The 121,981-nt window shown below is 41.0% G+C and overlaps 3 protein-coding genes across 5 annotated transcripts; 1 reads left to right on the top strand and 2 right to left on the bottom strand.

Annotated features, from left to right (window-relative positions):
* Window positions 1–375: 375 nt before the first annotated feature.
* Window positions 376–15,631, bottom strand: LOC102790763 (uncharacterized). Its single transcript, XM_006795007.3, has 10 exons — window positions 15,574–15,631; window positions 6,945–14,949; window positions 6,799–6,865; window positions 5,673–5,730; window positions 5,461–5,569; window positions 5,165–5,296; window positions 4,519–4,608; window positions 2,490–2,633; window positions 2,023–2,207; window positions 376–1,918 (listed from the first exon to the last, which is right to left on the bottom strand). Exons 2-10 carry the CDS (start codon window positions 14,946–14,948, stop codon window positions 1,750–1,752), a joined length of 8,958 nt encoding a protein of 2,985 aa, XP_006795070.2. The 5' UTR covers window position 14,949; window positions 15,574–15,631; the 3' UTR covers window positions 376–1,749.
* Window positions 15,632–17,110: 1,479 nt separating this feature from the next.
* On the bottom strand, window positions 17,111–38,684 carry vps41 (VPS41 subunit of HOPS complex). Of its 2 annotated transcripts, none has more exons than XM_087846218.1 (28): window positions 38,455–38,684; window positions 38,125–38,163; window positions 32,504–32,611; window positions 30,964–31,041; window positions 28,570–28,644; window positions 27,508–27,570; window positions 27,353–27,418; window positions 25,653–25,772; window positions 25,421–25,567; window positions 25,267–25,333; window positions 24,010–24,107; window positions 22,632–22,761; window positions 22,381–22,496; window positions 22,160–22,278; window positions 21,715–21,796; window positions 21,492–21,584; window positions 21,281–21,408; window positions 20,501–20,645; window positions 20,362–20,403; window positions 20,222–20,272; window positions 20,000–20,137; window positions 19,867–19,921; window positions 19,646–19,786; window positions 19,410–19,546; window positions 17,820–17,919; window positions 17,687–17,731; window positions 17,514–17,593; window positions 17,111–17,402 (listed from the first exon to the last, which is right to left on the bottom strand). In XM_087846218.1, exons 1-28 carry the CDS (start codon window positions 38,470–38,472, stop codon window positions 17,322–17,324), a joined length of 2,562 nt encoding a protein of 853 aa, XP_087702344.1. In that variant the 5' UTR covers window positions 38,473–38,684; the 3' UTR covers window positions 17,111–17,321. The 2 variants fall into 2 exon arrangements, with proteins under 2 accessions (XP_087702344.1, XP_006795068.1); XM_006795005.3 differs by having other exon boundaries at window positions 38,452–38,684.
* A 4,729-nt stretch (window positions 38,685–43,413) lies between these two features.
* pou6f2 (POU class 6 homeobox 2) lies at window positions 43,414–115,870 on the top strand. Of its 2 annotated transcripts, none has more exons than XM_006795004.3 (10): window positions 43,414–43,501; window positions 46,160–46,347; window positions 62,222–62,319; window positions 67,464–67,683; window positions 83,815–84,161; window positions 96,910–97,047; window positions 101,888–102,097; window positions 103,861–104,014; window positions 107,903–108,071; window positions 112,422–115,870. In XM_006795004.3, exons 2-10 carry the CDS (start codon window positions 46,176–46,178, stop codon window positions 112,927–112,929), a joined length of 2,016 nt encoding a protein of 671 aa, XP_006795067.1. In that variant the 5' UTR covers window positions 43,414–43,501; window positions 46,160–46,175; the 3' UTR covers window positions 112,930–115,870. The 2 variants fall into 2 exon arrangements, with proteins under 2 accessions (XP_006795067.1, XP_035765492.1); XM_035909599.2 differs by lacking the exon at window positions 43,414–43,501 and adding an exon at window positions 45,194–45,333.
* Window positions 115,871–121,981: the final 6,111 nt, after the last annotated feature.

Raw genomic sequence — 121,981 nt, forward strand, 5'->3', positions numbered from 1 at the left:
TTATGGATCCACCCCGCCTTCCAGCAACATTTCAGGCTGCTGATGGTTTGAGGATGTGGGACTTTTAATAGCAACTGGGCATCACCGAATCACCACAGAATTTCTGCTGACCATGTCCATTTGACCACAGTGTTCCCATCTTTTCATGGCTGCTTCCATGTCACAAAATTCAAATGATCACAAACATATTTCTTGAACATGACTCTTAATCAAGAGATTGCTGAATTAAAATGGACCAAAATCTCTGAGGAATGTCGCTGATTCTAAGCCACAAAGAATTAAGGCAAAAGACTGGTAAGATGTACCCAATAAAATGGCCAGCGAGTGTATACTGACCTCGTTATTTGAAACTCTTTTAATATCAGAAGCCACGACTATAACAGCATTTACATGACAGAAAATTGGGAAAAATCCATACAAGGTCAAAAACAGCTAATCAGAAACACCAAAAATGTTTTACATTTTACTTTTATTTAAATAAATATTTACATAACAGCTTCGTATAAATCAAATGTCTTTTTCTTACACAACCACATCGTTCTAAAATCAACCGCTGTAACAAGGAGGAAGAAGAAAATAAGAGGTGGATTACGATGATACTGTTAATCTGAAGAGAGGCGGGTTAATCTAAACCCCTCATGTTGATCACTGAGCAAATATCCCTGTTTTCAATCATAAAGGCTGAACCTGGTTGATATTTACCTTCACTCAAACACCATTTAACACGTGACACTTAAGAACTTGCCCATCTTTCATTATAAATCTTGTTATACTATGCATAAATCTACATGATAATTTGATATACATTTTAATTCATTGTTACTAAGGAATAGGAAGATGATAATCTACACTATTGGAATAAAAAAACAAAGCCAGATGCTACTTAAGAAGAACATGTGGCTAAAAAAGTAAAGAAAATAAATCAACAACTTAAGTCACACATGATTCATTCAGGCACAAACAAAGCAAAAGACAGCCTTGGTGAAATTTAAAGACACCACTCATACAGTTTAGGCTATAACGCCCCGCTAAACGGTGTACAGTATATGGCTCGGCTTGAGGGAAAAAAAGTCAGGTAATGTGATCTCAGGAGATCAGAGCACACAAATAATGCCCAAGCTACAGTTCTAATCCACATCTCTCTAATCAAGGTGTTGAAATTGTTTCTGAAATACTACAATAAAAACATGACAGTGAAATCAAAGTGTAGGAAACACAGCTTAACCCCTCAAAAGAAATTGTGCAGTTGTGCCCTTCAGGGATTATCGACGTCGCTTAAACACATCTGGAGACAACGGCAGCTTAACACTCCACTACAGGAAACGGGTGTAAAAATGACAAAAACCGACTGAGAAACAAACTTGCAAATAACCATTTGTTTAATGCAGCAGGTTGATGGTTACGCTTCACGAGGATTCAAAAGATAAAACGATTAAATGCTCTTTGTTTTCTATTGCTGTCAGATCATGCATGTAAACTCTATTCTCCTAATAAAACCAATTGTTTACTTAAAAATGTATAAAGAAAATACTCTTTTTCTTCAAAATACTATGCGGGGAAGGATTAAAGGGTGAAATATCATGTTTCAACAACACCTCGTTGTTTTCATCCTGAGTTTGAACCAATGTGTAACCCCTCCGAGGAGGTTTTTCTTTTTAAAACACACGTGAAGATTCAGTGTTTGGTGAGGATGTCCCACTGGTCGGTGAGCGTCTCAGATGAAGCCATCGTTACGGTATCTGAAGACCGTCATACTGCTTGGGTTTTGGGTTGGTGCGAGCGTGTCCCGCTCACGAAGTTATAAACCAAAAACTTGGAAGTGCCGAAATAATGCGTGGCGAAGAGTTTCCCGTCGGGAGTGGGGTCGGAGAAGGCGATCTCATCTTTGCTCAGGTATGAACCGTATATGAAATTATTCCTGTGCAGAAAAACAAACAAATACGAGTTGCATTAATATGACTTTGATTGTGTGTGTGTGAGATGATGACGATGAAATGGCTGGCGGTTTGCAGCCGTACTGACCGGAGGCACTCGAGCATGCGCGAGGCGATGCCCTGACGTCTCATCATGCTGACCACCCAGATGCGGCTGATGCCGCAGATGGCGGGCTCTGGCGTTGTGGAGCAGCACCAAGCTCTCTGACGTTCAAACATCAACTTCTCTCCCTCTGAACCCTCTGGCATGGGCTCTTCAATCACCCTGTACCCCTGTGAGCATGCACAATCCTCAGTAAACGTCACAGAATAAACTGACACTTACAGATAGCAGCGGTCGAACATCTGTTTATTGTATTATATCCATTTGGTCCGTCTAAATGCTCAGACACCTTAAAACTGTTACATGAGGAAAAAAGAAAGATTAGAAACACAAAAAGCAATATTTTAGTTCATATTTTAAGCTATTTTAAACATCTGTATCAGCCAAGAATTTCATTTATCCCAATTTTTACACGATGATCATTCACAAATGTGCTCATCATCATCTCTTACCTCTTGTATGTGCTCAGCTATGAGACACCCAGCCACTTTCTTGTCATTAGAGATAAAGAGGAAGGTTTTGGTCTTTGAGGGACACTTGGTCTCCACCTGCTGGAAGCCGAGGTCATTGTCCACCATCTCCCGGATCTCCTCAACCTGAGGAACAGATTATTGTACATCCAAGAATCAGTATGCTAATGCAGGGATGATAAATATTGGAGCATATCTAAGGATACAGTCCAAGTGAGACTTCAGCATTTTTTTTTCAAAGGCAGGGCAGTCTTGGAGTTTTGGTGTCACATTTACAAATGCAAGCTGAAAAACTGAGATACACTGTTTTAAATTTCAGGAAAATATAACGAGCTAATCCAGATCCAGGCATTCTTGTGATGTGCTTTTCAGCCTTGGCAGAGGTTATGCAGTCTGTCTGCTCACATTTCAGCTGTTTACAGCTCTTTAAATTATTAAGTGCATAAGGGTGAATTCTCTGCTCAGACTCAGACAAACGCAGCAAAGTTGGCTGCTTACTTCACAGAGAGACCCCCAAACATGAATGAGCATTTTACTTGCTGAAGACAAAAACTGAGCGATGAAAGACCCTACAACAGTAAATAGCTTCAGTAAAAGCTTTGAGTTTCAGACCTTAGGCCCGAGCCACACAGGCCTAGAGATTGGTAAGGGATTCCCAGGTAACTGCTCGTTGCTAGGGGAAAAAATTACCCAATCAGTTGGCAAGTTGTTGCAGGCTATTGCTGAATGAAATGCAAACACTCACCAAAAACTCACTAAAAAAGAAAAGAAAACATCCACCTTCAAAGCAAAGCCTTCACCCTTTAAAATATATTGGTTGCGCCTCGACCCAACTAGAAAGAATGGCCCAGGACAGAAATCTCTGGAGATCTACCTGTGGCACCCCATACCCTGGGAGGGGTGGCGGGCAATAGTAGTAGTAGTAAATTACGACCTTTACTTTGAAGGGGAACATTCTCTGTTTCTGGTTTGCGTCCCACTTTCTCAAGTTTAACTTCAGCTTAGTGCTCAGTTATCAATTTGCAGGCAAGTCAACATCTTCCTGTGTGATACTGCAAATGTTGGTATTGAATCAATACTAAGTAAATACAGAGCCAATACTAGCGATACCAATACTTAAAAAAGCAGCTTATGTAAGGAACAGCAATGTGTCGTGATTTATGAGTTGAATCATCACTAATTTATAAATTCTGAACACATTTTAATGGTCACTAAATTGCTGTGATTTTTACTTTCCAAAGTACAAGCCACATAGTAACACACACCTTTCAGTTTATCATGCATTTTGAAACAGTTTGGTGTTTTTTTTAGAGATGTAGAATTTAAATGCCTTCTGTTCTTTAAATGTGCTATAGGCTATAAATAAAATTTTAGTGCATGCTTGAGGTTTGTGTTTTTTCCATTTCCCCCCAAAATAATTTAACGCAATGCAGTGTGACACATACTGAACTTAGAGAGTGGAAACAAAATATCGATCATATCGTGCTAATATCGATCCGATACCAATACCAGTGTTGGGATCGACACTATCAACATTTGGATTGATCTGCGCACCTCTAATGATCACGGGAATCTACTAGCAAGCAAAGCAACTGCAAGATTTTTGGTGCAGTACCCTCTTTTCAACACAAAGCAACCACTTGGCAACATGTTAGGGAATACACATTTTTCCCTAGTGGAGAAAAGTACCTTTGTTGTTGTTACCTTTTGCTAGGCCTGTGTGATTGCTACCTCAGACAGTCACTCCCTGCAAAGGATTCTCAAAAGAGTATTTTATTTAAATGTATTTATACTTATTGTTCTGTTACACTTGAGGACCTGTTGCAACCTGTAGAATTACAGCAGTCTGTAATTCAACTCCATGCTGGCTATTTCATGTTAACTCGGTGGCAGTAAAAGACGGAGCCAAAAAATATAAAAACTGGGGACTTCTTGTTTTGGGGACCTAACTATCAATCCAGACATATAAGCCCTGAACAGTCCACGCTAGCAAACGCTGGTGTAAACATACCTTCTTCAGAGCATATTTGGGATCATCTGGCAGGACGAGAATGATCTTGCCATCTGGAAACTCGGACAAAATCCTCTCCTTTTTCCATCCCTGACAAAAACAGGAAAGCAAAAAGAATAGAAAGTATTTAATTATGTCATCTAAATGTCCTAAGTAGATATTAATCCATTTTCTATATGCAGTCACTCCCAATCTTGGACAATTTTGGCAAATAGGCGCAAAACATTCCAGGTAATAAATCTTCTTATAAGCCGACAGAATCATTTGACGTAAACCAAATAAAATTACATTTTCAATTTAACTTTATTTACTGTCTCTTCTGCCACCAGAAAAGTCAGTGAGAATAAATCACACTTGAACTGAATAAACAAAGAGCTGTGCTGACCTACTTTTCTAGAGGTGGGAAGTTAGAAAAATGTCCAACGGGCAATCTTAAGGAGGAATCTCATCAAATGCTGCAGTCTTGCTCACTGTAGTGCAGCATAGAGTGGAAGACGAGGGTCAAGACTCCCTTTATCAGGAAGCCTCATGTATCCCTGCACTGCATTGTTTATTTTTTGTAAGCCATATCTATAAATTTTTGGGCATTTATTGCCCTGATCTAGGGAGTCAGTTTAACAGGCATAGGCATGTGACTTTCCCTCACCACATATTTGACGGCGCTGATGAACTGGTTGTGAAACAGCAAATGCTGAGATTCATCCTCGGGGTTGGCAGCAGAGTAGAGCATCCCACACACACTGCAGGCCACTGCTCCAAAATGCTTCTGTCCTGCATCCTGCGAGAACAAAGCAAAGCAATAAGCTCACTCTCAAGAATTCAATTTCACTTAGTTTTCCAGAGTGACAGAACACAGAAAGAACCCAACTTATGATCCATGTTTTCCATTGCAACAGCGCAGGATTTAAAGTGAGGTCAGAGGAAACTATCTCGTTCACTCACAATAACTGTTTGGGTGCCATCTTTGTCAGCCTCCTTTAGCTTCTTGACTTCTTTTTGCAGGCAAGCTTCGGAGAGAGGAGCCGCGCCATCCTGTGGCTTCACGGCTTTGCTGTGATACAAAAACACATCGATTTACTGAAGGTTTCAACCGCTAAGAGGCAAAAAAAAACCCAAAATAAAACATGTCAAACAACTTTAGAAAAGCTTCTTACTCTTGACAAGGCTTTGCTGATGTCTGCTCTGCTGCCTTCAAGCTTTCTGCTTTACTCTCTGGAGAAAGATCAACGAAGAAAAGAAAGGATTTTACACAGCAACATAATTATATACACATTTAAGAAGGTTGTTGACAAAATACAATAAAAAAAACTTAAAATATAAATTCCTAATTTACTTAAACAACATATTGTTAAAATGTAAAGTAAAGTAAAGTAAAATAAATCAATAAACAAATAACATTTAGCGCTGATCTTGGAAAAGTTAATGCTTTGAAACATTAGTCAAAGATCCAAGACTGGACTTGTATGACAACATGTGCTGCACTCGCGGTTAACTGATGAAAGAAGCTGAAATCTGGGGTGGACAGATAGTTTTATTAGCCTCTCCCTTTAAAGGGACGTGACCTTGTGGGTAACATGTTCAGGTCCAGTGTTTGGCGATGTGAGACATAACACTACCAGCACAAAGCTGCAGACGCAACTAAGTGCACGCTGACAGGGGTGCTTACCTTAATGTAATCAGTATTTAGAGGCCTGAATTTCAACCTAACAGCTATCCAAACACTGCATGTTGTGTTTGCTGTCCTATAAGCAGGCAGATAAGAACCACGTTTATGCAACAGTGTCGGCCTGCCAGGAAGAATAAGCTGGTTAAAGATGAGAGATGTGAATTTCACTTTTTTTAAACATTTCTATGCATTTATATTGATTAAGGTGAAGTAAGAAACAACCTAAAAGAGCAGGATTTAAAATGTGTGTTGCTTGCCTCGTTATTTTGATAAATTATTCTAGTCTATGGCCTAATTCAAATCTGAATGATAAAAATGAACTTTTTTTCCTCATAAAAAATTGTGGATCGTACACTGGTAGTGCAGCCCTCTACCATAACTGAAAATACAGACTCCCTGGATGCTTGATCCAGATTAATCTGAATCTGGATCAAGCATCTGAATCTGAATTAATCACGTCTACGTTGGGGCACTTCTGGTAGCACTTTCAGGCAAACCTGTCCATGACTTTTTGAGTAATCCCGCTAGCAGACACAGGCACAGACAGGTAGACAATCTGGACGAGCTGATGGAGGTAAATCTGAGTCAGGATTGCAATTAATATACACAGATACCTGTAAGCTTGTCAGACACTTTGGCGCTCTCTTCAGGTGGAACTGATGAAAGTGGATGAGCTGCATTCTGTGTATGAAAGAAATAAGGTAAGTAACATGTGCAGCGCCTGTGACACTGATCATAGAATAATTTATTTCTGACTTACCTTGCACTTGTCGTTTTCTTTACACGTGGGATCTGTGGGGCTCTGAGGCACTGAAATTGCACCAGCCTTAGAGGCAGCAGGCTTCATCCCAGATGTGGCTGCAACAGCAGGCCGAGCTGCAGGTGAAGCAGATGGTTTCAGCTGTGTTAGATTTGCATCGGCACCTGCAGTCTTCAGCTGAGGTGAAACAGAAGCTGCAGGCTTGGACTGAGCCGGAGCTGAAACAACTTTAGACTGAGTTGCAGTCGGGACTGGAGACTTTAACGGAGCATTCGCTGAAGAAGCAAGTTTGGATGAAGCTGCAGTTGCAGCTGTGGCCTTAGACTGTGTTGCTGGTGCAACAGCTGGTTTTAACTGTGCGGGCTTTAACTGAGCTGGAGCTGCAACAGAGGGCTTTGACTGACCTGAGATCTGCCCAGCAGGCTTGGTCTGAGCTTTGAGTTTTGCCTGGTTGGCAAGTTGCGCTGTGAGCGTGGGCTTTGATAGTAGAGTCGGTTTAGGCTGAGCTGAAGGGTTTGACTGGAGGCCGGGTGGTTTCGGCTTTGCTGGTAATGGGTCATCATCCAGCTCAAAATCGTCAGGAGAATACTTCGGCCTGGGTCTGTACGGCTTGTACTCAACTTCCATTTTCAGTTTCTGAGCATTAAGTCCGTTGGGCATGGGAGGTGGTATTGCTGGGAGGGTTCTCTTGGCTCCTGATCTTGTGACTTTTGGCGCGGGCTCTGGAGTAGCTGCTGCTTTAGTAGTCTGAACCTTGCTTTGCCGTGTAGTTCTACGGTTTTCAGTACTAGGAGGCTCCGTTTTAGAGGCTTCAGGTTTGGCAGTTTCAGTTTTAGGGGGTTCAGTTTTAGGAGTTTCAGTTTTCGTTGGTTGTTTTTTGGAGGTATCAGCTTTAGTGGGTTCAGTTTTAGATGGTTCGGTTTTAGCCGGCTCAGCCTTAGGCTCATCCTTGGGAGCTTCTGCCTTCGGTGTAGCAGGTTTGCTAGATGCAGAAGGACTCAGTTGGGAGGTTGCTGGACTGGCTGCAGGTTGAGGAGGTGGTGTGGTAACAGGGCTCACTGGAAAAAGAGAGGCAGCAGAAAAAGGTGCCTGCCAATCCATGTCTGAGAACATCTGATTTGCTTGGTCAGACTTTAGTTTCTTCACACGTGCCCATGACATTTTCTCTCTCTGCAGCTCGACCTGTCTGAGTCTTTGATATCGAGTCAACTTCTTTTTCTCGTGGACTTTCAGCGGCACTGAAATCTGCGTGATGAAGAAACGTCTCTTTGGAGGCTCGGCGGAAGGCTGAGTTTCGGCTGAATCAGCCGTTGAGGGCTGGGCTGGGGGTGCCTCAGAAGCAGGGGTCACCGAAGGAGGGGCACATCCCTCTGGTCCAGCAGGAGTTGCGACATTAACCGTGTTGGCATCTTGCGTGTTAACAGGCGGGCGTTCCTTCTTGCTGGCTTCACTCTTGGCTGCTGCTGCTGCCGCTTGTTTTTCTTCTTCTATCCTCTTCAGCAGCATGCTGTCTGTGGCAATGTCCTCTGCGATCTCCTGACACAGGGCTAAGAGATTCAGCTGCTGCCTGTTTGCACTTCTCTTAGCTGCCGCAGCCTTCTGCTCAGCCAGAGCTGCGAGGCGAGCTTTGGTTCTCGCTTGCGTGTTCATTTCTTGTTTCTTGGGTTTTTCTGGCTCTTGAACTTTCTTTTCCTCTTCGGTCTTTTCAGCTGTGCTGTTTTGCCTCATGTCAGGCCCACTAGTCTTACATATGTACTTCTCATTCACCTTTTCCTCAGGCGGGCCTGCCTCGGCTGTTTCTTGTGGCTTTTCTACTACTGCAATGTCACTGTCTTCATCATTCTCTTCCTCCACCACTATAATCTCATGTCCGATCTCGATGTCCTCTAGAATCTGCACTTCTTGTATGTCCAGGTTATCTTCAGCATCCTCTATCATCACTACATTAATGTCTTCAATCACACTTTGGGGTTCAGAGTCATGGGAGGTATTCATGTCCACCATGTGAGATGACTGGTGGCCAGAAGGCTGAATAACCTGAACGTCTTCCTCCACAGGTGAAATGTTTGTCTCCTGCTCTGCTACCTCAGCTGAACTAGCCGCCGCTTCAGTAAACACAGTTTGCTCGGAACCATTTAAAGTCCTCTCACTCTCCGCCTTCTCCTCCATCGACTCACTTTCTGGATTCACCTGCTCTTTAAGAGAGGCCGCCAGACCTGATTCGGTTGCAGCTTGAGTGACGATATCAAAGTGAATTTCACTCTGTGGGACTGGCTCTAAAATCACATATTCCTCAGATGCACCACCTGGTACCTTAAATTCAGTGGAGGATGTAGTCGTTGTTGGTGGAGTTGTTGTTGTTACCATGACGCCTGCAGCCTCCTGAACGCCAGCATTGTGCTGCACCTGCTCAGAAAACTCAGTGGCTCTGATGCACTCTGAAATGCCATTTCCTTCACTTTTCACTGTCATTTCACTCTTCACTTCTGCAGCATCTCCTGACCCTCCATCTGCCACGCTCATGTCACTGCCAGAGCTGATCGGTGCAACTTCTTTCACATCCACGGTAGCGTTACTCTGCTCCAACTGTGCTGGCTGCGCTTGTACTTCCATTTCAACCCCTGCCTGGTTGTCTGGGACACAAATTTCCTCCTTAGCAGCTTCATTTACCAGCTGCATGCCACCAATTTCTCTGTTGTCTTCATTACTGGAAAAGTTTGTTTCCATTTGTTGAGCCTCTGTGCATTGTATATCTAATATAGAAACGGCATCGTGTTTCTCTGCTCCCGCTGCAGACACATCACGATCATCATTACTCTCTGGGCTACTAATGGGCTCGTACACTATCTGGTTTTCATGGGGCCCGACCGCTGACTGATTAACCATCTCAATCTGCTCCTCAGAAGGCTGAATTACGACATCGTTGTTGTCAGTTTGCCCACAAACAAAAAGCATTACTTCGCTGCTGTCCGCTCCTTCTCCTTCGATGTTACCAACAGATCCGTCAGCCTTGACCTTATTAAACATTTGGCTCCCCATTTCCTCTTCTAACACTGAAGCTTCCCTTTCTGTTGATTCACTTGTTATATGCACGTCAGCAGGAGGCCCTCTCTGTTTCTGAATTTCTAATAAGGCTGTAGTGTCTTCATTTATTTCCTCAGTAACATTACTTTGCTGTTTTGCTAGATAAGGACTCCCTTCTGCAGTAGTTTCTAAAATGTTAACACATTCAGAAGCAGGCTCTTCCTCATTTCTAGTCTCACAGCGTGCAGACATAAGATCTTCCTGAACGTCACCGACCTCCTGATTTCCATCATTGTGTACTTCAACGTCAGATCTTTCTTCTCCTGATTCTGTTGTCTGCACTTCCATTTCTCCTTGATTCTCAACAGCGCTTAAACTTTCCTCGTTAACCTCGACATCCTTTTCCTCGCACTCTGTCCCGGTCAAATCTTTTTCCACTTCAGTGTCTGTAGTGAGTTCGCTGACCTCTTGACCTCTCTGATTTTGTTTATTTGTCAGATAAGTAATCTTCTCTGGTGCTTCTACTGTCTGTATTTCCATTTCTCCTAGACTCTCAGTAACACTGGCACATTCAGCATCGGCCTTGTCATCCTTTTCTTCAGTATTAATGAAATCTTTTCCTGCCTCAGTGTCTGTGTTGAGCTCCGTGGTCTCCCGATCTTTCTGACTTTGTGTTTCTGGCACATTCTTTAGATCAGAAACCTCCTCCGGTGTTTCTGTTGTCTGCATTTCCACTTTTGTTTGACTCTCAGCAGCAATGACACAGTCGGCCTTAACCTTATCATCCTCCTCTTCACTCAGAGCATTAATAAAGTCTTTCTCTACTGTAGTGTTTATAGTAAGTTCACTGACCTCCTGACCTTTCTGGCTTTGGTTATTTGTTGGCTCAGATGTCTCCTTTGGTGCTTCTGTTGTCTCCATTCCCACCTGACTCTCAGCAGCAGTGACACAATGTGCTTTGTTGGGGTAATTTGTAGGATTCCTTAATTCTTTGTGGACTTCTTTAGATATGTCTCCCGTAGGCTCAGTGGCTTCCTGTATCTCCTGGCTGTGTGCTGAAATAGAAATATCTGCTATTAATGTATCCTGCTTTTTGTTTTCATTCTCTGCACCAGTAACAGGCTCTGTATGTACATCTTTGCTCATCTGATTTTGTATTTCCGCTGCAGGTGTGCTAGAAATCTCCTCTGATGTAGCTGCAGACTCCATGTCGACTTCATTTAGGCTGTTCTCACTTTGTATTTCCACTGAAATCTCTTGTGTCGATTTAGCCTGCTCTTCCATTTCAATTTCTCTCTCTGGGACAGCGACGGGCTGTGTATATGAATCTTCTGTGTGTTCACTGACATCCTGACTCTTCTGCTTATGCGTTTCCGCTGCCGGTGGGCTACAAAGCTCTTCTGATGTTGTTGTGGTCTCCATCTCCACTTCAGATAGACTTTTGCCACTTTGTACTTCCACTGAAATCTCTGCCTCTGATATTGATGGAGCCTGTTTTTCCATTTCATTTTCATTCTCTGAGACACTGATGGGCTGCATGAGTATGTCTGTGTTATGTTCAATGACATCCTGGCCCTTTATTTCCAATGCAGGTGTGTTAGCAACCTCCTCTGGTGTTTTCTGCTCCGCATCCACTTCATTTTGACTTTGCACCAGCTGGATTTCCACTGAGGTGGATTCTTTAGGGGAGTCTGGTGTTGATGTCACTGACTGTGTATGTACATCTGTGCTATATTCTGTGATAACCTTGCTTATCTGACTTTGGATTTCCACTGCAGGTATCTTAGAAACCTCATCTGAAGGTGCTGCAGACTCCACACCCACTTCACTCTGAATTTTCTCACTTTGTGCTTCCACTGAAGGGACCACTTCGGAAATCTCTGGTGTGGTTTTAGCCTTTTCTTCTTTTTTGTTTTCATTTTCTGCAACAGTCACAGAGTTGATCTGCATGCCTGCACCATCTTCACAGACATCCTGACTCGTCTGGGTTTCTGTTTCCACTGCAGATGTGTCAGAAACCTCCTCTGATGTTGTTGCAGTTTCCATCTCAACTTCATTTTGACTTTTCTCACTCTGTAATTCCATCGTAGAGGCATGTCCGGTAAATTCTATTGGCGATTTATGCTGCTCTTCTGTTTTGTTTTCGTTCTTAGTGACAGTCACAGACTCACAGACTGTATAAACTGTGTCTGTAATATGTGCACCAACATCCTGATTCTCTTGGTTTTGTGTTTGCGCTGCAGGTATGTTAGAAACCTCCTCTGATGTTGCTGCAGACTCCATCTCCACTACTTCTGGACTTTTCTCACTCTGCGTTTCCACTGAATGAGCTGCTTCAGAAATCTCTGGAGTTAGTGTCACACATTTATCTTCATTCTGCACAGTTTGCAAATTTTCAATCATTGGGTCTTCTTTAATCTCTTCAGGGATGTCGTCTGTATTGCATTCATTGATTTCATGATTTTTGTGACTTTGTATTCCTGCTCCAGGTGTAATGTCAGAACTCGTCCTCAATGTGGTCTGTAGCTCCACTTCTGTTTGACTTCTCCGGATTTCCACTGAAGCGGATGGATATGAAACTTCCATTGTTAATTTTGTCTGCATTTCCACAGATTGCACATTTTCAACAATTTGATCCATGTGTGATTCAGCTGTGGTAGATTCACTGTCCACCTGGCTCATCTGATGCGTTTGCTCAATGTTACAGATCTCCACTGGTGTGGTTTCAGCCTCTACATCGTCTGGTGTTTCCATTCGTTTTTCCACAGCAGCAACACATTCAGCTTCTTCGCTGCTCTCATAGTTTGCAGTCCTCAGATCTTCCTGAACTTTGTCACTCGTGGCTTCGCTGTCTGGCCTCTCCCGGTTTTGTCCTTCCACTTTAGCTGCTGGATTACTAACCTCCAAAGCTGATAAGCTCTGTGTTTGTATTTTCTCTTGGCTCTCAGACCCATCAGCACATTCAGAGGTTTTAATGTTGTCAGATTTATCATCCATATCATGAACCTCTGTGGATTCGGCTGTAGTAGCGCTGCAGATTTCCTGGGTCTCAAGAATTTTCACTTCTGTATTGGAAACTTCTGAAATCACTATGTTCTGTGTTTCTATTTTATTTTCAGTCTCAGCTCCGCTACTATGTCCAAAGCTCACAGAGTGTTTGTCTTCCATAATTCTACAGTTTTCTCCCACATGATCCTCATGAAAGTTTGTAGATATGTCTGCGATAGGTTCAGGAGCATCCTGTTTTTCCTGTCTTTGTGTTTCCACTACAGAAATCTCCTCTGATGCTGCTGCAGTCTGTATATCCATGTTGATCTGGCTGCTTGCTGCAGTGACACAAATCATGCTCGTGTCTCCTTCTGTGCTCTCAGAATCTTCTTTAACTCCATCATTAGGCTTTTCTGCAGTGTTGTCAAAAAGTCTGTGGTTCTCCTGATTTTGCAGATCTACGCTAGGTGCTATCTGACCGTCTGGAACTGTGAAACATTCAGAAATCACTTCTCTTTGAACAGCCTCGCAATCAGGGGTCAATATTTCAGTGCAGCTGTCAGTTGTCACAGAGTCATGGCTCAGTTGTCTCTCAATCAAACCTCCAGGACAAGAGACGACCTGAGTCAACTGGAAGTCAGCTCCTTTTCCATCGCTTTCTTGAAGCTCTTCCTCAGACCTTATGACCATTGTTTCCACATCAACACACGTGTCGGTAACTGCAATTGGCACGTCATCCTGCGTGTCTACAAGATTTGATTCCCCTTTGGAAGTAGCTAGAGTTCTGACAATAATGTCTGCTTGAGTCTCATTCTCTGGAATTTCACTTTCAACAAGCTGCTGTTCTGATGCAGAGTTGAATTCGTTACTAAGGGCTGCGGATACGGTGGCAGATTCAGTTGTTCCCTTAGCTGTACACTGAATACTCAATTTATTCTCTCCAGAAACAAACTGTGTGGTTTCATTTGTTTTAGTTTCAGTTCTCAGACTTTCTGACATGCAAGACTGTTTTTCATCTTTACACTTTGGATCCACTTCTCCAGCAGCCGAACTTAGTGTTTCCATTGATGATGGTAGTGTTTTATCATCTAAATCCTTTTGAATGAACTCTTCCTCATCCTTCTTTTCAGCCTCGGATATGAGATGGTCTGAAATGTCTCTTGATGATGCTGGTGTTTCATTATCTACACCCTTTTGGCTTTCTACATTTTGTAATTCTTTATGTTTACTTTCATTAGCTGAAGACTCAAATTTGGTGTCTGTTACAGAGACCGTAGTTTCCTTTGACACCTCCTGTGGTGCAATAGCTGATATTTGTGGTCTCTCTTGCTCAGTAAAAGATTCTGCAGATTCTTTTTTAATGTTCTCATTTGCCTCATCCGTAGTTTCAAGACATGGTGAATCTGTGAATATACCATAATTGTGGTCCATCTGTATGAGGTCCTTAGGTGGAGAAGATAAACCTTGACTCGTATCCTCGGAGACAGAAGGCGACCCTTCCGTCTTTCGCTTGGCTTTGACTCGATTTGAGTATTTTCTGATGCAGCGGGCCTTGTCTTCATCATCCCTTTCTCTGAAGAAGTCAGCCTTACTACCATCACTACTCATCTCGTCAGAGTCCGTGGAGGCAGTTCGCTTCAGGGAGGTTTTGGAGTTCGCTCTCGGTGAGGGAGCTTCTCCACAGGAGGCACTTGTGGCTTTCTGGAGCTTGGCTTTTTTGACAGGTGGGTCAGGGGAAGTTTTGCTGGAATCCTTCGGAGGCGAGCTCTGTTTGGGGGACTTGGCTAGTTTATGTCCCCCTTCCGGTGAAGCACAGAGTTTTTTCTTAGTCCGTGGGGCTGCTGTCTTTTCTTTCATATTTCCTGTGTTGTTATGTGACTGATTATTGGCGGCTGGTACAGTTTTGGATGGCGCAGCCTCTCCGTCCTCATCCAACTTCCTTATCTTGGACTGCGAGTCTGGAGGGGCCGATCCTCTCTTTGAGGCCGGCATTCTGCAAAATATTTCACAAAAACATGATAAAGCTGAGGCGAGGACTTACAAGGAAAATAATCCTGTAGTTACAAAGTAATTCACTTTTTTTCCAGCATCATGGAGTTTCTCAGTAAAATGGGAACACCTCCTTTCTTGGAAATGATAAGCAATGATAAGGTAATTATAAGCAAATCCATCAACTATTACCTATTTCTTCCACAAGCAACAAAGCTGGCTAACGTTTGACATAAACAGTGATAAATCGCAAACTAGGAGGCTAACGAGTCACACAATGTACGATCTACTTTCACGCACTAATTCCCCATCTACGCGCCTAATTTCACTAGCTGTCTGGCAGCCAGCAGGTTTTACTGTCACTCGAGTTCATCACACACTCAGAAATGGTCAGTTAGCTAGCTGAGCGTGGCTAGCGTGCTAGCTGGAAGTCCACAGTGATGGAAGCTAACAGCTAACAGCTAGCAGCAGCAGCAGCCAACTCGCAACAAATGAGCGAAACGAGCCTCGCTGCTCCAAATCAGCCTAATAAACGGCGGGACACACCAAGCACAGCTCCCACACTGTAGTCCTCACGATACTAAAGTCAGCGAACAGGTAAAGCACGGAATTTGTCCATGAAACTCACTTTGATGTTTTCTTTTTCAACAACAGCTGTTTTTTTCTTTTTTTTTCCGTGAATAAAAATTAACTGTACTTCCGGAGGGAAACGGCGGATATGACGTAGAAGCGCTCATTGCGCCCGCAAAATCGAGATTTGTAGTTTTTGAAGGGGAAAATTTAATCACCCAATTCAGTCACAGCTTTTAAACGGTTTCTACTGATACAGATAATTACAGTCTACTTATTATTATTATTATTTTTTACCGAACGTACACACAACATAAATAATGACTCAAGCGCACACATATCTACATCTACATATATATATATTTATACTGTTTACACTGTATTTGAAACTCTATTTTTGTGTTTTGCGAATATTATTTTCGTTGGACTGAACGGGAGAGCATAATGGGAGAGCAGATTCTGATGCTTGTTCAGAAATTCATATAATGAATGATGATTTAAAAAAAATCTCTACTGTGGCATATAATTTCTTGAAATACTTATTTAATTCTAATGATCATTTAAATGAGACTGGATACTAAGGAAGGAGAAAGGGACTTGTATCAATTCGAAAGGATGTGCAGCATGTTCGTGTTATTAAGGACAGAAATGGAAATATACAAACATATGAAGAAAGTGTGCTGAGAAGTAGGAAGTATTACTTTGAGGAGCTAATGAAGGAAGAAAATCAAAGAGAGAGAAGAATGGCTTGAGGACAGTTTGTGAAACAGGAAGAGCAGAAGATTAGTAGGGAGGAAGTTAGGACAGCTGAGAGGATGAAAAGTGGAAAGGCAGTTGGTTCAGATGACAAACCTGTGGTGGTATCAAGATGTCTGGGAGATAGCCCGGTGCATTTTTAATTCAGTTGTTTAATGCAATCTTGAAGAGTGAGATGAGAATTGAGAACACCTTTAGTGTGCTGGTACTGGTTTTTAAGAACAAAAATGAAGTGCTGAAGTTTGCTAAAGTTTATGAGCCGAGTTCAGCGAGACAGTGGTGAGGTGTACATGAAAAACCTTTAAAAAAACAAAACATAACCCAAAAGTGCAGCTGTCATTTCATAAAAATATCCATCAAAAATTGTAACAACCAGTTATCACAAATGATTCAGTGTATTCAGGCTGTCAGGCCTCAAGTAGTTTTAAATGTCTGCGCTCCAATTAATCAAGTACATTGCATTACAGAAGTTTGAATCTCTGCTGGAGTTGCAAATGTTTTCCGCCACTGCTACTACAGTAAATGAAATACAAACTGTAAGTCAGTAAAGAAAAATCTTTTTTCTCATTGAGGTTATTTATTGGCACTTTGATAACATTTTAAACTCTACTTTTCAATTCAACTCTATTTATATAGTGCCAAAGCACTCAGCTCAAGGCCTTTCAGCAAGCACTTGGTGACAGTGGGAAATAAAAACTCCCTTTTAATAGGAAGAAACCTCCTGCAGAATCAGGCTCGGGGAGTGGCAGCCATCTCTACCTTTGAATACATTTTTACCCAATTAGCTTGAAGTGGATTTTAACAAAGATGTGTATAATTATCAGACACAAACCACAAACTGCTTTAATTCCATTTTAATTTTCATACAGGTTATCACACACACATCAGAAGCAAGCAGTCATTAGACGTAAATGTACAGAGACAGTCAAACATAAATATTTATGATTTTTGCAAGTTTAGAGTAGAGTGACTGAAGGGAAGTAATATTTATTGACCAATGCGCTGAGTTGACATGAGAGTTCAGTAATAAGACTCTAAGTACACCGTTCATTACTTTTTCATCTCAAGTATTCCGCTTCCCGGCCCTCGTCTCTTCGCACTGCAGATGTTACAAAACTGCAACCCGGGAATCTGAGACAGGAAAGAGCGAAAAGTTACAGGAAGTTATATTTGAGCTTCTCAGATAAAATACCCCAGCACCAATGTGTAAAGAGTGATACAGCATATAGAGATGTCACTTACTGTTCCTGAAGATGGCAAACACTCCTTATGAAACATGTGCCTGCAGTGGAACACCACCACATTGAAGGTTTTGGCCATGTCTGAAACACACGTTGCAAAAATTGGCAAAGAAGAGTTTTCAAATGCAATACAACATTAAAAACAGATGAATACACCTACATTACATGACTCACCTGAGGGTAAAATTGTAGCATGACATGACTCACAAATGTTCTCCTCTGAAAAGAAAACCAGCAACGTTCTTAAGAGTCCAATTTAATATAGCTAATCTCAAAAGGAGCTACACGAACACCAAAGCGCACCCACCATCAACCCTGACGCCTCTCATCTGTGTTCGATGCATCTTCTGAAGCAGGGAGAGGGAGTCGGCCACCAGGATCTTTTTGCAGCCTTCCCTTAAAAGAATCTTGGAAACAAGAAATCAAACGAGCTGTCAACAAACAGGATAAGAGGTGCAGAAATCGGTGAATTGAGCAATTTAAAACCACCCTCGAATGAGGTCAAATGAAATTCTAACAGTAGAGTCATATGAAAAAAAACATACATCTTTACTGAATTAAGAAGATGAGAGAGCAGCCAGGTGCTGCTAATCAAACTCACTTGATTAACTGATCATCAGTGAGTGTGAGCATATCTATAGAAGCAGAAGTTTGAGCAGTTTGCCGGTCTGGAGCATTCAGGTGTGTTAATGCTTAATGTAAGTTAATGCCAAGAAGGAAAGACATCAACAATCATGACCTTAAAGTTCAGTGTTGGAAGGTTTATAAACCAATTTCCAAAATATTTGAGATTCATCATTCTACTGTGAGTGGAAAACATCCATCACAGCTGCTAATCTCCCCAGGACTGGATGTCCCAGCAAATTCACTCCACAGAGCACATAGAAATAGCAAAAAACCCAATATCTACATCTTAGACTCTACAGGCCTCTGTTAGCGTGTTAAATGGGCACGCCACATGGGCACCTTGCAGTCATTGTTTGACCATGAACTAATCTGTAAACCAAAGTATTCCAGAGTCAAATGTGAGGCCAACTGTCTGACAGCTGAAGCTCAACTGAAACTGGGTCATGCAACACGACAATGAACCCAAGCACAGCAGCAAATCTACAAGAGAATGGCTGAAAAAGAAGAGGATCCAGGTGTTGCATTGGCCCACTCAAAGCCCAGACCTCAAGCTGACTGAAATGCTGCAGTGAGTCCCTAAAAGAGCTCTGCATAAACAAATGCCCACAAACTTTAATGAACTGAACAGCGCTGTAAAGAAGAGTGGGTCAAAATTCAAGCACAATGATGTGAGAGACTGGTAAAGTTAAACAGAAAACAATTACTTCAACTTATTGATGTTAAAGGTGGTTCTACAGGCTGTACTTATTCACAGCACTGCAGTCAGACAGTTTATTAAAACTTCCAATGACTACGCCTGCACCTGAACTCAAACATATTTAAAATGTCTCTCTGGTTTTATATCTCTTTATACTCTGTATATGTCCCTTGAACTTAGAACAAACTATATTATTGAAAAGAACTGTTTTTTAAGCTTTAAATGATCGATAGGATCTTAAATCACGATTGCCCTACCAAGGGGTCTAATCCGGACTAGTGATTGGCTTTTGCAATGTGAGTTGTCAAGAATAGATTTCTTTTCAGAACTACTTTCAGCTTTCCATACCACACCAAAGTAAGATGGTTAAGCCAAGGAGTTGTGGCAATGTATTTCTTTGAGAAAGCAGACTGACAAAATGTGGACAAACAGAAGAACTGTTGAAATTTCCTTCACTTATTTCTTAAGATATTAAAGCATATGTCCTTTATCTTATAAACGGCCCAGTAAATTTGAAATGGGCTGAAGGGTGTGGAAAAAATTTCAAGCTAATCTTCGGGACGCATGTCTGACCTGTAGATTGTAGTCATGAAGGATTTTCACGAGGGAATCTCTGAGGTTTGGGATCTCCATGCCTTCCTTTATGCGACGGATGAGCAGAATAGGATCAACATGAGTGCCGATATTATTGAGGAGACCAGTGATGAATGCTGGAGTAAATAAAGTAAAAAGCAAGAGATAACTGAGGTTCAGATTTATTGATGCACATGTTTTCCATGACTGAGTCGATAGGAGATTTGGTGACATACGTGGTTTGTCAATAGAGTAAGAGATGAGATCATCCCACAGCTCTGCGTCATCCTGGTCTTTAGCAAACTCTATGGCTTTGTCAACATCTGCCAGCTCCTCCATGATCATCTGCAAGGCTCGTCTACAGTTTCCCATCCTGCCTGAGAGAAACATGTCTGATTAGGTTCTTCCTTATCTTTTCAAATGAGAGTACGAATCTTAATCCTTAATCAACACTTACTGAGCAGGAAAACTGTCTCCTCCACAAAGTTTCTCTGCTGGCAAATCTCAAGAGCCTAAGGAGGCCAACAAAATGACTTATGTTACCCAACTTCACTTCTAAAGACGTGAATTTATGATTGGATGACATGTACCTTTTCAAGAGGGCAGTGGGTGCTATCTCTCAGGAAAGGTAGCAGATTTGGCCGGTCGTATTCGGCATACAGGCCTATCTGTCTCTCGTGGTACTTCTGGCCTTTGTGGTGGTCCCGTTTGAACAGTTTGTGGAGGTACTGTGGGCAAAAGGCTGGTCAAACTCCCTGCATTATAACATCTGTTTTGAATTCAGTAACCTAAGGTGCTCAAATATAACTCACCACATGCAGAAGTTCAGGCCTGTCTGCTAGTTCTTCCACCACCTTGTCTATCTGTTGGAGTCAAAACAAAATCCGTCACTCAGAATCATTTGTTTAAATCAGGAAGATAAAGACGATTCAAAGAATTCAGGAGTACTTACTGATATCTTGTCTTCATTATCGAGAAGCATGTCAACAGCTTTCTGACAACATGAAGTCATACAGTTTAAATGCTTTAAATGTATAAGAACAACATCTGTAAGTAACAAATGGGAAAATCAGTCGGTAATGACTTTTTACCTCTTTGTCAAAGTCCATGAGGAGTACGATCTTGTCCTCGATGGAAGAGAAAAGGTTGTGTTTGTGGATCAGCTGGTAAACATCTTTGTGCCTCAGTCTCAGGTAGATTTCTAAGGCTCTGTCGTATCGCTGGTCGTAGGTGTACCTGAAACAGCATCGAACACCAGCAACTCACAACAAATTTAACATGATATTTAAAATCCCCATATACCAGTATCATTTCCCAAATGTTGCCAATATAAACAAAGGCAGTCAAAATTTAAGCAAAGTGTTAAAGATGAAAGACATTTTTGAAAATTTCACCTTATTTGACCTTGAAGAAGAGGTCAGAGGTCCAAAGCAAGGTGATATTTACAATCCCCGTATATCATTCTATATACTATATGTTATTAATACAAACCGTAAGAAATATAGAATATAGTTTTAAATAGCTCTGTAGAGCCTTATGATGACTTTGACCTTCAGATCAACCTTGAAGAGCAGGTCAGATGTCAAAAGTGATATTTTAAAGATATTTTTAAGATTTAAAATATCATGTCATGTCAAAGCTTCATATGGTACTTTGTATATGTTGAGAAAACACAGCACAGGTGTAACCATAGCAGTTTCTAAGTTATATTAATGGATTGTTGACATTACCGCAGTTTACACCCTTACAAAGTTTTATGAGAATTCATTGTGTTTACAGACTGAATGACACGCATGGAATCGCTCCTAAAAACATGGCCTCCGTGCTGTAATATTCAATATTCAAGTAATATTCAACTTAAGACCACTCACAACTCAGCCAACGTGGTGAGCAGCGTGCTGTTGGTGGGATCCCTCTTCAGGTGATCAGTGACAGCCTGAACGATGGCCATGTTATTATAAAGATCTCCCGGCCATTCCCGGATCAGGGTGGCAAAACCCTTTACAGAAAAATACAGCACACACTATCAGCCGTCGTACGTTCATCATGCCAAGACTGCAGACGGGTGGGGGTGTAACCTACCTCATAGTCAGTTTTCAGGAATTCATGAAGGATCATTTCATAAATGGCCGGTCTGAGACGCAGATCTCCTCTTGGCAAATACTGACTGATGGCCTGAAACATGACAGAAGTGGCACCACATACAGTGTAAGAGACACAACTTTCCACAGGGTAAGCGTCGCACTTCATTGCAACGTTATAACCACTTTAGTGATGCCTTCAAAGCACAGGCGTTAAAACCTACCTTGAGCTGTCCAATGGTCTTGAACCTGTACACTTCATTCTCCCACAGTTCCATGTTTTTCCCCAGGACCTTTTGACACTTTCTGAATAAAAGTAAATAAATAAATACATTTAAATTAAAAACAAAACACTTGAATCATTTAAATGATAAAAAGAAGATTCTGCTTTTCACATTTGGTCTTTTGAAGAGAAAGCATAAGTGGTCCAATTATATGAATAAAGATACACCATTTTAGTTTGTAATACTTCAAGCTCTAAGTCAAAGGTCAGGGTCACACAAATTAGGAAAAAGCTTTATGTTCTATGGGATCACCTCCAAATTTTAGAGCAATATATTAGTCACTGAGGGACTTAAGCACTTTCATTGGTTGAGCTCTTAAAAACATTATCTTGTTCTTTACATATCTCATGCCAACACTGCTCATCTGCAAACATGCAGGACTTACCTCGCAGCGCTGTCATAGTCTCTCGTGTTCACCAAGTGGTCGATGTATTCCATTCCAATCTTCTGAACGTCGTGCCTCTTAATGTTTTTGAAGCTAATCTCCGCGGCCATCAGCGCCTCCTGATGTCATGGTTAAAAGCGCAGTAACAGGACACAATATCAAACTCTGACCATTGCAGCCGTTAACCTTTAGCAACCCTCATGAAATTCAACAACACAAACCTCGTATTTCTTCTTTTGGACCAGCCAATCAATATGGTCGTCCTGGTCTCGCTCCTTTGCCACAACGATGTCTTTGGGACTGATGATATAGAAGAGTGACTCTCCCTCTGAATGCTCTGTTGATGAAAATACATTTATTCCTCTGCGTACTCCCACATTACAGCTGACATTTGATAATCGATGCATAATGAAATCAGGCTGCAGTAAAAGGCAGCGTGACATTTCTCTGGGAGCAGATCTTATAGTCTCACCGAGGCGGTAGTCTCTGCACTCATTGTCCTGGAAGTTGCGCACCGTCAGCGCGTCTGAAGAGATCTCCTCACAGCTCTCGGGGAGAGGCTGGATGATGTCGAGGCGAGGCCGCGCACATAACTCCTCATCCTGCGAACAGATGTAATGATTTTATATCTGACTTGGGTTTTTGAACAACTACACATTTGTTGTTCACACTTTTGCAGACTTTTAGCTTTAATTTAAGGGTTTAACAAAAACTTTTGCATGAATTGTTTAGAAATTACAGCCATTCTTATACAATCAACAGTAATTGTAAAAAAAAAATTATAATTTAAAAAATTTGGATCGTTTTTAACACCTGGGTAAAAATCCTTTGTAGTCAAAGACTAAAAAAAAAGCAGGGTTACTTTTTCAGTTTACTTTGGACCGCTGTCCATTTGCAATATGAAGTTCTCTCCAATCAGTTTTGCAGCATTTGAATGAATCTGAATATAGAGTGTTGTCCTGTATACCTCACAATTCATCCTGCTACTTCTATCAGCAGTCACATCATCAATAAACACTAGTGCCCTGGTTCCACTGGCAGTCATACATGCCTATGCCATAACACTGCCTCCACCGTGTTGGACAGATGATCTGGTATGCTTCAGATCACGAGTTGTTTGTCATCTTGATTTCATATCTCCATTTCTTTTTCATGACTCTTTTAGAGATTTTCCAAAAAGTCTAATCTGGCCTTCTTGAGTGTAACCAGTGGTTTGCACCTTGTTGTAAACACACTATATTTACATTCATGAAGGCATCTCTTGATGGTAGACCATGACAACGACACATCTATTGCCTTGAGAGTGTTTCTGACATGGTTACATGTCGCAAAGTTCTTTTTCATAACCATAGAAATAACTTATCATCAACGTCTTCTTTGGTCTCTCAGCCTTTTGGTGCTGCTCAGCCAGTGGATTCCTTCTTTTTAATAATGAACCAGATTGAATTTAGTTACTCCTAAGGTTTTTGCTTTTTAGCCTAACGATGACCACTTACTCTGGCACATCTTTGGACTTCATATTGAGAATTCCACTAAAAAGATACCACATAAAAGTTTAACGCTTGGAATCAACTACAGATCTTTTATCTGCTTAATTTCTCATGGAGTGAGGGGGGGTACAGGCCTCACCTGGCAATGAAACTCCCTGTCACTCTGAAAATTAGGTACTATGAATAAAACAGTAATACAACCTTTTTGGAAAACCCACTGATTCAAAGCTTAAAGTATGCACTTCCATCTTGACTGTTGCATTTACAATCCAGTGTCATTATAGACAGATGCAAAGATGCACAAAAAATGCCTAACAACTTACTGACTTTCTTGTATGTTAAAAGAAAAAATATTGTTACCATTTGATCAGAGTTTTCCTTCACAAAGAACAGGGTGACCAGCTGATCTGCCAGCGGTGCCAGCCCACAGATGAAAAACTCGGTCTCAAAAGCAGAAACTAAAAGAAACAAAAGATCATCTCTTCAACAATCGACATTTAAAGAAAGTGAGTGAGAACAAGGTGAAATATTTCTTCCCTTTAATGCCTCACATTATTGTGTAGTTATACGTAAGTGTCCTTCTGTTTTCATACATTGATTGAACTTAAAAGGATACGTGCATAACGCAGCCTTTAGCTTTACAACTACTAAAGTAAGCAACTATTAAACTTTTTTGTTTCTCAGTTAAAGACTTTAGAAAGCAGAAAAAGGAGATGAAATGCATTTATTTCATTGAATTGTTTTTTCATCTTAACAGTATGCACAGACTGAACCTGAGCGCCATTTCAATTCATCTAAACCCGTCTGAACAACAGGACCCTTTCTTCTTGCAGCACTGCCTTCTTCTGCAGTTGACGGGGTAGAAATTTCCCATAATATCATATTTACATCTATACTTTGTGCCCCGATCAGCCCCAAGCTTTAAAACCAAGCCACTCCCAAAATGTTTTTGCAGTGTGAGCCTTTGTCTTGCCAGAGGAAGCATGAACTGCAATTTAAGTTTTCAGGCCTTGGGAAACAACGTCATTCACATTCCCTGAATTTTTACAATCATCACTATATAAACTGAGACAAAAAGCCCCACAGAAGTACCTAATATTCCATTTTCAATTCAATTAAGTTTAATTTATATAACGCCAATTCACTGCAGTCATCTCAAGGTGCTTAACATTACCAAGGACGCCAAGAGAGGGCTCTTTAATTCAGCATTTTGGCCATGTTAATAAAAAAAATTGATTTACAAAGAGATGACAAAAGAACCGAGAAGATAAAACTGAAGAGAGGCTGCTGCCATTGAGTATTGCCATGAGAGTGTTTTTGGTCTGCAACAACGCTCAGCTGAGAGGTATGTGTTAAAGTACGATGCACATAAATGCCAAAGTTTTCCTCAGAAGCACAATCAATAATATAGGATTAACTAGGATGATCAATATCGTAACCACACGATTTCAACGATATGTAAAATTAGAGCTAAATTACGAGGCACAGAGGACGTTTGCAATCTCTAACTTATGTAAAAATATTACTCAGTGCACAGATTTCATTAACTCTGTGACTCGGAGTGTGCACATTTTTCAGTGGTCTCATATGTGGAAGACGGAATGGGGTGCTCTGTACCTATTTCCACATAGCGGCTGGGCAGGTCTCTCATTTCAGTTGGATTTCGCTCTTTCACAACACAAATCTGAAGAGAAATAAGAAGATTAGACTGAACGCACGCCACAGCCGGCGCCTGTGATTAATATTAACACGAGCAGGAAACAAAGCAAACCTTAATGGAAGAACCCCAGCCGACAATGAGAGTGGTGTTGTCCTTCCAGCACAGGCTGCACGGGTACATGTCGGGCCTCAAACTCACATTATCCCTCAACACATTGGTGATCCTCTGCTTTGTGCTGATGTCATATATTTTTACTCCCTGAAGGTAAACAAGCAGCATTTTTACATACAAAGCTGTGCATACAGAAGGATCGGGGTTTGCTTAACTGTCGCAGAGATCTCACCACATTGTTGGCCCATGCAATCAGGTTAGCTCTCCATTTGATATTAGTGATTGTTCCCTCGCCCTCATGTAGAACTGAAGTCTTCCAGCGATTCAGCCAGTTTCTCTCATACAGAAGGAGCTTGAAGGGGGGAAAAAAGTAAGGACATTTAATTCAGGGGTGCAATATTACACCCCAGCCTACAGAGGGCAGTAGATGAACAGTGTATTATACTGGAACAAGCAGTTAGGAAGCTATGTCTGATAAAATCATGAAGTAAAGCCCTATTTTCCTCCACATGTGCAGACTTAATCCCACTTTGGAGCATTTAAACACAAAGAAAATAAAGGTGGATAGCTCAACGTGAGTCAACCTGAGGGAGAAGCTTCACCAGCTCCACTGGTGGACGAAAACATTAAACATCCACATGGCCGAGATCATTTGTGAAGATGGTGTTGAAAATATGAGGCATTACAGTTTTGATTTAATACATCCTTCTCATCATAACATGGATACACGGCATTAACATAAGGTGCCGTGGATAACAATGTAAGATACACGAATAAGTAAGTTCATTACTTTTTGTGTACACCGTCTTTACTCTTGTGCCATCTCAAAAAAGCTGTGAAAGCTCCGAGAGGGCTTTGAGTGATGTGCGTGGCTTGTGTGTTTTTAACCACAATGCAATGTGGCATTGACGGCCCTGAGAGCTATTTCATGAATTAAAGCTTAAGTTAAGTTTTTAGGCCTTGCACCGCACCTTCTGTGGAGGACAAATTCGTTCACATTCCCTGCATTGTTGCGGTTCTCACTATATAAAGTGATACAAAAAGCCCCCGAAAAGTGCATATTATTACCAAGGCAGCCAGGAGAAATTTGTATAGGCTCTTTAATTCAACATTTGGCCTATGTTAATAAACAGTTTGCTCGACAAAAAGATGATATGACAAAAGAACTGGGGAAACAAAATTGAATTTCCTTTGACAGGATGTGGCTCCCGTTGAGGGGTATTGATTTTCATCACAGGCAACTTGTGGAGGCCTTCACAACTTGGAACTGAGAGAAATCAGTGCCAATTGAAAGAAAATAGCAAAGTAACACTAACAATGGAGTTTTGTGGTAAAAGTTTTTCCTCTCCCCTGTTGTATAAATGTCAGCACACTTTATTTATAGGTGGTTTGTGCAATGGCACCACATCTGTGCAGCTTGTAGTAGTGTAATAGGCGAGCGCTAGTAGGTAGCTGTTTTTACCTCAAAGACGAAGAAAAAAAACAGAAAATGACAAATCTAATGTCTAATATGCTTTTCAACTTCCGCGATGACATACCCAGCGGAGGCAACTTCCAGAGAGAGATCGCCGTATGCGCCCGGAAATCCTAAGACTATGTACCCTCTTGATAATGACATCTATTTGCTGTGCTTGTGAAGCATTGCCTTTCAAACACTGTTGAGCGAACAGCACTTTGTGAAAATGGGCAGCTCTCCCGAGAGCACTCCAGCGAAAAGACAGAAAAGTAAGAGCCTTTCACACCAGACAAAGGCCTGCGCGTCGCCCTCAGCCGAGCCAAAGCGAGACGGTGTGCAGGATTCGGTTTCACCCGGACACAATCAGGACGCATTATTGCGGCAGGAAATGTCTTGAAAATGGCGGTTTAAAAAAACAAAACAAAACAAAACTGGGTGTAACAAGCGCACGAGTAAAAAGTACTACTCAAACCTACCTTGTTGCCCCCGGTGACAAACTGCTTATAGTTGGATCTGGTGAACTGAGGGTGTAATGCGACCACCTGTGAAGAACGTTTAACAGTTTAGAAGAGCAAAATCTATTCATTCTCTTTTCCATCCTATAACACTGCAAGTCTGCAGAAAAACTTACTTTGATGGGACAGTCAAAGTTCTCATGGAAGCCCTCTCTTGTGTAGAGGCCGAATACTTGAACCTGGAACACAGACGGTGCAGCAGAACAGCAAGCAAAGGTGAATAACTCAAAATTTCTCCTTTAATTGCTGCCTCTGCAACTATCTGAGGCCAGCGGGGGGAAGTATGGTCTGAAAAGATTTTTGATTGGCTCCCTACTTCTCCGCTGGGTCACCAATTAGTGGGGCCAGTTGATTCTTCGAACCCTGCAGGGTTTACAGCAGAAATCCTAATCGTGGACTGACCACAGCCTCAGTTTGCTACAGTAGCCTTTAATGTACCATTAGAGTACACGACGCCCACTTTTCCTCTACCTGAAGCCCCACCACCACCACCAAAAAAAGATGGGGAAATAATATAAAACTCTGACGCTATCTCATCTCTTGAACCGCAGCAGTGGTTAAGGATTAAGTTAGATTTCAAAGGATTATCAGCCAGCTGAATTGGTGAGGGCAAACAATTGCTATAGCATTGATTTTAATTGTCTGCTCCACTTTTTTTGCGCGACAAGATCTTGTTTTTGCCACCAGAGTGCTGGAAGCAGGGGGAGGGCGATATCAGAAAGCATATCTTGACTGCAAAATCCATGAAGGATGGTGGTAATGATGAGAAGAGACAAGATAACAGCAAGGTGGAGAACATGGAGAGGGTATCCATAGATGGGCTGATGGCTGACTGACAGCTCAACGGATCTGAGTGCAATCCTTCCCTCCCACCCCTCCCCACGCTTCAAAATTGTTACAAGCTTTTTATAAATTCCCGCATCATGAAAAAAATATGGGGCTTATGTGTAGATATGGAGAAGATAAAACTCCAGGTTAATGCACCGAGTGCGGAGGAAGTGCCGTCTAAAAATTCGCTGCTAGTTCCAAATCATTATGATAAAGTTTCAGGCTGATAAGGCGAGTTTATATGAATCAGAGGATGAATTATGAAAGATGAGAAGCACTGATTGGTGATTTCATTTTTTGCTGCAGGCCCAGAGATCACTAGCCAGCGGTGATGAGTGGAGAGATCTCACCTTCCCATCCTCGGAGCAGATGCCCACATGCTCTCCACTTTCATCCAGACTGATCTGGTTGATCTTCACTGAACTCTGCGGAGACACAATATCACGGCATCGTTTTTTTAAAGAGGTGGGCGAGTATCATAGTGGATGGCCAAATGTTGCTAGCTGACATTTTACCCCAACTAAGTGAAATGCCAGGAAAAAGAAAAAAAGGCAATGGATGCATTGTCCCATATGTGTCAATGCATAGAGAGTGCATTAATACTGAAAATGTTAGGGGTCCCTCTGCTGCAGATGCTTTTAAATTTAGGGCTCTTAAGATAAAAGGATCAACTAAATGGCATAAATTACAGCAAATGTTACTTTAAAAACGTCCCTAAAGTGAGGACGGTGCCTCGGTGTAGACTTGAAGAGGAAAGAAGTTGTTTTGCTTATCATAGATTTCCAATTTTTCCAAAGCAGTTGCTTCAGCTATTTGGTAATCATATTAAATCCAACAGCTAGAGCACAGCTGTGTCTCTCCTGTTCTGTGAAACAACCTCCCTGTTTCGGGTTATGATTTTTTAAAAAACTGGCAGTAAGTTTCTCTGGTAAGTAGCACTTGAATCAACATGCTCAGCAGGCGCACGACATTTGGAAACACGAGTGCAGGTACAGTAATGTAAACCCACTCCTCCCTGCCTACCAAATCAGCCCTGATTACTGAGTTTTTGTTTTTTGTTTTGTTTGGGGGGGTTTTTTGGTTTTGTTTTTTTGACTTGCAAATTAAATTATTGTTCAGAGTTCATTCCCTCCAGATCAGTGGGAGTAATGTAGTAAAATAGTAGGAGTAAATTAGAGAGAGGCAAGCTCATTTCTGGGTGTGAAATCTTCCTTCAGGGTACTACGTGAAATCTCAAAATATCTCCTTTTGCTTCCACATGGGATCTAAACTGTATTATTTTGTCTGCAGGGCCCGAGTTAACACTGTTGACTGTTAGGTATTTTTTTCAGGAATATAAAAGTTTCATCAGCCAGGAGGAGAATTGCATTTTTACAATGAAAAAAAACCCCAAAAACCTCTTTGGGTATCTGATCAGCCAGTTGTGGTTTTCGACTCAGTGTTTACCTTTATTATGATTCCATACATACTCCACTTAGACCTTTAATGATTTAACAGCAGTATCAGTCTTGACCACAGCACTGTCTGTCTCACTACTAAAGCTTTCTGCGTCATTCATATAACAAAATACAGTTTCTGAAGACAGCAGAACTAAAAACAATGGCTAAAAATGGGGTTGCAAAAATCTATGTTATCCAGTCGTCAGCTTCCTCGAGCTGTGACCTCAGTAAACACTTTCTTGATGAGTTTGTGGTCTAATTTGTCAGTTTCCTATCTTATTTATTAGCTAATGATGTTCTTTGGTAAACTCCTTTTAGAGTCAAGAATGATAACAAAGCATGACGTGCTTATTTTGTTATTAACAAGTGTGCAGGGTACTCGATTGCTCTGGAATATCCATGTTTCTTTCATGTTTTAAAAAGCTAAAGGAAAATTTTATAGTGCTGCTTTAAATTACTAATGGTGATGTCTCTTACATATTCATGTGTGCTGGTGTGCATGACTCAGGGCTGAAACTGACAAGCTAGACACAACAACAACCTACTCAATTTTGTTTCCCACAGGTATCCTTGTGCTAATCAAAATACTGTGTTTATACTAGATATTAGTACCAAACAGACTAATTACAAATGCTGAGGTTTGCATCACTGCAACTTGTAGTCAGATTTCTGAGAATGTGCAGGTTAAGCTATCTGCAATCTTGTTTCCACTTATCAAAAAACATTTTTTTCCATGCAGAAGTCAAAGCTTTGTATTATTGTCACAACTGTTTTTTTTTTTCTTTTCAATTAACTAATTCAAACTTATGATGAAATAAGCTCAAAATTGAGATAATAACCGGAAATGTTGACTTGGCTCAGCCTGGCAAAACAATTTTTTGCCCATCTTTAATATACAGGCTATGGCGCTTGCCCTCTGACATGTTTGTTTTGTTTTGTTTTAACTTTATTTTAATATGTTTGTTTTTTGGCTCATTTCTTTATTTCATGTGTTTAATATGTCTTGGAGTAAAAGTAGAATTGAATTCCAAGTACAGCAGATGAGATTACACAAGAAAGTAAATTCAGATTTCTAACTGATGACATCACTGGATGAAAGGTTAAAGTTACAGAAATCTCAGCGTTATTAAAACTTTTCTTCTCAGGACCATGACTGCCAACTGATAAACAAACAGAAAAACAATATAATGTAGTTAGTAACATAAACAGCGGACTCTCATTGCATCCACTGAGCTAACAAGGCTAAAAAGTGTTTTAAATTCAAGTAATTGGTTAATGTAACCCAAAGAATTTTAATGTACTCACAATCTCAAACTTCTGAGTAATATTTCCTTGGATGTCCAACAGGAAGACCTTTCCAAAATGAGTACCTAAGGCGAGAAACTGAAAGGAGACAAATGTAATGTAAATTAAACCAGAAGACACCTGAAATCAATTCCAGATTTTCCAGAAAAAAAAATCTTGTGTTTATGACGGCTGTGGGAGAGGATAAAAAAATATTTCCTGGATCTGCAGTGGCATGGGCAAAGTGGGGATTGGGTGGGCTTGGAGGCAAAACTGTGAAATTGCAGGGGGTGGAAAAGCCCTATTTATTAAAGCAGACAGTGTGAAATGGCATTTTTCCCCCTCAAATTAAAATGCTTAAGCATAATAAATGCACTGTACATCTGACTTCTTCCCATGCAACCCAATCACCTCCCTGCCCAGCACAAGGCTATTATTTCTACTGAGCAGCAACTGGTTTCCGTGTCTTGTGCTTCGGCAGAAGCGCACGTGTGCATATGTATGTGTGCGTGTGAGTGTGTACACGAGTCCACTGGGACAAAAAAATTATAGAAACCGGGGGCTTTGGCATTAGATTAAGTGTGTGTTCTTCCACCCCAGCCCCTGCTCCATGCCCTCCTCCTAATCCCCCTCCCTTCTAGACCAGCATGTGGATGTGCGGCGAGGCCAGCATGCTTCAGTGCAGTCTATAATGAAATGCTTATATTTACAGGCACAGCTGAGCATGTCAGACAGAGCCCCTGCAATCTCCCCAAATAAAATAACCAAAAATAAATAAATAAAGGGTTCAACCTTGTGAGGCGGAGCGACTTTTAAAGGGATTTATCAGAATGGAATTGTTCAAATGAAATTCCGATTCAGACACTTAAAATATGAGGCAACATAAGGCAGTATGTGCTGTCGGTGGCTTTTAGGGTTGTGGGAGTTTGCCACAGAAGAGGAGGGTGGGGGAGGGTAGTGGTGGTGTGACCACACAGGTAGCTGGATGGCAAAAAGTACATAAGCATAGAAATCCCAAGAAGAAAGACAAGTCAGATCAAATTTAAATTTTCAGCAAAGCAGTCTCTCTCTCTGTGGCACAGTTGCTGTTTTTAGGTTAAAAGAAGAAAAAAAGGGGGAACAGAATCCTCAAAGTACAAACAAATACACGAACATCAATAGTGGTTAATAAAACATCAGGTGAGGAGACATAACTGGGTATGACTTTTGCTCTGCTCAGGCGTGCAAGTGTGCCGCTGGTGCCACGATGATTAACCATCTCGCCGAGAGTGGCCCTCTTAAAAAACAAAGGGAGACGAGGAGCAAAAAATATGTAAGAGTGGGAATAAAAAGAGGAGAAGACAATGGTGCCTGATGCCTTCTGATTCACCTCCCTGAGAGGGAAAAGCAGGGGAAGGTGAGAAAATAATGGGTCTGCCTTTACAGATTCAACAGAAGGGAAGAAATCCAACTTTGAAGCTGACATCTCTCAAATGTGTACCTAAACAATGTGAAATGTCTGCGCAAGATGGGTGAACCTGACACGGAAATGCCCCTGCGGGTGGTGGATCATAACCTCTACCTTGTCATGGACGGTCATACAGCTGGCTGCATCATTCTGGAGAATTTCTGTCATCCCGTTGGAGAGCCTCTCATACTTCAGCTTGGGCTCCTCCTCGCTGTCCTCCTCCTGGTGAAGAAAGCAGTCTCTTAATAATATTTTCCAACCGCTATTCCTGTTCCCTAAAATCCCCCAAATCATCACTGCAGTGAAAAGAAATATGCAAAATCTCCACCTAACCTGATGTTGTATATTAAAATCTGATTTTTATGAAACACGTGCTACAAAATATGACAAAAATCCCTATTTATCCAACGTTACATCTTAAAGGTGCCTTATTTAGTTTTTGACCACTAGGGGCTCTATGGAGCAACATTTTTACACGCAAGTCCCTGATTTGCATCTTTTTTTATGCAAGCACACAAAAGGGTATAAAAAGATGTGCACCACAATACCAACAGACATAAAGACCATTTTACACCATTTTTATCCTTTCTGACAGAAAACAAATGCAGTGATGTGTGAACTAAGATAACAGAGACGGAGAAACACATCATTACTCTAGAAGACAAATTGAGCTTGTTTTTATGAGAAACAGTGAATGTCAGTGTTACAAAAACAATCAAGAGGGCACCAAAAATGGTTAAATACTTGTTTTGGTTATAGTGATATGACTAATGTAAGCAAAATCACTTGAAGGTCAGTGAATTTACCTGTGCTTCTCAGAAGATACAAATAAAATAATATAGATATCATAGTCTGTGTATATACATAGGCTGCAAGTCACCTGCCAACACAATTTGAAATGACTTTTTATAAAGCAGTTTATGTTTAAGTAAATGAAATAATAATTTTGTTATTTTTTGTCACCACGGTATTTAATTGGGCATTGAGAATCATTTAATACATTTGGTATTGGAACTACTCAATTTCTGGTATTGTGACATCCCTGCTTAATGTTTTTCTAAACTGATTAGAATTGGAGTTTATCACTTATCACACTTATCATAATGAAGTACTAACAGCCGATCAACAAATTGCTGCAAATTATTAGTTTTTGCATGAATTCCTAAAAGCTGAATGAGACAATGATTATGTGGAAACACACAGAGATGCACCGATATTCTTTCCCACACATCATTATCTCACTATAATCATATAATCATCTTATTATCATTATATGCCACTTCAAGCCTTGCTGACAGTATGGCAAATCAACAAATAGGGTTATATTAACCTAACCCTTAAAAGACACTGAGATAAAGAGTTGAATAATGTTTTTTTTATTTATTATAAAGAGCATTTCCTTTTATTCCTTTTCCCTTGGTACAACTGGAGGAATAAATAACAACAAAATGACACAAACAGCCAAAATTTCTATTGTAGACCAATCAGGTTTTTCTACTTTGAATTATTATTCTGTTCATCAAAAGTGAGAAAACAGTTAAAAATATGACAACACTATAACAACAGCTATTTCAATCACTGAATTACATTATACTTAATGATGAAATGATGAATAAGATCCTCACATTTGAGAACCTAAAAGCAGACAAAATTGCTAAATGTTTGGCGGTTTTGCTTTAACCGATCTAATTTAATTTACTGCTATTTATCCATTTCTAATATGCAGGTAATGCACAAATTTACTGCATAAACATAACTGGGATTCCTTTCAGCAGCATTTATTGCAGCTTTCAGTCTCCAATAACTGTGATTAATCCATTTTTGAAGCCTGTGTACATGAACATATGTGTATGGAGGGATGTATGCACAAAGACAAAATTTCCATCACCTTGCATGAAATGCTTGATAAAACAATAAAAGCAACATCTTTTCATGACACTGTTCATCCCCAGTGAAATACATGAATTTATAGTCTTTTCATAAAGCAAACTTAAGGTATTATACTGTGTTACACTTTCCAGCCTGAGTCAACATTTGCGGCCAGTCACAGCCTGAATATTACTCATAATTCAGTTTATAACCAATGCTGCACAGTCTGTGGCTGCCCAGAGGGTGCATCAACTCAAAACATTGTCTGCCATTATGTGCTACTGGGTTGGAGGTGGGGGACAATAGCGTGGAAAAAATGTTATTTTCAAAAACAATCCTTTCCCACTCAACAACGCCATATCTAGGCTATTTCCTGTGTATTCTGGTTGTGAGATTTCTGATGCGAGGGCATTTGTCACGGGTTTCAAAGGCGTATCAAACAACAAAGGCAAACTTCATCCCCACAGAGAAACTACCCATTTTAAAACTTTTGCCATCTCTTGTAAGTTGCTCTTTGTTTTGTCAACTACTCAGCTGGCCTTGATGTTGTAACCATTTTTGCCATTTTCTTTTAGTATTGGCTTTTAAAATAGAGCATGAAGGGAAACATTCAGCTTTAAATATACTGCACAGCGAGGACCACACTAGTTGGAGAAACGAAGGCGTGTACCCTGTATTATTAAGACAAACAACAAATCATCATGTGTCATAAACACAGTTTATACACAGGTGCGAAGTAAGGGAAAGATCAACACATAGTATATATAAAAATTCTATTAATCACATGCTGCAGCCTTTAAAGTCAACTCAACACAGCTAAACAACACAGCAGGCCATACACAGTGCTCTCCACCAAGATTATCAAACCACCTCACTGAGTATTTCTGCTTCTTGGCATTGTGCTTGATCATAAATTATGATAGAGAAGACGCACTGCTACAGGTTTTTCTTTATCATTTTTTGTATGTTAACAACAATAAAAGATATTAACAGTAATCAACTGGGTATATTAAAAGATTACGTAACATATTGCTCACTTCCTCACATTTCTTATTGCGAGGACTGACCTTTAAAACAAAACAAATTCAATCCATTATTACAGAAAACAGCCACATGCATTATTAACACGGCTGGTTATTAGGTTCACACTGATCCACTGAATGATTCAGTTTATAAAATAATGCAAACAATATTCAAACCAAAGTCACTCATTTGCTGTCCATAAAAGTTTGTTTTGTTTCTTTCCGGTTGATTAAGAAGGGAACGAATATCACTAAAAGAAGATTTTTGACCAAACAGTTTCAGGACAAGGTGCTTATGACACACTATTACACAGTAATAACAGTTTTACAACTGTCATATATCAACTATCAATTTACATTTAAAAATATGATCTTCGATGAATTATGGCATTCAGAAACGTAACATTTAGACACAAACTATTGAGCTATACATGTCACACCTAGGCATGTACATGATAAAATACACAAAGTTAACATTGTCATATACCCTAGTTAAGCACACCTTGTATGTTTCAGTGCTTGCATGGGTTCCTGCATATATCAAACTAAATCAAGAGTCTGGTAATAATTTTTTTCCATCATTATATTTGCTTGTTTCAGTCCACTTGGTTTGGATTAAAGCCATTTCTTTACAGCTCTGAAACCAATGTTTTCTAACTTTGCTTGGTCCATGTTTTGCAGGACTGTTCTTGTTTTCAAATAACTGGAGATCATACCTTTATCCTGATCATAGCATCAGTGGCAGCTTTATACTGCCCACGATCCCAAATTCAGTAATAGACTTGTCAAATTCATACATCATCATTTCCTGTCAGTCTCGCAACCTGCAGTATATTAACAGTGGCTGTCTTGATGTCATTATCAACGTCTATATTGAACTTAACTGCATTTATGAATTTCAATCCTAGCACGCATGCTGGTGGCACTCCCACCATACTGCTGATTTGCATGGGTCGTGTCCAAAGACCTACGTTTATGAAACCAGCATATAACATGCTATAAAAACTTTGCTTAAACTGTTTTCCCAGCTGACATCAGCTTGGTCCTTTGTCCATAAAATTAAAGTGTGTCCATAATGCTGTTTAACAAATTAGCTTTTAGATTTTGGTACTCAAAGTGAACTTCTAGTGTTGAGGTTAAATTATTGAAAATTGCTAAAATGAATTTAATTAATTTGCTTTTTCTTTTCCAACAGTAGCACAAAAACATCATCAATTATTGACACTTGAGGGTGTGAACGATTATGTTGTTCCCATTTTATTCTTTGTGGAATTAAAAGACCGCAGTCTAGGCTTACAGAAGCGTTGCTTCTGCCTGATTCTGTTCAGTCACTACATGGTGCAGAGATCCTGATTTATTGTGTGCTGTTTACACTGTCTGTGCAATATGTGATGACTGAATAAAACTAAACTAAGCTAAAATATGCATTAAACCATTTCATTTGCTTCTAAAGGAGTGGCAGAATCATGTAGAGCACTTAGAGCCTTATAGTGATCCAGCAAGTTGCTAAAAATACAATGCATGATGTCTTTTCTTCCATTTATTACCCTTCATTCTCTACCTTTTATGTGCTTTCGGGACCACAAAAGTACATTTTTTGACAGGCTTTTATGGAACTCACCCTTTCGTTTTTCAGCTGCTGGGGTTTCTTTTGATTTGTAACCATTTTTGCCATATTCTCCATCTACTGACAGCTGAGCTAAATGAGACTCCTCGTGTCATCATCTAGCTTAATGTTCAAGGTTCAAGCAAGACTCGCCCATTTGTCTGCTTTTAAGGGGAACGCTGTAGCTGTTAAATCTAACCATGTTAGTTTGTTTGAGGCAGAAAGAGGAGGAAATTGGTGCAATCAGTCGACTAATATGTTGTTTAAATCTATCGTTTTAAGGGTTTGATCCGCTGAGCATACTAAAAAGCACTTACAAATCAGGCTTATTATTGTATTATGTTATTACAAATCAGACTAATCTAACCAAATCATGACGTTGATGAAGAGAATGCCTCTGACTTTCCAGAGCCACTGCTCAGACAGATTGTTACTCTGCTCATCTCTTCTGTTAGTAGAGTGTAGAGCAAACAGCCCCTCGCTGCCTTCATCTAGCGAGGCTGCTGTCAAGCTGGTAACAACAGCAGCCAGCTACAGTATATTGCAATATTGTAAGCAAATAATCACCTGTTTGCAGCAGCCACTCAGAGGAGACTTGCAATCCCACAGTCCAGTGAGTGTTTGTCCATGACTACTGAACACATGGTGCACAGACAGACCACTATTTACAAGTCTGGTTTATTTTCTTGAGAAAAAAAAGTAGTAGCTTGAGAAAGGTGCAGGTGTCCAAAATGCAGCATATATCTTATATATGATTCCATCCTCTGCTACCGATGAAGAAAAATTCTCCTTCCTGTCAGCGTGATGTGTAATGTTATATTTTATTCAGCCCATGTGAGATCCTCCAAAGCACAGGTGTACTGTAACATGCCAGAGTTCAGTCATAATATTGATGGATCTGGAAAGCTATATGTAATTCATGAGTGTTTGACACCTCTCAGAACCTGACAAAGATCCTTTAGGGATCAAGCTGTGCTGATAAAGCCTATGTTATGTATTACAGCCCCTTCAGTAGGCAGAGATTTCAAAAAGCATCCAAACCTGACGGAAATATGAACACTTCTGTCACTGACAGTATATTATTGGTGATGCATGTCTACACTGACATACTGGTGCAACTGCATGACACATTCAAGTCCATTTCTTCCAGTTATTATTTTTTTAAAATATATATCAAGATTTCTTAAAATAAATTCATCTTAGATGAGCTAAAATGATGAGGTATTTTTGATTCTTACCTCAGACTCATCTGTGGTTTCCTCACTTGGATGTCTGACCTAAAAGCAGAAAAATGTTGGGTTGCTTTAAAAAATATATATTAATGTTAAAGCATGGTTTCAAAGGCCATGACTATTTATTTAGAGATTAAATATATACCAAACAACTGCAAAGCTAAATTAGCACCTAAAATGTTAGCTTTCCAAGCAGAGAATGGCTTTATGAGAAGCTAAATCAAATGAAACCACAGCTGACAGCTCTCACAGGCACACTTTGAATGCATTTTTGATGCAAGTGCGTTTAAAACAGAAACATTTAGCTAGCTAGCTTTAGCATTTTGAGCTTACCTGCTCCTCCACTTCCGCCATTGTGATATTATTGAGCGATATATCCAAAGGTAACAGCTATAATACTTTAACAAATATTTTTAAAAATATCCGTTAAATCTCCGCTAAAGGTTTGTTTCATCTCAGAAACACCCGCTGTTACGTGACAGCAAAGTGATGTTTGTTGTCGAAACCTGCTTCCAGTCATAAGCTAAATCACATGACTTGAATACCAAGGCGTTATGGGTAATGAAGTCATTCAGATAGAGAAACGACAACGCGGATACTCCGACAGAATAAAAGGAGACGATTACTTAAAAAACGATGCCAGGTGACAGTTCATATGTTTTTCGTGGCAAATACTTGTAGCAAGTTTTATTCGGTTTTTAACAATCCAAGTGTCTCTTTTCTTAAGTGTCAGACGGCAAACTTGTGAAGAAAATGTCTTTTTTTTTCAGTTGAAGCTAACAGTCTTGAAACTGCAGCCAAATAACCCGCAGTAAAGCTAGGTATAACCATAAAGCACATCTTCACTGACAACATTAATAGACCAACCTTAAAAATTTGAACGGTCGCCAGATACAATAAATTAACCTGGACTAAAAGTCCTCCAAACTTTCCCCAAGGGGATGATAAAAAGGCTGATTTCTGCTGTCATTAAAAGGTATTCAAATAAGTGGCTAAAAGGAGCCAGCTAAATCCACCCCCTTGTATACAGCTGAGTATTTTAATTTGTTGTATTAATTGTCTGAAACATATCAGTGGCAAATAGTGTAGTTTTTCCCTAGAGGAGAAATGTATATCATTTATAGTAAATATTAAAAAATAGCTCCAAACAGCATAAACATGCTACTTTTGCTTAAAGTCCATCAATACTATTACTTATAATTAAGTAGTTTTTACAAAAGTAATGGCTCTGAAGTAATCATGAGTATTATTACAAGAATTGTTAGGCAAAAGTATTTACTGTACACATTGTCCACTTTTATATTGATTTTTTTACTGCCACTAGCCAGATATACAGAAGAATGTGAGGTAAAATACACAAAATGTTCTTCTAGTAATTGAGCACTAAATGAAGCTATAACCTCAAAATGATAACTTACAGGACTTTAAATTCATTCACAATCTCTCTTTGTCTTAATTAAGACAATTTGAATAAAACAGGACAAACAACACTAACTGAAATGATGATTAAGACTATTCGATTTAAGTATGTCCAGATTTGTCTGAACGTGGTGGCTAAATTAACCCTTCAGCTATTGTTTGAGTCTCCTGGTTTCAGAAGAATATTAAATTATATTTTTGATACTTTAAATATGCATTTTACTTCCAAGACTGTATTGAAGATTCAAGACACTTTATTACTTACTATAATACTTGCTAAGATGGTGAAAAAAAGCTTAGATAAAATAAACATTTTACATAAATACATAATCTAAATATTATAAATATAAAATACAATATTTACTGACAAGCATTAAAGAGTAAAAAGTATTGGGACTTAATATTGCATGGTTGGACTGAACATGAGTTATTTATTTACAGGCTGTGCATCTGTCTGTGTAATGTATATGCCGGAGGGTTGTAATTGTGTGAAGCTGAGCAGTAAAAAAGTGCACTTTACATGAGTTATTTTACATATTATAAAATGTACACAGTGAGGTATGTCCCGAGTTATGGGATGTGGAATTGGGTAGTGGAATATTGCACATGAGGGTTGTACATAATTACTGTCACATGGTGTTTAGCAGTGTTACAGTTGTAGGAAAGAAGCTAAATATGTATATGGGCGCATCTTTACCTTTGATGGTAGAGAATATGAATACTTTGTCCACTTGGTAATAAGCAGTAATTGCATCCAGATTGTGCGTTATTATGATGAGAAATAGCAGCTGAAAATATTTATTGTGCCTCTTCTTGAAGTAAAATCTGTGGTAGATTTACATACAATTAAAAGTACAGTACTTTTCTGAGGTTGTCTCCTATGCCTGCCTTAATAAAGGAAATCCCTGTGCATTCACTAATAAAGCAAACACAGTCAGCAAGACTTCCAGTAATAATTAGGCTATTTGTTTTATATATTTGCAGACTTCTCTGAACACGGGGGCTTCGGATATTGGTCGACTCGCCCGGTCCTCCGTCACTCTGCTGACAGCTGCTTGCCTGAGTCCAGATGAATGCCAAAGGTATGATTTGCCTCTTCTTTATTGAGATTGTCTCACACCCCTGTCTTGCCTCATCCATCCTCAAGAGAATCCTAATGCACTGATACCAAGGGGGAATAATTTTTTTTTTCTTTACAATCTGCTTAGCAATGATTTATTGATTGCGGCTTCCACCCTCACAGAGAATTACCGATCCTTTTTGGGAAATCAGATTTTCACACCTTTCATGAGTGTGTATGTGGCGCAGGTCTCCAGAGACAGTGTGAGGGGAAACTGACTTTGAGGAGCAGCAGTGTGTGAATCTCTGCGGTGTCGCTCCTCTGCTGCTGCCAGTGGTACGCCCAATGGATGGCCCTGTGATTCTCTGCTTCTCTCTCCATCTCTCTCTCTATAGTTTTGCATTATTTATCGCTCGATAAATACAGTATCCAAGCTTGATTTGTTTTCATTCCCTTTCAAACCTCCAAAACATATGCTTTGCCCGCTCTCCCATCATAAACATGCAAGAGCCCCATCTAAAGTTTAAGCACCTCATGGACAAAAAAGTAAAATAGTAAAAACAACCCTCGCCCTCAAAGGAGGAGTCAGATTAGTGCACCGAAAGCTTTGATGCTCCAGAATGTCAGCTCGGTGGATCGATCCAGCAGAAAACACACACACACACACACACCTGACCAATCAGAGGCGTCTATCTGTTGTGGACCTGCTGGGCACCGTGGTTTACAAGCTTCAAAGAGCTCCTTTTAATACACTGCTTTGATAGCCCTCAGCCTTCACTGACCCGCCGACCGTCCGCTGGGGAGCGTTTTAGCTTTAGTGGAGGAGAGAGGGATAACTGTTGATCATATTAACGAGCCCGAAAAGAAAAATCATCTCAAGTCTCAGATATTTACACCCCTGACCCCACGAGTCCCGATAACAGTCTGTTAGATCAGCTGCAGATAAAATAATACAAATTGGCTGCATTTTTCCAAGTGTAATTTAACACTATTAACAGCACTTGTTGAGATTTAGATGCACAAAGGCATGAAGCGAAAGCATAGACAGAAGAACAGTTTGGTTAATAACCCTAAGGGGGAGACAAATCATCACCTAACAAACCACATTACATATCTCCATATGCTCGGCCACATATTCATAAAATATATAATGATCGTTTCAAAAAGTGTTGATACATTATTTCAGTGTAGACATTATATGTTTCATTTAAGGTGCAAAATAAAAGGATTTACAAAATGTTAAAGAAACCTTATTTTAATCTTAAAGCAGATGAATACTCGCCGATATCAGGCGTTATTAATCTGAGCGTATGTGTCTGTTTGCATTACACAGGTCCAAAAAAAAATCAGATAATTAAAGTATTTACGTGCCTTTTACGTCACTCATAGCAGCAAATGAAGCTGTTGTGTGTGATTTCTCAGAGATTGGAGAACATTTGTCACCTCGGAAAGTCATGTTAACTTACAGAGCGAGCTGATGGTTTGACGTTACATTAATGTTTAAGGACAAAGAAAGCATGAAAGAGAATTTTGTCTTTCGGGTGGATTATGAACCTCATTCTGTCGTGCGTTTTTCAGAGCAGGCTGATGTGCTGCAGCCTGTCCCAGGTTGAAATCACCCTGCATATGCCTCCAGTATGTTGGAGATCATTTGAAGCTATTGAACCGTGCTTTAATTCCACACCTAATAATTACTCTAAACATGTTTTAACCTCTTGAATATTCTTCGTAATGCTGCTCAATAAAGTGTTTTGTAATTTTTTAAGTAGCGTGTGCCCATTGTTCAAACATAATATTTAGATTTGATACTTTTCTGGTTCAACTAATCCCAAATAGCTAGGAGAAATTAAAAATGCATCCCAAACAAGAGCTCGGGTCTCAGGAGGTTAAATATTTATATATGTACAAAATTAACCACAGTTGTTAAAGTTTCAACAGACTGTGTGGTTCTTTTGCACTTTTCTTCCACAATGCAACTTTTAAAAAAACAAAGGAGCTTCAGAAGATTACAGAATATTTAATCTCCGGGGTTTTTTCAGTCTCACTTCATAAGGCTGGTTTTGTGAGAGAAAAGTTTGTTTTGAGACATATGGCTGCCACTAATGATCATTTTCATCATCAGTTTATCTCTAATATCTCTAACTTATTTCCTTTAATATTAATTGCAAGGAAATACTGAGTGGTCCCACAGTGGGGTATATTACACGTTCACCTAATAAGTGAAAGAGACCCAGTTTAATCCCAGGAGGAGACACAATCCTCTTTGGGGTTGCGACAGGAAGAGCATCCGGCGTAAAAAGGAGCTACCTGCTGTGGCGACCCCTAGCTTTTTAAATACATGCATATGTTGAACATTTGAAATGTCTCACAATCTGTGTATAGCAAACAACAGGATACAATTCTTACATTTAAAAATTCTGATCAGCAAATTTTTGCTGAACTAATCAAACTAATCTACCATCAGACAGCTGCTTTTCAAATGGACTTTCTACCTTTGTTTATGTCATTACACAGTAACTATGTAACATCTTTTTTGTTCAGTTTTAATTTGACACTATTCCTGTTTCTGAAACATCTTCATTTGTTGCTTTTTCCCCCTGTTGATAAGAAAGTAATGCGGTTTTGGAGTCACATATAATTTGGTATACTTTAAAACTACCAGAGATCATTTATTAATATAAAATGATACCATGACAGTTACACGGGGTGTTATTTATTTATCTTTTCTTTCTTCGTGAACCTTGAGTGTTCACCTTGAGTGTTCGATCACATGCTGAAGACCGCCACCCAGTGACCTCTCACACTGGAACGGCACTGGTAAAACCACCAGCTCTAAGCTTGGATATCTGATGACACTCGGGACGCTCTGCTAACCACCGATTCTCCACCCACTGAGGGCTTTTGGTGAGCGTGAGGCGAAGAGCGGGGCATCAAGTGCTTTTTCTTGTTTCTGCGACCTGTTCCCGAGCCGAGGCCAGACTGGGTGAGGAGACAAACCTTCTCTGGCCTCTCCATGTCTGCTCTTGCCATCAGTGGCTCACGTTATTGCTAATCACAGGTCTCAGGGCTACTTATAATAATGAAGATAATCCGTTACATCCTTAGAAGCAGCAATGCAATTTCTGATGTCAACTTTTTAAATATCCCTTTTTTTATTATGTATTATTGTAACAAGATTAGCGTTATCTCATTACTCACTCAGCCTAAACGAGTTAAAAACATGCACTTTGGTTGGAGTGACTGCAATAAAGCAAAGCTGGCTGTTTTGAAGTAATTAACAGCTGTGTGAGATGGTGAGAGATGTGTTGCCCCCTTATCCTGGAGCCTCAGAGGCCAGGGGAAGATTAGAGCTCTGATCTCATTCCCAGCACTTGTTTGGAGTCTGTCAGGAAGAGAAATGCCAGCATTAGAGAGGTAGCGCCACACTCCTGATATGATGAAATAAGGAGAAAAAGGGAAAGGGAAAAAGATGGAGGGATGGACAGAAAGGACCCTGCCCTTCTCTGAAGTGTCAGTAGCTTGTTTATTCTATTTTTCATCGTAGCTGCTGGGGCAAAGATTCCCATTTTTCCTTTTATTCCCCCCCCCCCCCCCCCCCCCCCCCCCACCTCCTAACAAAAACCACTGCTCTCATTTTTTATAGGTCTTGCAAACTCTCATGCCCCAGTGAAAATTACATTGTGAAACGGTAGAAATTTCAGGGCTGCCTGTGCTCTCCGCTGTCCCTCTGAGCTTTCAAACAGTCAACAGACTGTGAAGAATAAATAATAAAAAACTATTGATTATTTTGATGACTGCAAGATTCAATTAGGTATTAATTTTGCCCTCCAGTGGACCTATCAAGCAACTCAAAGGAGAGGAGCTAGGAGGTGGAGGTTGGGGGGGTGGACCCACATGCATGCAGAGTGCGGCCAAGCTCAGACAGAGGGGAAAATGTGTTTACCTCGGCGGGCCGAGAGGTGCATTGATGCGCAGTGTCCCACATTTAAGTGCTGCACAAATGAAGCCCTGATGACTAGTGACATTGTTACCGGGGATATGAGTATTGACCAGTCGGCTCACATTTTTTTAACGACAGCCTAAACTACCCCTATTGATTAACATTTTCATAGATTATCATGTGTCATATCAAAGAAGGCAGATTCTCGTGATGAGCACATTAAAAAGGCCCCTCTGGGTAGGAATTCATTGACCACCCTAATAGACGTTGTGGGGGTTGCTGATGGGTGCAGGGGGTGAGATAAGGCTTCTTTTTTTCCTTTTCTGCGCCTGTATGAGCCGCATGGTCACCTGTCCTTTGCTCAGACGTATTTAGGTTGTACTCGATTCATAAATAAGAAAGAAGGCCGTAGTCCTGCTGCTCCGTGTCTGCGCCTCAGAGCCTGAGGTGGGATGAACGCTGTCTGAGGAGCTTTCCAGTGCGAAGACACAAGGAGGAAGGGACAGAGACGGAGGGAGAGTGCGTGTGTGTGTGTGTGAACAAGAGAGGGAGAGAGAGGGAGGGAGGAGGTGACATCTCCAGGGTTTGTCTTAGGAAGCTACCTCAGGCTTGAACCTGTGGTGGCCATTCAAATGCAGGAAGGTTGAGGAGGCTGCTTCTGGTTCAGTAGAAAGCATGCAATAGCCAGTCCCTGTGCTGTGGTGGTTTTAGCAGGTTTTAGCTGCTTTGACTCTTTTCAACATTTGGACTTTCCTTAAACACTTTTTCCCATCTTTTCTGCTGGAGCTTTGTCTTGGTAAGAGAAGTTTTTCCTTTTTAAGAAAGTTTTCCATAAAATGAAAACAAAAAACAGACTTAAATAGGCGCAAGTGCTGCCGTTAAATTATGTATTTTTAGCACACTGTGTATTTTCCTCAGTTTAGGCTAATACTTTAATCGCATCACGTTGATGCTTCTCATTCTTGTTTTGAAGTGCTGACAAAAGAAAAAGAAAAGATAATAATTGAGATAAAAATTTGGGAACATCGGCGACTTCATCTCTTGTTTAGATCAGGCCTTAAGTTCACGTTGTCCCACTCTGCTGCGCGGTGTCACCCTTAATCTCATCTGTTGTCGCAAACTATGTGAAAATTGATATAATCAGCGGTGTGTACTGTCGCTCATATGTTCCTTTTAGATGTAGAATTAGATTTATTTCATTTATTTATCAGCGCACAGCCCATGGACCTCTTTGTAGACTGCTGTCAGCTTAGTGTTTGCTGAAGATGAGGCACATGTCAGGTAGTAATGAGCCCTTGGAGATGGATGTATCACCGTTTTAGGACTGCAGGGTATAATGGCAAAGCCACGCGATCCGTAACACTTCTTCACCAGGCAGCAGCCGGCAGTATCAGCGGGGTAGCACCAGCCTCAGATAAAAGAGAGAGCTGGAGAGGGAGGGAGCAGGAGAGAGAGGGAGAGTGATGAGTGAGCCATAGAAAGGAGAAGCTGGGTAGAGAGAGAGTGAGTAGAGGCATAGAGAAGGAGCCGGTGAGGGTGAGACCACGAAGCACATCTAACCAGGGGCATTTTCTCTTTTTTTCCCCCCCCCTCTCCTCCCTGTTTCCCACCTGGGCTTTCAGCTCCCTCCAGGATCCGATGATTACAGGGCAGCTGAGCAAGCCGCTGCTCTCCCTGCGCAGCGACATGAGCGTGGCAGAACTCCGGGCGGACGACAAAGCGGCCACCCCAGACAGCGATCTGAACGACGAGTCCCTGCTCTTGCCCTCCGAGGCCACGGACAGAGAGGGCACTCCCAACAAGCTTTACGGTAAGTCAACTTACACCTCACGTCTGTCCGTTCTCCTCCACAAAGCTGCTGGATGAGGTCTGGGTGAGAACTGGTACAAGCAGAGGGCTTCCAGTGCTGGGACAGGTGTCAGCAGCGGCAAACTAAGTGCAGCAACGAGCAAGTGCTTAGATTTGTTAATGGTTAAATTAGTGTTAATAGAATTCATTCACCTATAGACTTCAGAAAATGTGCACAAGTATTTAAGCTGCAGTATATTTTTATTTTATTGCATGTTAGTCCTGAATAAGTTATGATTGGAGGGAAAAAGTATTTAATATTGTTGTGTATTTTATGAAAGCAGCGTTTTATGGGTCTCTTCTATTATAAGATCAATTAAAAAGTTGATCTCAAACTGACTAATTTTTTCCAGTTAGAATATTTTTTGCTTTCACTTCAACTTCACATCTCTGAGAGTGTCTGATAATGTAATACAGTTCATCCTTAATCTAAATGGAGAAACTCTTGATTATTTATAATTTAAACAATAATGAATTTTATGCAACTGATCCTAATTATAACATGCATTCTTCCCCAAATTATTGTATTAATTCTTAGCACATCACATATAAAATCACAGCGTCTGCATAATTGCTGAGACTTTTATTTTTTTTAATGCTGCTTGTTTTTAGTCTAGAAGTTGGGAATTGTGTTCAAAATTAGACAATTTCTCAGTCAGCATGCTCATTATTTCTGCAGTTATCTCATTAATTGACTGTTGAGACTGTTTGGGCTGTGTTTAGATAAGTGTGTGCTTTTTTTTTTTAAACTCAATCACCGAGCCTCGTTATAAATCAATAAGCATAATGACAGAAATAATCATTTTAGCTAGTTTTCTAATTATAATTTGTAATGAAAAATGAAAATTAGCTCTAAACTTTTGTTTTTCATCATTGCTTTTATTATCTGAATATTTGAAGATCTATTATTATTTTTTCTGTCACACAGAGGCAAATTGAGATTACAGAATTCAATGGGAATAATGTACTTTTATCCATATTTGTGAGTTTTATCCATCTTCACATATTAAATGATTATATTATGGAGTTTATTTATTCTGCTTGATTCTTTTTTTGCAAAAGACCTTTTAAAATGTTCTAGAAACACATCTGAAGGATTTAAAAAGCTGATTATCTCATCATCTTAGTATTTAACCTTTTTTATCTTTATTTTAATATTAGTTTATTATATTCTTTCTTTTTCCTTTTTCTTGATGTGGAAGAAAGCAAGTGACAAAATTCTCCTCTAATGGCTTCAGATGTTGGCACTGAATATTTATCCAAACTTCTCCTCAGCTTTTGATGGTCTGGAAGTTAGGCTGTCTCTGTATTTGTGGAAGTGGGTTTGTGTGTGAGTGATTTTGATATGTAATTGCTTTTTCTGGTGCAGTAAACAGTGCAACTTTTTTTTAAAAAGAGGCGTTAATATGTTGAATATGTGTGTCTCTATCTGAATGTGTGTGTGTGTGTGAGTGTTGGAGGGGGGTGTGGAAGAAAGTATAGCAGCATGCCTATAGAGTGATGTGGCCAAATATTTGTGAATGAAACAAAATATAAATTTGGAGGAGGGCGAGCCAAATTTTACTCTCAGACCCAATCTGAGAGAGTTTGGTTGTCTTTTAAATCCTTATTTCAAGAATAACCCGAGGCTAGTCTTCTAAACAAGGACTGCGTTCTGCAGGATTTGTCTCAAAAGTGTTGCAATTTGGTTTAATAAGCATCAAGTTTCTCCTTTTTTCTTCCTTTCTGATCAGTTCTGAGTCCTCTCACTGCTTTTTATTTGTCTTTTTCTCTCACGTGTGTACACCAAAATATAATCAGATGCATTGCTAGGTTTTTTTTAATATATTTATTTGATGCTATTAATTTGCTTTGTTAATGGAGCAAATGCTTAGAAAAAAACATGCAATAGATCCAGCAATTCCTGGAGCACTGCTTGATGTTTGCTGACGGTCTGTCGTCATCGGACATGTGTCTAGTCGGAGCCGCTCTTCTTTAACTTGTGAATTTCGGGGAGACGTTTCCTCTCTGCCCGGTGGCAGAGCCCTGGGCTGTGCCAGCAGCAGGTTGAGTTTGGGAACCGCTGCCCACACGACCTGTCAGGGAATGGCGAGGAGAAGTGGCGTACTCATGTCCTCTGCTGTGAGGGAGAAAGTGTAAAGAGTGGGGGTGAGGGTAGGGGTGAGGGGTTGGAGAGGAAGAAGAGAATCAGCATCTTTCTTTCTTGAAACGCTTCAGGACTGAAAAGGAAAGGCATGGTGTGGTGGTAATTTATGCTCCTGCAAATGTAACTTTTTGGTATTTTTTAGTTTTTAAGTAATTCTTTTTTGGTATTTGCCATTAAGATTCATAGCAACATCTCTGATGTTTCTCCCAAGTCATCTTAGCCTAAGACATGTGCCCAGAAAGGTTTAAATAAACTAGACTGTTTAACTTAATTTCTTAAAAGGTGACAAATTTGACCAATTTTGAGTGGATGAATAGTTTAAAGAGAGAAAGATCTTCACCAGTAATTCATAACTACAGCTTTTGTTGTCATTATGAGCTACATTTGCTTATACCCGTGTTTGCAGGGAGCTCTCATGGCTGCAGAGAGATTGTATTAAGGCTCCAATTCACTATTCTATTATGATTATAAATGCTCCAACCTTGAGACAGGCCTTTAAACTCAGCCTTATATTTTTCAATGGTTTTCTTATGTTTTTCAACTCTGTGTGGCGAGGAAGCGAGATAATGGCATACTTTCATTCCTCACATTCACAAGAAAATACGACTTTGTTCTGTTTTACGCCTCTTATTTTGAAAAAATCCCTGACAGAATTGCTCCAGTTTTTTGATTGACAGCCGTGCACGAATAGACGGTGCACTAATAGTTTCAAGGGAATGTAAATCATGTTGAGACTTCATTTGTTCCCCTGTAATTTAACCGAGTCTTTCGATTCATGATTCAAACAGTTTGAAATATAGTGACAGACTCCAGGTTATACAAGATGGTTTTTTTTGTTTGTTTGCTGTTTTTTGGGGGGTGGGGGTGGGGGGAAGACTGTTGATAACAACAGCTTTTGCATCTCTGAGTATCAATGTTAATGAGCGTCTGCACTGAGATGTGGTTACATGTGCCATTTATGTGTTTTTATATTTGTAAGGACGACAAAAAGCTAACTTTTCTTTCCCGTAGGCCTCGTGTATGACTTTTGCATTGTAGCCTTAATAGTGTTTAAAAGAGTTTGTGCCAGAAGAAGTCAGGGGGAGACAATGACAGTAGCGGTCATGTTTGTCTACAGTAAATTGTCCATCTTCTACACCCACCACATGCTTACTGCAGTTGTGAAAGGGTCGTTCTCCTCCTAAAAGCTTGCCTGTGCAAATAGTCTTCCACTTCAGGTAACAGGGGCTACGAGGCACCACAAACATCCTGCTGCCTTGTATTTATTCCAAGTAGAAGTGGACATTAGGTGGGAAAGCTGTGGTTAGTAGGGCAAGCAATCTTTTTTTTTTTTTTTTCCAGAGGACGAGATGGTGTTGGATGCGTACAGTTTCTGTCTTCTCTTCTCAAGCAAATCTCCCCCTTTCAGACATCAACAGACAAGATAATAAGACACTCAGAGCACAATTCGGTATTATATTCAGCAACCAAAGGCTCATCTCTTGTCAGTTTGCATTTACTCTCCCAAGGATGTGACGCTTCTATCATCATGCTGTCAAAGAGAGCCAGGCTGGAACGACAGGAGCACTCATTTCATACACTTACTGTCTACATGAAATGGTCTGCACTTATACGGATTCTGGCAAAATGGTGGAACATTTTCACAAAGGTCACCTAGAGGCACGCCCCCCTCCCCAAAAGAACAAAATGAATCTTCATTGATTCCCAGCGCTGGAGGTCATTCGGAACAGAAAGTCCAACCCGAACGGTACGTCTGCTGTAACGCACCAGCGTGCTGTTGGGTGTTTTCGTTCCCATCTATAATCAGATTGGACTCTGGATTACTGATGCTAATTTCATCTGGACTAAAGTTCGACCGCTAGTGGACTTTTGAAAAATGTGATTTTCATAGAAACATCTTTAAATGTATATTGAGAAAGGAAAATTATAGTATACTTCAGTATACTTTAGTTAGACAGTGGCATTGTTGGATAACTAGAATCAGCAAATCTGTGATAAATCACTTGGGCTCAATTCTGTACAGTTTAACACTTATACTCAAAAACATCAACCAAAACGAAACAGTCTCAGCTAACTGAAAGAGGTCCAATCTGCTCGATTAACAACACTGGCCATCATAACTGAGGGCAACCTTCTTATGTTAAAAAAGACAGTGTGAAGCAGCCTATAGTCAAGTGTTGATTCCAGCAAAGGGATGATTTAGGAATAATCCAAAACTAAAGTAGGGAATTCACATCCAGCTTGGTTATGGTTGCAGCTGTTGCTGCTACTTGCAGACACAGGAAACACAGGAAGTTGTTACTTTGTCTTATAAAACATACTGAACGGTGCCATTTCTGATATGTTCACTTTTAAAGTAAAAAGGAAGAACATCGTAATTTCTCCTTGAGATGTTTTTCCATTCTAGTCGCTGAGCTGTAATTTGGACGCCTATTTCCAAAAATAACATTTACACAAAAAAAAATGAAGCCACACTCGAAGCTTCTTTGACAGGGCGTCAAGTCAGGTAGGAGGCAAATATGAGTAAACATTTAGTAAATGCAATGAAATTAAATTAAGCATGAAAATATTTTTAAAAGGGTGTTTTTCTTCCAGAACACCTTTTTTTCTGCATTTTGTTCATTCCTCATGTTACGAAAGATAATGGATTAATCCTCAAACCTATTGATGATGCACTTTTTTTATAACGGTAAAATCAGACCATTAAGACAGTAATCAGATAACCTTAAGATACAGCTTATTTACAGCATCATAGGTAAACATATCCATTTGATGTAATTTCATTTTAACTACTTTTTAAAGAATTTTAATGTATCTGTTATCTCCAAGAAACTCAAAGAACGCATCTCACAGTTCTCTGATTCATGTTTTCCATCCATAGAGCCCCTCAGACAAATCTAATTTGAATCCAGGAAAGAAATCGTATCCACTGAATATTGATTTGTGTCATTACAGATATTGTAGTACTCCTATTTTAATCACATTTTGCAAGTCAAAGGTTTCATCAGCTTTTCTCTTTAACCTTTTCATGATGTCAGCTTCACATATTTTGAATTTGACGACATTTTGCCCCAAATTCATAATTTTACTTGATTGTTAAATGCTTGTAATTGTCACTGAAATTGAAGTTGGCATTTTGAAATGTATTTTAGGTCCTTTTGATGGAAAAGTGTTTCTCAGTGTAGTGGACATATGAAAATATGACAATTAAAATGAATAAATAGCGAACAGAGGTGAATCCTCTTTCAAGAATTCTTAGAAAACAACCCAGAATAATGTTTTCAACTGGATTTGTAGATCGGACCTTGTTTCTCTGAATGCTTCCATACTTGGTGCTAGATATATTTTGCAGCTATGAGACAAAACAACTGTGTTGTGTAAAAAAATCTCTTTCATGCACACATATAATCACACAAAGGGGCGTGCACAAGCGCACACCGCTCGAGGCACGGGTTCTTATTATTTTTGTGTAATCAGCTTAGCGAGCGGAATGCATGGTGCGAAAGGCAGCTTGCTGATGCAAAGAGCCTCGTAACGTTGTGTGGCGAGGTTAAGTAATAAAGTGGCGCAAACCCGCCGTTGAATGGGCCACGCTGAGTAAATAAGAGTGGATAAAGGAGGCCGACAGGGAACAAGTCTCTCCCCGGGAGGTGGATCTCATTATGGGGATTTCAGCTGTCTGCGCAAACTCTAAAACAAGCTTAATGCATGCCTGTAAAGCAGGTGTAATACATTGGCTAATGTGCCCGCAGAGCCCGTGGCTAGCGCAACACAATCAGTGCATGGCGAGGAGGACAGGGAGGGGGGATGAGCACAAGGCGGACTTCTTGTTTTTGCTACGAGCAGCAGCAAAGGTCATCACGTTTCTGATGCTTGTTTATGCAGAAATGACTTTGAGCAAAATGTAGAACTTCAAAATATCTGCCAGTTTAATTCTCCCCCATTCTTTGTTGGCTTAAAGTTGAGAAGATTGACTAGATTACAAGATCTATAGGTGGGCATCTGGGGAGAAAATAAATTGAATTTGAGTATGCATTTATTTTAGTTATCCACGTTCTTTAAGTTGGGAAATAATTTTCAAAAAAACAAAACAAACCATGCATGTGTAGCATCCACTCCATAACCAATATCTCTAAGCCTTTCATGTAGAGCTAACAAAGAGGCATCACATCTCCTGGCATGGACACGGTTTGTGCTGTTGAGATGTAATTGAAGCTGCAAGGGTCACATTTTCGGAATAGAAATTACAGTCTTGTCTTTGACTTGTGTGGCGTGAACTAGAGATGCATCCCAGAGCCCCTGTGTCCTTCACAAGCCTTTATTATTTATAACGCTCGCTCTTTGAGCAATGACCAGTACTAATGCATAACCTTCTGTCCTTCTGGCTGATTCGCTTCCTTTGAAACCAAAGATTGAGGCAGGAGAAGTGGGTGTATGGTGGATGAGGCAGGGGTGTGGGCGGGCGAAGGGGGAGAGCTAGTATAGGGCAGTGGAGATCCAGGCTATCGAGAAGTTATTATGTTTTTTTTCCTTTATATCTGAGGATGAGGAATAACACTGTGATGCTTCTTTCCTCCAGAACAGAGTTATGGACTTCAAAGCAATACTATTTCCTGACGTCCCTCCTTCCACTATTTGTCTGCTCCACCAGAATAATGTGCTGGGAGTGGTGGGCTGGGGTGGGGTGCCTTTTAGCTGTATGATTATTTGCTTGTTTCCACCTGTACCCACTCAGCTCTGCAAATATGGCCACAACAGGGCAATACAGTAAGAACTAATACTTTGGCCAGATAAACTCATTTCTAGATAAACTCCGTTTAGCTCAGGTTCAGTGGAGGTAAGATATACTTTTGTGCAGCCCGTATCACCTGATGTTATCCTGTGGTGATTGAGCCTGTGCTGCAGCGCTGCTGTGATCCATTGTTATTATAGCTCTATGACAGAAGAAACGGGTGAGGAGTGGGGGAGGAGGAGAGGAGGCATTGAGGGGCAAGGGGTAGAAAGTGGGACATAGGCAGCATTAGCGCCAGATAGCCTGGGGGGCCGAGGCTGATGTGTCAGGCATGACATGTGGGTGTCTAGCCCCCCACACGTGCACACACAACTCATACACACCACGCTGGATTGGGCTCACACCCCACCGGCTACTTCTATATGTCCTGCAGTTTACCAGATGCAGGTTTAAAAAAACAAAATCCTCCTCTTAACCCGATCGTAGTGTGAAGATACAAGTTTGAAGCTCTTTAAGTGGGATGCGTCAAAGTTTTTGTTATTTACTCCCCTCAGTTTACTTTAAAGTCAAAGACAAGGCCGCAGCTAAAGGTTGTTTCCAGTTGCTAATTTATTGGTCAGCAAATAGTAAAAAAGGAGTCATCACAGAAATTAAGGTTTAAATGTCTTGTTTTGTTCAACCAGTGACTTAAAATCCAGATTTATTCGTTTCACATGATAAAAAACAGAGAAGCTGAAATAGTTCACAATAAACAGCTCAAGTCTCTATTTATTTATTGCAATTTTTTTGCTTTAAAATGTTTTAGCTTCACTTTGAAGAGCTGTAGGTTTACTATGTGGGGTTGTCTATAAAAACAAAGTATAGTGGTATGATACTGAGTGCAAGGAAGGCCGTTTTTCATCACTGGCTTGCAGGCTGCAGGCGGGAGAATCCTATTTACAGCAAATATCATTTAAGTAATTTAAGAGGAGGAGCAATAGTGAAGCAGGCATCTCCTAAAAGGCTTACAGCTCTCTAAGACTAGTCTTCATCGCAGCGTCCCTCCTTTACTGATGGCCTTAAAAGGATGAAGAATAATTTAGATTGTTATTTGCCTCTTTCAACCCTGAGCTAATCAGGTTGACATTGCTTTGGGAATGAGGAGGACGCTCCATAACAGATGTGCTCATGTGCAAAGTGTCCCGAGTCCCCTGTGAGGATGCAACACAAAAGCCCTCTTTTCCCCTTCTTTTTCTTCTCCTCCTCTCCCTTCTCCTGCTTCCTCTCGTCATCACACCATCTCTCCTTCTTGACCTTTGAAATGGGCATTGCCTCTTCTCACCAATTTACCTCCCTCTGGTCCCTCTTGTGCTTGTGCCGCTTCCATCCCCACTCCAGCATCAAGGGAGAGACAGGTAAGAGGCGAAGCAGAGCACTCTCATGTCAGAGAGCCTTTTGGTGAGGACCTGTGGCCATGAGTGAGAGCGTAAGTGTTGGCGCACACGACCCTCGCTGCTTTAAGCATTGTTTACATGCATATTCCTCACCCGTTCATCACAAACTGCAGGCATTCTCCTACAAACTGAAGTGCACTGTTTTCTGTTGTTTTCATACATAACTTGTCGCCTTCTTTTGCATCCACTTCCTCTTTGTCTGTCCTTTGAGATCTTCCTCATCTGCTTCTGGCTTAAACATGGCCTCAGAACAAGTCGCAGAACTGCTGAGGTGTAAAATCCTTTCTGTTTGGCCCCACCTCCGACGTAATTCCCTAACTCCATAATTCCACTTTGTGGCAGAATAACGAATGAGCTAGATTTTTTTTCTCCCCTGTAAGGTCTCCGCCCTTGCGCGATGAGGAATCAGGCTTTAATGCGGGAGGCCCGGAGAGATTGCCGTGGCCTCTTCTCCCTCTTGCCCCTCGCTGTGCTCTTAATTAAGGAAATGACAGCTCTCCTAGCGGCAGCAGTAGCCATAATGTAGCTAATAGTGTTACCGGCAGACACTCAAAAGTCAGTCCCTGGTGATTTTCTATCCCCAGAAACACTATTGACCTATCCCTTGCAGCTTCTCCACCCCAGCCTCTAAACAGAGTATTACTTCCCTGCAGGTCCAGAGGGAGCCATCTGACTAAGAGCACCTGGAGTTATTGGCAGCAGATTATGCCCTGTGTTATTGTTGAGGGCTTTGGTGGGAGTAATGAAACACTGAGCTAAATCACTGGTGATTTTGGCTCTCTTGCATTCTACAAGGAGTTAAGTAAATCACTATAAAGCTCGCACTGCATATTACAGGCTGCTCTCTTCTATAAAGCACTGTGCCTTGGGTGTAACATTACTTTTTAGACTTTATTCCACGCTGCTTGAGATAGAAAAATGAAAGTGAAATGGTCTGTCTCTCTCGGCTCTCAGCGCAATGCCACATCAACTTTCCAAGTGGTATTAACAAAATCAATGGTCAAACAATCTGGGACAATTGGTTGTGTATTGATGGAATTAAACCTTGTGTATGATGTGGCTTGTTGTCTATTCGCGCTCATCCTTTACGCTCCGACAGCCCGCATATCCCCGTCCAACATAAATGCTCCAAGTCAGCAGCGCAACACACTTTTGTTGATGAAAACCGTATTATAGTGTCGCGTGTTGTCGCAGCGCCGCTCAGCAAACAATTAAGGACGTAATTAACTTTTAATCTTCACTCTTATTTTTTTCTCGTTTTTTTAAAATGTGAAATTATTTTCCATGGATTAGATTTCAGTGGAAAAATGATTGACAACATCTTAATAGCAAACACACGCACTCAGCCAGACATTTTCAAAAGGACCATTATAAAAATGGGGGCCGGCTATTCATTCTGAAGAGCCTGAATCGTTACCGGGCCTCTCGTACATTTGACAACTTACATAATGCATTTCCACTAAAATAGCTTAAGTGTTAAAGCTTCTTTTATGGGCAAAAATTGATTCATAAATGCACTGAGGCGAAAGCTAACGTGAACACAAAGCTTTCAATAACACCCACTTTATACAGACTGTCAATGTATGAAGCGGTTGCATTAGACAAGGTGGCGTGCTGATTGCTTTCTGAAATCCAGGCTAATTGTTTTGTGGTGCAGTCCTTGGGGCTCGCTGCATTAAGACAGGCCGAATGAAGTCAAATAAATATAGCTCTTTGCCCCCCCGCCACCCTCCCTCCCTCAGCACCCATGTAGCCCTGAGAGGCCTTCTGCCTTGTGTGGCATTGAAAGTTGCTCTCCAGTGGCCACTTTGGTGATCAATGAGAGAGAATTTATATAATGGTGGATATTGGCAATATTTCCATGGCATAACTCACATCCAGCTGCACTCAGTGCTCTGTAAGAAACATAATTATTCCGCTTACATTTTTTTAAAAGAGCGAATTTGCTCTGATGTTCCCGTCATGTCTCAGTCAGAAAGAGTTTGAATTTAATAAAGACTGCTTCGTGTAAGCAGTCAAGGCCACGGAGCCATGCATGTATGTACATTTGTGGGCTAAAGGGTGCTTTTGTTCCTCCAGATGAAGCTGTATTTTAAGGGCACTTTGCGCAGTTACAACGGCAATTAAAGCTGCTTAGGAATTCATAAAGTAAAAAAGGAGATGTACCCTGAATGTCCTAGATAAATGTAAAGCTATGCTGAATGCAGGACGCTTGTTCTTTCATCCGTTTGACCTCTTCTTTCATCTCCCCTCACATCAATACATCCATTCATTCCATTTTATCCATTGTGTGACCTGTGTATAATCACGGCATCAAAGGCGTTTCTTTTCAGTAAAGGTTTGATCGAGATATACTCTATTTTTCCTCCTCTGTATGCAGCATTAGTGTCCATCTGGAAATACATTTAAGAATCATTCACGTCGGACAAGAAGATTTTTTATTTATTTATTTATTTATTTTAGGGAAAGAAAAGCCAAACGTGTACGTGAGATTTTAGTAATAAAGAAGAATTGAAGATTGACTCCCCGGGTATTTCTTCTGTCAGCTATTTAATTTAGTTAAAGAAATTACACAAATCCTTTGGGGGGAGATGTGCATGTGTATTTATTTATTATCGATTTCTTCCCCAGCGATAAACATGTTAACGTTACAGATATTTGCAAGGGGGATGAAGCTTTCTAAGTTATTGTGAAATGATGCAATGAAAGGCATCAACGAATCGTTATTCATTAAGTCTCCCGCACTGTTTATCAGATAGAATCCATTATTCACAACCAGTATCTTAACTACAGTCATCAGCCCCACTCTCTGGAGCTTATAGGTGATTTTATAAAGTGTTGTTCTTTCATTATTAGATGAATATCCTCATTTTGCTAATTGACTTTGTTATGATGGTAATTGGATAATTCACTGGCGGAGAAGTTGCTCAGTAGCACTACTGGGTGTGTTATTGTTATCACAGCGTGGCAGCTGCATTTAGAGAATTGCTTTGAGATGCTTGGAAAGTTTGAGTTGCAGTAAATGAAAATAAGGCCGTTTCAAGTCTGGAGGAAGGAAAATTGCTTTCATTTGATAAGGTTCAAACTGAGAATTAACTGCTTGGAGACAATACGGCTAATGACATCCAGTGCAACAATTTATGGTCCTGTAATATTTATTCTCTGCTTTTCCAAATAAATAACAGCAGATTATGACGGCTTTTGTAGTATCTCTGCTTTTTATTGACTGTAATACAGCCACAAAGTATTTCCTGTATGTTCAGACTGATCTTAATTCCAGATACTGAGTGCACAGGGTGGGGCCGGGCACGGCATGATCTGTAATGGGTGAAATAATTGGTGAAAAGAGACTGGCTTGTCAAAAAAGCCACTGCGTCGCGAGGTTGATAAGCGAGAGGATGTGGACCTTTATCGGGAAGCAGGGCCAGCCAGCCAGAGGTAGAAACCAGCTAGAAAAGCAGGCTCCCCCTTGGGCTTTCACATCAACCATCAAATGCTTGAGGTTCATTTGTTGGGTCATGCCATTCACCAATTATTTGGATTTTATGCAAAGATGAAATGATTTTAGTTGGCGGAGGAGAGTTTTAAAATGTACTGCATAAATATACTTGACAGGCAATAAGATCTTGCTGGCAAGGCTATTGAATAGTACGTTTTGTATGAGGCTTTTATAAAAGTACTAGAAACCACTGCATGCCCAGTATATTTAACAGAAAACGAAAGCCGGTGAATAAAAAGACACAATGCATCAGGGATGTATTCTTTATTTAAAAGCTGTGATATTCCATTTAAGAAAATCAATTTTTTGAGTGGAAATGTGATTAATTTTTTTTTTTTCCAATTCATTGCCGACATTGTGCAGTTTAGCAAGGTTTTGTGGCCTTCAAATCCATTTCCACATGATTGGTTTGATTTCATCTACCATTATATTCAGGGGAAGACTTGTTTTATGAGGAATAAAGTGCATTTAAAGAGATGTGTTAACTTTTTGTGAGGCCTTTTGTATCTTACGTTCAAAACATGGTCGGGTTTATTAAATTCCACATGACATGTAACCTCTTTTTGTGTACATCTGCGTTTTTGAAATAAGTAAGTCAGTTTTATTGTGCCTGTAAATTTACTTGGTAACTATGAGTAATAGAAGTATGAAAACCTTTCAATTTTAAAGCTCATCCAAAAAACAGGAACATTGTAGTCTATTGAGAGTTTACAAATAAAGTATTTTTCTTTCTTTCCACCACAGGTTGTCCAGTCCCACAATAGCACTGCAACATATTCAACACATAGTTCAGCTTTCAGATGTTGGTTAAATTATGCAGACACGCAGCTCTTAAGTCTGTTTAAGGATCAGCAGAATAGCAAGACTCATTCAGTTTTCTCATAACAAACAACAGCTGCTAGCAGGGCAATATCAGAATATCAGATTTTCTCTTGTAGCCAAAAGACTGCATGAAAACAACATTTTCCTCAGATGAGTCATCTTTAATGTTGTTTATTGTCTATTTGCTTTCATTTCTGCAAGTGATTCACACTCATAATACGAGTGTAGGGAGAGATTCTGTGAGTATAACAGCGCATAAGAGCAATAATTATCATAACTGTATTGTTAACATCAAATCAGCATTTCATTTTCTAATATCATGGTTATTGTCACTTCTGGTATAACGCAAGCCCCCTGACTGATGCCTGTCCAGAGAAATATGACACATTTGTGGACAAATTGACAAAGTGTCTACGACCCTCAAAGTTAAACAGTCTCTTTTGGGGTGGAGATACAAGATTTATATTGTCTAGCCAATAAAAAGAGGCAAAACTGGAAGTGACAGATTTGAAAATGTTTAGATTTTCTTTGGGAGAGGATTAGATGCTCAGGTTAAGTGTTTTGGAGACAAAGTTAGAGACAGAGGATTCATGGATGTAGGGAAGGAGGTCATACAGAGAGATATAGAGAGATATGGAGGCAAAGGGAAAGGGAGAAGCCAAATGAAGAAGAAGATCCAATGAGATGTCAAGATGAAGAAATATATCATTTTCACAGGAAACATGAAACAGGTGGTCAATGTTTGGTTTGCGAGGCTCTAAATGACCTTCAAACCGGCCAGCTAGCAAAGCCTGGTTGCTTTGGAAGCATGGTAGCTGTCTCTCATGGTACCATGGCTGCTGGCTAGGTCCAGGATTTGTTCAAAAAACAGCAGTTTACCCGCAACATCCTGAGTGCAAATGAAATATATAAAATCAAAAGTTTATTTATTCAAAAGATTATTCTTTTAAGAAAAATATACTTCCATATACTTCCAGATTCCATATTTTGGGCTTAAATATGTTTTTGAGTGTAGAAAAATAAAGTACTGCTTATACAAATATTTTCTTCATGCTCAGCATATAATAAGACTGGATTTTATTATGAATTAGCCACAAAGCTTAAAATGCATAGCATTAGCAAGCACTTACACCTAAGTTCATCCAAAAAGAAAACATCAAACATAACATCAACATTATGGTTTTTTGTATTTCTCCACTGTGGACAATGTGAAATATTGCAGGAAGTGACACAGCCACAGTGCAACAAAGGCCAATTATTGCCTTTATTTTAAAAAATGACACCATCTTTGACATAATGTGACATATTTGTGACTAAAAATAAGCAGCTGTCAGTTCACGGTGAAGCTTTTTCAGGCTTTTATTTAGAAAAATCAGACTTGAAAAGAAGTGAGCCATTTCACCTCATTGACATAGGGTAGGTACAGTTGTTCAGATCTAATGAGAAACCTAAGCAGACATCAGTTTTGAATCAAATATTGCTGAACCCTAACTGATGCATGATAGCATGAGGCATCTAGTTTGTCCCAAAAGTGTCTGCTTCAACTCAAAAAAGATGAGCAGAAAAAAATTAATGAATACAGAAATCTCTCAGGTGAAATAAATTTAAGTTCTCACATACACTCCAACTCTTGGTAAGTTGCAAAACAAGAAAATTCATGACATGGTTTTCATGACCTCTGGACTAAATACATTTATAAGAAACTTTTAACTTTAAAAAAATCACGTATTAATTATCTGCACACATGGTACTCAGGGGAAGCGCGCACATTTCCCATAGTTTTTAGAAATTACTAAACTAACTAAACTTTGTAAAAAGAGACAAAAAAATGTCCTTTACATAAAAATCAATCAGAGCTGAAAAGGAAAGGACAGGATGTCACGCTGATGACATTTTCTTTCTTCAAATGATTATACAATGTAAAAAAGAAAAAGAAAAATCTTCTAAGAACCATCACTTGATAAAGATGTCTCCAAATAGAACTCTCAAATACCTCGGATAAGAGCTTGAAGGTCAATCAGAGGCAGCTTTGTTCACTCAGGTTAAGGTTAATATTATAAAACGTGCCATCAATAAGATTAATCTATGAGTAGAAATCTACTGTATTGACAGGAAGACTGTAAGAAAGTGAGGGACCTTGTTTGTAATAGTTTTGCAAGATTACATTTCTGCAGCGCTACACGTTCACTTTAACCAACTTATTCAAAACACATTAATCCTCTGAACCATGAAACTGCTTCTTTTCAACTCTCATATTTGAAGTCTTCTCATAAAAATCAATAGAAGGTTACTGTGTGTGTTGGGCCTTGTTTATCAGGTGTTTGTCAGCTTCTTTGATGTTGTTTTTAAGATCGTGTAATTGTAAAATCCGCACTTCTTGCTGCACTTTATCCTGATTTTTACTGCAGGGTCTTTCGTTTTGTTTTGTTTTTTTCTTTTTAAATCGCCAGAGTATGATAGTAAATATTTAGGATCATTTAAGATTTTTCAAGAAGTGCCCTTAAGTCTTTGTGTCAATAATAAGGCATCACATGATCTCCATATCATCAGGGTCAAAGGGTGAGGGTCAAATCAGCCTTTTGGACCTTTTAGAGCAGTCCACACTCAGAGGACTGCTGGGAGATTCTCTCAGATAGGGATTGCTTCGATAACCAATCATTGGTGCCCTTTATTTTCCCTGCAGCCATCAGCAAGCTTATTATCATGTCCCTGTCTGCTCCGCTCCACTCTGCCCTCATAGCAAACAGGTCTAATTGTGTCTCATAGCTGCAGGCCCAGAGGGGGTGGTGGTGGGTTTAGATGAGTGATACTCAGTGATGTAAATGGCTGAATAATGTGGCCCCTGCATTTGTGGTGGAGCTCTATCTCTCATCGGTAATCTAGGCCATCGGGGACCCGCCAGTATGCATCATCCCCCATCAATGAGCCTCTCCGCTGGTTGGTAATTTATTCAGTGCTACAGCGGTTATTGATAAAGCACTTAAATACAAATTCCACTCCCCCCCCCCCCCCCCTTCCCCAGCTGCCCTCTTCTGTTCTGTACGAGACTCTATGTTGTAACATCGCAGTGCGCCGTGTGCTGTGCATTTATCTACTTACCCAGCCTGCCTCTATCTCAGGTGGATTTCATTTTTTGTTTGTTTGTTTTGTTCCCTGTTTCTTTGGACTCTGCTACATGGCTCTCTCTGCCTGTTGCTCTTTCAGGAGCTCGTGACGGATCGGTTCAGTCTGACGCCAGCAGCAGTCCCTCCGAGCAGAGTCAGCTGGGCCAGACTCACCCAGCATACCCAATGGGTCCACAGGTGAGTGAGAAGATACACATAAATCTGAACACGAGCTTGATGAAAACCTTTATTACCTTAAAAGTTAAAGACATTTACACGATGCAAGCCGGGATACTCAGCTAAATAAGTTGGATTTCTCATAAAGCTGACAGACTGTAGGTAGGATTTAATTAAAGGAAAACTAATAAGATATTAGACAAATAAAAGTAAAGGCATTTGCACTTTTCTGGCATTTGGTGAAGTAGTATCAGGAAATACGCTGACAAAAAAAAAGGTAAACGAGGCTCTTCAAATGCACAAAGAACATATTTAACCCCCCTGAGAACCTTCCTTCAAATGTTAATTGTTCTTGAAATCATCCAGTTTAATTAAATAATCCAGACACAATGCTTTAAAAAAAAGAGAGATCTTTAGTTATTGTTTGCTAGAGTTAAACGCTCAAATGTCTCCCCCATCTTGACTGTTTCATTAGTTTTTACTGACTGACTGCACTTTAATTAAATATTATAAAGAATTAGGCATGAAGCATATGTATGGTACCTTAGATAACTTACAGAAGTACAGAAAAAAAACTACCCATTTCTTCTAGTTAGACGCTGAAGGCTTTATTTTTGCTGTATTAAAGTTTTACTGTTTTTACAATTGCGGTGCCAAATTTCCAACCAGTTCTATACATTTCCACTCATTTTTTTGCCGCTGGTGCTGATGATGTCAGAGGCTGTAGGAGGAGCTGCTGCAAGAAATTCATTAACAGTTTGAAAGATGAAGCCTAAAACTTCTGCTACATTATGCTGTGTACTGTTCAGTCCTCAAGCCTGTTCTCAAAAGGAACCAGCTCAGCGGATAAGCGATAACTCTACGTCCTTGGCAGCTTTAATTAGACTCAGAGTCTCTAAAAATGATCCTTTTTTAAATTAATTGATCTATTTTCTTTGTATTTTTAATAAGCGGGACAATTTCCGTGGCCAATAATGTCTTTCTATCTATTTTATAAGGCACGCTTTTATTTTCTTAAGTATACCAACTTTCATCAGAGTCACAGGTCTTTTAGTTATGCGTACTTGGATTACACACCCAGATTGAGATTGAGTCTTATTATCTCAGTGCACGTGGTGACTGAAACACGCCTGAGCTGAATCCTCTGAATTCTTTTCAGCAAAATTGTGAAATTGTGACGTATTTAATCAGCACACATCATCTTCAAATGTTATTGAGTTGTGGCACTAATGAGCTGACAATACAGGGCCTGTCAAAACAACGTTGGGAGCAAAGAGCCTGAGCCTGCAGCCTTGTTAATAGCTCAATCAGGCATTGTCCTATTTGATTGGATTTATTGGCCTGGTGGCTCTGCGATGTTTAATGAACATCTATCTCATTAGCGTTGCTCAATGTCACCGCTCAACACACATGCACACTCGCAGAGTGTCAGGTTTCCTCCACCCGCTTTAATAAGGCCATTCTCCCTGCACTCAGTGTTAGTCAATGACAGTCAGTCCTCATCAGGAGAGACAAAAGAGGAAACATGAGACGTTGGGAGAGCAATTCAGGTCTGTTGGGAAGGTTTGCAGGGTGAGGAATCTCGAGTGAAAGAGTCAGTCTGCGTAAGTGGCGATAAAAAATGTCCTTAATTAAAAGGATAACATACATCTGATAACATACCCTCCCTGGTCAAATCTGCTGTTTTACTATTAGATAAGAAATAAACAGAAGAATAAACAGGGGAAAGAAAGCTTCTCAAGCAGGCAGCAGTTACAGTCTGAGCCTCAGCAGGCGGCTCTCAACAGTCACCATCTAATATATTAATGCTGTCAGTACAGTCTCTGTGAAGCTAACACTTTTCAGAAACAAAGGCGCTCCGCATGCCATACCCAATTCTCTTGTTCCAGGATCAATATGTTTTGATAGATTCTCGCTCCAGAGCCGGATATTGTTCGAACAACCATTATCCGATGGTAGTTTACCCAACATGAATCTACCTTCCTTCTGTTTCCCACTCGCAGTTAGGATGACAAAAGTCTGCTATCTGGGTGATTATGGGCAATTTCTCAGTGCCAGAGCTGCCAAGCAGATAGAAGGGCCTATTCTCCCCTGATGGGCAGAGAGGCTGGGTACCACATCGAGTCCTGAGTGGGGCTGCTTCCCCTTCCAGAGCCGAACACACACACCCAGTCCGTGCGCCTGTGCGGCCCCTGGGAGACCACTTCTCAACACTCAGCTGTCAGGTCTGCCAAGCACTGTACAGCAGCTTTCCAGCAGCACCTATGGAGAGGACGAGTGAGAGGATCAGGTGAAAAGGCAGAGGGTGAACAGCCTGTAAAATCCGGATAAGCGACGCGGGGGATTCGCTCGCTGCGTGGCTGCAAAGCTGAGCTAATTATGTTCTCGCTAACTTCTTTCTCATCTCAGATTTTGACACGCACATATGCAGCCCTCGCACGGCAGATGAAGATCATAATCAGGCTTAAACTGGCGCAACAAACAGCCTAAACACCCAGAGCTCACTCTTGCTTTAAAGAATCTCCACAGTGCTTTCTCTTCAGCGCTGCCTCTGTGCCTAACAGCTGTCTGCTTCTCCAGAGCTGCCAGTAATGATAAATAAATCAGGGCTACATCTGATAATTGCAGAATTGTCTTTTAATGTTATTCCCTTCCATGTGAGGCTGTCTTTACTGTCAAGCCTGGCAATCTCATTTTGTTTGATTCAGAGATGAAATGTTCAAAGAGCGTCTTTGATTATGCGCCGCTTCGATTTGAGATTAAATTGAGTTAAAAAACCGAGATTAAACACGTGTCACTTGCAGCTAACAAACGCGTCGCCTTTGTTAGTGTCCTTTGAGGATTCTTTGAGCTCCCGAATTATTAATTCATTTTTTAAAGTTAATGGCAAATGTCATTTCGAATGCTGTCAGAAGCGTCAGTTTGTCATATGCTATGCACTGTTGCTGCGTATCAAAGCAAATGTTGAGAAAGAGGAATCCTTTACAGCGTGCGTGTGAAAACTCCTGCCAGCAGCGTTCACCTCTACAAGCTTTTCTCTTTTTTTTTCATCCTTTTAACGGCTCAGAAACACAAACTGGTGTTCATTTGTCTCTTAGTGCGGATATTTTAGCCATGCTTTTTGGCTTTAAACCGACGTGACCTTGTACCTCTTAAACTGCGATCACATGTACGTCGGAGTGGGAGCGGGCGTTATGCACCACACAAGGTTATCACAGTGACACGCCTGTCACCTATGAGCACCAGGCTCGAGAGCAGGGTGGGCTCGCTTCACACCAGTCAGCTCGTTCTGCATCCTGTGCAAGCTGCAGACGCACCATGCAAAACACAAGCAGATAGCTGACAATTGGAGTTAAAGCTTTGTGAACTTAAAGTCGCACCACAGCGCGCCCAGACTCACCTACTAATGTCCAAAGCAGCCTGCTTTGTTGGGGACACAACACAAAGTGACAACGCGCTTTTATTATTTGACTCCCAAACAACTCAAATTCCACGTTTAACTGTCTTCGGTCCAATTTTAATCAATGCTTAATGAGAATAAATCCAAATTAATGTGTAATTTTGTGTGTATTCGTAGAGCCATGGCACAAACCTTCCTACTTTGGGCTCAAAACTCTCGACGATAAATGTGTAGGTGTATTTTTCCCAGCCCCACTTCCTCGGAAAATACATTTGAAGAGAGCTTCAAGTGTGCAAAATATCTCAGAGCGATACTTGTGATAACTTATCTTTTTTTCTATGGGTATGACTGCAGCGATTCCACTTTAACTAATATGAATGAATGGATACATGAAGAGACGAAAGTGATGTGTTATATCACTCATCAAAAGGGCAAAGTACTGCTACGTTATAAAAAAAAACAACTGTGTATTTCAAGCACATTATTCCGTGGTACCAGGGATTTGTTCAGTGGGATGAAACATGAATCACTGCATTTCTGTGAAAGGAAAAAAATCACAGCTCTTTCACAAAGATGGGGTTTGATTTCTGTCAGTACCAACAGCAGTGTGTTTTGACTGTCAGCCTGTGACACAGCAAAGCAGCACAGCTTTCAGCTGCAAAACAGCTGCATTCATCAAAACACACTGATTGGTTATGAAGTCAAGGAACATCTGCTGCACTTGTCTCCATTAAGCATGTCAGGATTTTAAAATGGCGCGTATGTTCATCACTTAATATGCAGAGTCTTTATTTTCTGGGAAATAGGTGCAGTAATTTATTGAAACACATTCAAATATACATGGAAATGTAGTATATAAGGTAAAAAACAGAGTCAAGCTTAAAACTGCATATTTGGTGTGACAACACAGTCTGAACTTTCTTAGGCAGCTGTTATTGTAATTTCTAAATAGGCTTCAAAGCTCTACTTGGGATGTTAGCTCCAGTTTGTTCTCTGTAAAGATGATCCCATGCTGCTTCAATAAGTCCGAGCTCTGGGGAGGCCGGTCCATGACTCTTTGGGGTCATTGTCGTGCTGAAAAATGAATCTGTTGCCAATCAGATGCTTTCCAGATAGTACTGGATGGTATATCAAAATCAGATGATACTTTTCGTTGTTCATAATTCTATCGGTTTAGACAAGATCTCCAACACCACTGCAGCCTCAAGCCATGACAGAGCCTCCACCGTGTTTTACAGATAGCTATAGACACTCTGTGCTTTTCTCCTGACATCCTTTCATTGATTTCAAAGGATGACATGATGACATGGAAGTCTGACACCTGGGAAGCAAAATCTAAAGAAACAAGGGCCTCAAGATTTTAGCACAGTTCTGTGTCTTAACAATACGTTTAACCATATCACACTAAATGTTTTACTGTTTGCTTTATGAAATCATTTTTGGCATTAGTGTCTTCTAAAGTGGGTCTAAATAAAAAACTATAGCTTAAAGTTGCAACTTTAATCAAAATACTGATGTAAGTTTATAATATTCACGCAGACTTTCATTGGTGTCTGTGTCTGTGTGGGTGTGTGTGTGTAAAATCTGAAATTACTGAAAGTAATAAGATCATAAACGCAATTTATTTCGCACAAACATAGAAATATATCGAATTGATGTATTAAACCTCACTTTTATAACATTTTAAAGAAAAGCATCTGCGATTATCTGACCTACGATGTTATGTGTGTGTGTGTGTGTGTGTTTTTATGTGTGCCCTCTTCAGTCTCTCCTGGTGGCGCAGCAACTGGCTAACGCGGTAGGTGGCGTGATGTCCGGGGCGGCGCCAGGCCTGAACCAGCCCATCCTCATTCCTTTCAACGCAGGCGGGCACCTGGGCGGGCAGCAGGGCCTGGTGCTCTCCCTGCCCACCGCCAACATCCAGAGCCTGGTGGCTGCTGCTGCTGCGGGGGGCATCATGACGCTCCCCCTCCAGAACCTGCAAGGTGAGAAAAAGGGAGCTGTAGACAAGAAGCTGCAGAAAAATGACCCAGCTACTCTCAGGAATTGTTATTGCCTCGTATTCGTGTAGAGCAGACGATTCGGGAATTATTAGTAATACATAAAACAAGTAAGAGTTTTGTGCGCATTCATTTTAAGCCACTGAACAATGTTTTTCCCCAACAAAATGCTTTAGAGGTCTCGGCCAGGTAAGAGTCCTTGAGGGGTTTAGATCCCAAAAAGCAGCTATCCTCAACTTGCCCAGAGGAACCAACCATATTAATTACAGGTCAGCGTTTTGCAGTGCAGCACAGAAGCACTTTATGCCTCTTTCCTGTGCATAAGAGTGCACTGTACTTCACTTTTTTTTATCTCTTTTCCACCTCATCTGTCCATCCACATGGCTGTACTTATCCTTGCCTTTTAAACTTTAATGCCCAAGTGTTCTCTTTTGATCATAGTTGTAAATGGTTTTCATTTTAATGTTTAAAACATTGTCTCTTTTATACCATTAGATTGAGGGATGGATGGGGAAACCGTCAGTCATAAATCTTAGATGAGAGAGCCGCACTAATGTAAAAAGATGCCAGGCTACATGTAAAGCAGTGTGTTTTTAGGAGGGAGATTACAATAATGCCAGTGCAGCACAAAGTGCAGGGAAGTCTCGCTTCATGTGGGGGAAATGGATGGACAGATGCCCTGAGTGAGGAAATGTGGAGGTAGAGGCCTAATGGACACAAACATGCATAAATAACAGCAGCCATCGCTGTAGGCAGAGCTTTTAATAAACCCGCATCTATCCAGCGAGCCCTTCAATGTATCCGTCAGTAGTGGACGATAATGGGCCCAGCAGGCCCGTCTGACTCACACTTCAACACATCTTCCTCGTGGTGCGTGAGGGACAACCCAGAGGCTTCAGCGATCCGATGAACTGATCGACAAACACATTGTCAGGGTGTCAGAACACCAAAACAAACACCTCTCAGTCATCCATATTGTCCACTGCCAAACAAACCAACAAAGAATCTGAGTCCAATGTCCTGATAAAATTCTACAGCCATCAGAGACACAAAGAGAGAGACAGAGGGGGGAAAAAAACTGTTGTGGAGAAATGCCTCTGTGGCAGATCTTTTTTTAAGCGTGCAGACTGACAGACTGCCTGTTCGCACGTCCTCTTATCTGAAGGGGATTCATTGAAGGGACCTCCGTGGAGAGAAAGTGACACAAGTCACGAGTGAAGCTAAATGTCTTGACTGTGTCCGGGCCCCTCTAGCCACGCTGCGCTCCTCCACTCTCCCCTGTCTGAGTTCATCACAGCTCCGCTGAATGAGGCCTGCTGGCACAGCACCTCTGTCAGACAACTGCAGCTCTGGCCTCTGCCCCCGTGTCCCCCTCGCTCCCCCTCCCAGACCCTCCAGGCCTGATTAATCACACATATAATACGATGCCGCACTGTCGCCAGGGAGCAGTCGGCTCATTTCACGACTTCGGGAGCGAGTGTAGTTTACAGCGTTCACACTGCTCGCTAATTAGTGTCAGATCAGACAGAAGACAACAGTGAGGCACAGTAATGAGACTCTGGGAGGAGCCCAGCCAATGGCTGTATTTAAATGTAATGAGGCAGCTAATGACCAACTAATAAGGCTGTTTGTCTTGTGGAGTGGGCGGTTTAGGACAGAGGATATTAGATACATTAAATCTCTGTACATTGTCAGGGTGTCATGTTTCACTAGCTATATTACATGAAATGAGGGATTTCAGTGCATGCACTTTTTGCATTTTTATATTAACCTTTAATGAGGGAAATGAAGTAAGAAGAGAAACAGTAACCGCAGCGTTTTTGATCAGGCTAATCAAAGCTGGCTCTGTGAGAATAAATGTTGACAGAAGGGAACCGACTGGACTTGTACTAGCTTTAGGAGGGCAGCTCTCTCAGACTGTGATGAATAACTATCACTGTAATGGGGTTGTGCTATAAAGTTGGAGCAGTTGCTTAAATAAAACTGAGCAGCATCTTGTGGCAGACTCAGTAAACACAAGCACCAGTGTAACTGGTTATTTGTCAGAATGATTTATGCCTGCAAACATGCAGTAAAAACAAATCCCCAATGAAACTAAACAAGGGAGAAAGTTATCTTTTGTGACAGAGTGCACACAATTCTAGCTGACTTCACAGAGGCAAAAACTAGGTTGGGTCATGCTAGAGGTCTGTAAATATGACGGCTGATAGGAATAAAAAGAAAAGAAAATCATACATGATTTTCACAATTTCAGATCTAAGTATGCACGACTGATGCAGACATCTGCAGATTTCTGGTCTTGAATATGACGCTACCTTTCTGCTGCATTTTTAATAGGCCTTTACTTCATAACAAGCAAAGCATGATTACCATACTTGTAAAACTAGTTGTTTCAAAGCTCTATACATGTAATGCTCATTGGGAGGAAGCAGAACAAAGTCTCATCTGTCTACTCCTCTCCTCTACGACTCACTCAAAGGTAATGCAAGAAGCTAGTTTACCGGAGCGCTTTCATATTAATAAGCATATCCCATCTTATTTGCTCTCAGCAGAAAGCCAGGGAGCACATCACATCAGAGAGCCGAGTTCTAATGGTGAGGTGAGAGCATTGTTCCTCTGTACTCGTCCGCAGGAAACACAAAACAGCACTCAAGCTTCCTGATAAAGGTCGGCATCCCACTCACCTGCAGTAATGAGACCCCGTGTCAGCGCCAATCAAAGGCATGTCTGCCGTTTTGATGAAAACGCTCAGCGGTGTCGTTCGCAGGTTGTGGGTTTTGCCGTGATACAAATTAGGGAAATCACTCTGCTCATTACACCACCAAAGGGTGGGCTCCTGGGGGGGAAGAGCCAAATGTTTCCACACTAGTTAGACATGTCAGATTGCATCTCTTCTGCCTCAGCTGACTGCTGCTCCTTTAAGAGGTTAGCTCACCGGGCCGGGCCGCTGACTACCTCTGCCTCCTCTGTCCTCTGTGGGAATGCCTCCGTGTCCCTTTAGCCATTACATTAGCAGAGCCGGAGAGTTTCAGATATTCTTTTTGGGCTTGTTACAAACACAGCAGCCGTTCATTGTGCGGCTGCTTTTCTCTTGTGTATGTTTCAAATCATTTTGGAGGGGGGAGAAGAGAAAAGAAACGAGCCGCTGCTGTTTGTGGGCACATTCAGCCAGTAGAAGAGTGCATTAGGAAGCGCCACGCGCAAGCGGTCCACACTTCCTCACCCGCATCTGCCATCTTAACACAATAGAGGCTAAACCCATCCCTTCTCCCTTATCACTGTTTAATTTGAAGTGTTCTCGAGCAGTATGTATTCCACGTCGTCCTTTAATGATTTAACTTTGCTGTGGTTGTAAGATGACTCGCAGGGGAGAGAGCCGCATTAAATAAATAACAGTGATAAAATGTAGACCTCATACATTTCAAAGCTAATGCAACTAGCGGTGCAATAGGAGCAGCTGCACACAGTCCTGGAGCGGTAATTTGATTGATTTGTTGTGACAGCAGCCAAATAATTGAGAGTGAGAGGTGCTGCTGGAGATGAAGCGCAGGCAGAGGCAGGTTCGCCAGCCAGTCCCAGCAGATATGGCACCCGAGTTCTCATCTCTGCCATTGATATCTGCCAGTGCTTTATTGTTTGTCTTCAATAAGAAGCTCCGAAACGTGCCGGGTTAGTGCCTTCGTGACAGTTTGGCGACAGAAAGGAGAAAAGAGGGGGGAAAAAAATCGCCAATCATAACAAACAGCAGAGCATTAAGAGGGTTAGGATCAACCACGCGGGTTTGATGCACATATAAACACACACACTCGCTCTCTCCCATGAGGCTCATTTAGACTCTGATGTCTGTTTTCAAGCTGAGATGTAAGTAAATTTCACCTCCTGCTGCTTCACTTGTTGCAGCCATGCTAATCATTTGTTCTGTATTCAAGTTACATATTTTCCATAATTGCTTAAAAAGACAACGATCCTCTGTGTTTCTTGAATATACAGTATGAAATTTTTTTATGTATGCATCCCCAGACATTTCTGTGTTTTGTGTCTGGTAAGAAACTGTTGTTTTGTGTGTGTGTGTGTCTGTTAACCTTCTGGCTCTTGGCTCGTTTTTTGTTTCTATGGATGGTGGCGGTGTCACTCTGGTTCAGCCATGCCACAGGACAGCACGCTGCCAGAGCCCGAAATAGAAAGAAAGGAAAGAAAAAAGGGGGAGGCTTGGAGAGGAGGGGAGAGGGGAGGGGATGAGTCTTTATGGCGGTGTGGAGGAGGACAATAATATTGTTAATCAGATGTGGCTGTGTCTGCTCCTCCACAGCAAACCCTGACATCTGCCCTCACTGGTAAACACTGAGGGAGGCTCTTTGCAAAACCACCTGCCATAAACACACAGTCTACAAGGCGGTCGCTCACCATCGCACAGTGTCCGTCTGCGCTGTGTGTGCAGGCAGTGTGATGCATTCATTTTAATGGATTTTACTCAGGGTGGCAATAAAGCGGCGTGGATTAGGAGAGGATCGTTTTCCGAATTAGGAGGCGGAATTTCTAGATGGCAAATTCTGAAATTAGCTTCCAGTTATGTGAATAATCAAAAACACGTGGAGCAATCCGGCTATTCGCTATTCCCCGAGCTCCGGAGCTAAAAGAGATTACCCACTAGCTGCTGTAATTAAGTTTCTAAATGTGAAACAGCCACACTGCTGGCTTCATTTAGCCAAATTAACCGTTTTTGAATAAAATCTCAATTATCTAATCCTAACACTCTCAATGAAATCATCTTACACCATGATAGCTGCGCATGTTGATTAATATTCCAAACAATTATGCACAATCAATAGAGTTCATCTGTTTTAATCGTTCCCATCGAGTGGACCAGTTAAATGAGGGAATATTGAATGGGGTATAAATTACAATACATTGTTTTCGTGGCATTTCAGCACTTGTAAAGTCTTTCCAGTAAATGCCTTGACCACTCGGCCCCAGAGTTGTTTTGTGGAAATTACATCTCACTTTTAGCCTCCCTCCTCTGACCACACCGCTTCCGAAAGATTTGCTAAAGGTCTGCCATATTGCTGAGGCGCAATTCAGGAGCTTTCAGCAACAATCTGTAGTCAAGCATTTTAAATGAAAATTGATTTGTGATTTACATGGTCAGTGAGGGGAAAATGAACTTATGAAATGTTGTAAATGAAATATTAGACAAGGTGCAGTGGGAGAGAGCAGACAGAGATGGTAATCTTGTGGAACTGGAAGTCCTGCCTGGCAGAACTGGGTGACATTTTACATTTATCTGTGTTCTGCATGAGTTGTAATGTTAATGGTAATTTTATGGGACTGAACTAGAATGAAAATGGTGTTATCACCGATTGCTTCAAATGTGGAATTGTGTAAAGCAGCACAGCGGCATCCTTTATTTCCCATTCCCCAATAATGTGAGTTATTGCGTGATGTGTCCTCTGAGGTTGAACTTGTGTGTTCAGCCTGCTTTTTATCAGTCAGGGTGCCTTATATCACATACCTGTGCCACCGGATGAAGCATGCACGCTGCTGTGTTTTGATATTAATAGAAAGGGCACAAATGTTTCTCCCAGATTTATTCAGCAGGTCTATTCTGCTTTTTCTTAATGATTTCCAAAGGTATTTGTGTTGTCACTGTTATGTTTTATACCTATCTGCATAATTGACTCACAGTAAGTACATATGCACATAACATTATAATATAAAGTAAAATGTTATCAAAACAGATCTATAATGGACTTAATAATACTAGCAAATCAATGTAGCATTACGCGCTGATCAATACTCCTTACACTGGGCCCAGACGTTTTAATTTTGTTCAATAACTTGTGCAGTGAACGTTTCCTGTTCCCGCTCTGACCGTGTACAACATGTATGGATTTTCATAGAGCTCGCTCTTTCGTGTTTGAAAGAGAAAAGAAGCAAAAAACCTGAGAGAAGAACAAACAAAGTGATCCTCCTGCAGCGGCAGCGGCGGCGGCGGCAGTAGAGGAGCTGTGGGAGTCTGGATCACACAGAGGTCACTTTTAAACACAGCTCTCCGGTTCCCCGCGTGTGAAACCAAAGAGTCCGTGGTGACATTTGTCAGCAGATGGTGTGGAACCAAACCCCTCACCAGCTAAAAGCTATCTGTGGTTACTAATTGCTGACCAGGGCCTAATTACCTTAATTAATGGCTGAGGTATCTTGGGGCCAGATTTGTGGGGGCTTTTATCAGTATCAATGCAGCTTAAAAGGTCCCGCAGGAGGCCTGAGGAGTGCGCAAGTCCCGCGGGTGCTATTCCTGGACTAACTGCAGACACATCACAGATGGATCCCGTGGCATCAGTACAGGACGGCATGTTTGGAGAGAGGTATCTGATACTTACAGATCATAAGAAAGACTCACTAAGTACATGTGAGGGTATAGAGGGGAGGGGGAAAAAAAGGCTTTTCTTGCATTTTTTTTCTCTTTTTCCTCTGGACATTTTTTCCTACTCTTCTCTGTCATGCACAAGGCTGTTTCCTGAATTACACTGCCGTAATTCACAATGACAAAGTAGACTTAGCACCTTTTGCCACAGACCGTGGGGGGTTTTGTTCAGTGAGCTCTCACTGTGAAATTAGCCCTGGTACTTTCATTTTCCAGCTGCAGTGAAATGGTTAAAAGACACAGATCAGCCAGTATGGAAATAGAACTGATTCAACAAAATCTGCTGCTGCTGCTTCCCATTGCTTTGCTCTTCACCCATCCAGGAAAAAAAGAAAAACCCTCCCCTCTTTTCTCTTCAGCCACCCCCCTCTCTTTTTCTCCTTACTATACCCTCCGCCTCTCCCTTCCCCCAACCCCGTCAGGCACCTTGTCCGCATCCGAAGAAGGCTTGTAAGTTTCGGGTGCATACATTTCTTTTGATGATATATTGTCCTGGTGCGGAATTTCATTTACTGCCGCTGCCCTTTGCTGAACCTGTTGCTAGTCAGTGAGCACGATAAGCGTATAAGTAGCATGCTACTTCATTCATCATACATCGTTCTGGGCTCTCAAATATCTCATATGCGATTCAGGAAGAAACTACTAAACCGGCACAAAGGATCCCACCAGGATCAGCTGTGGTTCCATTAAATGCTGTGTGCAAAAAGAAAGCACACTGGGCCGCTTGTTATCGTTGCATCTACAAAACATTAGCCTTCATTTTGCGGTGTACACATTGTTTATGTAGCAAGGAAAAGACAAAAAAAAAAGGGGGGGGGGGGGGTATCTCAAGTGCTCAGTGCTCATGTAGTACATAATTCTATTCACATTGCATTTTGAATGCATGCATTTTGAAATCTGTTTTTTCCCTCAGTCATAGTGGCTGCTCTGTGTTGTATTAAACAGCATTAATAATCACAAGAGGCTCAGTGTCACTCAGAAGTCTCCACATCACTAAGGCAGACAGTGTTGTGCTGCTGGGCATGTTGTGCTGTGTGAAAGTGCTTACACGCTCCCTCAGACAACCAAAGGGAATAATTAAAGACAGAAGATGGAGGCAGAAGAATGGAAAGCAAATCCCATTGTTTGGGGTTATTTCATCCCACTGAATTTCTTTTTCTCACTTTCTTTTCGCTCTCTTCTCACATTCCTCCCCAAATGCACTGTGGGTATGTGGCACGTTATCAAAAGCATATGTAAGCGAAGCAGCGCAGAACAAAAGCCCTGTGATGTCCTCCTCATACCCACATTGTCTTTTGATTATTCTACAATCATTTTTATATCTGTGTAAGTTGGGAAGGAAGGGAAGGCTTAATAACCCCGTAATATACAATACTGTAGCTGCTCAGAAGTCACGATGCAAGATGTGCTCGAGACGATTTGGAAACAATCCTGCTTAGTCCTCTTTTTAATCTAATGGAGTAATTCTTCAACCCCTCAGTATTCAAGTTGTTACCAAAATAATCCACAATGAAATTCAAATTTAAGGTGAACTAGACTATTAGGGCGACTCTACTCCACTCCATTTCTAGAGCAGTAAATGCAGCCCCTCAATCTCTCTCAGCTTTTACTGTCAGTCAGAGAGCACTCAGTCATCTCCGTGCATCAGGCCCGCAATATTGATTTTTCCACCCACTGAAACAGCCGCATGAACATAAATTTTGCATGAGGCTTTTACTCGCGGCCTCCGCTTTGGTCTGACGACACATGATGGGACCATGAACACGCTGTAATAACCCGGTCTGTCCTGCCAGGCAGACAGGCTCTTTTCAGGAAGGGGGAGCGCGGGTGGGGGGGGGGCTCAACACCTTCTGGACTTTGAAGGACAAAAGCAGGAGACCCCATACTGGGTTTCACTGCATTACATACTGTTTATGTGGAGTGTGTTTGAATGGAGCCTGAAAATATCTCAGAATGTGAAGGTTTGGTCATAAATGAAGCCGTTATAGTTGCTTAGACAAAATAAAGTATTTATTTTATTTATTCAAAGAGATTTTAATGAGACAGCTATAAAAAATGTTTGAAACCAGGATTAGTGCAGAAAGTTTGCCACTTAATTTAAGAAACTTTCAAACTAATTAGTCGCTTTGGTTTAATCTTTAAAAACCCTCACCTGTAAGATCACTGCACAAAAATGAAAAAATAAAAATCTTAAGGATTGAAATCAGAGGGAAAATAAACTCGGTCTCTCTCTTTTTGCTTGGGACCTCCTGGAACTTTGTCGGGACCCCCCCAGAGGTTCCCGGACCACACTTTGGAAATCAATAACAAAGCGTAAGCAACACCAAAAGGGCAACGTTATCGAGCACACGGGGATTTTCTTGTATGTGTAACAACTCCATGGAGAGGATTTGATTCTTTGAAATGCTTCCCCCAGAGTGAGAATCCTGCAACACTGCTTGATATTGCCTTGCATCACAAAGTGAAAGCATTATCTCTGGATCCCTACAAGCGATGTGGTTTACTCTCCAAAATCCTGTAACTGCGACTCCGCTCAAATCTTAACTACCTATATTTTTTTTCTCTCTCTTTCTTTTTTGTAGTCGCTGAGTTCCTCCTGCAGCTGAAATGCTGATATTGCCTGCTGTGGCTCTCTGAGTAATGTTTTTATTCAGTAGTTCTCGAGCTCCTTTAACGTTTCATTTTCCACGTGTTCATTCCAGCCGTTGCCAACGCAGGTATCTATTCTCCATCCCCTTAACGTGATTACCAGCTGTATGCACTCGCCGGTGAAAGAATGTAACACAAATATGTTGCAAGCTGTAAAAAAAGAAGCTCTGAGTGAGAACGTGTGTTTGTTTTTCTAAGCCTTTTTCTTTCTAACTCTAGCTTAACTTTTATTTCAGGGATTTAGGCACAAATATGAGATACTTCACTTGATTATTTCCATTTTTTTTGCCAAAATACCAAACTAGATTGTTGCGTTTCATGGCCTTTAAGACTAAATGGGCCACTCGATGATTCGTAATTTCTTTACTCAAGGAAAGAGACATTATTAATGCCAGCTGGTTGCTGCATGGAAAAATTGTAGTGTTTTCTGAAAGAAAAACCTTCACTTTAGCAGCAACATGTACAAACGCACTGAACAACTTTGACAAGCAGTTTGCAACTTATTATTTTATTATTAAAGTTTATTATTAAAGGTGTCAACGGTGTCCACCGGGGTCCGCAAACTCAAAAGCACCGTCACCTTTTTCTTTAAGTTGGATCTAGGTACAGCCAACAAGTATTGATCAGCAGACATTAGAGATCTAGACAACAACAAAGAATTAATATATAAAACTTTAATTAGCATTGTTATCATAGTTTCCACTGTATGAGGTATAAACTATGAAGTATTAAGTATTTCATACTTTTACTTTTTAATACAGAGCTAGTATTGAAGTATTTTCAGTATTGCTGCCTTTATTTGACAGTCTAAATCAAGGGTATCAAACATAAAGTCCAGGGGCCAGAATTGGCCTGGCTAAGACTCTATTCGGCCCACTGGATGTGCTTTAGAACAAGTGAAGGAAGGTACTGAATAAATTTTTGAAGTTTTAACTGTATTTTCATAAGTTTTACAGCTTTTCCCACTAATAAAGACCTTCCCAGTGGCCATTCATACTAAACCAAAGCAATTAAATGATCGATAAATAATTCAACGACATAAAAATTCATGTTTTCACTATTTACTATATACATTTCATATTTTTACAATGAGACTACAGTGGGAAAAATAAATAGGAGGTTTTAGGGGTAATGAACTCTTCCTGTAATTTTACATGTGAATTTCTAACAATTTAAGTCCAAAGAGTCATGCTGGCAGATTTCTTTCTTTACTACAGCAGCATTTCTTGATCATGTAGAAAAACTGAGACACACTGCTGAAAGTGCACTGCTAAACTAAACGTTTACCTAAACATCTATACACTGACACAAAGGGGAGTTTAGCTGGTTCGGCACATTTAAGATCAGAGTTTATGGGTGTATGTGGCCCACGGTTTAAACACCGACACTCCTGGTCTAAGTGTTTCTACCAAAACTGAACCAGATATGCTGCAAACCACACACGGGCAAAATACAGCCTGCGGGCCATCTCAATCCAGCCTGCAGTGTCTTAAAAAACTGATTAAAACCAACCCTTGTGTTAATAAATTTTAAGGTGAATTATTGTAATGAGTCTGTGCTACTTATTAAAAAAGGAAGCAATGATCCTCAGAAATGATCCATTATTTCTTTATTCATAAATAGTAAATGTAAGTCTAATTTCTACTTGATTCAGCGATGCAGGTCTGTATATTAAAGCTCAAGTCAGAGTAAAACAGTTGACGCAATATTTATAATGTATCGTGTTTCATGCAAGCAGTGGTCCATTGTCAGAAAATTAGATCGATGTAGGTGAATTTAAATGTTAGTATGATAGTTATGATAAGTGGATTGTTTTATGCAAGTCAGATTTTCATTTCGAACTCAGTGGGCACCAAATGAATGCTTTATGAAACAAAAGAAAGTATTTCCAGAAAAAGCTATAAAATATTCTAGCATGTGTACTAAATGCAGAAAGTTTAAGATAACTGACCTCTATTGTTTGCTTATCTCACCAGTATGGTCTTTAGGAAACAAAAATAAATGTTTCCTGTGCTAAACTGTGTCAATTTTTTACACAAATTCATGCCTTTTGTCATTTATCAGGTTAATACTAAATGCTCCACCTCTGATGCCGCTTTCTTTCTTTCTTTTCATCTTTCTGCATTTTAATAAATCATTTTTGAATTAAAAAAAAGACAGACAGAATGACCAGTGATAGAAATAATTACCTTGTCGCGTAATCAGTGTTATGAAAGTGAACTAAAAGTTAACATTTCGCAAAGGAAATGAGAGCAGAAACAGCGATGTTATCCCCTTCATCAGTGTGCGAGCGCGCCGATCTAATCCACAGAGTAAAAAATGACCTTCCCTTGACCACCTTGATAATTACCAGATCTCATAGAGTCTAAATCTCCTTACCTCCAGTGGAGTAATTATCAGTGTGACTCACTGAAAAGGCAATTGAGACAGTGGTTTATGGACTCCCATAGAGGAACGTGAGGCAGAGCAGTAATGGGGAGCTTGTTTGTCCCCCCCTCACCTCTCTCGTCGGAGAATGACAGCCGTGTTTAGAGACGAGAGCAGTTCCTAAAAATACAGAGTGGATCACATAGGACAATTTCATCAACCTCGAAAGGCTCCTCTGTAGCTTCTGATTAGCTCTTAATTTACTGCACTCCTCTCCTAAGTGAGGCTAAAGACATCCAGATAGTGCAGCAGTGTATAAGCAGCTAGATGAAAAACTTTTTCTTGGCTTTAAAGGAAGAGATGCATATGAAAGCCAGTGCGCATGCATGAATATACAAAAGGTACCATTAGATTTTATTCAGTCCTGAAACTCAGTACATTCTGTCCAAGCTTTGTGAACTATCGTTTCCTTTTTAACGGCTCCAACATGAGATCATCGTCTCCGACTCCTTCTGTCCGTACTTTATGCAACACAGATCACGAGCGGTTTGATAGAACGAATGATAGTCAAAGTCCCTTTGTGTAGATGTGATTGCTATGACCCTGCAATCACTCTTCATGCTGGCCTTGCCCGGGTCTTTTCTAAGCGCTATAACATGACGACCACCTATTTTTCGCTTTTCAGAAAGGCTAAATGCATCAACAGATTTTTTCATATTTCATTTAACTCGAAAAATGCACTGTGGATGTTAGGATGACACGATACCAACAGGTAGCCAGACTCATTTACATATGCACAAACAAGCACACAGGCAAAGGGTGTATAAGGCAATTCAAGGGAAATAGTTACAAAGGCAGGTGTTGTACATCGGGAGGAAAACAAGGAGCTTGAATCAGCCCCAGAGAGAAAAGTGCTGTAATAGGTGGGTTGGCAGTGACTACTGAGATAGCGCTGGTAATGAGAGAGCAGACTGCCCGCCCTCCCACCCCACTACTCAACCGCACAGGAAACAAAAATAGCATTTTGTCTGACGAACGAGCCGGCTTTGACCTAGCCTTTCGACCTCTGACAATCAGTCTCGCTTCGTCCTCCACTACTTCACAAGCCTGGGCCAGGACAGTCAGAGATAACAGTTGATTTCTGCTGTGGCACTAAAGCGAAAAAAAAAAAGAAAAAGAAGAAGCTCTGAAAGAGAGATGGCAGGCAGTTTCTCAAAGCGCTGAGGTTGAAGGCCTGAGACTTCTCAGCGCTGGTGTCTCGGAGTCCCAAATGATTGTTGTTAAAAGTTTAAAATTGAGTTGCGTTTGCATCTGATCATTGCGTCGCATGATCTGGCTCATTCCTCATTAGAAACATTAACATAGGCAAGTTGTGACAACACTGAAAGTGAGACCCTTGCTCTTCCACCCCTCAGGCGCGATGACTAAGTGGGAGCGCTGACTGCATCGCAGCAGACGAGAACTAGTGAATATGAAACACAACAAAGAGACAGTGGGAGATATAATGAGCTCTATAGGATCCCGGCACCCTTTTGCCCTCTCTCCATCACAAGTGAAGCTCCCGCTCTCATCCTCGGCCCTGTGTCTGCTGGAGGAAGGAGCACAAACAATTAGCTGAGACAAGCTGTTTGGATTATGTGCTCAACCAAAGCAATCAGACAGCTGTGGTTAAAAGAATGAGCTTCAAAATGCCAGTTGCCCAGTTAGAGAGGAAGGGAGGGTCAGTGGTCCTGACAGTCTTAACAAGATGACAGAATTTATAAAGCACTGCTGTTAAAGAATATAGTTACCTGCAGTGTAGCCCTTATAATAAGGCCACATGGGGCTTCTTCCATATTCCCTCTGTATTTGTTTTCTTCTGCTTCATATTCTTTTGTTGTGCCTCGTGTTCCTTGGCGTAATGGTTGGCGCTGGAGGAAATTCTTCAATCGTCTTTGATCTTCGCCTGGTTTCGATAATTTTTTGACAGAAATCTCATTTTGCCCCCCTTTTGTTTTCTCCGTCTTTGTTCCCTTTTATTCCATCTTTAAATGGGGCTCAACATTTTGTCGTTGTGAAGTTGCAAAGGAAAAGAGCCGGTCCTGTCAGGGGCTCAGCGCTTGCTAGACAACTTGCCCCAACATTTCAAGTGCGAATTGGACTCTTGCCGTTTGCACAGATGATATATAATTCATGGTGGGGGTGTGAGAGAGGTGTCAATGTGTCAGGAGGTAGAAGAAATGTAAAAGTGTGCTGTTTACTGGCCGAGAGATGCCGGCTCTCTTTGGCTGGGCTTCTGCAGAGTGAGGAAAGAGGAGGATGATCTGATCTTCATCAAATGTTCATCTGTGCCTGTCCTGGAGACGAAGTGACCACGCTAATCAAAGACTTGTCTGCCCTGATGTTTTATTCATCTTTTATGAGACAAGCATACTTAAATAATTTAAGTGCATTGATTCGGTGTGTGTACAAGCTTGTCTACGATGTTTTCACAATTGCTGGGCCGTATTATCAATAGATGTTCACAAGTCATTTTTCTGAACCAGTGTTTGTTATCAGGGCCTTTGTGGTATAAACACTGTAAATATTTAGCTTAGCTTAGTTCGGCCGTGTATGTTAATATAATATAAATACATTATCTGCGACACTTTATATGTTATTCAGAATGACATCACAGTTTACACCCTAGTTTGTGGATTTTTAGTTTTAAAGCAAGAACATTTGACTTAAAAGAGGCAAAGGTAGTTAATTTTGTATTTTTCACAAAACTTGTTAATTTAGCTTGTTTAGAGAGCATATGCTTTACTCAGCATAATTACCTTGCTTTTTAGTGAATGAGATTTGAAAGACCGATACCGATATTTGGTGATTTAAAATTCCGATATTTTTTTCTTTCAGAGACACATCGCAGAATTATGTGCATTAAGTTATTAGTGTAGTCTAAGATAACGACAGTGCAGTTTAAAAACTAATTTTGCTGTTACAACAACTCGTGGACTATTCGTTTACCACCGTCCAATAGTTCTTGAATCAACTGCCTGTCGTGGTTGTTGCAACCCAGAGACATATTGTAGAGTGCCCTCTGGTGGGCAAACTATGTAACATCAACACTCATAGCATGATTGAAGGGTGTTTTTCTTCTTCACTTTTTACATTTTCATTTTTCTGGATGTTTTAAGCACTTTGAGGCTACTGTTGTTGGGATTTGTAAATAAACTGAATTGAATGGAAATGAAATGCTAGTACTGAAAGATCAGAGTCTACTTTCCATCCAAAGAAGTTGTAGGTTTTAGGATTATTTTTTGCCTTTTTTTAAGAACTGAAGCGGCTCTATAGTGCAGTGGTTTACACTTTTGCCTAACAAGCAAATGAGGCTGAATTCAATTTTGGGAGGAGAAACAAACTCTTTTGTGGGTTGTGTTAAGAAGGGCAAATCAAACATGCAGAGCTACCTGCTGTGGTCACCCCCTTCTGAATAAGTGAGCAGCTGAAAGTAACTTTAACTGTGGAAACAATTACATAGGCCAGAAATGTCTTTTTATTGTGCACTACACTGTAAAAAGCTAGATGAAATATCTCCATACAGATCAGTCCTGTCTCCAATAAACCCAAATTATCTTTTACAGCACAGAAACAGTCAAATGTTGATTTCACTCTTTTCTTTTCTGTCTAAGGCTGTGTAGCATCACTGAGCAATCCACAGCAAAAACACACATGAACAGTCTGCTGGAAGTCAAGTGTAGCAATGTTCTGATATGTAAAGTTGAGATTTGTTGTTTTTAAGCGGTTGAACTGTCAACATGTTCAGACATACACAGGTTTTAAAAAGTCTCTTCTATCCATCACATCTGTGTGTAAACTCAGTTTGTCCTTTCTTCTGTTTAGGGTGTGAAGGTCAGCTTAGATGTTGTTGTTTTTAGCCCATTTCGCACATATGGCGTTACGGTTGATTCCTTTAGTAGGAATCATTCGTTGTCTGTGTTGTGCCGTGGCTTTCGTCTGACATTCAAACATAAAGTGTGTGTTTGTGTGTGCGAAATGACAGAAGATCCACCAAGTTGTGTATTCGGGTGTTTGGAATGAACTGCACAGCGGTCGCACCAACATGTTTTTACATTTGTTTTATGTCAGGTGTGCTCTCAGGGTACTTGGTAGTATCTGCATGTCTGGTGTGGCTGCAGCTTGAGTGTTAACTGATTTTTTTTTAAACAGCATAAAAATTTATAAGCATTTAAATGTTGGAATTACGTTCTAATGGCACGCTATTATTGGATCCAATTAGTTAATGGGTTTATTTCTGAACTCTTACAGAGAAGATGGATGTCTCTTTCTTATGAGATTTTGAGCCATTAAACCAAAGATTCTTTCTTTCTCCGAGTGACAATGATGACTTTTGGCTCCGGAGAGCAATTATATCAGTCAGGCTTGATAGCTTTGTCCTCCAACTAGCTAAATTGAATTCAGTGACTCCATCATGCAGGATAAAAACCCAGGAGGACCTTGTTGTGGCTCCATGCAATTTACATCTGTCTTTCACTGTTTACCCTATGCATCCCACACTCTATGTGTGCATGTGTTTCTGTCTTTGGTGTGAAAATATTCTTCAGATAATGAAGGCCTCTTGTTTATGTACTGAAACACTTCTTCGGCGTGTCGCTCAGACACTACGAAGAATCAAACTCCTGTCCTTTCATCAACAGCTACCTCATCACTGAACTCCCAGCTCCAGCACCTGCAGCAGCTCCAACAGATACAGCACCACCACCACCAGCAGCAGCAACAACAGCAGCAGCAGCAACAGCAACATCAGCAGCAGCAACAGCAGCACCACCATCACCAACAGTCTCACTCCCATAACCAGAACCAGCTGTCATCCCAGCATCACATGACCCCACCCAGCCAGCAGCAGCAGCAGACCTCCGTCCCGTCTCCAGCCTCCACCTGCTCCTCCACCTCCGGGCAGCCGCAGCAGTCCCCGCCGCACCGACCCAACCAGTCTCCGGCCCGCAGCCTCCCGTCACCCGTCACTCCACCCATGCCTTTGCCCGTGAGTCCACAAACTAACATGTATTTGTAGAAAAGCACAGGTCCAGCTTCTCCTCTCTCTAAAACAACTTCTAATTCAGCACACTCTATTTGGATTTTTGGCTGGAGGTTGCTGGAAAATTAATTGCTAAGCCCCAGATACGTAAAAAATGTGTACTCCCTGACAATTAATGAGTGGTTGGTGTAGGCCACTTGGTGTCACTAGGCAAAATCGGTCTTAAAGACATATGCAGTGTCAAAGACATAGGCGAGTGGTTGGTGTCGTTAGATTAAATAAATCACAAAGAAGGTGCAGCACCAAAATCCTCCTTGTGATTGCTTTGGCCGCTAGCAGATGCACATGTAAGATGGTGACTCGTCTGCAAAGTCTCTCTAACAAACTGGAAATGGAAAACCACTTAAACTAGCATGTTTTAAAAAAACTGAGCTTTTACTTTGAAGGCGAAGTTGGCAAGTTGGCATCTTCCTTGCAAACTAAATCAATCTTCTAGTAACCAAAACAATCATAAGGAGGTTTTTGGTGCCACACTTTCTTTGTGATTTATTTAATCCAGCGACAGCAACCACTCGCCAACCATTCAGGGAATATACATTTGTCCTTGTCTCTAGAGGTTGCCAGGGGGTTGCCAACTGGTATGACTGAGGGTAGATCTAAAGTGGATTTGGCACTTCTGATTAGTTTAATCCAACCTGTTCACCTACATCAGTACTCTTATATTTATGTGGATTGAGGTTTCATTTTTGGTCTTTATTAGTTCTGTTTTGGTTTAGAATGTAAATATTTAAAGGCTATTTTAAATTACATCAGAACAGAGTTAAAACGTATTTATTATCATGTCACTGCCGTTGCCCAATAATTTGTTCTTTTTATTAATACAGATTATCTACGTCAACCATAGTAACAATAGCTCTGCTCACTGATCTTGCAGTAAGGCCAGGAAGTGTTTCTTTTTAAAAAGAAAAGTGCTTCACGAGCTGACATGTGCATGTGAATCGCATCATTGTAGCCTTTACCAGCAGCTGTATACTCGGCGCTCGATTGTTTGTCTGCAGATGATCTTTATCAAGTGGTGTCCACGTGGACCTATTAGAATATGCATGTTTTTATTGAAGCCTTGACGCACTTGAGCACATCCAACCTTACAGCCAGGCGAGACGCATTAATCGTATCCTGCTGCTGCAGATCGAGGAGGGATTCTGAGGTTATCTATCCTTAGGCTTTCCAGTCGTAATCAGTCCTTTAATCTTTGCTGCTCTTCCCACTCAACCTCCTTTTTAGTCACTTTGTCTGTCCATCCATCTCTGCCCTTCTGTCCGTCTGCCTGTCACTGTGTGACGATAATAACCTATTTTATATCCCTGTGGTTTCATTTCTGGTGGAGACTGGCCAGGGTCGCCTTTCTGTCCCTGGTCACATTCATCAGCGTCAGACCCTTATTGGGTTGTGGTGCAAGCTTCTTTATGGCCAGGATGAGTTGGGCTATTTGTTTCCCCTCGCAGCCCTCTCCGGCCCTGTCACGGCCTAGTGAGACTCAGCAGGAAAAACAGCCTCTGGATTTAATGGGCTCCAAAGGCTGGCCGCTACATCGCGCCAAACAGGCTGTCCGGTCTGACTGTGGATACAAGAGCTCCTGACCAACATACAGAACCACACATTAAGCTTGCATCAGACAGTGTGTAAACACCTTAAGTAACAGATACTCTCTTAAGCTTTAATTTGCTAGGAAACCACCACTTGGTTAAATTTCCAAGAATCTAAACAAAAGCAGCAGAACCATTGTTATTTCGAAACAAGCTCACTGCGTGTCTGAGTTCCCGAGCTTTATCGAGGTGGTGTTTCTGTAAAGGAAGCAGGGTTGCTGATTACGATGGCTGAGGACAGACCTTCTTTGAGGGGGCCAGAGGGGCCACATCAGGTATCATTAAGATATTGCCTCATCAAATAGGATTATAGTGTGTGTGTGTGTGAGTGTGGGTGTGTAGAAGAAGAAGCAAAATGGCCATAAAAGGTTTAGTTTCTCTGGGTCATTGCTGGGATTTTCAAGGAGTGGGTCACACAGGGAGGGGCTCTCTGAAGGACAGGCCGCGGCCTCAGCACCCTCTCATGGCTGCAATAGGATTTAAACAGCAGCTCCGCCTCCCTCCGCCGCTTGGGTCAGTGATTGGATTTTCGGTCCCACATCTCTGGTTCATTTACAGAAGTTTTTAAATTCAATGCAATTCCCCGAGTGGAGACTTTCACATGCGCACGTGAGCGGCGTCACCCCGATCGTGCTTTTGTATGTTTTAATGAACAGCACAGAAGGGCATTTCTGGTGTTTCTGTGTTTTACCCAGAGGAACCAGTGTGTGCAGTAAAGTGGAGTCATAATTACCATAATACAATGAGCATTTTGCAGATAACACCCCTATTTCCTACCGTCATTATTCAAACAAGTAGAATCACTCAGCCATTCAACTATTTGCAGAAAAGACTGCGCAGCGCCGCAGAGAGACAAACACTCATTATGTTCCAATTAATGTCCCATTGTAATTCTCTTCTCATGGGAGGTGTGTGATATTCTTTGTAAACTCGCAGAGAAGAAATCCTAAGCCTTCATTACATCCCTGATGTTTTTGAGGGTTTCGCATTTTTTAATTTGTGAGTCAAATTTCATTAATTAGCTCATTAATACTCGTATTAGACTACAAATCGTACGGCAGCAGACCGAACCCCCTCGAGTCGGTGTTTTAAACGTATATTAGTGAAGCTAATGTGGTTAAATGAAGGGAGAATTTACCTTCCTACACCTTTCACACACTCTGTCTGCAGCTCCCCAACATGCAGAGTGCAGTCAGAGGCAGCCTGGAGCTGCCTGAAATAGCCACCACAGTGATGACAAATAGACAGAGGAAGATTATGAAATTTGCTTAAGTGCGTTAATGGGCTGATTGTGGGAGCCCGCTGGATTTTGCTGGAAGTTGATTGATTAGAGCTGCGGGTTTTCTCCACGCCCGGAGAGCTCAGGGATTTGACGGGGTAAAGGCGCGCCAAGTCTGTTACACCGGAATTGATCTTAATTAGATCTGAAAGACCTGCCACAGCAGAATGGTCTCGGCGATTAAAATGAAAAACAGGAGAAATTACTGATCAAATTAATCATAATGTCGGGCTACAGCTGTAGGTCTGGTGTAATTTGCCACTCCAGTGAGTTACATCAGCCCAGGCAGGGGAAAGGAGAGGCAGTACATACTGATCCATGGCAGCGGGAAGCTTAGGCTAGCCTATCAAATGTCTTATTCCAGTTCGTCTGCCCAGACCCTCCTGACCCTGCTGCGCCATCCAGCGGAGGCCCGGCATCCGCCTCTTTGTGCCTCTAATCTAATTAGTTGCTTTTTATTGCCCCTTTTTTCCCCCTTCTACATTATGTCTTCCTCCATCCAGAAACTGCACCCTCTACAGTGCTGCTGTTCTTGTCATGGCTGTCTTGTCACCAGCGTGTTGTGTGTTCACTAATAGCTTCTGACCTTGGTCCAGTGTCTGGCTGGCTGGTTTTCGGGGGGCCTGGCGGAGGTGGAGGCGTCCTGTCTTCCTCCTCCGTCAGACTCCCGCCGTCTGTCTCTCTCCCCTTCGTAGTCGTCTCCTTGATCGCTGTCAGAGCCCCACACTGGGCCTGTCCACTCTCCATCCACACACTCATAGGGGTAATTACAGCCTAGGGGCCTGCCTCCTATCCCTGTGCTCCACAATTTACCACCAAAGCGTCCACAGACATCTCTCTTCTTCCCCACTGCACCCCGACATCACAAGACTGCAGGGCCTCAACCCACAAGTGCTGCAATTACCTGAGTCTCTCCTCAATCCTTTTCTCTCTCCCTCTCCTCTCTCTCTCCCCCCTCCACGCTCTCCTCTCCACCCCTTTGGCTCCCTCACTATTCCCTGGCAATCAGCCTTCATTAGAAGCCTCTGGTGAAAACCCATCGTCACCAAGGTCAGCCGCTGCCAACCACAACGGCCTTTCAGAGGCCTGGCTGTCTGCACTCTCCATCTTTCCTCACCTCCTTGCCATCCTCCCATTCCTCCTCCTCCTCCTTTTCCTCCCCATTCCTGCTCACTCCACCATCCTCCTCAAATCTCGGGCCCATCACTGCTGCTTTTGTCTCCAGCTGAGGCCCCTTCAGACACTCATGTCACTGTTTTCCGCTGCAGTGCACTTTTACTTATGTCAACCACTGTTAAAATCACCACTGTCCAATTTGCTCCAAATGTCTCCCTTTTTTTTGTGGGGGGGGGACGACATTTTTCCCATTATATTATCATGTGTATTAAATGAGTCTTGCACATCGATTAATTGATTTTCCAGATCAGCTCCGTGCTCATTGAATTTAGCAAAGAGGGAGCCGCCGTCATTCTGCAGGATATTAAATCAAAATTAAAATGACATGCTTAAACGCTGGGCAGCGTTTACGTTAAAAGGGAAAAGTCGCTCTTAAATGATGAAATAAAAAGAATTACAAAAACACATTATTTGAAATTATTTCTTCCAGTAAAAAGTGTTTTGAGTGTCTTTTTTCTGCCAGTTTTGGCGAGGAAGATGGAAAATGACAATTAAAAAGACCATTTAAAAATATTTATGCATGAGAATAAAAGTTGGGGGTTCTTCTCTTTTAATTTTACTTTCATGTATAAGCTTTAAAGTGTCCTCACGTCCTGGCATTATCCGCAATAACACCTGCTTTAAATCCCCAGATTTCAAATAAAACTTTTAAATATATACTCGCGGTATATGATGGCAGGCTGTGTGTTTAAATGGCTGCTGGTAGCTGCGTGGTTTTAGAGCATGAGCGGGCCCTCGGCTCTCCAGCAGCTCAGCCTAGCCTCTTATTAATGCACAGGAGATCCGGCTCTTAAGAAGGCAGAAAATTGCCTTACATAACAAGCGCTCCACAATTTAGAAATACAAATGTGCACTGTTGACTGAAGCAGAAAATAAGACTGTTGCCCATCAACAGCACCACATTTCATATGAATAATTATAAAGCATGGGAGCTAGATGAGGAAAACAACCTGACCATGACAGCTCTACTACTTTTATTTACTTCAAATGAGGGATTAGGCAGGGAGAAAATCTAGAGACTTAAGGAGCGACGATGAGCCTTGAATTTCTAAATAAGGCGAAAGTTAAATTTATCATATTTCACAAGGATCCCCTGGAAAACTGTGAGGGCACTTTCACTTTTAAAACTGCACCCACATTGCACCTTGCACTTACTTTTTGGTTTTTCTGGTTTTGTTGAGTTTTCAGAGCTCGCCAAGTTGATATTTCCGTCACTTTTTCTTTTCTTTTTCTTTTTTTTAAATCTGCAATCCTTCTAAGCCTGGCCCCATTACTCTCGAGGTGGGCAGAGGGCTTGCAGCTCAGACACCCAGCAGAAAGGCACAGCTCCCTGATCAGCCCACATGGACACTGGGGGCAACACGCATTAGACGCCCACAGGGGAGCCCTCAGATGGAGCACCGAGCTAGGGCTCACCTAACAGTGGAAAAGGAATAGGGTTTCTTTAATTATGAGGCAGGGCTGTGACATTGAGTTCCCCCCTTTCTCCTCCAGCAGCCTCCCAGACACCGTCTAAGTGCTCCGCTCCGCTGAGGAGGCCAGTCCCCCCGCGGGGCGCGATTCCACTGCCTGTAATTTCTGATGCCCATTAGTGACCGCAAACAGAGCACCGGGCTCGCACGAGGAATACAGCTGCGCGGCTCTGCCACGCTGTAAAAAGGCCCTTTTAATGCAATGTTATTGCATTATACCCTCCTCATAGAGCAAGTCAAAAGTCCCATTTGTGGTCTCTGCAGAATATTATCAGAAATTCTTCTCTGCAGTGTTTCCAGTCGTAGTAAGCCGAGGCTGGGTTTGGTGTATATTTTTGTAATATGAAGTGGGCTGTGTGGGTTTAAATTCCTCTCATTTGCACCTGCACTCTCTGAGGAGCTTTTTTGCATTTTCTCCCAACCCCAACCCCCACCTCCTCTGTCTACCTGCCCTTTTTCATTATTAGCGGGAATGTACAATTGATGGGTTTTGTAAATAGACTCAACTGGAATCCAAGAAAAGTGCACTTCCTTGAGTCAACTCCTCAAAGGTGGGGGGAAGCCTTTGAAGTCGAAACTGAGATAATCAATACAAATACGGCGGCATATTTCATCAATTCACTTCTCCACTTATGCTGATTTAGCTCATCCCAACAACTCTGTATTTATTTTATTTATTTTTTTCTTTTTTGGGGGGAGGGATGCAGGGGGGGGGGCAGCGAAGGAGACATGGACGGAGGGGAGGGAGGGTGGTGGATTTATTGATCAAGAGTGACCACATCTTAGCCACAGAGCCCCTCTCTCGTGATTAATCTTAGGGCTCAGAGTTGGCCAATGACACATGACAGGCCTCCTCCTCAAACTCCTCCATTTCTCTTCATTACTGGCCGTATTTTTGGACACCACTGTGGAGAGTAATCATTTACCTTTATTGTGTTTATAAAGCTGCGGCATGGATGACCCTTCCTATATTGAATTGAGGACATCAAAAGATCACTGGACATTGATTAGGAAGATATTAAAGTCATTCAAATGCTATATTTATATGTCAAACAACAGCAGAGTGAAAAGAGATGCCATTTCCACCTAAACGAAAAGCAATGGGATGTAATCAGTCCAGTGGAAATACAACTCAAGAATCAAGAAATATGCTTTATTAAACATTGAATATTTGAGGTAATGCTCATCTAAAGGCTGAGAAGAGTCTTTGTTGATTCTCCACAGTCGGATTGCTTAATGATTTGATTTTTCATTTTCTCCCGTGGCCAGGTACCCACTTTAAGAAATCATAGCCGGAGCAGCAGTATATTTTCCCGCAACGCTGGTCGCCGCTGTGATTTCCAGCCCAGCGCTAGTATGGTACAGAAATAACTGCACCAAATATGTCACATCATGAGCTGAAATGGTCAGCACTTTCCTGTAGATACTTAATCACCAAGTAGTTTCAAATTTAATACATCTGGAAACAGCTAAATATTATAGATCATTCTCCAGGAAGAGGAATAGTGTTGGAGGACAGTAGTATAACTTATATTTTTACTCTCCGAGTGTCCCCTAACCAGTGGAAATATACTGCTGCGGTGATTAATGACAAGGAACCCGCTCTGAACCGCCGTGCCTCACAATTATCAACAAATGGGCTGGAGCAGATTTTATGTAATGATTAAAGCCGCTGTTAATTTCACATGAAGGTAATGAGCGGGGAGATTGACGGCCACTGTCCGACACTCCATCATCCCTTTATAGTTAGTTTAAACGTTTTCACGACTCTTTTCCTCCCTCATTTGCATTTCGCCTCATTAGATATGGCCATTTCTGAGACCGCCCGCGATATCCATTTCCTGGAGTTAATGCATTTTATTTGATCAGCCAAACCGCCTCAGTTAACTAGCTGTCATTCTGGTCTTCCATATGACATCACTCCATTAGCACCCGCCGTGCCACCTCGGCCACCTCCACGTCCACACCCGCTGCCACCACCATCCCTACGCTGCCTTAAGCAATTACAATGCCCGACTGTCACCGGATGCAGCGTTATTGTATTTTGCCGGGTGTTATCTGCCCCAGTTGTTCTATCTGTCTTTCACGTTCCAATATTTCTCCTCAAAAATGGCTCTTTTTGGGGTTTATTTTTCACAACGGCTGGAGCTGAGGCCCAGTGGTGAGCAATATTTGGCGCTGGGAGGGCTGAGAGTGCACGACCACGGTGCGAGGATCCCGCCAACCAAGGGACTAGAGGTGTTTTGGAGGGCCTAATGGCATTTTGATGTTCATAAGCACAGCGGATGTGAGGAAGGGGAGGCAGGGAGGTGGGGGAGAGGCTTTTTTGGGGGAGGAGGGGAGTCAGCAGAGGACTGTCAGCGGAAGACTTGCAGAGTCCTGACAGACACAGAACGTGTTTTCTCATGTCACAGCTGATTACATTCACTCCGGAGTGGGAAAAGAGCAGAGAGGAGACAGAAATGTGGGGCCAGGACGGACGAGGGAAGCTTCCATGATGCTCCAGATAAAGGACATTCTCCTCATACAGAAACAGTAGTGGTATTGACTGATGATTTACCCTGCTGGGTCCACTTTGATTCAGCTGTGGCTGGATGATTGAGGGTAAAACTTTCTGATATTTTTGTAGATGATTGTTTCTACCTGTAAAAAGTTTATATGTAACCACTTTCAGCATCAGGTCAATTCTCTTTGAAATTTTCCTGTTAGGTTAAACGCACGTTTGATTCTTTTCTTGACTCACAGATGAGCAGAAAATACGCTTCGCACAAATCCCCGAGCCCGAGCGTAGACAAATCTGCCCCCCCCCCTCTTGCTTGCACCTCCACCACTTGTCCATTTATCTTTGCTCTTTTTTTGTCTAGTGCAGGCCCCGAAAAGGGGGGAAAAAAAGCAATTAAGTTTAAAACGGCCACATGAAAAGAGCAAAAACCAAGAATAAACTCCAGTTGTTCGTGTCAGACGATTTTATTTTCAGGGGTCTCTCCACGGTTTGCGGGGACACTATTTTTCCCTCTATTCCTGAGATTACACGGGTTGCTGCACCAGGTGACCCTCATGGTCAAACAAGGCGACGGAGAGCCCGGCGGAGTTTAAAGACTCCCCCCTTCATACCGAAAAAGATGCATTTTTAACAATTTGCAGGCTTTTTTTCCCTCCCTGCCAGACACATTTATTTTGTGTGTGTTTATCCCCGTGTATCCTTGCAAGTTTGCCTATATTAAACCAGGAGCTGCTGGAGGGGGCTAAAGGTGACAAAATGTTGTCACATGATATAATGGAGGCTTTGAATTTGCTGGCTTGAATTTTACCTTAAAACTGTTAGTTGTTTTTTTTAAATAAACACACCAACGTGAGCTTATTTCAACACTTGCGCTAAACCGGAGCATCCCGATCTGCCAAAAATCTTCTCAGACGCCCTTTTTCGTAGCGAATGAAAAGAATAAACCACAATGGTTAACATGCAGGCTCTACAAACTGGATGATCACTGTTTATCTCTTCCAACACATGCAATCAGTACAAATGCTAGGCCAGCTCTGTCATTTTGTGCCTCCCGCCGAGGTGTTGAGAGGAGTCACCGTGGCGGAAAATCACCTGTTTAGGTGTTGAACATAGCCTCGCCTCTCCTTATTCCTTGCTCTCCTTCCAACTGCTATCCATATTATCCCGTGCCAGAGACGGGGCAATAAAGCCTGCTCTCTTTTCACCTAGATTTACCCGAATAACATAGCATCTGAAAGGCCTATCATCGAATGAGGCTCAATGATAATATTTCAGATAAATCTGAAAGCTTCTCCAACAACCCATCACTCACACAATGACGCCGAGCGCAGCAGATTTTCAGGCAGACTCTGGGCGTGCTCGCCTGAGCAGATCACATTATCTATGTGTTGATCTGTAGCCTCTGTTTAACTCTGTTTAACTGACCGTGTTGGCTCTTCTCTGTGTCCCCATTCACAATCGCAGCGCCCTGAGTGCTGTGTTTTCACCCACACGGCTCAAAGAACTCTCAAGTCAGCATTTTACATTCACAGCCTGTCTCACCTGGGCTACCACAGCGGCCGGAGCAGCTTTTATTTCTTCTTCAGGTAGACGAAGGGAGGAGATCGTCTGCCTCTCAGTTTCTCAGTCTCGCTACAAGTCGCTTCATACTTGTGGTATTTTTCAGGATGAGCAGTTTTTAGGCTTTGCTGCTGATGATAATGTGGGCGATAATGCTGCTTTGTGTGCGTTCTGTGTGAAAGACAAAGCTGGTCAAATAGATCACGCCCTGTGATCTCCATTTCTTTTTTTTCTTTTTTTTGCTTTTCTTTTTTTGTTTTTGTTTTTGAAAAGACATTTTAAAAGCCAAGAAAGCACTACTGGGAGCAGCATGCCAGAGGAGGATGTGGAGCTGTTTCAGCTTTCATGTGTCACCGACTTTTCAAAACATTCTCGACTGATTCTCAAAGTTTTTCCACAACAATCATCAATTCACATTCGCCTTTGAGCGTATACGAAGTCAGCGGTGATGACTCCTTTTTATCCGTCTTCCAGGAAAGCATTACTGCTGTTATTTTTTCAGCACAATAAAGGTACTTTTGCTACAAATCTCTCTACAATTTTTGCTTTTGTATAATGATAGTAATAAAGGTAAAAGTGTAATCAAAGTTTTTCCAGAAAATTTCCACAAAATTGGGCTCCATACGGCACAATTGGTCCCCACATAGTTAGTAGGACAGAGAGTCTGTCTTACTTTACTTAACAGAAGAATTTTCCTGTTATTTTTTTGGCTATATAATTAATAAAATTTCATCTTATCCTATCGAGACTCTTCATCCTCTTATGGGGACATTACATTTGGGCTTTTCTGCGTCTTATACTTGCTTCTAATCAATAAATACAGTTTTTAAACAATGGTGACTGCGCTGTGCTATGCTGTAAAATAAACCCACTGTCCTCATCTGTGTCTGTTTAAATTTGATGCTCAGTTTTTATCTTTATAAGGTCCAACTAATGCCAAATAGCTAGAGGAAATTATAAATGCACCCCAAACAAGAGCTCAGGCCTCAGGAGGATAAGCTTGAGTATTATAAAACCCCACTTAAAAGTTGCATCTGGAAAGCCAAAACCTGTTTAGGGGGAGCCAAAGTTTTCTGTACATAGAAAAAAATCCATGTGTAATATAACCACTTACACTTTTATCAGGATATGCCATTTGTCAGTACAGTCACCGTTATAAATCAGGTTTTTCCTGGGTTATGTAGGAGCCTCTGGGGGGCTACTTTGTACCTAAGCACAATCGGTGTGTATGCAGTAAAGGCAGTGAGTCTGTGTTACTTGAAAGAAAACTGTGTTTCCCTGTTATTTATGACTGTCTGACGAAATGAAACCCAATTAACAAAACTGGTTAAATAACAATAATGTTGGTTTTATTGATTCTACTTAAAACCGCTGCAAAAAATAAAAACATTTTTGCATGAAAAATCCTTTAAATATGTCACTGATAAGTAGTCACGTATAAAACCTAATTAATTGCTTACACTGCCAAATGCTTCCAGCCCCTTGAGATTATTAATGTGCACATGAAATTTGAATTATAATTTATCAGTGTTTAGCAAGGATGTGGGTCAAAGGGCAGTTTAGTAAAAGCAAATTCATCTTTTAGAGAAAATATAAGAGTAAAGTCTTACTCTTGTTTTTTATCTTCTAATGGGGACATAATGGAGATTCAAACATACTAAAAATGACACATTGTGTAAGAAATACTGGCTGCCATATGATACGTACATGCATCTCCCGTTGTTGCTTCTGTACATTGATGCTCTTTAATGTAGCAGCACTGTAAACTCAGATAATCCTGCCTGTAGTCGATGTGCTGTAGCTGTGCTGCTTATGTTAGTCTTTATTTCAGCTTGAATTCTCTTATGCTACATATATAGAGCTAAAAGTAGGCGTGCAGTTTTTCAGCGTTTTGAGATGTTCCGATATCCAAAGGACAACTGCTGGACACATAAAAGACAATCTTGCGATTATCGAGGAAAAACTGGATGACTTTCAGACGAGAGGAGGCAATATCAATCACGGCCAATTTGAGGCCACCAACATGAAATATGATTTCATAAGACAAATGCAGTGTCATTCTTAATGTGCTTAACCTTTACTGTCAATGAAAAAGTATCGATCGCTCGGTGGCATTTTTTCATCATTTGATTTCGAAAAGTGTAATAATATATATATGGTGGTGGGGTACGGTAAAAGATGAATGGCGACTGGGTGATCTCACATGAACAGAGCTGAATTCGCTGCAGAGAAAGTGTGGAAAAGTTGATGTTTCTGGGGAGACTTTTTGTCGCAGCACGCTGTATTTTAAATCTCGTAAATAAACCCTGCTTTTAATTTAAACATGTACCCGACCAGCATTAGCAGCGGGGAGCGGGCAGCCTGCTTCTTAAGCAGTGTTTCTATTATTTCTCTATTCTGTTGAGTAATTGGGAGGTCTCCTATCTCTTCTTGGGCTTTGATCTACTTACTCAACCTAATAAGACTTTGCTCTGCTGCACTACAACCAAATCAGCAGTGCATTTTCAGCCCCCTAATAAGTGGTTAGCTTGATTTATATGGGTAATCTCAGCAATGTGGCAGAGCTCTACAACCTCTCCCTGATGCACCGAGCCTCTTTTCACAACCACAGGCCAAACCAGATGAGTCCATTACAGCGAGGGCAAAGACGGTCATTTTAACCCTCCTCTGCTTCAGCTGTAACAGTGAGTCAGAGGATTTCTGAGTCGAAGCATATTGAAGCGGTTTTACGATACAGTGATGCATGGCCACGCCGCCTGGCTCTATTGTGAGAGCGGGAAGCTGTTGGGTCATTGCTGCGGGTGGAAAGACTCGGCTCGGCCCGCGGGGAGCCCCGGGGGCCAGAGAAAGCACTTAGAGTGGTAAAATGGCCACTTATTCACAGCCGCCCTCCTGTTTTCGCTGCTCCTCCCTACCCTCGAGCCTCCCACTGGGTCCAGGAGCACAGACCTCTGGGAACTATATGATGGACTGTGCAGCCCTCACTGCAGTTGGCCTATTCTGGCCCCACAAACAATAAACAAAAGTGTGACGCCTGTAAACCTGCATCTGTAGGAATCTGTATTGTGCTGTAAACATCTGCACCGGTGCCATCAAACAATGTCTTCGCCCTCTCCAGATGAATCCTCTGGCCAGCCAGGCGGCGGTAGCGGCAGCAGCAGCCATGGGATCCATCGCCGGCTCACAGGTGTTTGGCAACGCCCTGTCAAACCTGCAAGGGGCCACCGGGCAACTGGTCACCAACGCACAAGGACAGGTGAGTGAAACGAGCTTAAATATAGGACTGAATAAAAACTCCAGAGAGCTCTAGAAGATGCTGGGAGTTCATCTATCACGTATAAAAAAGTGCAGCTCAGAATAAACCGTCTGATCTTTCCATGCATACTTCTAGTAGCTAGTCTTAAAGTTGTTTGTCTACAATCCAGTAGCCGCCCCACATCATGTTAAGCATTTTGGGAATAAACAAAACCCTTCCTTCTTTTATCCTCACGCGCAGCAAAACGCTGACCTTGTCATATTCACAGGGTGGCTGCAGAATTGTTCCATCAGTAGCCAGAGGCTTGAACGATGACGCTTGTCATTGCAGGGCCTTATCTAATGAATCATCTTATCTCAGGTGCACACAGCACATATTAAAGGAAGATTGTATGGACCGCGTGCCCTTTCGTGCCACATCGTGTTATTTACTTTAACCCCTGTTTCATCGCTGTTTCACACTTGCACGGTATGCTGATGTTGAAGCATTTCTTAGCACAAAAACATGCTGGATTTTAAAATTAACCGACTGCAGGAGCATTTCAGAGCCACCAGTTCGACCGCGCTTCACTGTGTATAGTAAAGTGTGTCCGAACTCTTGATGCTAAACGTTGCTAATGAGACAGTATGGACTTCCCTGGCTCACAAGGTGCCTGGAGCACTGGGAACAGATCACTGTGGATATGGACTTGACGGGATGCTCTGTGCTTTTGTAGTGTCTTGGTGGCTGACACTCCCTGACATAATCAGGTCACAGAGACGGTCAAAGCCTTAGGCTACATCCTTTGCTCCCCACCTCATTATTCCGCAGCATTATTCAGACGGAGGGCTCTGAAACATGCACTGCCCTATCAGAAGGTCCTGCCCCTCCTTTCCCCCAACCACAGAAGATATTATACAGGCTAATGCATACCTCAAACAAGGCTGGAGGTCTAACAAACACACAGCGGCTTTATTTTGTCTTTACTAGAGAGCAGCTATTATCTTTAAGATATGTCTTAAACTGAATTTAGGGACAAGTTATGTGTCATGTCTGTAATACATGAGTAAAAAGTTACCTTTCCTTGAATTTAAATTGTGCCTCTGTGCCGCTTCCCCTGCCAACTCTCCCAAAAGACCTTTTCATAAGCAAGCGCTCTGAGAACCTTGAGAAGTGTCAGACCTGGTGGATGTTTGGAGTTCAGTATGTTTTTAAATCTTAATTATATTGGCCCAAGCTTTTTTTTATCCTCCAAGGGAAATCAATGAGGCTCTTTTATCCTCACTGCCTCTGCAACAGTGATTAACAGCTGCGGATAAAAGGCACAATTATTAAGTCACTGTCACTCCTGAGATCTTTTTTTTTTTCTTTTTTTAAACAAATCTCTGGCCGTTTTTTGAACCTATTCTCTTCGGTGCAAATTCTTTTCTCACTGTTTTAAAATGCAGTTAAAACTGCATTGAGCACTGGGGACATTAAGGGCTGTTTCCTGACTTAAATCCCTGAAACGATCCTGGTATGATTAGGACAGGTTCCTTGGCTTTGTGCATGAACATCACATCTCTCCCAGCATCTTCTACCTTTCACGTCATGTACTGACGCAACAGGTAAGAGTTGCACTTGCTGTTAACCTGCAAAGTTAGTTAAAACAGGCAAAGCTGAGCCACAATACCATAAAGAGTTAATTGTATATGAATACAAGAAATAGAGATAGAATAGAGACAGATAGGAAACAGGAAACATCTTCTGTGGTGCACCATTATTAGTCTGCTGTTTGAAGCTTTAATTTGCTGTAAGTGCTAGCTTTCTTTAGACTTGTATGTTGACACAAGTCCAAACTTCCCAAACATTTTTCCTTCCCAAGTTTCAATTCACTGCATGAACAGTGGTGGAGAGAAAATGGGCAGAGATATTGCCTGGCCACCATGGCTAAAGACACAGATTGCCCTGGCCGGAGAGATGAGATGGCATTTCTGCGGAAACAAGAGCAGCATAATCTTAATGAGTTCTGCTGTGTGGATAGAGGCATGTTTCTCACATGTCATTCCACGAACTGGAAAGGGAAGCAAACACGGGAAGCCAAATAAAGGCGAGAAAACGGAAAGGCATGCGAGGAGAGGGAGTTAGCAGTGAATGGGAGGAGTACCTGAAGGCTGCTTATTTATGAAATGGTTGTGTGATGAAAGAAACCGACAGTTGGACATTTTCAAATAGGAAATGATTTTATTTATCCATGAAATTCAGGCTAACTGTAGAGTAAGAGAATTCACTTCTGGTTGCTTCAGGGGACTGCAGGTTTGGAAGTACACAGTCGGAAAACATGAGCAGAGTAGCTTCATATATAAATATATTATCATAATAGCTTTAGCAATTGCTAAAAAGACTCAAACACAGGACTTTAACTGTGCTGTTAACTAGATAAATTAGTTTGTCACATGAAAACATTTTCTAGCTTCACTACTAGAGTAGCTTTGGTTGAATCATAGTTCAGCTCCCTCCCCCTGCTCTTTAAGTCGCCTTTCTTCTGATTGGCTGTCCCTTACAAACAGAAGATCTGAAGTGCTGGTGGGTGGGGCTTCTATGCTCACTGCCAGAGACAACGTCATTCACTCATTCGCTCGTGTGTAGAAGTATGTTTTGGAAAAAAATGTAGCTTTCAATTTGTAAAACGTGCACCACTCACTTTTGTTCACAACCAATTAACTTATGCTTGCTACCTGCAGTCTGCACGATGCCATCCCCACATTTTGTTATATATGGAAAAAGTTGTTCCAATAACCAAGCCTGCACCGCTAAGGCAAAAAAGCAGGAGAACTGAAGAAACTAAAACAACTGTGTCTGAGGAGGAAAAGGTGCATTTTTTCCAGGTGTTTCCTGAGGAGTGATAATGATTAGAAGGAAAAATGTTGTTTTGACTGACAGAGATCACTCACACATAAACTGACCTAATTGTTTGGGACTCGTGTTTTTTAAGGTAAATAAGGAAAAAGAGAGGTTCATTTTGCTCTACTATAACAAAGTGTCTCTTGCATTACGGTTAAATGATGGCCTTTGACCAAAGCGTTCTGCTCAACACTCACTGCTAAAAGATTAATTGTGGTCATAAAAAAATCATTGAGGCTCAGTGCTCAGAAATGAAAAATAAATAGGATTAGTTGATTCAGGACTTCCCATAAGCTTATACAACAAAGCCCTCCCTCCTGACCATAAGTTAACACCGAGGTACTTCACTACACTGTCACATCCCTGCCCTGCCCTTCCAGCCTGAGTGAAGAGTTGTGACAGCGCCACGAAACATCTGCCTGAGATATGCAGATGGTGAAGGATGGCATAGCGGGACGGGGATGAGAGCTAAGCTGTCAGTCGCCTGCTCTTTTATTATGCTTATAGAACAACCACTTAGTCCAATGACGATGAATAATTGAGCGGAACAAGTTCCCTGCCACCGTGGCATGCAAAGCGGGATCAGTGGGACTCAGGAGACACAAGCGTCAGGCAGGGCAATAAAATATGCTAAGTGGCAGAAGAGCATTACAGGGAATTTGTAAAGCCAGCGCGGAGAGAGAGATAAATTATCTCTCCCCTAATGCGAAGCAACGTAAGCAAATGAGCCGTGGCAGGGATGAATTACAGATTGTCGGCCCACCTTTCTCTCGCTGATCCCTCCCTATTATGTCAAAGAGACGGGGGTAGGGGAGGTGGACCGTGCGCTAAAACACATTAGCGGTGGTGGAAACAGGAGCTAGGGACCAGAGAAGCCCGTGCCTCTGCTTTGCTCTGGGCTGAGGTGCAGAAGCTCGGACTGAAATATAAACATAAAAAGAAAGCGTCCAAGACAGTGCAATCTTAGCAAAAGTAGCTCTTTGCCCGGTTGCCAAATAACAGAATTTAGAATGATGGGCGTCTCATCCGTGTTGAGCTGCTCTCTGGTGTAATGAGGCTTGGTGGAGGAGGGCGGCCAGCGGGGGGGCCAGGGCGACTGCTGCTCAGGAGCTGCCCAGAACCAGTCCCCAGATGACATTAACCTTCATCATGGTGAAGAGGCGCTAAGTCCCCCCTAAAGCGCCACTCTTGGCCACACTCTGGCAGCTCTGAGAGCTAAAATGTTGCAGTGACACTCTGCTGCCCCCTTTGATCTGCCCTTCCTGATTACAGCCACAGAGGAGAGGAGAGCAGGGGATGGAGGGAGGGAGGAGGAGGGGTGAAGTACCCCTGGGACCCTGAGAGTTGAATTAGAGACACGGGGTCCTGTCTCACTCTCTGTTGCTCCTCTTCTCTCCTCTTATTGTTTCTTTTCTTACTTGTTCTCTCCACTTCTTCCTGCCTGGCCTGGTGTGTGTGTGAGTGGGTGAAATGGGGGTCTCTGTCTCTCAGCAGCCTCACTGCTTCTCACCAGAGACAGACAAAGACACTTAAGCACAAACACACACACACACACACTCACAATCATCCCAGTCTTGGCCTGGTGATGGATAATACACTCAGTGGTGTGCACCATCACACACACAGGTATTCAGCGCTGACCTTTGCAGTGCGCTCCCAGCAGTCTGCTTTGGCTTCACTTGCTCTAGGCTGTAAAACCACCTCAGTGACAGATGATCAGTGGACACTTCTGCATGTTTTCTCCTCCCCGAATCACAAACAGACCAGCTCAAAAGCAGAGCGCTCTCATTAACCACATAACATGAGATATGACCAGTTTAAACTTCATTTCCAATCAGAAACACATAAAAAAAGCCTAAAGACTCACAGCAGTAGATATCATTACAACTGATACCTCCAGTAGCGTTTAGCCTCTCCGCTCTTTCTACTTTTTAAAACCACCCAGCTGATTTTGTCTCCTCTCTTACCCCCTTTGTAGATAATTGGAACAATCCCACTGATGCCCAACTCTGCAGGGCCCTCCAGCCAATCAGGGGGTGGCAACCCAGCACTGCAGGTACAGCCAATTACACCTCAGCTTCTGACCAACGCTCAAGGCCAGATCATCGCCACAGTGATCGGCAATCAGATCCTGCCTGTCATCAACACCCAGGGAATCACGCTGTCACCAATCAAGCCTGGACAGCAGGTAACATATATGCTCATGTACAAACACTCTCTCACACACACGTATAAAAAGGAGGAAGGCTTGCAGAGCAGCTTATTACATTCTTAAACTCGTACTCCTCAAGTGATCACGAGCTGTGTTTTAAAAACCGTCGAATGAGCAACACCTAGTGGAGTCAAACTAGAGTTAGCCTGTTTATTCAAGAAAGCAAAAGCCAAGGCAGCTCTGTTTTATGATAAACACCTCATATTTTTCCTGCTTCAACACTCATAATGCTCATTTGCATCACTCCACTTGGAAAATTGTAGCTCCTGGTACAATTTTCACAATGCATGCATGTGTGTGTGTGTGTGTGCTTGTCAACCAACCTTTCAGCTTCAGTCTCAGCGAGACTGCTAAACCCCTGCAGAGCCCAACATAAGAAAAAAAACACACCACTTTTCATCACCCCACTTAAAACTGAAACACTCCTCACTCTGTTTTCCACCTGCTTTCCGTTTCACTCACCCTCCTCCTCCTGCCTCAGTCACACTCTCCATCCTTACGATTTGTCCTTTCTGACCTGAACATGAAATATTTTGTTTTATTTAAAGAGAGACACACAAAAAAACCCAGCTCTGTTTTTCCCTTTTTTTTGAGTTCACACTGTAAGTAGGAACACTCGAGCAAACACCTCCTCCCATTTTCGGCGAACGCGTGCAGCACCAGATGCATTCACGCCGACAGTGAAAAGTTATTGACTTGATAATGATGATGTCAGGGCTGAATTATAGGGTAAAAGTTCACATTGAAGGCCTCTACAGTCCAGGATGGATGAACTCTTAGCAGGCGGACACCTAATTGTGGGTCCCTCCCCCCCGAGAACGGCAGATCATACTCTTGAATGAATTAATGCATTTGTAATAATGTTTATGCTTTTGTTTCCACTTCAAAGCCCCGCATGTACACATTGTTCCACGGGCATAATTTACGGTTGTCAGAGCCTGCAGTCTCGAATATTTCCAGTGAAGCTAGATAATTCTGTGAGCCTGTCAACAGTCCTGACAGTGTGTGCATTGCTGTTGACACCCCCCACCATCCAAACAAACACATGCCACAGAGAAAATAATTAATAGCACAGAAGGAGAAGAAGAAGCCTGCCCAGTTTATGGCGGAGACAGCTTTTAAGAGTGGAGACACACCATCTTGATCTTGTAAAAGCAATTCAAATGTGCATAAAACATGAAAATACACTGTTTCTTTTTTTTTTTTTTTTCCATCAGAGCACGTAGCCTGCAGATCATGAATTATGTTTGATACAGGGACTGCTGTGTCCACATGTTTTTATTTCGGATTCAGGCTGCCGTTATTAGCATCAAGATGACGAGCGGAAGAAGATTCTTAATTGTTTTTCTGTAGATAGGCGATTATAAAGCTCACAGAGACAGTGGAGTGCCTGAGCTGAACAAGCTTCCTTTTAGACCCTCACTGCCAAATACAGTGGTAAACTACTGCTCTAGTCTATTGAGCAGACTATTGGCACTATAGTCTGCTCAATAGACTCTGTCAGTGCAAATACTGCAGGCAGTAATCATCAGGTACAAGATAAATCTAATTATATTCACCTTCTAAGTGGCTAATTTAATAGCTGCTGATTAATTGATTAGATTTGATATTGTGGCCCAATCACCATAATGACATGATTACTGTAAATTCTGATTATTGTGACGATGTGCACAGAGAGTAAAACATGCTGTCAGTGTATCGTGTCAGCTCTCTCTCTCTCTCTCTGTGTTTGTGTCCAGCTGCCTCAGGCTCAGCAGGGTCAGACAGGCCCCGCATCATCTCAGCCCAACCTGCTCCACATGCCCCACAGACAGAGTCCTCTCCACCAGGCCTCTTCTTCCTCCTCCACCTCCTCCTCTTCCTCGGCTCTCAGCGTGGGGCAGCTGGTCAGCAGTAAGTGTCCAACACAGCTCAGAGAAACACAGCGCTTTATAATGTGATTTATAACGAGAGGAATTACACAACTAGCGGAACGTAGCCATGGAAATATTTTTCTGTCATTCAATACAGCCGAGGTGGAAGGTTGTCGATCGCTGAAAGAGCAATGTGTTGTCATTATCCCCGGTGTTTCAGTCCACATAACACTGCGGATTTCTCCAGTTGTCAGAGATGTTTTTATTTCAAGTTGAGGCATGCTCTTATTTTCTTAAAGAATAAAAGTAACAACATTCCGTGTGTTAGTTCACATCTCAGCGTTTTGTGACAAAGGTCTCTACAAAGGTCTATATCAAATGCTTTGTGTGGTTGCATTACATTATTGCATCGTTCTATACCTACAATCTTTATTTATTATATGTTTATTTAACTTTTTTGCTCAATATAAGTCCATTTATAAGGAAATAAAAGTAGAAATAATATATTTAGATGTCAACAGAATTTAGTGAAACTGAGAGAAGATAAGCATGTCACAATGATAAAATGAAATAAAGAAAATAAGAAAAAAAACGGCTTCCCCCAAATACTACCTTAATGAAGTCAGCATCTAAGCGAAGGCAAGAACTAAAAAACAACCTTAAAATGCATAAATATGATTAAAAACAGGGAATAGTACCCATTATTGAACTATATATAAAAGAGTTTACCATAAGAGTTTGACTATGCTCTGAAATGGCAGTTTAAGAAATACCAACCATAACGTTCTGTAATACACAAAATCTCTGTCTGCAAACTGAGCAACCTGATGTGGTAAACAGGTACATCTGAAGGTTCTCATCTATACTATACATCAATACTATGGCAGTACATTGCCTAGCAACACAGCCTATGAACTACCTAACAACAGGCTAACATGACTCATTTTTAGCATTTATGCACATATAATACCTTATAAAAACATTGTAGAGTTTTCATTTTATGACAGTAAAATCAAAAACAACTACCTAACAAAAGGCTAAAAACACAGAGCAAACAAAACCATAAAATGGGCGTGTACCAGTCGCAATAACACACAACTACTAAAAACTGATCTAAAGCAGCATTTTTAAACAATCAAAACCAAACCAAAACAAGGAAATCCAACACAGAAACCAAAATTGAGAACCAAATTTAAAGCTGCGGATTAAAACATTTGGTGTTCTAGTTGGAATTTAAAGCAGCTGGATTTATATATGAATAACCATTAATAAAAAGATTTAACAATCAGGAGTCAACATAAGCTGACACAAACTCAAACTTGTAAACTGTTGCAATCTAACATGAACAGAATAAATATATATAATAGAAAACTATTTAACAAATAGTCCCTTTCAAATAAATAGAATCACTGCAACTGCAACATCAATGACAGAAACAAATATATTAAAACCAGAGAAAATAAAAACAAAGTCTGCGTTGCTGCATTAACTACATGTTTCTCCTTTTTTTCTAATTCTAATAAACAAACCTTTAGCATCGCTACTTCACATCTTCATTACTCTCAGTGTAGACAGCTTTTGACTGATCCCTGCCTGCTAGGATTGTTTTATTTTTTCCTTTACTGTCATTTCTTTGGTTTATTAGACAATCCAAACTGGCGTCTGTTATGTAAAATGAGCATAAGTTTCATTCTGCCAGCGCGTGGGCTTTGGCAGGGCCTTATAAATCACTGGTCCACAGCCTGTCAGCGTGCAGCTATTGCCTTAAAAACTCTGTTTTATTCAGATAAATTTCATTTGTCAGAGTCGATTCTCTTAAGCTCCATGTAAACTCATTTCAAAGGCAGCTACAATGCCACTGAATCTAATTTAAAAAAAAGTCGCCATTGATCAACTTGTTGTGGACCTTGTGTTTAGTTTATGTTTACTTGCAGCTCAGAAAATATCTTATGAGGACAAAAATCATAGCGGGCCACTTGTATGGTAAATGAAATTAATGTTTTATGCTGAGTGCGAGCCATATCACTTCCTCTCAATATCACTTACAGCATTCATAGGCAAAGCAAAATCCCGTGACAGAATCAGAGCGACAGAAGCATTCGCTGGCCAAAAACAAAGTGCCAGAAACAGATCGAAAACCTCAGGATTTCTGTTAATAGAAGGACAAACGCCAGCAATATTTTTTATTGAGTTTGTTTTAATTTTTTTTATTTGGAGTGGAGAAGGACAGCTAAGCTACTGAAGCAGAAAAAAGTGCTCTCCTTAATATAATCTGGAAGAGTGTTAGGATTCATTTAAGCTAATGCAGGTGCGGATGCATATATTGCGATCAGACAGCTATTTGGAGGAGTAATGATCATTGATCACCTTCCTAATTTGAAGTAGACATTATTGGGTTTTGTGAAAAAGAAACAGTTAATCAGAGTACTATTAAGCAGATACTGTAAATTCATCATCGTAAGCAACAACAATGACATCGTTTTACATCATATCCATACAGCTGCTTCCAGAACAAAGATGCTTAAATAGCCTAAACCTTTTTGCGATTGCAGAGGCCCGTGGGATCAAATCACGTGTTCGGATAAATAGGACGTCTGATCATCAGGTTTGCCTGGTGTTCGCACTTTTCTGAGTCATGTTTTCCAAATTTCTACACTACAAACTTCATCATCACTTATTAGCACTTCAAGTAAAAATAAAAGCATAAAAGAAGTATTTTTCTGCTGAACTGAAAGACAAACATTGGCACATAATAGCACGAGTCTAGCCTGTAATTTATGGAGGCAGCATTTTCTTCCTAATTTTCCTTTCAAGCAGATACATTGATTGTTTCACTTGTTTTTGTCCTGTCGTAATTATTAAGAGTAAAAAGTGTATTACTGCTGTAAAGAAAAGTCAGCCTCCTTTTCTTTGTTTCAGTGCTTTTAAAACTGAGCCTTTTGTCCACTAATCTGTCTGTTTTTGTCAGGCCTCTCATTATTGTGAGGTAAATGAGAAGGTCTTTAATCTTAAATCGTGTTTGGGTAAAGAAAAATATGGATCCGGCTGCCGCTAGTCTTTCAAACCGCTACGCAAATAGGCTCCAGTGGGAATGATGGGAGGATGCTCATCACTGTGAAGATGATAGGAAGCTGCGAGTCCTCTGTGTGTTCACACGTATGGAGCACGGCGCATACGCTACACGTCACTTATGAGGCACAGCGAGATGGCAGGCCCATAGATTTTTGCTTAAATACGCTTGGAGGATTCCTTTAATAATTCATTGATAATGACCAGGATGAATAATTCAGAGGCACAAACTTTGCTTTAGTAAGCAGGATGCCAGGGCACTTGACATTGATGTACAACGTGAAATCACTTTTTATTAGCGGGGAAATTCTTCAGTGAAGTTTTCAAATGTGGAGCTTCACAAACAGCCTCTCTTTGTGTAAAAGCAGGGTATCGTTTGTAAGCGAGGCTCGCCGCTGCTTTGTAGGCTTGAACTGTGTTGACTTGGGGGGTCAGATGGGTGAAATAATTTCTTTATACATTCTTTAATGTTTTTCTGAGAAAGCCAGCTTCGAAATATATGTGTATTCATACAGAGAGCTATAGTAGCACAGCACCTATCTGTCTTTCCTTTGAATTAACAAGCCATGTGTCGTCTGTGTTGTGTCCATATGCTTTTATATGTGAGATTAAAGATTTACACTTGCCAAAGCCAAAGCCACAACACGCCTGTATTCAAACCTCAGATGAGTTTATTCTTCAAAACATTTCTCAGATATGTGTAGAGAGAAATAATAAGTTCTGACCCAGAGCAGGACTATTTTTTTAAAAGTTGTTTAGAGGCATCATGATCGCATATGGTTGGATGTTTGCCTCATTCACTCTGAAAAATAAGGTGAGCAGAGGGCTAATAAAATGAGATGTGTGTGTTGTATTGTAGACCCGCAAACCGCCCCCAGCGAGGTGGACGGGGTCAACCTGGAGGAGATTCGTGAATTTGCCAAAGCATTCAAGATCCGCCGGCTGTCCCTGGGCCTGACACAGACTCAGGTGGGCCAGGCGCTCAGCGCAGCCGAGGGGCCGGCTTACAGCCAGTCTGCCATCTGCAGGTAAGGACAAACGCAGGGGGAAAAAATAAAAACAACTCGACTACTATTGTCTACCTGTATTTCTAATCAGTGAAAGCAGCGCAGCTTCAATGAGCTGTCGGGTGCTCTCATCCGTGTTTTAACGGGCATCGTTAACATATTAAAATACATAATTGGCTGACAAACGAAGCTCTCATGTCTCTACTTAAACTCCTTCCCCTGACATGACAGCTGGCCGTCACTTATGCAAAATACATACACAAGTATTACACGGAGCACTTAAAGCATTTAATAATTACTAAGGCCCGGTGCTGTTCGCTCTGGCTGAACATGAGGGAGCTTGACGGCGATGATGTATTAATAAGACTACCGTGTCTTACTGCTTCCACGAGGACAGTTTAGTCATAAATGGGACATTATACATTCATGAGACTATCAGACAATCAGTGTTTCGTTCCTCCTGTTGTTCCACTTGACTGACGTTTTGCATGCAGATACCAAATGAGCCACGTTTCCATTTCGAGACAGAATAATTGGGCCACATGGTGTCCAAATATTGCTTTTAAAAGAGAACTAAACGGTGTAAAATAGAGAACAAAAGTATTTTAAGTGTCCAGATTAGATATGGAAGTTAACACTAACTGGGTTTTGTTTTCCTCAAATCTAATCTTCTCCTGTTTTGCATCCATCTCTTTCAATAAAAGTTCCTAATCTTGTTTCTGTATTAAATTTAATGTCCCTTCAAAGTGCATGTGCATTTGCTGATGACCTGTACTGTTTATGTGACACGGCACTGCCACGCACCTTTAAAAATTTCATCACATCAACATCAAACAGCCGATAAAATGTGAAACACTACAGGAGCGGGTGGTTCTTATGAGGCCCGCACTAATGTTTACAGTCGTCAAATCACACATGAAATATTTACGGCCAGACATAATTCAAATATTTATAACACACATTAAAAGCCATTAGCTTCAAAAGTAAACACTCTGTGGGCTATTATTCATGCCGTTAAGACAATTTTTTTGTTGTTTGTATGACACTCGACATGATGTCCAGGTGTTTTAAGTAGTGGGGCTAACTTCACATGCTTTAGTTTAGTTAACATCAACATAGACATGAAGTTTGAGGAGGAAACGGGACGTCACAGTAGCTCTGGGGCTGCGGCTCCCGACGTAGACAGTGAACAGACACTGACAGATGCTTCCATCTTGTCTGCTTTCATTGCTCACAATGTTTCCAGGCACTTTATTAGTTTATCTAAACAGGCACAGGCTTTACATGAGGGTAACATCAAGCCAGGGTGTGCCTGAGTGGCCCCTTTTGGGAAAATAAGTGAAAATGAAAACTTAAAGTAAATAAAATCGCTATCTTTTGTTTTTATTACAGGGTTTAAGATGGATATTTTGAATTGTTTCAAACTGCTGAGCTCAGGTTGAAAATATTTGATGGTTTAAACATATTTTTTACCCAGATGTGAACAAACAGTTAATAAAAATAACAAGCTTAGGAAAGAAGAACACCAGTCATATATATAGTTTTATATGGCTCATATGATAGCTATAAACTAAATTCAGATTTCCGTAATGGTTCAACAAAAGTAGCCAAACATTTTAACATCAACATAATGCAGCCGTGCAAAAACGTCTAAATCAATCTAAACAAGCCGAGCAACATGAGCAGTGTTAGTCTTTGAATAATTATGATGGTAACTGTCAAGATACATCATTTTGCAACAATTTTGCATTTAGAGTTTAGAAGGAAACAAGAACACAAAGTCTGGACTTGTAATAAACCTGACGTAAAAATGAGAGTAGAGTGAGGCGAGCCTGATTGTATGTATGTCCCACTCAGATAGCTCTCTGTGGGTATTGAATGTAAACCCTGCAGCAAACTGTAACTCAGTCCAAACATGCAGCATGTCTAAGCAGAGCTCCTTAGGTACTTTTAAGAAGAGCCAGAGAGGCTCGCTCCCTCGTGCTGATGCACTAGAGGAGGGGAGTGCATACCCCAGCTGAGCAGCTCTCAACTCATTTTAGTATCCGCGGTTCCTGTTGATCCATGAAATGTCCTGTCTCTGGTGACTCTTCATATTTACTAATGTATTCCCCTCAGTATGGAGCCCTCCTCTTTTTCCTGTGTTTAGGAGGAGGACGGGGTTATAAATAATACCGCCTGTCGACAAAGAGGAATGCACCAACGAGGTGTAGAAACAGAGAAAGTTCATGCATGCATGGGCATCTGGGCCTCTGTTTCCCTCGCTATTAAAAACCGTCTCTTTTTGCGTTGTTTGCTCCACAGAGAGCAGTGCTTCACTGTAGCTTTCTTTCTAGAGTTATTTCACTGAAAAACATTGGAAACCAACACTTTCTGTCCCCATTTATCCAATAATGTTTGGAAGTGATGCTTTTAAGAGTCGATGTGGTTAGTACCAAATCATCTGTAGACCTTATTTATTGAGTATGTAGTTAAATTTAAGGTTAACTAAAACCATAACCACAGCATCTCTGGTTTGAGACTAAATTTTGGTATGTTTCATCTTGCTACCTAAATTTTTGCTTCTGTAGTCTGCTATCAAATAAAGGCAAAAATCCTGAGTTAATGCATAGAATGCTCAAATCACCAGTGCAAAGATTAATGGAAAGAGGTAGAAAAGTCATAAAGATTTTTATTTTCCTGGATCAGAGATCAGAGAAATAAAAATATTGTAATTAAACATCCTGATTTTCTCCTTAAATAAAAACTGCTGATACTGGACTACTTTAAATGGACATGCATTTGGAAACATGTTGAAAGTGTCGTGTCCGTGACTTTCTTTCTTGTCAAAATGAGAAATAACCACAAAACCGCACTACAACCTTTTTGGTACAGTTAACCTTTGTAGGTTTTTAGACTAAAAAACATTTGAAAATAACACTTGTGTCCCTGTCATGTTCCCATAATGTTTGGGAATAAGGCCTTAAAGAGTCACTGTTATTAGAACCGAATCATGTGTCGTTATGTCTCATCTCGCTATCTAAATTTCTGCCACTTTCCATAACCTGCTATTAAAAAAATTATGACATACTTTGACGAAATAAATGGAAATTGCCATGCTAATATCACTGGTGGTCAAGGAACTGCTCATAGCGGTGTACTGTAATTGGACACTTGTTGGAAACTTATTAAAACTGCAGCGTCTGCCGTTTCTTCTCATGTTTTTTTGTCAACGTGACAAATAGCCACAAAACATTGTCACTTCAGCTTTGTTGATCAAGTTTTTATGTCCAAATAATATCTTCGGCAAATATTAGCTGCCCGGTTTGTGGTTTCTTTTATTAGAAACATGGACATTTTCGTACGATCAACTTTGTAATGATTACAGAACACAAACTGTCGTAAGGCTCGCAAAGTCCACAGTTATGGATATTTCTTTCAAAAACTTGTTAAAGTACTAGTGTCTTTAATAAAAAGGCAAATGTGCTGTTAGTTTATTAACAGATTTTCCAAACTCTGTCATGTCTTTCATATCAAATACCTACCTCAAACTGCACTGTTGTTATTCAGTTCCATACAAGGAAAAAAGCAGTGAACACACTGATATTTGGGCTGTTGCCATTCAAACTCCTGAACAAAATGACATGATGTTGAATCCTAAATAGTTGTTCTTCCATTCTTAGTAAACATCATCTAATTCAGACTTCATATCATGTCCAAACTGCACCCGACAGTTGCTGAGCTGCCAGCTAGCATTGCTTTTAAAAACTCTGCCTTCCTCTCGTCTTACTTCCTGTGACTTGAGAAATGCAGAGAAATGGCTGAATTATGAGTAAAGTTGCAGGACTTGTAAATGTATTCTTATTAAATATAAAATGAGAGGTTGTTAGAAGATGAAAGAAAGGTTAAAAATGTATTAAATGTACATTTTGATGAATAATTCAAGCTCTTTTTGTAAATAAATGATGGTGCCATATTTAACTGCATGCATAAGTGGATTTTTGGGGGGAAGGTGGGGTGGGGGTTTATTTCACCTGAGCAGAAGAAATTGGATATTTGGATCGTTTTCGTTTTGTGATTTTGGTTCATGAGAAATATTTAAAAGAGCAAATATTTCGATTGCTAGCCATTGGCAATATCTCCTTGTTCCACTATTGCCAGTTTGGGACAGAGAACCAGAGCCTCGTCCAGAAAATTAACACATCACTGGCAAAGCATCGCCTCGAGCTGCTGCAGCTCAGGTGTGTCCAGGTGCAGGATGCAGAGTTTGTTCACCTGGATGTTAGTCTCAGTCCCTGTGGCATTCTGGTTGAGGAGACTTAAAGGCAGGCAGCTTATCCCTTGTTCTGGCAGGGCACCTAAGTAAGATTGTTTTTTCTCAATTCTCCCCAGACACACCATCCTGAGAAGCCACTTTTTCCTACCACAGGAAGCCCAAGAGAACACTATAGGTAACAGTCTTACAGGCAAACTGAACCCTGGCCTTTTATATCCTGCCAGGTTTGAGAAGTTGGACATCACCCCTAAAAGCGCCCAGAAGATTAAGCCCGTTCTGGAGCGCTGGATGGCCGAGGCTGAAGCCCGCCACCGATCCGGCATGCAGAACCTGACTGAGTTTATCGGCAGCGAACCTTCGAAAAAACGCAAGCGGAGGACCTCTTTCACCCCACAGGCGCTCGAGATCCTCAACAGCCACTTTGAGAAGAACACGCACCCCTCCGGACAGGAAATGACGGAAATAGCGGAGAAACTGAACTATGACAGGGAGGTGGTGCGTGTCTGGTTCTGCAACAAGAGGCAAGCCTTGAAAAACACAATAAAGCGTTTGAAACAGCCCGACCTCGGCGCTGCCGCACCAATGGACCCTCTCACTGATTCTCTAGAGGAGCTCCCGAAATGAACGAGCTCTCTGACCAAACAGTGGAGTGGAAAAGTGGCAGCCATTAAAAACAACAAAAGGTGGATGAACTCCTCTCGAAATGAGAACTGACAAAATGTTGCCCAAGTCACCCGGATGGACAGTCATGAGTTTGCAAACGAAAAACTATGTGTTGTCAGTGTGATTACCACAATTATGTAAATTACCTTGGCGAAACCAAAAACATGAAAAAAGAGATTAATATCTGAGAATTATGTAAAAAACATACGGTGTGCTGTTTCAAAGAGTTTTTAGATTCTGGCCTTACAGACCAGACTGTCGCCCAAATTTTGGTTCCCACCAGGAGGGATTTAGTAGAGAGATCATACCAAATCGAAACACTATTTACCAAAGTCTGTTGCATCTGAATAATTTTGTAATGTAAATGTGCTCTAAATTTTTACATTTGTACTGGCAGAATCTAAGCTATATCTGTGAGGTTGAGTATACATTTTATCTTTGTCTCGCTTACTTTTTTCTTCATTGTTTGTATGTAAATATTTAAAAAAAGGGAAAAAAGAAAAATGCTGTCTTCAAATTGAAATCACGCTGATTAAAAAAAAAATCTCTTTTTGGACATAAAAAAAAAATTTAACCTTTGCTGTTAAACAATTGCATAATAATGTTGTTTGCCTCCGACTTGTGTTTCATCTGCAAATATTTTCAGTCACAGTGTAACTTTGTACAACTTTTACAGGTATTTATTAATAGGTTAATGAGATGGATTCAAAGGATGGACTAAAGAAACTAAGAAACTATGGACTGTCACATGATAACTATGACGATGAGGAGGAGGAGGAGGGGTTTCGGTGTCTGTCAAGTCTACTGCAGCTTTGTTTCGAGCTACTGTGTCATTCTATTGCCAAAGCCTGATAGCCAAAGAACACACACAACTTCAGCTCAAGGACTGGGGGAAAATTTTACCTTTTTATTTATCTGTCCCCACGACTTTCTCTCCCCTTTTTCTAAAGTGTTTTATTCTGTGGGTCAAGTTGAACGAAACAACAACAAAAAAAGAGTCAAAACTGTCATGTCAAACAGCTCCAAAAAGTGTCTGCCGTGATGAAAATGTATTTTCTTTTTGAGCCGATTTGCTACTGCATGCTTCAAATCGCACCACATGATAAGATAGTGTATATGAATTTCACCAGAAAGGCCAAAATTAACATTAAAAATCGGAATTTTCATAATTATTTTACATGAAATGAGCCAAACGTGTGGTTGAAGCATTTTTTGTTGCCACTGACCAAACATCAGTGTGTTCTTTTGCAAAGACAAATTGCTCTTTTTCCACTGTATTTTGCATTCTTTTTAACTAAGTCAATGTCATGCTCATAAAATCAAAAAAAAAAAAATACACCATCCTTTATCTTACACCTTTTAATTTAAGAGGTTAACTTGAAGTGTTCAATTTCAGTCCACTGATTTTTAGAGTAATTCGCACTCCATTCCTGCGCGCTCTTACTTTGTCAGAAATGTCAATAATCCAGGGGGGAAAAAAGAAAAGAGAAAGAAAACCCTCTTAAACCGTCACTGCAAATATTTGGCTCCTGCAACAACCCTCATATGAAAAAAAAATAGGTGAATGCTGAGAATAAGTGTCACATGTCAGAGTGAGTGAACTTAATTTGAAGTGAGTTGAAATTTGATGCAATTTATTCAGAATCATGTGTCTGCTCGATATATGTCCTTTCATGTCACATTGGTTATCTCAGTTTTTCACTCCTTTTTGTGAACTGCCAGGTTCTTCTGCGCTGCCTGGAAAACACACCCCCACTGTAAATGGTAGAAAAACACTTGAAAAAGCTTTACATGTCTGTGTTTTTAAAGAAATCACTGAGGTTGTCTTGAAAAGGCAGAAAAGGCAATCGCAGACTGTGGAGAATTTCACTAAATTTTCATCTGCACATCCACAGCAGCTCCTGCTGTACTTCTTTTCACAGATGTTTGTTTTGTTTTTCTTTTCGATGCATTCACACTTACAGATTTTGTGCATTTTTATTTTGCTTCTAGAAGAAGAAGAAACACTTAACTTCAGGCAAACCTTTGGCCAAGAAATAAACCTCTGCACAGATGTTAGAAAGCAGCAGTGGATCCGTTGTGACGCTTAACAATAAAAGCTGTAACCAAAACCAAAAACAAAAAATAAAGGACGACACAGAAAGGAGTCATGCCTTTGCTCAACTTTTCAATGCTGGACCAAAGCTCTATAGTTATGCACATTGTACAGAGAAATAGATTCATGATGTTGACAATCTTTAAAATCTGAGAAGAAAAGGATTGAAGAGTAGAATTGTACATTAGTTCATCCAAGGTTTACCTCAGTACTGTTCTTGTGAGAATCATAAAAATGCCATACAAGCATCCGCAGGTCAGTAGAAAAGATGAAAAAGATGACAACTCTGCACTGTGTGTGTCCATGTTCACCTTCAATGGGAAGGAGAGGCTTGTGGGTTTTCTTTTTATTACGTGACACATGATTGTTTTATTTTTGTGAAGTGGTCTCCTGAGCCACATGTGAGTCATCTCTTTTATATTGTTGTAGTATTATTTCTTTTTTTTTTTGTGCCATACGTTCACCTCTCAGTTTCCACAGCTCTGTAGACCTACATAGAGGAAAAAGGAGATTACAGCAATGTTGCTCTTAGCTCAATTAGGATTATTTGTTTACCACCCTTAAATACGTTTGTGAAATTTTACTAACACAGACAAACTGGCTTGAAATTTTGTTCATAGTCAAAGAACTAGAAACCAAAGCTGAAGAGCCTGCAGAGGTTGATTTATTTTATTTTCGTTTTTATATATAGACTGAAAACTGTAATCTATAGAGCAATATCTGTTTGGTCAGTTAAGCAGCACTTTGTGTATTTCTAAAAAACAAAAATTAAAAAAAAAAAGCTTCAAGTCTGTCACATTGATTTGTACCATAATTAGTAATAAACAATTGTTTGACATGACTTTTGTGTTTGTGTGTTATGATAGAATCTGTCATTTAAGGCCAGAACCTGGGATTGTTTTAGCTAATATATTTATGCTTTTTCTATGAAACGACGTCCAAAATAGCCACTAGAAATATGATCGGCAAGAACTGACATTGCTAATGTGCTCAATTAATTCATAAAAATTTATTTCGCGCCACACTCTTAACTTCTCTACATCACATTTTGACCAAGGTTGCTAGTAAGAGAAAACTCATCTGTTGAGATGATGATGCTGTTTGCACACAAAGCAGAGATGCTAACAGATCTCAGAACAGTGAAAGTGGAGCTAGTGGCAGCTTGCCTAGCATGCTGGTCTCTCATCAGTTTCCAATCAAATACAAGAGGTTTATCCACAATGCATATGTGCAAACAAGCCTCTCAGTTTGAATAGCTCAAGCCTTTTTTTAACAGGACTCAGACACTAACCTAAGATTTCTGTTGTTGGATGTCAAGCAGAGTCAATCCTGCTTCCAGAGACCACAGGCAACAGCAGCCACAAGATGACAGGAAAACACCCAATAAGCACTATATGTTTGAGAACAAAGGAGAGAGAACATGTTCACAGTGGTAAAATTGTCTACTTTTAGATTTCACTAGGCAAGTGCCTTGCTTGCCTCAATGGAAATTGCACTGATGTTTTTAAAATGTGCCTTTCTGACTAGAGAAATGTTTTCAATTTCACAAAACAGCTATCCGACACACAATTATGTGCAAACCCTGCCTGTAATAAATCTGTAGTAGGACAGGAGGCTGAGCATGAGCCTGAAAATTATGCTCAGGGGTTTTTTTATGGGAATTTTCTTTTGTATACATACTGTAATTTCCTGTCACCACCTGTTTTGTTATTGGTCTCCCCCTGTGCCATACTATTAAAAAACACCCTGGAAGTCCTCATTGATGGCAGATAAATTATCTTATGATGTAGAAAAAAAACCTAACTTGACAGTAACTAGCTTAGTAATGCTGATTATGCCAGCTCTAAATATTGCATTATATTTAAATTGGCTGGGGAATAAAATAGAAATAGGACAGCAACTTTTTTTCATTATAAATTGAAATGTGCAATATTGAAGTTTAATGCATTATTTAGTTCAGTCTAAGCAAGTAAGTGTTTTATTACACATTAATAAAAACATACCACTTTCTTTAAAAGCACTTTAAAAGCCAACAACGAGACTGTTCAAAGAGCTATGCAGTGAAACCAAACATTAAGGACAAACACAGGCCAAGATAAAAGATATGGGGACGCAAAGAAGTTAAATAAAAGAGTACATAAAAACTGAATTAAATTCACAGTCAGCACTGGGTCAAAAGTCAGGAAGTAATTTTCTTTATAACTTTATTTAATACACTATTATATCTACATGGTAGAAACTCAATTCATTTAGGCATGTAAAAACGGTAAATAAGACCTGCTGAAGTTCACACTGTGTATCAGAAATGTTCAGGGGATGAAAGGTGATTTAAGCGACTTGGTTGTTGGTGCTGGCCGCTCTGACTATTTCAGAAACGGATCTACTGATCTACTTCCCACACAACCATCTCAGGGTTTAAAGAGGATGGTATAAGAGAAAATATCCAGTGAGCATAGGTTCTCTGGGCAAAAACGTTCCACTGACATCACAGGTCAATTTCAATTTCACAACCTTAAAACAGCAGCTAAATTATCTGCAGTGGGGGGGGGGGGGCTGGAGCCTATCCCAGCTACCATAGGGCGAGAGGCAGGGTACACCCTGAACAGGTCACCAGTCTGTCGCAGGGCTAACACTGAGAGACAGAAAACCATTTGCACTCACATTCACACCTACGGGCAATTTAGAATCACCAGCTAACCTAACCCCACTTACTGCATGTCTTTTGGACTGTACCAGAAGAAAACCCACGCAAACACATGCAAAGTCCACATAAAACAGCTCAGGCCTGATGGTGGAATTAAATTCAGGACCTTCTTGCTGTAAGGCAACAGTATTAACCACCGTGGCACTGTGCTGCTCTGCTGCTAAATTAAAAATTCTAGCTAACGTCCAGCTAACGGCAACTAGCATAGGCGAGTAGCAGTTATAAGCCACATTATCTTATGTCTCTAGTGCAACTTATGCAGTTTAGATTGATTTTGATAGATTGCCTATTTATTTCCCTGTTGGTTAACCTGTTTGTTATTGTACATCTTTTAATTGAAATTAGGTCATTATGGAGAAAAAAATGTAACAAGCTAGCAGAGGCTAGTAACATCAGCAACCATTTTGGCTTTGTAGCTATAGTTTGCTCTATTTTTACACAAAATATTTAAACGATACTAATCATTGACAGTAAATACTCTGAATAAATGTAATCAAGTTGAAACAATTTTTTTTTTTTTACACTATATTTTCTCCTGAATACCGTTGAGCTCGTATTTTGTGTTTCAGGGTACAAGGTGCTGTCGAGTTCAAAGTTTTGAGCAACATACAAATATTTTTTAAAAAACATCTCTGATTCTCCTTTCATCTTTTCAAAGTCGGAGTTATTGAGAGTGCCAAATAAAATCACTTGTCCTGACTCTCTCTTTGGGAGGTCATGGTCAAGTGCATCTTGAATCACCCCGAACAAACTTCCACATCAGAGGTGATGTAGAGTTATTTGACCCGTTTGACCTATTGTTAATGGAAGGGTGGATGAATGCATGTAACTGGCCATTTAAAGTGTTTTGATGAGAGAAGACGCTGTAAAAAAAAAGAGTCGCGTATTTTAATACTTACCTCTTTATTTGCATTTGCTCGGGGTCACCAGAGAAGAATACGTGTCAGGTTTGCTTCTCATCAAAGCTTCATGTGTTCGCCTCACCAAATAACAACAAGACAAGTGTAAAGAAGGAGAAATATATAAATAAACAGGGAGAAAGCCTTTTGAAACTAAACTCAAAAGTTTGATACAGCTTCCCTGTCCATGATGCCTTTGAAAAATGGGCAGGCTGCTGAAAAGAAAGTAGTAAATAAATAAATAATAATAATAAAAAGCACAGACAACATAAATTATTAACATTAGACTGAAAACTGATGTTCAAGATGCTTTTTCGTCTTCCTTTCAGCCCTCTCGCTCACTCCCTCTCCACCCTTCATTTCAAAACGCTGGATGTATTTTTGAGTAGCGATGGCTGAGGTGTACGCAACTCGAGCGAGTTATTTGATATTCTTTTGTTTTCCATCCGCGCCATTTTCATTGTCTTTGCCATTAACAATGTAATTGTGCAGATGCAGCTCCTGACCCATATCTGTTTTCTCGAGCTGTTTGTATTCTGCTGCTGATAAAAGTTTACTTTCCATCCTCTCTCTGCAGCAGTACCGCACGGCTTTTGATTGAAGTCTAACGGCTCAGTTAAAAGGAGCTCTCATCATATATTATGGAGTAAATGTCGAGCTTTTTATCAGTCATGAATCGGTCGTGAATAGGGTATGAATGTGTCACGCTGACAGGTTTTGTTCGTATTTGTGCGCAATTTTTACGTTTTAACCACTTAAATCTTGTTGAATCAAGAACGCTGAATCCTATTGCTAAAGCCTGTCTGTTGTTGATGCTCTTCATACTTTTTGTAAAGGGAATCAAACTATGTTGAGACATCATAAACATTTGAAAGCGTTTTTTTATTAGCTGATCAAAGGAATGTATACAAAGGAATCTCCTCACACTCACAAAACTTTTCAAAAAATGATACGAATGCACTTAGAGCACCTTTATTAATGCTCTTTCAGTTTCAGCTTAGGATACTGTATGTCAGAATAAGACAAAACAGAAGACAAAAAGAAAAGAGCAATATCAAAGGTTAAAATGTACAAAGCTGATCATCTTCATAAGACAACCTCTTCTTCTACGCTTGCCAGCCAATTTTACCTGTTCAACTGCCCATTTACGTAGATATTTAATTAGCCAGTCACATGGCATCAGTTAAATGCATTTAGGCATGTGGACATGATCAAGATGACTTGCTAAATTTCAAACTGAGCATCAGAAAGGGAAGGAAAGGTCATTTAAGTGCTTTTGAACGTGATGTGCTCCAGTGAAAATATCCAGTGAGTTGCATCTCTCTGGATGAAGATGCCTTGTTGATGTCAGAGGAGAAGAGGTCAAACTGCTTCAAGCTGATAGGTCGGTAGGTCAAATAACCACTCGTTGTAACCAGAGTAACAAATAGCTATTTGAGTTTGTTAAGTAACAAGTGTCATCTGGTGTGGTGTTCTGCAGCAGCAGCAGCAGCACACCAGATGACACTCCAGTTAACTAAGAACAGGAAACTGAGGTTACAATTCATTATGGGTCACCAAACTGGAGAGTAACACATTGGAAAATCTTTCCTGGTCTAATGAGTCTTCATTTCTGCTGTCACATTCAGATGGTAGAGTCAGAATTTAGTGTAAGCACGAAAGCATGGATGCATCCTGCTTTATATCATCGGTGTAGGGGATATTTTCTTGGCACATTTTGGGCCCCTTAGCACCAACTAAGCATTTTTAAAACTCTACGGCACATTGGATATGAAGCCAACCTATCTACAGCAACTGTGTGATGCTCTAATGTCAATATGGACCAAAATCTCTGACAAACGTTGTCCAGCACCTTGTTGAATCTAAACAAGGATTAGAAATTAAGACAGATCTTTAAAAAAAACCAAAAGTGCCTGACCAGGTAGTAGGATGGTGAAAAATAAGGTAGGTTTGTTGCCCCTGGTAACTGAGTATGCAATAAAGCTGAAACAGTTAGTCAAAAAACGAATAAATAAGTTATTGTAAAATGATTTTTGTAGATTTTTAAAAAACAAAAACTCCCATAATCTAACCTTTTTTTCCAGCTTCCTTTCTAACTTTAGATTTTAGAAAAAGACCAAAGACCTAACTGATTACACGGATTAGTAATGTCTTCATTAAAAGTATATTAAAATGATACTTAAAATTTTAATTTGAACATACTTACTTTAGTGTGAGTCAAGCTTCTGACATCTTTTATATTTTAAACTTCCCAAACCTAAGAGTTAACAAATATAATTCTGTACTGTATTTATGTTTTTCACCAACAAACACTTCTGAGCGTTTAGGATTTTATAGTAGATTGAGTTATAAGCGAACTCCTCTAAGTGTCTAATGAAGGATATTAAGCATAATAAGTGAAAATGCTTTTACAGTGTTTCACAAACTCTCACATGCCCAAATTCATAAGCCAAAAAAAGTTCACACTCTCCAATTTTTCGCATTTGTTAACAATAAAAAAAATCATCTAAGTTGTGTTTTTTGGTAAAATATCATTTCGTTTTCCCTTCATGTTTTACCCCCCTGGTCATCCACGCCCCACCAGTGGGGCCCCTGCACCCCACAGTTTGAGAACCACTGGCTTGGAGAAATACACAGTAAAACAAAAGGAAGACTCAACACGTATTTTGAAGAAAACTCTTGAAAAACCTACATTTGATTCTTTTCTTCTTTCTTTGCTAAGATCTAAGTGCAGAATACAGTAGTCAGAGGCCTTTGTGGTGTGTGATGTTTCTAGTAAAGACAGTCGCCCAGTAAAGACGAGTTTTGATCTCGGAATCTTTGTGAATGATTGTTTTTCATATATAAATATATATATATATTTATTTCTGAACCTGCAGAAGCTAGCAGGAGCAGCTGAGGTCTCCTTAAGAAGAATTTAAAGTAAAACTGTAAGTCCTGTTTTTGTATCGCAGTTTTTTGGGGAGTTTTTTTTTTTTTTTTGTCTTCTGAGCAGATTCAAAGTGAAGACTCTTGACTGTCTGACTGGTTGAAATAAAACATTCCTGTTCAACCTGCAGCCACCTGAAATTGTCCTGAATGGGGAGAGGGAGCAGAAATATAATGACACGTCGGCGCTCCAAATGGATTATGTTTCAATATCAGTCAGGACACAGAAACAGAAAGGTGGAGGGAGAGAGTGCATGTGTTGGATGCAGATGGTTTTAAATTGCTGCCTTTGTTTTCCATCAGGCATGATGCATTCACTTTCCTTATCTTTCAGACAATGCGCGGTGGGCTGATGTTCTGGGTAAATGAACTGTCTGTATATCCCTC

The sequence above is a fragment of the Neolamprologus brichardi genome, chromosome 9 (genome assembly GCF_056152115.1).
Source record: "Neolamprologus brichardi isolate AB-2024 chromosome 9, ASM5615211v1, whole genome shotgun sequence".
In the NCBI taxonomy this organism is placed as follows: Eukaryota; Metazoa; Chordata; class Actinopteri; order Cichliformes; family Cichlidae; genus Neolamprologus; species Neolamprologus brichardi.

Excerpts from the sequence above, each read along its gene's own strand:
- LOC102790763 (XM_006795007.3), bottom strand. The coding sequence starts at position 14,948 with ATGCCGGCCTCAAAGAGAGGATCGGCCCCTCCAGACTCGCAGTCCAAG. Across the intron at positions 4,609-5,164 it reads TCAGCGCCGTCAAATATGTG|GGATGGAAAAAGGAGAGGAT; the intron begins GTGAGGGAAAGT and ends TGTTTTTGTCAG. Across the intron at positions 1,919-2,022 it reads CGCATGCTCGAGTGCCTCCG|GAATAATTTCATATACGGTT; the intron begins GTCAGTACGGCT and ends TTTTCTGCACAG.
- vps41 (XM_006795005.3), bottom strand. The coding sequence starts at position 38,472 with ATGGCGGAAGTGGAGGAGCAG. Across the intron at positions 38,164-38,451 it reads TGGCGGAAGTGGAGGAGCAG|GTCAGACATCCAAGTGAGGA; the intron begins GTAAGCTCAAAA and ends TTCTGCTTTTAG. Across the intron at positions 17,920-19,409 it reads TTCATGACTACAATCTACAG|ATTCTTTTAAGGGAAGGCTG; the intron begins GTCAGACATGCG and ends CTTGTTTCCAAG.
- pou6f2 (XM_006795004.3), top strand. The coding sequence starts at position 46,176 with ATGATTACAGGGCAGCTGAGCAAGCCGCTGCTCTCCCTGCGCAGCGAC. Across the intron at positions 62,320-67,463 it reads CATACCCAATGGGTCCACAG|TCTCTCCTGGTGGCGCAGCA; the intron begins GTGAGTGAGAAG and ends TGCCCTCTTCAG. Across the intron at positions 84,162-96,909 it reads CTCCACCCATGCCTTTGCCC|ATGAATCCTCTGGCCAGCCA; the intron begins GTGAGTCCACAA and ends CGCCCTCTCCAG.